The following is a 144179-nucleotide window of genomic DNA, read 5'->3' as shown; positions in this document are numbered from 1 at the left end:
TATAATATTGCAATTTTTAATATTGCTTAGTAGGTAATTTAGTCACAATCGATTTGTTTGTTGTAATTGAGATTTCAGTAAAACATTATAATATATGATTTGCAAATTTTCTTTAACTTATAGTATAATTTAATGAAACGTGTTGCAATCATTATCCACATATTATCCAATCACACACACACGACATTTTTATCTGTTAAAACTCAGATTAATACCTTTTTAAATACACTTGTGACATACGCACCACAGAGATAGCAAATAATGAAAATTTTAAATCGCGTCGATTGAATGTAGGTACCCACATTGTATATAACATCAAAAGTTGTGTCTTTTAAATATATTTTTCCTCTTAGAAAAATACCTGTTCCTACAAATTTTTAATTCATTTTTCAGAATAATCATACGTACGTACCTATATTATACACAGAAGAAGGTTTATAACATGTTCGAAAAAACGTACCTATGGTATACATGGGTTATGGCCTATGGGTAGATACTTCATAACATCATTTCAATAATACCGTACTACAAAGTAATAACTAAAAAAAACATCTTTTGTAGTATTTTACACAATGAATAATGATTTATAAGAAAAAAACGGTATATTCTATAAATTATATGATATTTTAACGTAGGTACAACTCACTTACTATAAAGTACCTATTTACATTTTATTTGACTATCATAAAAAATACTGTTTTTGTTACACTTATTAAGATTTATAAAAATATATACGCTGTGCGTACCTACCTAAATGTATTATGTTTAATACGAATTAGCATAAAATGAGTATAAAACAGTATGATGACATAGCATATTTATCACTATAGATCTATGTATAGATATTATTATTATATTATATATACTATCTTAAAGTAAAAAGTATTATCTACTACTCATAAATTTTTATTTTAATCGGCAATATACTGTTTTATGGAACCGCTTTCGCGTTACTTCGTGAGAACAAATAGGTATGTATTATTTTTTAGAATCACTAATCGAGTTCCATCAACATGAATTCCTCCCTCAATTTTGGTCAACGGCGTATGAAATGTTTAATATTATAATGATAATAATATGTACATTTTTATTTTTATTTTATTTATTTTATTTAATTTTTAAATTGTTGTATTAATTTATAAGACTGTTAGTGCCTATTTCCAAACAAAATATTGATAATAATTATAGTGGTGTAGGCGTATTTTAGCGTTCAGGATTTAAAAGTGTATTTTATATGAGGCTTCAAATAACATGTCACACACACCCCCTGTAATATTATGTATGAGTTAGGACAACTCTAAACGAATTAAAAATTGATTTGTTCATCTCACCAAACTTCTTCTTATATTACTTACTTATTGTAATTTCTTACTATAGCCATTGATTAAGTAAGCTTAATTAGTAAACTTAATTAAGTTTACTTAATCAATGCTATAGCATAATGTAGTTATTGTATATCCCTGTATTATTTTATTGTACCTATTCATTATTAATATTTGTTATATAAAATTGTTTCGAAAAATTATTAATAATAATTTAAATTATGTTACAGTGCCTCCCACATTTAAAATAAAAATAAATAAATTTAGTCGATGTTAAAATGTTAAAATAATTAGGTATACATATTACATATTGCAGCATTTTTAAAATATAAATCTACAAACTACTTACAGCATAAATGTATAATATGTACACTTTAAAATGTTTGTAATGATGGTCCAATCGTTTTCCAATTGGTAAAAATGATGTGAATGCCAAAGTCCACACATATTTCTATAAACTACTGAAATTAGGAATCTCAGTATGCTCAAAATCGGTGTTTCCCAACCTTTTTCATATTGTGATCCTTCAATAATTTAGACCCTTATTCTGACTGCAGGTGAGTAGGTGACATATACAATAAACTATCTAGCTGTTCTGTAGTATAATACCGTAATATTTTCTTGTATAATTATTATATAATTTAGTCTTTTTATCTAATAATATATTTGTGTATTTCTGCCGTATATTTATATATTTAGGTATAGAAAAACTATCACATTATAAATATATAATTTTTTTTACTAACACAGTTGAATGACAAAATTATTTATTATGTATACCAATTTTTGTCATCGCGTGATGACTGTTTGTGATTTTCAAAATCCTTGTATCACAAATCACAAACAACTTAGAAAAAACGTAGACGAATGCAGTTTTTCCGGCATTTAGGTACCAGAAAGTATGTGATATGTACCATTATCCCGTAGGTATGCCCTCTACTAAAGCACAGTGTTAAAATGTGTAGGCAAATGCAGTTCATACGTTGTAATGTCGTAAAATAAAAACGGTTTTAGAATTTGCATTTCGCGTTAAACTATGGACCGCCGAGCATTTCCGTTATCTGTTCGAGGACTCTCGAAAGCGCAGCGGCCGTCCAATATGCTGCAAGGACAAAAAGACACGAGAACTGGCAAAGTCTTGTCAAATGACGCAACGGCTTAACAACACTCCATGTGCAATAAATTATGCGAGGACGTATAATATTATCATTATATTTCATTTTTGCGCGCGTGCGTCTGGCTATCAATCGTTATTTTCTACGATATATTATATTATATACTAACCCATATTATTGAGTCGTATGCTTAGACGTAGAGAGAGAGAGAGAGAGAGAGAGAGAGAGAGTGAGTGGGGAAAAGAGCTGCTCAAATGATAATAGAAATACATTATACAATAATTATTATCATGTCTATATAAATCAAAAAACTAGTAACGCGTTTTTGTGGCGGTCGGGAGAACAAGAAGTCCGTTTTACATTTTTTAAACGCTGTGGTTTTGCCGCGAGCCGTCGTATAAATTTATTTGTGATCTCATATTTTATTTTAACGTTTCGGTGGCACCGTAATATATCAATTTTATTTCGCGTAGTCACAAAAAAAAAACGGATATACCATACATAATATAGGTATTATAAAATTGAATCTATGCCGTAATTCATTTGTGTGTCATTCACGAGTCGCATACACACACACATTACGGGAAAATTATATATTTAATATAATACGTATTTTTTTTTCTACAGCACGCGCAATTTGACTTATGTCTATAACGATGTATTGTCGACTGTCATGTTTGAATGAGTATTCGTAATAAAAATCACACGCACAAAACGTACGAAAACACTTGTAAAACGTATTCCTAAACACATAAAACCGCGTTAAAACGTACGGTAAACAATGGCGCTTAATATTTCACACCTTTTCACGTACGTTCGACACGTTTAGGATAATATACTAAAACCAGTTATACCGCGCCACTATATTGGAGGTACCAGTTTGAACCATTCAGAAGAAATCTCCGAAATATATATTATATATATATATTTATACTTACGATTTAAGCACTTCTGAAGTGAAAGCATGCGTGAAGATAAACCGCGCTAAATATGTTATGAATTATAATATTATATATACATAATATTAAAATATACCTATAGCCATTAGCCATATAGGCGTGCTATAGTCTATAAGGCGTATCTACACTGCAACAACTCTACCTACAATAGCTTCGGATCGGACGTTTACCGACATTGACCCTAAACTCTGTACTACAACAGGCGGTAATTGTTTAAGAATTGTATGCAATAAATAAAAACATCAAGCACAAAACATGTTATTACTCGCAATATTATTATTACGTTTCAATTGTTGACCCTTTCCTGCAGGATAGATCGTCGAAGGTGGAATTCATAATTGGTCAGTCAGTCATAATTATGTTGGAATAACTTTGACTTTACTACAGTGTATAACTGAGTAGGTAACCTACATACAGGTTAATATGACGTGTTATATTAATATGATCGTGCGTCAGGGAACTATTGCTATATAATAAATAACAATAAATTGTACATAAACCACCATGTTACAACACTGCGATTATATATTACCTACGATTTATTTTAAACGGATGTCGTGGAATATGCGTGAGCAGAACATTTGTAATATCTTCGCCGAGGTGGTTGAATTGAATGGTAAATGAGCACAAAAATACACCAATAAATCGTGATCCCGAAGACTGTTGAACGACTATGCCTTAATTTTTTATTTGGAAAAACAATAAAGGGTATGAACCGAAACACCTACTTAAAAAAAAAAATTTTAATAATTAAATTATTCTATATAATACTTGAGAAAATTCGGCAGTACCTACTACCCACCCCATATTTCACATAGTCACGATTACATATTTTTTCCATAATATTTTGTCACTAAGAGAAATAGCAATAAAAATAACAATGCCACCTAACAAAGTATTATAGAAATAATACTAATTTCTATAAAAACAAATAAGAGTGGTCCTTATTTAATCGTTTTGTGCTACCATTTTAAGTTAATTCTTGAAATGCGCATGAACCAGTGAACACCATTAGAAACTTTCACTATAGAAATGCTAAAAAAAAAATTATTCCAACAACCGTAAACATCAGTACCTATATCTATACTATTTCGATTTATCATATTCTGTTAGTCAATGTGCCTTGGACATAATATTATTATAATATTCAATTATTTGCAATACATAATATACTTTTGAAAATATATTATTAAGATATAAGTTATACTTAGTTACACTTAGTTTTTGTCGGTTAAAAAAAATTGAGGTCGTCCAAATGTCTCTATAATATCTAATAAAAATGTACCGTCTACTGCATGGCGACAATAATAAGTTAGTCGCCTATGACAATACAGTGCGGTAGTTAACATATTATTATTAGTATTATCTATTGCATTCGGACTGCGCCGAGTAATAGTTTATACGACCGAAAATTGTGATATTGTGTCCCATCTACAATATATGATATGATATCATAGCATTAATAATATGATATACATTTTGTCCTTTTGAACGGTGTTGTGCAGTTCCTATTTATGTATACACTTATAATATACCTACCGCATCATTGTGCATAGACGAGTGACAATTATATTTATGTATCATACCATTATTTGGTCGCCGTGGGTGCGAGTCCGCTGTTGGTAGTATAAAATATTGTGTTAACCCTCGCCGCACAAGTCATATTATATACGTTTATACGAGAGAAATTATTATTATTATTCTTCCCCCATCCCACCTCATGGGACGCAGACGAGCACCGCAGCTCGTAAAAATTTATTGGGCGCCGTTTTCGTATATATTAATACTATCATATTAACGCGTGCGGTGCGACACACACACTTATACGTATATTAGGTATGTATAATAATATGCATGCGTTTTCTTTAAACAACCGACTGTGTTATGTTTGTTAAACAGTGTTATTTTTTAAATTATAATACTCGATGGTTCAATTAACTCTCATCGTATATATAAGGTTATACGTTACATTCTCGGAAACGACCGGCGCTAACAGCAAATTAGGTATCATTACTATTGCAATTTATTATTATGCAGCTGCATTACAATATTATAATAGCAAATCACTGCCCCGAGTGCATATTATTTTTTAGACGCACAACCGACGTTGATTGCATACGTACGCATCACGCGGTTCGTGATGGTGCTAGGTCGATACGTGGCTGTAATATTCTTAGAGCTGGGCCGATATCACTTTTTCCTGACATTCGATTAACCGCATCGACATATTTGACCTATACGTTAAACCGACAACCGATCCTTAAGTGCACAGGCACACAGCACCTAGTCCTAGAACTGATTCAAAGAACATAATATATATCGTTAGGAAACTATTTTAAGAAAAAAATCGATAATTTGAAAGACATTGTTAATCGTTAATATATATAAAATATATTCAGCACGGAAGAATATCGAATTTACTGGTAGGTAGTTATTATGTTCGATACCCGACGACATAACAACCTAACACGTCGGTCGAGTTCTAAATATTATTGATTTTATCTTGGATGTGCAAACGCTTCTGGTGTAGGTTGTAGGTACAATATTTATATAATATATTATTATAGTCGGTACTATTTTATGGTGCGTGCACGAAATTATATCGACGAAATGATTTCTTTCGTAAAATATTATATTATTTAATTCGTCTGTACCCGGAGTGACGGTGCTGTGAAGGACAACGATACAACAACCACCGTTGCAGCCGATTTCGCCCTCTCGAAACTTAATAGCCGCGTGCAAGTCAAGTAGGTCTATAAGCGCGTGTTTACCATAACATATTATAATAATATAATAAACCATGCTTATATGCGTACAATATAATATAATTATTGTCTGTGTAGTGTGATGTGCTGTGTTTTCTCTACAAAATCGACTCGGGCGATCATCGACATCAATGTATACACACGCGCGCGCGCGTAGGTATTATAAGTATTATAATAGAATATCGGTAAAACGCATACATATATAAGTATGTAAAATTATAATTTTATGTATACATAGGTAATATTAAAAAAATACCTTCTGTGCCGATCACCATATATCTTTTTGTAAAATCGTATATTAAACATAGGTATCTATTATGTACAGATGAAATATATTGTAATGGAAACGGGTTACTGTTCGCGATGCGCTGATTGGGCGATATATAATACCTACCATATGTACTGCCTATACGACCTACCACATCGTGTATGGTTGATAAAGTGGTCACTGGTAATCGATGATATTTTCCGGACAACGCGCGACGATCCGGGATTAATAATGACATTATACACTGTATAACCATGTGCAGTGTCTCGGCGTGAAACTATGGGTAGGTACTCGATATATTATAATATTATCGATACGTCTCGATCTCGGGAGAAGCGCCTCGCGACGAAATCGTTATTTTAACGCTTATAATATATAATTTATATATCGCATCCAATTTATCGAGCCAGAGATCCTCGTCGTCACCTCGCCAATCTACTCAGCTTACGTAATACCGATGATGATGATAATAATAATAATATAAACAACAATAATATTACACCCGTGTCTGCAGCCACACCTGGCCAGTGTCCACCCTACAGCCAGATCACCGTTACCTCCCGCTCCCTCCTCCTCCTCATGCACCTTGCCACCGCAAGAGACACCGCGAAAGCCGCCGTCGTGTCGCGTACGACTTATCTCACCGGCAAATCTTTGTGCGTATCGCAAACCTATACTATACCTACCGAGTACTTTGCTTATTGCGATGCCACCTGTGTGAGTTCTCGCGTGTACGCGTATTTTTTTCGTATTATTTTTTTTACCGGTTTGACGTTTATGATATACGACCGGGAGGACGAGACCGCACGAGTAGTTGCGTCGGCGACGGCGGCGGAATCCATTCGTCCGACGATGACGTTGTTTCGCGTTTGTTTTTATGGTGTCGCAACAAACTCCGCAAGACCGTCGGCACCCCCCCCCCCTCAACCCATTATACTATTGGCCATTAGGATAGGAATTTTTTTTCTTTCTTACCGCCGCAGCAGTCAGCTCTTGACGCCCCGTTTATTTTATCACAGTATAGTCGCATATAGGTATATATTATATTATATATGTGATGTAGGTATACGCGATATAATAACATATTTGTCCTTTAGGTCGGTTTATTTATTATTATTTTATTTGTGAAAATTTTTTATTTTTTCATTTTTCTTTCGTTGCAAAACGTATAACGCGCAAATATATAAATACGATATAATGCACTACTGTGTGACTTGTCGCGATATAAAAATGAAATATTATACCTATCGGTCGAGATTTTCCTTGAGATTTTAACGTCAAAACATTTTTTTTCAAATAAATATTAATACATATGGCATTTTATTATTAATATTTTTATTGTGGGCGTACGTATTTAACACTGACACACAACTCGTTTCGGTTTCAACCGTGCCTTGCTTGACTGCACCATTTAGCGCAGCTGCAGGTCGACCGGACCGAAGTTCTGTGCGCTTTTTTCATTCCCATTGTTTGGAGATATTATATTCTACGCAATTATCATATTTTACGATATCAGCATGGCTCCAAGCTCAGACGTTCGAACTATACAGTACATAACGTACCAAATGTAATGTGAATATTATTAATGTTCCAATGTCAACAACTGGTACAGTCTACATTAAACATGATATTATATATTATATCAAACTAAACGACGAGCCATATATATTATTGCTATAAGTCATAAGGCATTGTATATTGTTTCGGCCGTTTAATCTATCTTCGTTACCTACCAAATAGCGACGCGGGCAACTGCGTATAAATGAATAATATGTGTCAGCTATATACATTGTGTTTTAAATAAAATTATGGAGATATTTATTTACCGCCGCACTCTTGTGTCCACTTACTTCATATTTTATGTAGAATAAATATAGTTTTAAGAGGATTTGAAAAAAGAACCCTTTATTATTGGTTTCAATATGTACACCTATTGCATTAAATTATCTCAAGTGTGTATAATAATTATTATAATACTAACACTAACCAATTTGTGTACCCAAAGAGTTAGCCAGATCTACCTATTTGATGTAGGACGATTGCTATAATAGGTATCTACACTTAAAGTATAATATTCAGGATTTTACTTTTTTAAATAATTGTTAAACTGCTTATAAAAGCTATGCTTTAAACATAAATTTATACATCGGAGTATTTGAAAAGTACTCTGCTCTCCTCTAAATTATAAGTTATATATCCTTACCATTTAAAAAATGAAAATAATTCAGATATTTTTGTAAATATTTTATGTTAAGTAGTAGGTACGCCTAAATTTTTTAAAAAAAATACAGACATTTTCTAAAAAGATTAGTATTTAGTGTTGCCAGTTGAATTTGTTTTTCTGTAAATATAATAATAATTTATTTGATTGATAGATCTTCTCCAAAAAGGCACCCTAAAACACGATAATATAGTCTATATACATGTATGGTGTTTATTGAACGAATCTTTAGTCTTTGCTCATTACGGAGATCGAGAGACATGAATATAAAATATTTAAGTCTAAATACTACTAAAAATAATATAAAGGTATAATAATACATTAATACATAATATTATATATTACTAGATATTATCAGTATATTTTGCTATGATCACAATACATTTTATTCATACACTTTTTTAGCCTCTAAAATTAATCTATATCTAACTACTAACTTTTTTAAATTTTATATTTTATATTAATACATCGCCATTTAATATTTAATTATAGTCGTGAAATTTATGCATTGTCATTAATGACAACTTTACTAATTGGATACTTTGATCATCATATTTTTATTTTTACTGAAGAGGTTAACCATACTATATTTTTAAATGCTACATTTTTATAAATACTACTTGTGTTTATTTATTTAAATTTAAATATTTGAATACCTTTTCATCAAAAACATTATGTTTGACATTACGTAGGTACGTATTTATAATAATTACATTTATTATTGTAATAAACTATAAACATTTTTAGTATTCTGTTTGAAAGTGGAATGATACTTAATAGTTCAATTATAATACTACTTAAAAACTCGTGTACGAAATCAAAAAAAGGGTTGTTTCCTATATATATTCTAAAATTAAACACCAGAGAAGAAAGCCAGACACTTAGGGTCCTTGCCAATATTTCAAAAGTTTTTTTTTGACACGCCGCCATTGATACTAAACGTTTTTATCGAAGGTGATACAAAAACGACGTGTTGAAATCCATTGAGATCTAGTAAAAGAAATGTATTAACTGAAAAATTCATAATTATAACCAAACAGACATTTACAAATAAATGCACATTCATGCATAATATATAATATGAGAGTAATTTGAAGTGTTATGAGAATAAAATAAGGAATAATATCGTTCAATAATAATTAATAATAATCGAACTATAGACACGTAATAAGTATGGAATTTTTATTATTATTATTATTATTAACATTCATTATTTATTTGTTTATTAAACTTACGTTCCTATTACGTGTATCAATTGTACATACAAGTATTGTTACTATTTATTTATATGTTTAATATTTAATTGTGTGAAAACTAACAACTATTATAGTCTATAGAACATATGTCAACATATATCATATAACAACTAGTAAGATACATTTTTACTAGCTCCAAAACGACTTAATTGGCAATTGTTCAATACTGTGTTTTCAGTGCACTTTGAATTCTGAGCCACGCGATTAAACAAACGTTAAAATAGTATTTGTGATCTATTATAATGTACCAGTATAGGTACACAATAAAATGTAGCACACACAAACGTTGGAAAATTGTACTTTAGATTGTATGGTGAAATTTTCATTATTTTTGCCCACACGAAACAGTGTTAAAAATAGTTTTGACTTCAAGTGTAAACCTATTCTACGCCAGTTAGTGATATATAAAGAACCTTAAAAAAAATGTATTTGTAGAATAAAACTGCGTTTGAGTTATTTGGAATATTGTTCATTGCGATCCCGGTGTTGAAAGAAATACACATCAGTATAAATAATATGTATTTAAACGCTTTCAACTTCAAAAGTTAAGTGATGGCGCTATTTTCAGATAAACAAATATTCTATTTCTGAATCCATTGATGACAATAAAACTTACAATTAATCAATACATTGGAAATCTATTAAAGTAATTTTAGAATTAAAGTGGTGTAAAGAGGCTATTAGTAAGAACGATGTTATTTTGTTTACACACTATACTACTACACATGTATTGTCTATTATTATTATTATTTTTTTTTTTTTGGTTTATGATGTTAATTACACATTCTCATATATTTAACAATTCATTTATGTTCAAGCGATGACTATTAAAATAAGTAGTACCTTCTGTTTGAAGTACGTAAAGCTATTTTAATGTGTATTATTTTTTTGCTCTCTAATAAAAAGGATTTAATGTACATTTCGACTGTTATATATATATTATTATACTATAACACAGAATTATTTTATTTTCATGGAAAACACGATAATATAATAATACAATCATATAGTAAACACGACAATACGTCCGGATATAACAGACCTTATAGTCTTAATTTTTGTCCACATCAAAAAATTGCATTTTATAAATAGATTATGGTGGATTTATATATTATATACCTGTCATATAACTGATATATTGACATATTGTATAGGTACGTTGAAGATAACGGGCCTTTGCAGAAAAATACGAATTATGTACATGATTGGTTATGTCGTAGATATGCACCTACGTCGTACATTTTTGTAAACAGGGTACCGGATTCTGTATTTATATACCTTTATAGTTTTATTCAAAGAATTAAAGAATACTCGTATAGTCACATGCAATAATGTGGACGAAATTAATACCGAACGCAATGTATTACCGAGAGACGTGAGTGTACCTATACGTGTAAGTGGGCAATGGTACGAAATTTACCAAACCCGTTTTGAATTTGAGACAGTGTCGCGTATATATACCTATGCATACCGCTTAAATGGTTCGTGCGGAAAAATTCTGCCAGGTCACTTAATTTCACGCATGAACTGCGTCCGTCAATTTTTTAAATTTTTTCTGTCGATAACAGACCTTTAAAAAATAAGCGCAGATAACGTTTTACCGTTTAGTGTAGCATAATAATTGTTATATTACTAAACAAATGACAAATAGTTAAATATTGCGTTTATCGTTGTATATGGTAATATTTTATTTAATGAAAAAAAAAAAATGTTTTCGTGAATAATAATACATTAATAGGTAGATATACGAATAGTTTTTATCTATATATTATATACCTACCTGCATTGGTCATATAACATTAGTCAGCGTATATGTTTGGCGTTTTAAAATGTGATTAATTTATCTATACAAGTGTTTAAATTATTTTTGAACAACAATTTCAAGTATTAAGTAGGTATTAAGTAGTTACCTATTTAGTATTTACAAAAATACACGTCCATCTTAACTTTTCATACCATTCAATAAAAAATATTCGAAGTATAAGTTCAAGTTATAATATATGCTTTTATTTGTTATTGTGTTCAGACTTAAGCTCGATTCTACAAAAAGCAGGATGCCACTAGGCTTGTATACGGACCAATAGCATAATATGTGGAAACTTTACTAGAAGTGGTTTGTAAATAATTCTAATTGAATATAGTTTTTCATAAAAACTATTAAAGTTTATTTAATATTTCAAGATATGATTTCCAAAAAAAAATAAAAAAAATAACCACACATTGTTATACTACCAATTGGTTCCTCGCTCTGTTCAGAATTTAAAAAATAATGGTCAGACTATCTCCAACAGAAAGGGGAGCTTGACCTTATTATTGCCACCCTTACTACTGCTTGTCTACTTCAACAATAGTCATAAACAAAATGGAAATTCCTTTCACAAAAATTAGAGGGAAGCTTTCTGGACAATAATAAGTAATAATATCATATACTGTCCCGATTTAGGAATTTATATCGTCCAAAAACTGAATTGTCGTTTCGTTTATCGTCCAATCAATAGCCTGGCCGAGAATGTACATTATAATATCTGCAGGCTGTAAAGTGTAAACTATATATACAAAGTTCTCTACCATATTGGTGCAAAGAATTCTTTAAGAGCGTCTTGGGGGAGAATTATTCGGGGCAGAAAATGTGGTCTCTACCCATAGCGATTTGATGCCCTCTGGCAAAAGAACGGCACATCGTAATTCCTTCATGGTAGTTGGCGTTCTATGGAGTATGGAGGGTGCCGTATATAGAACAATATCACATCTCAAAATGACTTAAACTATCGCGAATCTCATACGCAGACTGCAGTAGCTCTTACTGACTGCCCAAACCCACGGCCTAAATAGGTACCCGTACGGTGTTTAAACGGGTACTACTATCTGTACTATTAGTTTCAGTTGGCCAAATGGTCCACGAATGGCCGCTATCATCTCATCATTACTATATTGAGCCTTTGATCCGTGTATATACATTGATTCATGAATACACACCTATATGAGTGTATATTCATATTATAACTGTCACTTTAACGTTTTCTGTTATTTGTTGCAGAAGGACTTCGAGGACGAATGCGTGTTCAACGAAATGATCGAACAGAACCATTACAACACGTACTCGTCCGTCAAGTACACGAACGACCGGCGCACCCTTTACCTGGCGCTCAACAAGCGGGGCATGCCGCGCAAGGTGCAGATAAAGGCGGACGCGCCGCTTGGCAAGCTGTCTACGTACACGCGGGTGCTGACGCAACCAGTGCCGGCGGAACGGGTGGAACGGCTGTTGGCCAACCGACGCCCTCTGCAGTCGGCCGAGTGGCCGGCGTCTATACCACACGCGCACCGGCACCAACACGCGTGTCCACCGCACATGGGGCCACCGCACGCCACCGCCAAGAACCGCAAGTCCCTAGGCCGCAAGTGCCAAGTCAAAGGTGGCGGTGGCGGCGGCGGCGGCCGGAAGAAGAACAAGGACGACGGGAACAGGGACAGTGGCAGCAGAGAGGACGAAGACTGCGGGGGCGGAGGTGGAAACAAGAAGAACAACAACCGATGTGGCGACGGCGGCGACGAAATCAGTCACCGGAAAGTGGATGCCGCCGGCCGGAAAAAGAAATCGAAAAAACCTACGGCCGGCGGCGGCAAAGGTGGAAAAGGCGACAAGCCGCAGCGGCAACACGGCGCAAAGGCCGGGAAAAAATCGGAGACTGGCGCTCCGCCTCCACCGCCGTTGGAACCCGTCGTCGCTGTCCAGACGGTTACCACGGCCGTTGTCCCGTCGTCGATTGTGGACGCGGACGGCGGTGGCGACGACGACGAAGACGACGATGCGGTGGCGGCTTTGGCGGCCACGGCTCCGACAGACGAGTTCCTACATTTTAACGACAATTAACCGTAATAATAATATTAATAATGATAATAATAATAATAAAACAATAATTAATTATATTATACGCACTTATTTTGTTATTATTACTATTATTGTCATATATTTATACAAACACTATACTGCTTATCTTATTATATAATAATATTATCATTTTATATATTTTATTGTTATTATTATGTTGTGTTCGCCGTGATCGGCTCGTGTACGGGCCCCGCCGACGGGAAATCGAATCCACATCGTCCGCGTCCGACCTGATCCTAACGCGAATAAAATAACTTAATAATATTACAATCATATTATGCCTACCTACTATACTTACTTATATCATCTATTATTACTCATACTATTTTTTTTAGTGTTATGTAATATATATCCTCTTAGCTGTACGTCCATGCATGCGACCATTATAATTTTTTTTTTTCATATTATATAGATATACCTACATAAATGAATATAATAATAATGATAATTGAATATACTTATTGATTATTATAACGAAGAACTACAATATTATCGTAAAGTCTGCCCCCGCCAAATCTAGGATTTTCCACACCGTCGCCGCCTCCGAGTGTGCTTATTTCCCGCGCCAGTCTATCGCTTCCTACACCACCCCCGCCAACTCAGGGTTTTGAGTAAGCATTGACCGTTTTTATATTATTTATTTATATTTCGCAGCATCACTCATCGGTATTCAGTGAACGTTCAGTATTCTTCCGTATAAAATGTACAATAATATTATAATATAAGTATAATATAATATATGTTATTTCCGCCGACTTCCCGCAATGTGCCATTTTTAAGTTATAAAAAATGAAAAAATATGTTTATTAGTTTTGTACTTTCTTGATATTAATATGTTATAATATACACCGCGTGTTTTATTCTGAATGATATTGTATAATATATAACGTACAGTAAAAATATGTATAGACGATAAACTTGTTCGTCTCTATCAAATGTTAATAACTCGTGTTTAGACAATATAAAAATTTGTTTACATTCCAAATTTCGAATAGTATAAAATGTACGTGACAAACTACTGACAGGCCAGCAGCATTTCAAATCGTCGCGACCTTATGATATTGTTAATAATAATAATATATTCATATCAGTCCGATTAACGACGAATATATTTTTACTACTAGGTATGCACCAAAGTCGTCCCTCGCTGAATCTAAAATACCAACTCGTGAAATCTCATGTGCTTAACAAACGCAACAATGTTTTTGTAAAAATAAAAATACATTTTTTATACCAAATAAGTTTATATATTTTAGTTTTCCTATGTTGTACAAATTTATATTAAAGTGTCATTTTTTTTTCAATTTGTAATTTTTAAATGTGCCTGACTAGTTTTATATTTTGCGTATAATATTAGTATTATGATATCTGTCTAATATTACTATTTATTTACTGTCCGTACGCGGTGATTTGAAATTTTCCCATGACGGTTTTTAATGAATTTTTTTCCTAAGAAATAAAATATTATAGTGATTTTTGTACTCCAAATTGTTAAATATTACAGAAAAAAGCACCTAGTCAATAATCGTTAAATATAAGTGTTCAGAACATTGGAGAGACGTATATATAAAAACAAAATAATCAATTTTCTAAGGTCTGTACTTTTTAGAAATTTTGTTTTGTTTTTAATTATTTATATTTTTAATGTGAAAATCGTATATACTTCTCTCTGGTGATCCAGGAACTAGTGTGTTTATTACTTAAGTATTAATTCTGAAAGCGGCTCGCGTTGCTGTGTCCATCGTATTATGTAATTTTACTAGATAATATATCTATAATACTTACCTGTATAAGTATATCACGTATACTTATATTTTAGTCCATCATTGTTTATTTATACTACTACCAGTTCTATGTTCCCAAAAACATTTTTTGTGTTAGTTTGATATTGTAACCATTGTATAACAAACGTTGTGTCCAAAAATGAAAAAAATCAAACCGTTCAAATATAATATTATAAGTACCTAATATCATTATTATTTTATTTTATTGTAAATAAACGTCAGTATTTTTAAATGTTGCAAAAATATATTTATTCAACGTAACAACACTTAAGTAATATATTATACTATATAGGTACGTGTGGTTTAGTTAATATTATACTAAATATGTACGTGATGTTATAATATAATGCACTGCATGTCGCCTGTTATAGGTACCTATACCTATAACCTAACCTATATCTACTAAAAAAATTGTCTTCTGCCAATGGAATTTTTTAAAAAATACCTGGCTATTATGTGAAATAAACATTTCGTCCTTGTCACGACGTATTATAGCGAAAAACAGAACAATATACACCGACCAACTCCTAATAGCGATTTAAGCATAATATAGGCGTATCTAGGGCGGCGTATCTAGACACTGACCATCTCCAACCAGAATTATTGTTGTCTATTTCGTTCAGGTAAATGTAATTGTACTTATCATATTCAACTTGACGCGGTGAATGACAATAATAACACCTACTAATATTATCACTTTTATAATTATTTTTCATAATAATAGTGTTAGGACATAATAAATAATATCATTTTAGATTCTGAGCAGAGTGATTTGGTACTTTTGAGAGGTAAAAATTTAAAATTCCATTGGTATTCATGCACTTTTCTTAATAATAATTGAAAAAAGAATTAAGGAAACACGGGAACTTTTATACAATACCAGTTTTTGACAAAAACTATATTGTTTTTTTGGGTGTAGGTAACTCAATAACAAATAACTGTAGATACCTACACCTACTGGCTACCTACTTGTAAATGTCAATACATTTTTTTATGCTTTTCGATCTATTTGAAACATATTATGACATTTTTAATTATATGTAGCTTTTTCTACTTTATGTTTCGATATTTTTGCTTGGTCAAAAAGTTGGAAAATTGAATAGAATGTTGCTCATAAGTTATTCATATAATATAAAATTTATTTAAAATAAAATATTTTTTTATTAGAATTTAAAGTTAGAATCTTCTACTTCTAATAAAAATTTAGTGGAATATCACATTCATTTTTATAGGCCTGTGAATTTTTTCGACATTGGATATTCATCCTTAAATTAACTATTTCTCCTCAATCGATTTTTTATGTTTTGTTGTAATTCAAAACCGTAAATACTTGACACTTTCACCAAATGCTTATATTAGCATTTTAAAATTATTTTGTCACCTTTTGATATATTATATAGTAATTTAACAATTTTAAAGATACTTGGCATGATTTTATTTTTAATGAATTTCATTGACATTAATCGTCGAAAGAGGGTTTGGGATGCTCTACCTCCCACGAATCGCCACATTAAAAATGTGTAGTGTAGATTCACACCAAATATATTTGATCACCCTACGCCTATATGTATTTAAGATTGTAACTCATGGACGAAATCTGATCAGTGATGGTTACTTATATATCGACGGCAACGCAGATACTCGACCAATAAGCGTCAAAAGGTATATTTATGTACATTGCGTTATGTAGCACAATAGTACCAATATAGATAACAGAGAAACACCACCGTTCCATTCATATATAGATATGATGTCTATATATATTTGTGTGTTTGACTTAAACGTCTATACTTACATTTACCGAGATGACGGCTCGAGCAGACGGTTGTCCGCAGTCCCATCCCCGCGCTCTCGTCTTGCGTCGTTACGTCTCTGTAACCATTAAATTTAGAACTGCCTTAAAATTAGATGATTAGTGCAATTTTCTGTCGTCGTTTAATAATGCTTATGGTTTTTTTTTTCATTTCCACACTTCGTTCTGGCTCTGGGCGGCCAGTGTAATAAAAATATCTACTGGCGTGTTTCAAAGTTTTTAATTAAGTAGTGTGTACCTATACACAATACACGCGGAAAATCACGTTTTTTGTTTGTATTTTTAAATAATAATATATTAATGCTCGATATCAACATTGTAGTTTTGTTATTTTGAATGTTTTAAATTTCGATTGATGATAGTAGTAAAAAATAACTGATTCAGATTTTAGAATCCTCACACACTCGCCCTAATCCTCACCTTAACCCTAACCCTTGGTAAATGGGCGAGGTTTCTAAATCGGCTTTTATACTACTGATGATTATCTATACAGAATCAATAATTTACAATTTATTTATTTACGTCTTTAAAAGATACTAATTTTTTTTTGTGCTAGTTACTCAATAATGAATAAGCTAAGGAAAATTTCAAATTTTTTAGTTATTATTGTTTAAACAATTGGTAATTCTTATAGACTGTAAGAGTTAATATGTATACTCACCAACTTGACTACCACAGTAACGAAATTCTACTAAAAACATGAAAAGTTAATAAAAGTAAAACGTAAATCTTTATATAAATGAAAAAAAAATCGCTTCGTTAAACGTATATACTGACTATGGTTACTGGTAAGTATTCTGTAAATAATAGCATTACTTTTATTTTTTTTAAGCTAGTCATTTCAGACATTTTATTTTAAACATTCTGAGCAGAGAAATATGAAATCTTGAGTCTTGGTGATTTAGCATATTTGAAATATGCTCCTATTAAATTTCGTTGATGTTGAACGTTCTTTTTCAATGTTCAAAGTGCTGTTAGCTGACTATAGAAAAAGTTTTAAATTTGAAAATTTGAAAAAAAAATCTTTTTTTTCATTGTAACTTTCAAGGTAAAAATGTGTGTTAATCTTAAACATTTGAAACAAAAATATTTTGTCAATTGTTTTTTAATAGTTGAAGAAGTTGAAAGTTGAAAGTTTTGAAGAAGTATCCAGATGAGAAAACCCATAAAATAAACCCAAATAATTCAAGTAATTAATTGTAACTTGTAAGCTGTTAAATAAAGTTGTAAATAAAATGTATTCATTAAAATAATAGGTACCTACAGAAAAAGTCTTATTTCTTGTTCAAAAATATTCATTTTAATGCATATATTTTGCATATTTAAGTGCATATTTTGTGATTTTTTAGAGCTACAAGTCCTCTGCCTTAGTTATGACATTAAAACATTCGTATGCTGAAGTACCATGGTACTTATGGGCACGTGAATTTCTATAAAATGGTTTTAATTTATTTAAATCCAACCATCTGTTATGTGCGATACGCATCAAACGTTTTGTCGATGGTGATGGTCTACAGTTTCACGGTTTAAATTATAGAGATATTATAGTATATGAATAGGAATCAAACTGGTTTTCTAGGAGATAGGTAATTTATACCCACCCACCCATCGTTCAAAAATTCCGGAAGTTTTTTTAAGTTTTCAGTATATATATTATTTATGTTAAAAGGGTAATATCTATAAAGGTTAAGACATACTAAGTATATGTTATAATAAAATAATAATTATAGCCATTTTATGTTGAACCTATTTTTTGAATATTATAATCTATTCGTTGACTTTAATTTCTGTTATATACATCACAGACTGATATTGGACTTTATCATTTTTGTCCATAATATGCCTAAAATCGGTATAATGTTTATCGAAGAACTACCCACATGGCCACATTCAACAGATTATAGGCTCGAAAGTAGAACCTAAATACTATATGTAGTGTTAGAGGACTTATTAGTAAACAGAACTGTAAATTGAAATCCGTTTGGTTCAAGGAGTTCGTAAATATTGCTTCATTTTCAACTAAAAATATTAAAGCTACATTATACCTACCTCCAATATAAGTAGTAATAAAATATAATAATAATAATAATTGCAATTAAAAATAAACCATAATGTATTCATTGCATCATTATTTCTATTTAATTTTTGAAATTTTGTTTGATGTACATTAGGTAACATGTGAAATGTGGATCACTGTAATAGATGTGATACATTTGAATTCAATGATATGAAATCATTGTATACAAAAAACCTTCCAAGCGAGGACTGTTAGCCTATATAATAAGAAGTATTTTTTATGTTAATATTTCTATTAAAGTAATTTATTTTACTAATAAGTAATTCAGTAGGTTGAATCAATATTGACTGAAAAAATTTGCGTTTACATAATATGTAATATATAAATATATATATAAATATTATATATAAAATATAATTACGTATATACTTAAAAGTTTTTTGTATCACAATAAAATAACTAAAATTGTTATTCTTCATTAAAATATCTAATTTCGTTCAAAGTTGTATATTTATATTTTATCGTTACATTATGAACTACTTATGAGAAATCTTTTTTTAAATCTTCAATTTTTAGCTATAAAAATTGAAAATTTTAGTCAAGCCTTTTAAGTTTAACCCAGCGACATTTTTTTAAACAATATTTATAAATAGAAAATGTCTGTGGACAATATCTTACAACCAATCAATTTGGACTCAAGGAAAAAATATACAAATGCTGAAATGCTAATTAGCCTTAATTAACTATTTATAATGTACTTTAAAAATATATAATACATATTATTATATTAAATTAATGTCCGAGTATGAAATTTAGTTTGTTATCATTTGTAACCCACCCAAAATTCCTTCAAGCATAATTTGTTTTTTCAGGCGTGGTCATAGTGATGTCTCACACTATAGCGTGCCATAACTAAATTTCAATTTGAAGATAACTGAAATATAGTGCAAGCTACGTATAGTATTGCTATATATTAGTAAAAGTTTAAAACCACCCTAAAATAAATTGTAACTCGTCCAAAATCACTGTAAACAAAGTTATATTATCTATAGATAACTTGTAAAAAGTGGTGTAGCCAGGATTTTTATTAGGAGGTGTTTTTTTTTTGTAATAAAATGTAACTTGTGAAGGACTTCACACTCCCTACAATTTGGTCATAAATTGTTTTAATAAATTATAATATGTATTATGTACTTTATAATGATGATATTTATATTGATAACAATTACACATTTGACAGTGCTGTAAACACAAGATAATTATAAAATCACGATGTAGAGAAGACGATGTATATCTAATGATTGTATTCCTATATTATAAACATTACCTATATTTTTGATATAAATACGGTCGTCTTAACGCCCAAAACAACCCCCTGGCAACGACACTACTTTTAAGTGTACTTAACTGTTAAAATAGGGGTCTCAAATAAGTATAAGACATCGTATCTATATATTATATTATAAAATTCTAGGGCCAGACATCTATTTTTTTCGCACAACATACCTTGCAGTATAGCTTATCGGTCAATACCCCAAATAAATCATATTTTCCGTCGTCTGTTTCACTCATTGACTTGAACGATTATCGGTCATTCCGAAATCAAATATTATTTAAATGTTATCTACATATATATCTACTAACTTCTTGTGCAATAGTTGAATGTACTGCAGTATCTTAGAGCATAATATAGAATATATTGAATGTTTTATACCTAATAAATATGTACCTTTCAGTAAAATAAATTCGTTATGTAAAATTAATCACTTAAATAATTGGGAGGTACCTAAAAAAAGATAAAAAAAAAAAATTACACAAATTGTACCAATACGTGTTTTTATTAAATTAGGACTCAACCATAGGGTAATAATTATTATTATATGTTACCCACGCACGTTATATTACTATGATAATTGTTAGCACGGAATTTGTCTAAATCTACTGGCACCAAAGTGATAAAAAAAAAAAAAAATGGAAAAGTCGCAGCTTTACGATAACGAGCCAAATACTTATTACACAACATAATAATATTATATAACGTTTGCCGCGTAGCTTATGAGACACAGAGCATAATAACATTTGAGTAACTCTGTAGAGATATAGGTGGTAGTTTCAATAGTAATAGTATTATATTATACAGAGTGGTGTAACTAGCGTGGTGTGCAGGACTATATATAGTCTACTGGTATACGGGGCGGTGCGCATCGCAGAGATGAAAAAAAAGTCTCGGGATCAAATCGTCAATAAATTGTTTAAAAAAATGTGTGATTGACGACGACTTTGGTTCGTTTTCGTTTCTGTCGTTAACGGTTCGATTTCGAAAAATCGTGTTGCGGTAGTCCCTCGTCGTACCTGTATGGCTATATTTTCTGCGATGCGATAACGCGGCGCCGGTCACAGGGCACGTGCCAAAACTGCAGTGAACGACATCGAAGACTATTTACGACGACAAAACGCGTTCGGCCGAGTGCATTGTCGCCGACCGTTCATATACGGACGGTGAAACGGCGGGGGGGGGGGGGGGTTGCTTCAAAAACTGCACTCGCGTCGCCAACAGCCGGGCGGCGGAAAATGTCTATTTTTAGGCGGACACGCTACGACATCAGGTGCGATTGTCTCACCGGAAGACGAGAGAAATAAAATCGAATTCTACGGCTGCAGTGCACCTTGAATACACCAATACGCGTATATTGTCGCAATTTATATTTGTTGCGCGTGCGATTCGGCAATATCGAATCAACCTGTATTATCCGGAAGTTTCTCGAAGCTTCACTGCGGCTTTAGCAAAACGTTGCAGGTTGATTCGATATATTTGGACTTTGCCAAGTATTTTGACCGCGTGGACCACCACGTGCTCTGCAGTTAAACGGTTTGTCGGTGTGTAGTCACGGGGCCCCTACAAGGGGGTGATGTTGCACCTGCAGTTCGGGGGCCCGGCTATTTTAGGGGCCCGTTGAAATTAATTTATAATTTTTGAAATTTTGATAGGAATACTTATTTTATGTTAAAAAAAAAAAAACATTTAGTACATGGACCCAAATTTTGATGTGGGAAGCATGTGTGTAGATCTCGGTTTTGGTGAGCCCTTGATGTCTACCCTTTATACAATATGATATCAAGGTTATAGTACAATTGTACAACACTCGACACTGTACCTTTCTAGTATTTGGTAATGCTATTAAGATATTCCTCCGTGTTGACTTAACTGAGAATTTTAAATTGTTTACAAGATGATATCAATTCTGATTAGTGATGATCAAAACAAGATCAAGACCAAGACTTTCAAAATCTTGGTCTTGGTCTTGGTCTTGCAGACTCAGTCTTGGTCTTGGTCTTGGTCTTGCGCAAGACTCTTGCAAGACTCTTGCTATTTTCACAAAATATATATAAAAAAAAAACTAAATACCTGTTATAGCTGTGTGTAGGTTTTTTGCTATGATCTCTAAGATGAAACTTAGTCTAATATATTACATAGTATATTCATAAATCAAACATTAACATAAAACAAGCCAAACAATTTAATTTTTATTATACTCGTTTAAAACTTTGCATTTTAAATTATGCTAATATTATATTACTTGTATGAATCAATTTACCAGCATAATTAACTTTCTAAGTTCCTATTGCATTTATAATAAATATCAATAGGTGTATCATTACTAATTGCTAATTACTAGTTATTGACCAATATAATGTTTATAAAAATTAAATTGTTGTTTTTTAATGTTCACTTTAACAAATAATAATATTTAAAAAAAACTGTATGGTTTGTTCCAAATATTAAATTGCATAATAATTATATTTGTTATAATGATAATATTTATTATTTATAATTAAACTTTTATTCTTCTTTTATTCACCAGTGAATTAATGGATTTTGAGAAAATAAAATAATTTTTCAGTAATTGTTAATAAATAATTAGTATGAAACAACTATGTTATTTTGTAATATTAATTCTCATTATATTTTTAATCTTTTTTTTCAATAAATGAATAGGTACTGATAAAATTTCATAACAATACAAATAAATTCTTATTATTTTCGTTATAAATTATTAGTTAATGGAATCTAGATAGGTACACTAATGTGTTTTCGGAGAGTCTTGCAGTGATGGTCTTGTTTTGGTCTTGATCTTGCAGCTTCGGTATTGGTTTGGTCTTGTTCTTGCAAGCCTAATCTTGGTCTTGGTCTTGCAGCAAGAGTCTTGCGAGACCGCAAGACCAAGACCAATTTTCATCATCACTAATTCTGACGATCATTGGGTCATGAGAGTGGTCGATCAGAGAAAATAAGATAATTTATAATTTCTATCCAAATTAATTAATGGTAAAATAAGACTCCTGCCCTGCTATCTAAAGGATCTCCGGCCTAGTAATCAGTTCCAAAAACATTTTCCCATTACATGTGTCTTTCAGAAATTTAAACAATTTTACCTTAATCATACTTTTGTTAGAGTTGTAGGAGTTCGCTTACAAATACACATACAGTATAATTATATATATAAAGATATATATATATTATAGATTAGACCTATTTTCAGAAGATGGCTGATTTAAAAAGGGAGAAGACCAACCCCGGGCGGTGCTCAAACAAGAATTTTGAGATTGCCGATGGAAATTTTTGTTTTTAAATGGTTGCCATGAGTTTTGAAGATATTATAATAATAATTATTGGTTGCCGGGAAACGAAGTGCACGGGATCAGCAAGTAGAATACAAAACTACAGAGTATAATTGAAATGACACTACGCATAAAGTTGTCGAGGTTGTTGAAAAACTATAACCATTAAACCATTCAAAGATATTTTTCCTTTTTCAGAGATGTTAAAACTCAATTAGCTGTCCGGGTGATTTATCACAAAACTCACCACAAAACACTTAACTTTTTAAAACCAAATGTTACGAAGTTTCAAACTATATAGCTACATACATCTACACAGAATGTTATAAAACTTTTACTACCCACTAATCAAAAACTAATTCGTTTAGTTTTACTTAGCTTTAGCAGTTGAACTTGGTTTTACACATTTAAACAATTAAACGTGTAATACTGTTGGTTACTGCCCGTACAAGTTGCATTTATCTCTAGCAACGTTAATCATTTGAGTATGTTTTACAATTATTTTATAAATGTTATGTAATCGTAATTGTTGTAATGTATTAATTGAAAAAAAAATTAAACACGCCGTCGTCGTTGTCACAAAAAAAAAGTATGTTTTATTCTATACTATTTAGATTTCAAACATGTGAACAACAATTTTAACATGCTTTTAAATTGCTTACACAGGCGTTTCAAGTTTGGACTTCTACTTAAATATTGAACAATTTATCGAAATAGTTGAAAATTTGAGATGCCTTGACTAAGATCATTGAAATATAATTACCACCTAATTCAGTATTAGTTTTTTTATATTTTTATTTATTATATATATTTTTTAAGTTGATTCATTATATTTTATATTACTTTTAATATCCGATAAATATAATTAGTATTAAAGGACATCACAACTTAAATTTTTTTTTTTTTAATTTTAAGTTTGTTGATGTATTATTGTAGTCAAAATAATGATGAAGGTTTTGGTAAAAATCCTAAGTTAAAAAAATGATTATCAATAAGATAATGAGAGCTGATGAATAGCCACGTGACGTCATAGAGGCGGCGAGGATGCAGCCACCCTGCATGTTTTTACGAGTAAAAGAATAGTTTGATTTACTACAATGATTTTAATGACTTACGAATTTCAGATTTTTTTTTTTCCATAATCCCAACTATATGTATATTTATATGATTTAGATTTTTTTTTTTCATTGGTATTATTTAAAATTTAATATATCTTTTAATTGTATATATATTATTAATTATAATTAAGTAAAATTATTGAGTTCGCGACTTGCGTCGCGTTTACGTATAACCAAATTTTACTAAATTTACTATAATAGTTTTATTATTTATGCTATTAAAAAACTAGAAATTATATCAAATTTATAATCACACCAGTGTCATAAACATAAAAAACCACTTAAGATTGCATAAAAAAAAAATATTATCTTTAATGAATAAAATGTTTGTATTAATCTAGACACTTTAACACGTAAAACATACGCCGCCGTTCAGACTTCGGCTCTATGACGTCACGCGTATATTTTCAAACACCTGTATTTCATTGAATAATTAATGTTAAAGTGTAAGATTCACACCATATTTCTTAGATAATGACTTACTTTAAGCCTAAGCAAGATTGTTTTAGTGTTGTGATGTCCTTTAAGTTTAAAGAACCCCACACTTTGGATGAACCGCATGTGCAATATATGAATGTTCAAATTATGACGAATTTGAATATACTCAAACGTAAAATAACGATAATTTCTCATCACACGATTTTTGATATTTTGTTGTACTTAATTCAGAAAATATTAATCGTAGAAACTTGAAACATTTCACTATTATTTATATTACTTACAACATATTTAGATATCTACATAATTTTCCAAACTTAAAGCTGTGGGTTACATTTATAATTATTTATAATCCCGTAAACATTTTTTTTACATCATAAGCTAATGTGTGGGAAGCCCGGACACCTTAGAACCCCCCCCCCCCTCCCACATAAATACATAACTGGTGGTACCATTATAAGTCATAACTAGCCCGAAATTCTTACAAGAATAGGTACTACGAAAATTATTATTTTCATTAAATTATAATATTGTGCGTATACTAAAATATACGTAAAAAGGAAAAAGTGTCTTTTTAACATTAAATATGTGTATTGTAATTATTTCTGTTTGTATTGACTATCGATCAGTAAAGTATCAAGTTGGATATCTCATGCATAATGCTGAAGTCTTTGGCGTGTCAAAATCCGATCTACTGATAGTTTTTTTAAACCCTCGAATCTCGATCAATTAAAAGGTGGTGCAATTGTTAGTTCTCCGGTAAAGAATCGATATTACTTGAGTATACAAAATCTTGGAGTTCGGAAGAAAAAAGCATAAACAATTTTTTATATATTTTTCTTACATTACAATAGAACTTATAGCATCACTATGGTGGTCGATGGACGGTTTCTTATTCACGCTACCCGTATATGTGATCACATAATATATATTTATGTGCTAATTTGTAAAGATTGAGTATTTCAAATAAAGAAAAATGTCATTCAAATTGGTCATAGATTTGGATTAGGTACATTCAATATAAATTAAAATGTTAAAATGTTTACATCAAGCGATTTTTCAACTGTGACATATTTTCATTAAAAGAAAGTAGGTAAATCGTATATTATATTATATTTTAATACCTTCTCATTATTTTTTATTTACATAAATTAAGAAACTAACAAAAAAGAAAAAAAATTTAGTTGTAATCAATGTAATTTAAATATATTTACCTGAATAATGATCTGTAATATTCTACAATGTAGGAGAAGAACAATAATCCACATTTCACTTACCGAAATTACTTAACAAATGCTTTTAGATATTTTTTCGTGATTCAAATTCGTGAAAAACAATAATGATAAGAATCGAATAATTCAGTAGGTAGGTACCAACTAATACAACAATTTGAGTTGGACGATGTGTTTAGCTTATAGGAACACAATACTATCTTTTATCTATAGCAAACTAAATTATTTTATTTCCTTACTTTATTTTTACTCACGGATTGTGTTCAGTTATAATAAAGGAAATATTATACTAAAAATAATTTAAGACTATATAAAATAGATAAAAAAAAAAATGGTTGTTAAATTTGATAGAATGTCTAATGTCTATACGGTATAACGCTTACATAATATGATGTATTATGTATGTATAGTTGACCGGAGAGGTGTATTTATTAAAATTTGAATACTATAATTTTTGATATTATCTAATCTGTTTTTATTTTACTGATATATTTTGCACTAATGTGTAACCAAATATAATAATTTTAAATGATAATTGTTTAAATAAACGTTTCAATGATTCGAGTCATATACGTTTAATAGTGAATTCGCATTTATAATAATAATAAATTAACAATATATTATATAATATAAAAATGAGTAGAGTTACAAATTGTTTTCTATCCGTACCTACATCGCCATTCGACATTTTACGCTCTAGTAAAGCGAGACAAGTATTGATATTTACGATAATGTCTAAATGTTTTATTAATTAATATTGATATTTTTTCCAGTAACTAGGCATGGAAACACTACCTACTTAAAAGTTTCATAAAGCCATTTAGTAGTAGGAAATAGAGTTTAGACTGTACCTACTTTGACGATGAATTTTTTTATGAGTGTATAATTAACCACTAAAGAATCATAAATAGATGACCATACAATAATGTCACGTAAATATTTTGACAAATAGCTACGCTCGAAATATTTTTTCAAATGCGATGATATAACGTAACTTTCAAATATAATACCTCAACACTATATATAGAAATGTTATATCCCATAACATTATCCTGTACCAAAGCCCACCGACATTCGGTAATATTTTAAATATTTATTTTTTTAAATACAGTTCCCTAAAAACAATACTAACAATTATAAATAAATAATACTCGGAACAATATTATAGGTAGGTTGTGGGTAGGTTTTGAAAATGTCAACATGTAATTCAAAATGTTTAATTATATTAACTTTGTGTAGTATTAATTAGGTATACAATAACAATTTGGTAACAAATAATTACATAATAACTTAAAAGTCAAAATCTTAAGATCCAACTCTACTTGACATATAAACAAAATAAAAATAAATTAGGTATCTATATTTTAGTTAATAATATAAACATTAATTAAACGGGCTTCAGTACATAATTTAAAGTTAAAAAATTAGGAATACTGTACCTGATATTCCTAAAGTAAATACCTACATGTATTTCTCACTGAACAAAAATTAGCTAAAACTTAACTCCAAATTACATTTGATGTATATACTTATAGCTAATAAAGGAGTTTAATTTAATTTTACAATATTTATGAATTTAGTAAAATTATAATATAACTTATTAATATTTTAAATTTATTTAACACAAATTTAAGCATACGACTATAATAATTTATTATGATAAATATAATGATAATAATAATAGTAATAATAAGAAAATGACAAAGAACGATAGGTAATGAAAATAAATGGCAATAATAATGAGAATTTATAAACAACAAAATATTCAATATAATTAATAAATAAATTATAATTTACGAAAAATCACGAAAAAAATGCATCGTAATACCGTTAATAACTCCCTATAATTGAGGAAACCCTAATAATAACATCAACGCGAAATATGGATAGGGAGTTAGGGGGTTTGACACAGTAAAATGTTGGCAAACCTCTGTATCATACATCCATACAATGGCACCAAAGCGGCAAAGCCACCATAGAAGCAAATACTGAAATATGTACGTTACCCTCGCGCAAATACGAATACAATAGTGTGTGTAAGATTTTTTATGGGTAGTTAAGGATATACATACATGTGCGCTAGTTACAGTATTGATATCTGCTAATAACTAACAAGTAATAATACAATAAATTATCGATTGAATGGTAATACACTAATACTACGTTGATCGCGCTACAGTGACGCCGACGACGATACATCTACAAAATATTAGACACACCGATCCGGTAGGTATACTTTGTATTGTTATGTAGGAACGGATTTGAACCAAATAAAGAATGATTCCGTTCAGAGTTATTGGCTCTATTGACCCATCTACCAACCCAACATAGTTTAAAAGGATCAAGTAAACTGATCTGAGTATTATGCTCAGCGCCACTGTGACCGCTTGAAGTAGATATATATCTGTCCTATCTATATGCATAGTGCATACGCACATTCGTCTTCACGCAATATCGGAGAAACGCGTTATAAACTAAAAATGTATATAATATCGATCTGCAGAGGTGGTGGTCCACGAACGATCTTTAAACCAGAGACTATAATGTATTTGAGGACTGCGTCTCCTACACTGGATCCGCGTCCCATCACACGTGCCACAGCAACAGGTGGTTGGTAGAGTCCTCGCGACCAGCCACTTCCGACGCGGCCGTCGACCGGAAATCCTCGTACCCGTCGCCGCCCGATATTAGCAACAGCTTGCCGGACGAGCTCATCTTCCTCTGGTTCAACGATTGCCGTCGCTGTTTGGAAAAGTTCTGCGGCAAATGGCCGACCAGAGTCAGGAACCGCACGTGGCCTGTGTGACCGTGTGGCACACCTGTAAAAAAAAGTAAAGAGTATATTAATATAACAGACAAATACTCAAATACATTTAGGATAAATTATAATTTCGTTTTACTGCCTGTCTTGTAAAAATGTATTTTAATAATGATTTTACAATTGCATGAAAAAAAAAAACATTTCAAATACTTTTAACAAATTGTTGAATTCAAAGTACATAAATATTTAACTATTTTTAAAAGTTTTAATTTTAAAACATAACTACTTATCTTGCATACCTATACTATATTTAAACAGCTACTTTTATATATATTAAACATTGAGATTCTTGATTTGTTAAACTACTAACAAACTTATTATACTGTAATTACTGTCTAACAAAAATAAATTCCGTGCCCTTTTTAATGTCGACCATTTTCTACGAGATGATCCTATAAGACTTTTCCATTCCATTCCCTCCCCACACAGCACACACATACTTTAGAGATAACATCGATGCATGTTTGATAATGTCTTATACATATACTTAGTAATAACTAACCAATAGGAACAGGGAGTGTGACGAGTTTGCCGGTGTTCGCGACCACAGCCGGTATGGACATGGTCAAGACGACGCCCGCGCTGGTGCCGATCCACAATAGGTCTTTGACCGCCAACAGCGACGTCACTCTAAGACACGCCGCTTTGTGTTGCCTTATGATGTCGTCGCAGCCTGCAAAAGGCAAACGGTAAAAAATGCGATAAAAAAAAAAAGAAAAGAAATGGACTATTACAATATATTATATTGACATTAGTCGTATATTTTACCCATACATAAGATTATTATGTCGCAGTTAAACGATCGCAGAACTATATATAATATCGGCACGACAACACACGACCGGAAAACGGTGCGACACACATTATATGTATATAATATAGGTAGGCAGGTCTATACTTACTCGACAGCATTTTAGTGACGGCCGGTGCCGTGTTTACTTCGGCCAGAATTTCGCACGTGACCGAGTGGACGAGCCGGAGCACGGCCGAGTTCTGCAGAGACAGCCACACGCCCATTCCCGACACGACCAAGTTGGTGATCGATCGGTTCGAGTCACCACCGATCACGAAAGAATGCTAAAAACGATAAACGGGTAAGTAACCGCTTCCATATAATATCACTCACATATAATAGGTACACTGTGGGTATATATGCACACGTATTATATATATATATAATATAATAAATATGTAGGTATAGTAGTCGTGCGAGATAAAGGTATAGGTTATGGGCCAGGTGGGGTGGGGAGGGGGGCAGCGGAGGGGTTGGGGATTAAGAGTTTGTAGGTCAGGTTAGTGACCACGCACAAAATATGTGCGCATCGTCATACTGCAGAAGTATATATAGTGATATTAACCGAATAATATGTCAGTGGTGATTAGCGAATGCCGACCAACCAAATGTTGAAATGTGTATGTAATGTCAACTATTATATTAACTATAGGTGTGACGTATATTCGGAGCTTATACAACAGGGATGGCGAACCTTTTGATCACTGCGTGTCAAATCAAAATGTTTGGTTTGATTTTATTTGCCTCGCGTGTCAGAAACTTTGCAGACCTTTTTTTTTTTTTAGTCGTCGTGTAAAGCATCCGAAACTATGTGTTGACTGTCGAATGATATATTCCAATAATAAGTTAAAGTTAGTTTCAAATCATCAATAATTTTTTTGGAGTAAAAATGTAAAAATTATGAATTATATTTTAAATTGACGTGTCACTCCAACACACGCGTGACATAGGTTCGCCATCACTGTTATACAATAATGTTGAAACATGAGATACATCTAACAGTGGTATGCTAAGTACATCCTGCAGTACCCATCAACTGCCCTATACGCATGAACATATTTTAAGATTCGCACCATTGCAGTTTTCAAAGTATTATTTAAACCATTTTAATAGTTTTGAATTTAAACTATAACTTAATAATTGTTTAAGTTTTATTTGTAGATACAGTTTTATTATTATTATTATTATTATTATTAGGTATACTGAACATATTAATATTTTATAATTTATATATGTCGACAATAAGTATGCATATTGTCATGTATTTTCTATAGTAATTGACCGAATATAATGATTTTTTTATTCAAACACAAATGCGTTTAAATATTATTAAACATTTAAAAACAAATATTCAACATTCCGAGAATACTTTAAAAGTTTAAGGATATATAATTGGTAGCATTTATATGTTTTTATCCTAATACTATAGTCTAAGCCTAAGGCAGTTGCATTATGAGTTGGAAATTTACAAGACATCATTGAATAACTGTAATTTTTTTGAGGACAACTTTGACCTTTGTCATTATTTTTACTCACTTGAAATTGTAACGTGACCGTGTCAAATATCTTAACAGTATTGTGACATGAACACCAGAGCTTATCGCCAACAGGTAACATTTTGGAAACCGGGATGGCAGCTGAACCAACGTTGATGGTCACCGGATCCGATGTATTCCAACTACCGTCTAGAAGGTGTAAGATATTGTGTTTGTTTATAAACATTGACACTCAAATATCAATATATATTTGTATACTTACTCGTGTCTGGGTAGTAGATGCAAATATCGCCATTTGCTAATGAAACATAAACGCGATTGTTGAGATATCTATTAAACAGAAATAGTTTTATTATAATTTCATATTTTGAACAGTATAATATTAAATTAAGATAAGTAATACATAAAAAATACTCAATTATAGTTTTTAAACAAATCATTGGTCCTTTTACCTTTTTAAATCACTTATAATAATATAATATAATACATTGTTAAATTGTATTATATTATTATACAATTTATATTAATGGTTCACTCCATTTTCATGTTGCACTTACATGATACAATGCACCGCAGACCCGTGTTGAATTTTAACTTTATTTCGTTTTATGCGAATGTTGTCCATCGAATTGTACACGTGTATGCATCCATCCTCTGTACCCAGCCACATGGTTGGCTCACCTTCGAAGTCCACAGGGTCCGTGGGGTACATTCCGTCAGGGACGCGATCGTGACCAGCGTCCTTGTCGTCATCCTCTTCACTCGACGAGCTGTGTGACAAACCAATATGAGTATACTTATACCGGAACTACTGTAGCATTACCAACATCCTACGACTAATGCTAGTTTAAGGATTGAATTTTCTCAGTAGATAAAAAAAAGCTGCACATATAATATTGTTGTGCACAATTAGTCTTTCCCAACACAATTATTTTTTATTTTTTTATACTTCTTACAACTTTTAATGGTAGAAAATAAAATGAATACGGTATTCAAATATTTTAAAACATATTTTCTGGCATTCTTTGTAGTGAAATTATTAATAGGTAGTCATCATTGGTTTGAACTTTGAAGTACAATTTTATTCAATTATATCTTACATATAATTTGATTTTGATATGTTAAGTTAGGTGATGAATACACCTATTCATAAAAAAGCAAATTTCGAGCCACCTTTATGCAAACAGTGCATCGCCGTTGGAGGTATCTCATTTTCCTCCAATTTTAGAATTGGCACAGCCTATATACGATTCTTGAGTACAACGCGTAAATCGTTAATGGTTTTCTGTAAACACATAACGCTCATTACCTGTCCAATTTGATGTCCGGCCCGGTCTGCTCAGCACAGTCTTCGATCGATATACTGATCTCTGGATTACTGCTCTGGTCGTCCTTGTCGGCACTGTTGGCTGACTGATCAGACCATAGTGGAGAAGAAAATTGAAAAAATTTAAATTATCATCACAGTATATTTTTATAAAACACTTGCTACAGACAGTGCACATATGAGCGACTTACTCGATGCGCTGCGGTGCCGGTATCGAGGTGACACACAATATGCGTGCGTTACAAACGCCGTTACACGAAGTGACCGTCGGCTCGGGGTAGAGACTCAGCACGCACACTTGGCCAACGTACCCGTCACTGTTGCAGACCCACACGTCTCTTTGGTTCAATGCCGGCGCTGCACACGTAAACTGCAAGCCAGCCCGGGTCTTTCGTATGGGTACCGGGCCAACGAAATCAGCATTCGGTCTCCGGTCCGTGGACAGGACTGAAATGCACGAAAAAAAAAACGGTGAGCAACGTGTTTCCAATCGCGACAGATAGGAATTAAATACGTTCAAAAGTATCCAAAGAATGTGTATATTATGGGGATGGCGCAAATTATAGCGTTGTATGACTATAACTACCGAACGTTTTATCCACAAACCTATACATAATGTATTTATACTGCTTGGAATCGAAGCATAACCTACAATGAAATAGTCTCTTCACGCGTCTCGTAATCAATATACGATAATACTAGCGGATCCCGTGTACTTCGTTGCCAGTTAAAAGTGCCAACTCTATGTTTCAAGCTTTGTTCAATTTGTCATTTAATATTCGGTGAATGGTGTTCAAAACTTAACATTTTTCATCGATCATCTCGAATATCAAAATACTCATGCAAGCACCACTTTAATGCGAATTTTGGAAGATGATTTCTTGATGCACAATATTACACGGTGGTGCGAAGGTATTGTGAAAATTGCAATCCTTAAGCTATCATTATTTAGGCTCTACTACGTCTACGTTGATCAATCAGTGAGTCAGTCAGGACACATTCGTTCATAACAATATATTATTATAGCCATCCCTCCCAGCGTTCCCGCGAGACACGCTTGTGATTATGCAAGAAGTATATTTTATCCTGCTTGTATCATGCGGTGGACCCCGCGAGGTGCGTACGTAATTATGAATATTTTATTAACACGTTGTTTATGATGTGTAGGTTCCCAGGTCGAAAAACTAGAGTTAGGAATACCATTTTACTAAGTTATATTATGGTTTTGACAAAATACAATATACAGGTCTAAAATTACATTCAACATAACTAATAGTAACATTAAAATCAACTAAAATATATTATTATTTAATTATTTTGCTGGACAGATGACGCCACTGTTTTATTTTTGCCATCCAGATTTCCTACTTTTTCGGTGGATTTTCCTAAAAAAAATTTTCATACAAACCTTGTCCTGACAATTAAAAAGATAACAGAAAAAAATATCAGCCAAATCGATCAAGGCGTTCTCAAATTATGGCGTAACCAAGAGAAATAGGGATTCATTTTTATATAGATTATAGATTATTATATAGCTTTATTGTGCTCATATAAATGCATAACGCAGAGAATGACCTATGTACGTATCAAGTGCATTATTGTTGAATTACTAATTTGCCTATATTATTGTACTCACCGAGTTTTTGTTTGGCCTCGTTAAATGACTCTTCCCAGTTTGCTCGTTTTTCTGGTTTCGAAAACATTATTGACACGGTCTCGGTACCATTCCTAAAAAAATATTAGTAAATTAAACTTTCGTCCCCTTTGCTCTTGTGATTTTTCAAATCGAAATTTATTTCCCCTGTTCAATAAGTAATAACTACTAGTTAAGTTGTTACTTGTTATATTACATATTATAACAACTTAATGTACTTTTTACTTTTCATGTTGACCTTTTGATTGAATAATATCAATTTTTATGGATTTTCTTTCTAAAGAAATATTTTTATGCATAATTTAGCCCCTAACAGTTTTCATCGACAATATATAATTTAAAACAATCGTTTCCTTATTTTGAATTTCCTATGTGCACACAATTATATAGGCGCCGTACCTACGCTGCACCGTCAATATTCTGTTTACCTGGTGTGCAAGTTCAGTTCTAGATAACATAATTGAGTGTCACTGGCTTGCCGTTCCGACAGTTGTTTGTTGAGTGCACTGAGCATATCTTTAATCGAGTCTTCCAGGTGACTGTGCGGACAGTGCAACATGGAAACCATATCTGTCATTTGCGTCAGTGTGGAGACATCTTCCGACAAATACTCCATCTCACGAAGCATACGGCGAACGTTTTCATCTTTTACTGAAATACCATCGAGTATTTAATTATTTATAATGGAAAATGTATAACTTCAAACGTACAAGTTATATTATCTCCTATTAAGTATACAATGTATCTGCATGAATGCGTCCTATAACAATGTTACATAACAGTGTTATTCTGATAGTTGCATTATCAGTCTTTAAAATAATAAATTTGAATCAAATAATTTTAACTTTATTCTAGTGAATAAATAAATAATAAATTTGCAAACATTAAGCAGATTTTTTTGAATTTATTTGAATCAGCAGGTTTTTGTGTACCCTTTAAATTCTAAAAAAATAATATGTAGGTAAATAAAAGCATATTATAAAATATGTATTATGTACGAAATATTGTTTTAATTGATCATGGAAAACTTGAAATAAAAAGTTATTTATAATAAGTTATAAGTGTTTATAATACCTACCGATATACCTATTAAGTCTAAAATCGAATTTTTTAATTATTAAACGACAGTAATGTTAATTTATACCTTTAACTATTTCAACATCATCCAATGGTATCTTCATAAGTAACTTATATTTGTTTGCTTCTAAATTGCTCACGACGCTGTTTGGCGTAGTCCTGTAAAATGTCCAATAATAATATTTTACAGAATTCATTTCACAACATCTATTATAAACGTCTCATACTGTTTTTCTTGGCTCATTAGTGTGTATTACATTAAAATGCATGTAAAATTTTAAAATTTTAAATCTTATCAGAAATGTTTTCGATAGTCTTTTATATAATATATTTTGGTTGCGTGGTTTGTACCACCATCTAAGTAATCAGTACACTTTAAACGAACACATTCGTAAAAATAAACGCACTAATTCATTAATTGCACCGACTAACAACGGATACGAGATATTATTACACGAATAGATAGAAAAACGAATGGCGCAAAAAAAAACTAAAGAAGAATTAGGTTAACTAAAAATTTTCCGGATGCAAGTTACAAGCATCCCAAGTATTAATGCATAGTAATGTATTAATATAATATAACTAATTATATTTCAAATCATTATTGACTACCTATTGAGTACAATATATTACATTTACTAGGGAACCCACCACTCTATTTAAGTAAAATCTTAGAGGCAATTGCCTCTAAAATTACCGTTCACAACGGCACTGGGTAAATGCAACACTAATTGATTTTAAAATAAGCTCTGCAGTAGTGTTTACATCCTAACAAACGAAGCGATGTAAAAATAACTGATGGAGTTTTAAAACTTCTAAAAGTAAAAAAAAAATACAATTGGACAAATTATTCTTATAACCGGTAGGAATGGATCCTGGTACATACAAGCTACAGTTTCTTACCTAACGCCTAATAAACATATCGACTATTAACTAGGTACCTACTTAAATTGTTACAATGACACAATAAATGGGTATGAACTGATATACATAATATACTAAATGATACTCGTATACAGGAGTATATAGGAGAACACTTATCATTTACTATTACAAAACTATTAATGTTTATGAAAAAACATTTGTACGTAATTGTAAGTGGTTACAAAACAACATAATTGAAAATAAATTATATTTTTATCGCTATTGTTTTTTTTTAAATTTTTCTTTTTGTTATGACAATATGCATTTTTAATTCTTTATTCCAAAGCAGAATATTTTTCAATCATGGCTATCGCTATTGATATACTTAATAAATGTATTCTATTAAATTAATTTACTTATCAAATGATTTTTAAAATAGTTTGAAATATGTGTAAATGATCTAGAAGTTTTTTTACAGATTACCATACATCAATGTAAGTTGAACAACAAATAATATAATACTAATGTAACATTTAACTATTTAACTCCGTATTTGCAGTAAATATAACATTTATACAAGTGTGTCAACATATAATGTAGAGATTAATATGTTTAATTCGACAAGCCATTGATGTTATTTTCATTATAAACCAAGGATAATGTAGTATTCAACTATTCAACGTCTATCCAAAAAGTTAATATAATTCTTATATTATCTAATGTTGTTTTGAGTAAGCATCTCGTGTTAAACCTTGTGTATTTCATTCTATACAAACTCTTTGCTTTTAACAAATTCGTTAAAATATAAAATCAAGTATCAACTACAGATTTCGAACTGTGTGGCAAACATCACATTGAAAACTTCTATATCTGACAGATTCAAACTGTAGTAGTAGGTATAGAACACAACTAGAAAATAATTTTTCGAGATTTTTGCACCATTCACGTCCGGTAACTATTTAACCTTAAACATAATGGTGTGCCTCTTACGTGGATGGTTTACGTATGGTTCCGCTTTTTCTTTTAATACTGGTAACGATCAGCAAGTCGGAGAACAAGAAAAGCGCTCGTTCCTTACGGTTCATCGACTGCCCGGAAACGATGGTCACCAAGTCGTGTCTGAGGAATGTTCGGTCAGTGGCCGCCAAATGTATCAGTCCGTCGATCAAAGACTCAATCTGCTCCAGCTCCATATTGTCCTTTTCGGTGCAGTTGATTTTTACGGCCATTTCGTGCACTTGTTTTTGCGATTCGATCAGTGACTCGTGATCGGGATGCGTTGGATCAGTGTGTTTTAATAACGTCTGAATAAAATAAAGCAAAAACACTTATCGTTATAAATATGAATTACCTACTACACGTGGTTTTCAAGTCGTGCACGGGCCGGAAGACTAGATAATGTTTTAATAAATTAAAAAAGGAAAATTGAGTTGGGTTTTGATCTATAGTATAATTCAGTTTAATATAGGTATATTAACAATGTGGTAAATAATGGAGACAAACAAACGTGCATGCCTTTTATTGGTAGATGTTGAAATGACAACTGCCGAGCCCATTGAGTTAATGATAAATTATAAATAGATAAAAAGTAAAAATAACTACGAAAATTATATAATATAACAAATTACGTAATATTATGTTCGCTGAATGGTGGATATAGAGGTAGACGCAGACACATAGGAATATTGGAGTTTAATTTAGTTTCAATCAATTGTTAAGGACCTAAATGTTAAATTAATTGTAATTTGTTTGTTCAATTAAAACATTGGGATGTTGAAGTCCTACACTACGTATACCCAGAAAACCTAATATGTACCCATATTCATAGTTAACTATAACCATAAATTTGAAGTATATGAACGATTAAATCAAGTTTTTGTTATATAACTTTAAAATTATATTCATTAATTACTTAACAATTCCATGTTTGATCAAATTAACATCCAATATTTTGATAACCGACAAACAGTTCTTGTTAATATAATCATAGAAATGTTAATTAATAATTTTACTCTAAATATATTGTTAAATAGTATAATAATTTTTGTTATTAAAACAACAGAGTTTTTGTATTTTTTACAATTTTTTATTTTAATATTTACTAAAAATAACAAAATATGCTACATAATGTGGTTTTGAATTATAATTGTTGTTCGTCAAATTAAATAATGTGCGTTTAAAAGTTTAAAGTGCCTATAGTTATTTTAGCATTAATATAAATTCAGAATGCATTTGAGACTTTTGAATTAATATGTGATTTGTGAAATACACAAAATATATATTATAATATAGTAGGTACCTCTCCATGACTTTGGAGAGTCCAATAATCCTGGAGACTGTAGTAAATACATCACCACCCAAGTAAGAAAATAAATATAATATAATAGGTATGATGTACATACATATAGGTAAAATCATTATTTGTTATTACCTCACAAAATGGGGAGTACGCGAAACTTGTGACAATGCGAACCAATGTTTTTGCAGGCCATATGCAAAACTTCCAATAATAAAATACAATTCATAACGACTAGTTTAAAAAGTATATATTTTTCATACGTACCATACCCATGATAGGTAGTCCAATGTTTTAACGCGTATAGGAATGAAGGTAGGATATTTGTGAAGTAATTAATGTAGATATGATGGTGACCATCGGAAAAAATAACCATGCATTTTTAATCAAAAAATGCATTATCAAAAATCAATTATAATATAGTGTTGCCTTATATTATAATATATACCATACAACTTTTATAAATATAATAATAAGTTTTATTTTATTTTTTTAATTGATCATGAAGCTGTTTGTTTTTGTTTGTAGGGGAGGAAGTTATAGGTTTGTAAACACGCGTGTTTTTTGTTTGGCAGATTCTTTAGTGGGTACCCGTAGGTATCTGCCATGTCCGGGTGGGGTATGGTGGCACTTCTCTCCAGACACCGTGACTTACCCGAAGAAAGTGCCACCCGCGGCTGAGTTCGAACCGGCGCCGGTGTGCCTCGCAACCGACGCCTTAACTTGCTATGCGACTCTGTCCCGTAGTTTTATATTAATATAATTATTAAACTCAACTTAATTTATTAGTCAAAAACGCACTTACCCCAATCGCGGGCTTACCCCACCTAACCCTATATGTTGTTTTGATAATAAGTGGAATTAAAATTGGTCTAATCGTAAAACATTTATAGCTGTTGAATAAGCTCCAAAATAATTAAAAACTACTACCTTTAAAAGAACTCATTTTAACCGCATATAGGTACGTATTATGAAGTATCAACATCAAGCTTCTGCTAAGTGAAAATCTACACGCTATCTTAGTTATTTTAACACTAATTCGGACAAAATTAAATACATTTTTCTATCTGTGATAGGCACATACATTTAAAATCGGAGGTGTGACATTTTCTCCGGAAAAATAGGTACAATTTTAATTTTAGCTTATAATTTTAATATATCTTTGTTGATTAATTAATATTCATGACAAATTAGCTTTGATCATTTCTCAACCTTCATCTACCTTTGCTTTTGTTTGAAAATCTAATGTTTAATGTCCTAAAAACGTATATATAATTTGTCCTAATCCCCTTTTGAAGTAAAGTCCCTTAGTCCACATAGATCGCCTAGGTAGACTGTTGGGCCCCAAATTTGGTGACATGGTGTGGTGGAGTGGTATGCAGACTATGCATTGGTAATTAAAATATGAATTATTGCGCAACGCTGATCAATTTAGAGTAGGAATTATTACTTTTAGATTTAACAATATCTGTGCTAAGGGGATAAAACCGTGACTTAATTCACGAAATAAAAAATAAAAATTACATTAATGCTTATTTTTAAGTTTAAGCATATTTTATAATTTTTTAATGAAATGTTTATAGAGAATATTTTAAGGGTTTTTGCTACATATTTGATATTTCAAAGTTTTAAGAACCTAAAAATCGATTCTTTACAGTGATAATAATGACTATTTAACAGTAGTAATAATAATAATATACAATGACGTCTACACAAGTATATAATATGTATTACTTTACTAGGAAATTTAGTTATTATAGTTACATGAAAACATCAAGTCATCAACAATCAACAAAATAAATTCATAAATCACAATTAATGACGTTTTTCCTTTAAATATTCAATTGTATGTAGGTAATAGATATGAATAATTAAACTAATTAACCATAGTACCTAGGTATTTGATAAAAAAAAAAAATACCTGTATGAGAAGTTCATATCTGGGTATTCGCTGAACAGGCATGATGAGTAGTGAATCTAATGCCAACTTTCCTTTATGTTCTCGAGCTGTAGACTGTAATACAAAAATATACAGATAACATTTAATTTGTGTAAATTTTAAATTTATAATATGATTCTTGGAGAAACATTTTTTTAAAACGATCTACCCAATCTATAATTGTTTTTGCATACCTCTAAATATCTTGCAAATGCTGGTTTTGAATTGCAAGTCGATTTGATAGCTTCTTTGGCTTGCTTCCAGTTATTTATGAATGATGTATATGAATCTATCACAGGCTTTTTCGAAAACTATATAAGAAAAAAAAATCATACAAAATAAATTTCATGCCAGTTATATTATTACAAACGTTTCTCCCTACAAACCATTTCTAATAAGATATCACCGATTCTCTGATGTGCGTCCCAAATTTCAAGACGCTTATGTAGATCTTTTAGGAATTGTTCGTGCTCCATTAAAATGTTTGGTATCTAAGATCAGAGTACATTATTTTAATACGTGTAAAAGCATACGATATAATAAAAATGATTTATCTACCTGGTAAAATATCTCGTCAACCACTGACGGTTCAATTAGTACCGAGTTTTCGACACTTTTCAAAGGCAACAGGTATTTCTAAAATAAAAAATATATATCAAATGAACTATAATATTTAACGCTATAATCTAGATTCAATTTATAAATATATAGGTACCATTGAAAAGATTTGAAGAAACCAAAATAAGTGCAATTTTAAACTTTAACTATAGTTATCGTCAGTGGCTGATCCCGGGCGATGGAAAATCGCCGTAGTTTTCCTTTGTTTTACACTGTGTTAAGCCAATTTTGTAGCTAATTTTGGAACTTTTTGTACTTTTGCCCCCCACCCCCATGCTCCTCCCAAAATTAAGCCCTGAATCCACCACTGGTTATCGTCAAGTAATTTTTTTTAATACGGTGATATTTTATAATTTCTTTCAAATTTGTAATAATAAAGACTATTGTCAACATTATTTTTGGTCTCGGTATCATAATATTATCCGTTTATTATTTTATTATGTTATATAAGTAATATAATATATTATGTAATTAATTATATATTTTTTTAAATTGAATTCACTTAAGTTGATTTTCTTATCAAGTTATTAATTTGTATGGAATTTATTCCAAGGGATGTACTAAGTACTAGTTACTTATAACTTATAAGTTATATTTATTATTTAATATCAAACCTACCTATATGATCAATGAACGAAAATAAAATAACATGACGCTGTGATAAATCACTTACCTATATTGTAATGGATGTCAGCACATTGCTTGATTTCTCTCTCTGGTCCATCAATGTTTTTATATTTTTGAGTAATCTTATCGTGAAATCAACCATTACAACATTTATAGAGAATAATATTTTTGCGTGTCAACGCTTCGATTTGTGTATAAATGTAAGTACAAATACAATTTAATATTCAATTAAATTTACGAACATTTTATTTTTTATTTTTAAAGTCGAATATAAAATCAAATAATAATAATATATAAACCTAAAAAATGATCCTCTATAATTTTTGTAATAAGAAAATATGCCCTATAAGATTACTCAAATAGCATAAAAATCCATTGTACATTAATGCGTTTTATTTATGTTGTGCGTGGATTAGAGAGAGGAACAATATTGCACAGACACCATATTAATAATTATAATATTTACAGTGAAGCGTGTATGGTTTTTTTTGCGTCTGACAAAATTTTTTTTAGTACATAAATTGCTTCAATCTTCAACTTTAATGAGTTTTCTACCTTTACATGTAGATCTTTGATCTTGTTAATATTTTGGGGGTCGAAAGTAGAACATATTTACTTGTGCATTTCATAACAATTGGGAAAAACTCATAAAAACAGATAGAAAACTTGATTATAATACAACACCAGTTTTAAAAAAAATTTTCAGATTTAAAATGTTCATCAAATATTTGTATTACCTATAATTTGATAAACATGAAATAGAACATTTTTCAAAATACATTTTCGATGTTTTTAAGCTACCAAGATATTCATTATTGGCCTTTTCAATGTTCAACTTTATTCAATTTATGTTGATAAAAATTTCGTTACTTAGTCTAAAATTTTGAAAGTTTAATGCAAGGTTCATTATATTGTGTACTTTGTTCTTTTAGCAGTTAAAATATCGAAAATACATGGGCATATAGGTAATATTATATACAAAAACTTGTTCACGCCATTTCAGGGTACGGTGGTTTAACAAAAACTAGTTCAACTTACTGAATTAAGGATATAATTGTAATAATATAAATACAATATCATATAAATGTATATGGTTATAACTTTATAACTTATTAGGAAATAAAACACTATTCAACTTTTAAATATTGTGTATAACGTTTGAAGATTTTTTTCTGTTTTTGATCGCCATATGAAGGTAGACCGTTTTTGTGTTACTTCTCCTGGACCGTTTTGAGAAGTTTATGTTTATGTTTAACGTTAAAAAAAATGTATAACTTGAAATCTACTGTATGCTCTATCATCTCTACCCACTTTACTCGTTAATTTTATTATTTAAGATATATTATTGTACATATAATTAATATTATAATATGGATTCAAGGTTTTGATTTTGTTTTTTTTTTTATATAGGCATATTCAACAAAAGTTTTATATTTTGTAAAAATCAATTCGTGTTTTAATGCACTTGATTAAAATATTAAATACCTATATTCTATACTCTTTACCTATACTCTGTAAGCTATAACGGATCATTATTTTTCACAGGCCTGTACAGTGCCGGCACTTGTGACGTGATAATTTAAAATAGTATATGTAATAGCTACACACTTGGAAGTTAAATTTCAATTTTACATATATAGGTCAAGTTCGACCACGGGATCATTAATGTCTGCCAAAGAAGACAAATCAAGATTGAGTCTGCAGACGGTTAGACCCCTTAAAAATTAGGCGAATATTCAATATGTCACCCTTCAGTAATTATAGCGCTGTCAAACACATTGTCAGAGATGTATTTTCTACAAGAGTCAAAATTTACAAGCATATAACATATATTTGCAAATAGAAATAATTAAAGTTTATGGGTGTTAATGAATTTAATATCTTATCTCAAACAATCATTAATTTCAATTTTCAATGTTGATCACGGTCCAGACGATCTAATGAGACGACTAGACAACGATAAAATCATAAATGAATATATGGTTAAATGTAATTTATTGTTATCAAATGAATACGAATAATTTACCAGGAAGCTTTTACAATATTTTACATACAAAACGATAACGTCGATGCAAAGTTAGTCATGGTTGTCATGTCTTACAGTACCTATACAATTTATATTTTGAAAACCTTTAGTTATTGCAATTATTATAATTCTTTTTACCGATTTCATCAAATTTATAAAACTGTTCAAATTGAGATAATGGTTGGTTTATTATTGATCACCACAACGTAGGTACAGGTTGATTTTTCAACCAATAAATAATCACCGCAGATTTGCGCTCCGAGATGTTATTATCATAGTCAATAAGCTATCGAAATATTTATAATAAAAATCGTGCAACGTTGCCAAAATATTGATACTCAAACAAATAACAATGCATTTTATTTTTACGCTGTACTAACGACTAGTATAGAAATCTTTCAATACATAATATTATGTAACATATAAACACAATGGAAGTCAATAATAGCACCAGCTGGCTCCATAAGATATGTATAGAGATCATATTATAATATACAATGTATTGAATTTGCGTGTATGACTTGTCTCAGATTTATGAAACAAAATAGTTTTAGTTGAGATTTAAGTATATCTTCTTACATTAAATTTAATTAGTTTCACAGGTATATTAAATAAAATATCAATAAATCTACTATCTAGATGCGTGTACAATATCCTAAAATTTGCCCCACTTATTAGTTTCGTTGAATGTAATATTATTATATTGTTGAAAATTATGTTAAACATAATTGTTTGAGTGTTGGTTAGTTTTGTTAGTTGTCATTTGATTACTAACATATTATAGACTATAGGTAAACTAATATTTTGTTGATTCTTGTAGATTATTATTTTTGCAATAAATCTAATACAGTTGATTTAACCGATTAATGATGGATGTAACGTTAGGTTATCTGTGGAATCTAGATTTTGATTTAACATCGAACATACCTATATATTAATATACTAAATACACTTTAAACGCACCCGATACCGTAGCCAAGAGAAAACGTTAGGAACACGACGACAAAGTATAAAAGACCAAAAATTAAATAAAAAATTATGCGATTCAAGTGAAAAAAGACACTTTGGCTGTGGTTTCACTCACTCATGTGTGTGTGTGTGTGTGTGTGTGTGTGTGTGTGTGTGTGTGTGTGTGTGTGTGTGTGTGTGTGTGTGTGTGTGTGTGTGTGTGTGTGTGTGTGTGTGTGTGTGTGCGTGTGCGCTCGTGAGAGTATCAGAGAAGAAACCCGGACCTATAAGCTACGTTGAACAAAATCTGACCGCGATATGGACACGTGAAATTAAAATTTTAGTATATAATATCGTGATATTATGATGTGCTATTGTGTGCTGTAAATTATAATGAAACGTATATTATACAGGGTGATCAATTTAACCAGCAACGCAATTATTTTCTCGGAGAACGTTTTTATTTTCATAACTTAAAATTATTTTTGTACAGTTTTTAGTATTTATAACATTTTGGCAAAGAAAGCTAATTCATATTACGAATATTGTTCATTACAATTTCGGTAAACGACATAAAAAAATTTTATATTTCATTATTTTTTATCGAAATAATCGAATAGACATTTTGTCTTATAAATATCACTTGAGTAGTATTTGATGTAAGTACAAAGGCGAGCGTTTAACATATTGATGTGTGAACTATTACTAAACACTACTGCATGGTACCTGTCAGATGGGTAGGTTCCAACCCGCCACACATCACAATATTCGTATTATATCTAAACTTTAAATAAAATAGCAACTGCCTATTGCTTCAATTTCAATTTTATTTTACAAGACGACATTTACATATTATAGACATAATATTCTGCTCCACAATACAGAATTTAAACACGCATGATTTTTTTTCTCTGCAGAAATGTTATATTATATATGTTATACAACTTTCAGTAATTTTTCAAACAACATATATTATTTATCTTCAAAACCACATTGCTAGAACAGTTAAATCGTTTACCCTGTATATACATGCCGTAAAATAAAAATAATGCGATATTATGAATAATAATATAAAATGCTGCTAAAACAACGGGTTTGCCTCGGACGCCATTCCTTCACGGCACCGTGTGTTATAAGCACATGTATCAGATTATTATTATTTAGCCCGGCGATCCGATTATTAATAATAGTAATACGTAATGACAGGCGCCTAAAAATATAAACGGTGCGAAAATATCGGATTACTGTGTGTGCCCACGGGTTCTTACGGGATTATAATTCAATTTTTTTTTTTTTAATTACGCGGCGCTCTCTCGGATTCGGCGTACACGTCTTGTCGTTTTATGAAATATATTATTTTATATTATTATATGTAGGTACCTGTCTACGTGATAACGTGCGAGCGACGGCGACGCCGCGCCGTCGCATCAGTCCGTATATAATATATTAATATCGGAATATTCACCTCGAGGGACTTGGGCCAAGTTCAGATTAAAATTCCAAGCGTAAGACGAAATTTTCATTAATAAACGCCGTCGTCGAATATAATGTAATACCTAGGTATTATATACGACGTGTACTGTAGGTTAAGATGTAAGTCGGTATCTGCGCCTCCTTGGATTCTTCTTCCACGTAATTTAATTGAAAAAACATCGGTTTTACTGTGCATATTATACATATTTTATAACAGACCTGTACGTGTCGGTTGATACTAATTCATTTGCGGTTTATTAATAGATATATACCTACAAAATAAACAAATCTCCCTATACATATTAGACTGACCTATTTGTTTTCAACTAACACCATCTTGTATACATTACTTTGACCTCTATATCATTATCACACGATATCGGATATACCTCAGAGGAGGGTAATCTATAGTGTTCGATTTTTTTCTTTTTGAAGGTGAGGGGAGCTATGGAGATTATTTATTTTACGATTTTTCCTTAGATTTATCACTTGGAGGCAGGGGCTGACTGGCTAGGGTGAGGATATGAAAATCTCCATCTGGGCTGATGCAAATTGGGCCCGACATTTGTATGATATTTAGCAATAATTAGATAATTGAGCTGGTTATGCCTGCAGTTTTCCGGCATGGCCGATTTATAGTCTCTAATCTCTATCCGCCTTTGCTTGGAGGTAAGCCATTATGAAAATCATTGCTCTCCAAGAGCCAGTCATTCTCATATTTAAATAACGTTTTCATGTACTTTTTTACTATAATTTTATAAGTATATTAGTCTTGAGCAGATTATCAGTATTTAAGAACTTGTGTAATAAATATAATTAACTACCTATGACATTATTACTTATTTGTTTGGGCAGATTAAGAATCTATTTATCTTAATATTTAACAAATCGTTTCTTATATGCCGGTGATGAAAATATTACACACCTATAACCATTAAAATATAAATATATTTGTGATATATCAGGCGGTTCGGCATGAAATATTATCAGGCGAAACTGGGCCACCGCATTTGCCGTCGATGAGTAGGTACTACCAATGACATTTGTCGGCGTCGGTCATATCGGCCAATTTTCCGAAATAAACGCGTCCGACAGAAGTTTATCGTCCATAAAACAGTCGACAACATACATTATATACATCATATATTTATGAGGGATGCCCATTTAACACACTAAATTAATTTTTCAGTCAATGTTGATAAATATTCTTAAGTTCTTAGTACTACATATTTTTTAGCATAGTTATATTTTTTAGGTATTTACTTTTCTTTTATAGTATTCCATAATTTTAATTTCATACTCCACAGCAAATTACTTTTCTTACAATTTTTGTGTAGGTATATTATGTTTTATAAAAAGACGCAATAATAATATGACGTACACTGCCTCTCCGTTCATCAAATTTTAAATGAGTATAAATAAAAATGTGTTCGTTATATAATTCGTACTTCTCGGTATCTACACAAAATTATATTTTTTTATCATCATTTTATCCATTGATTTCGAAAATATCTGCCTTTGGTGCTTGGGGAATCACTGAAAAAGACGAGGATTGAGGAATGGTAGAGTAAACGTGATAATGTGTTAGCACAAGACGAGTACAATATATTTCACTTAAGTAGTTAAGTGCTCTACTGGCTATTGTTTGAACGGTAAAATATTGTTTCTTTGCATATGGTTAGTCTTAGTTTATATAGCCTACAGGTATCAATGTGACAATGTATCATGGGAAATCAAGTTTGTCTATCGAGAAGAAACTTGAAATATTTTTTTTTTTCTAACAGTCTTCTGGGAAGACTTCACAGTTCGTGGCTTCCATAATATATAGGCGATATGATGTGTAGTATATTTTATTGCTCTTTGATGACGTATATTAACAATATCACTCCAATACAAAATCCTGTAGTATTTTTTGTTCTTGCGTGTATAATTGTTTTTTGCCACCATAAAAGAAAAAATTAAATTCTTGCTCTTGCTCTTGCACATATTATTAAAAAAAAAAAAATGTCAACCAGGTTGTTAACCCCGCCCTCTTGAAAGATTAAAACCAGTGTACGAAAAAGATATTTGCAAGTTCTTCGCACTGTGTAAAGCGTCAAAATAATTCGTGTCGACCACGCTTTACTGCACCACTCCGTTCAAATATAATACAGTATAGTACACATTTAAAATGTTTCAACTTGATTTTTTTTAATTTAAGGATTATCTAAGTGCTAATTTTAGCACTTCCAGAATTGTTCAACACTCATCACTCAGAAAGTTTAAAAGTAGGTATACATACACAAAACAACAACACAACGAATGGTCACGTGTTATTTTTAAACGAATTAAATATCCGTTCGTTCTGCTTAAATTGTACGCGAATTTCGTCCACGCAGCGCTATAGCTACCCCACGTGATTCTTAAAAATAAACATCCGATATTCGCGAATTCCGGGTTTGAGTCATAGAACATCATATACTAATATACATATTAACACATTACATTTGTATATTATAACTCTATACAAAGCAGCAACATCAGCGCTCGTGTATGATTAACCCGATCTGTGTTTTCCGGTTCGGAACGGCCGCAGAGCCCTTAGTTTATTATTTACGCATTCCTTATAATATTATTGTTATTACGAAAAAAACCGAACTATTATAATATAATCGAAAATACAATTTCGCACGTATACACATAATAATATACGTCACGGCCAACGCATCTCAAATACACACACACACACACACACACACACACACACACACACACACACACCAGAACAAGTACATATATTTTTAGAAACGTTTGATTTATAAACTGCTATGAAAAAAAAATTATAAAAAAAAAACGAGAGAAAATAAAGCGGAGGAGCCCATTGACGACGAGAGTGCGATGATGTATTATATAGAGACGAAGCAGCACAATAACGTTTCGCTATATAACTGCCCCATAGGGACGGCTATATACGTCATCAGGAATGTGCACCTATTTTACACTCGATGTGTGTCTGAAAAATCGACCTCAGAGAAGAACTTACTGCTGTTGGATGTCTGACAAAATCGAGACGCATATACGAACGAATTAATTACTACTGTGTGCATATAATAATATATATGCGCATAATATGCCTGTATCGTGTATTTCGTGTAGTCGAACATTTTGAACGGTATATAGAGTACGGAATAGGACCTATGTATATTATGACTAGAGCTCGGATTTCAATGCACATGCATTTTTTTTTTTTTTAATGTCTAACACGATGCTTTCAAAGCTACACGTGTGTTTCAAGTACTCCATATGCTGTATACACAAAATTTAGTTGGGGCATTTTTTGCGTTTTTTACGTTTTCAATGCATTTTTTAACTGACCTTTTTATAAAAATTAACTTCATTGAAATATAATTATACTACTACGTAATATTCCGAATTTTCAATATACATAGTACTACGTAATACTAGGAATTTTCAATGGAGAAGGGGTTGTGGATAATTTCCAGAAACATATCAGAGGGCTATCGCCAGACAAAAAAACCACCAATTTGGGGAAGGGGGTTAAACTCCATTAATCCCTCACCTCGTGAGTACGCCGATGTATGAGTAATTATGCACAAATTATATGATAATAATATACCTATTAAATATTATATATTATATTATAGTTTCAACTTTCAATACATTTGCAATATTTTTTATAGAACGACATTTGACAAGATTCAAATGCGTACCAACTATATCTTTCACACTTTCACAGCGTTTTTTGAAGGCGTTCTTAACTATTTTTTTAGCTTTTTTAAAATTTCATTAATTTATTATTGATTACTAATTATGAATTTCCGACAATACGAGACCAACACTACAATACCCGTCGTGCCACGTCAATATAATATATAATTAGAATTTTTTTTATTCAAAAACAAAAAAAAAAACAGATCTCGATGACAATCGTACATTATAATATTATATAACATAGTTATGTAAACAAAAAAAAAACAATATCGTTTCAACAGTCCGACAAAAGCAGACGTTTTACATTTACTGACAATATACAACGTTTCAAAAACAATAAAGACAGCCCCGCAGGGGTTTAGTCCTGTTCGATGGCCATAAGTATAAGCTTAGGGATATTATCATGTAAAACACTCAACGTGTTCCCTGTAATGTGTGCAACAGACACATAATTCTACGAGGCACAAATAGATTTTATATTCGACGAGGAACGAATTGTTTTTTACAAAATATTATTATGTAATTACTAAGTATATGTCCATGTGCATTTTATTAAAATATGATCGAAATTATTATTACATTTGCCGACTCGGGTGCTTTTGAGCTACGATCTCGTATTATTATGATTAGGCTCAGATAATAATTAAATTCGAATCATTTGATACATTTTACTAAAAAAAAAAAAATAACAACAATCTCTGGTTTACGCTTAACCGAATGAATAATGATTAATAGACACACAATATACATATTATATCTATATTATAGTATTATGTTTCAAAAATATATTAAGAACCTAATAATTATTAAATTATCGTTAGGTATTATAGGTAGATATACCTACTTTTGTGGGTACCTAGTATTGTTGTTTATAAAAATTTAATTAATACAATATTCATTTTAAACGATATATATTATACCGAATACCGATATATATTATATTTTAAGCCATTTCGTCTAAAAACTTTCTAGTTATATCTATACACTTTTATTTGTTAAAAAAATTCAACTAAATTTATAAACAAAAAACATTTATCTAGCAACTAGGTCTAAACAATTATTATCAAATCACCGCATTACGGCATCTCAAATAAAAGAAAATAAGTGCATTTTTAGTTTGTTTAATTTTATTTATTTGTTAATCCCATTTTTATTGACTACCTTGACCCCGTTAGGGTTTTTGATGTCATCCATAATATATTTAAGCTTTCGTTTCGTTTATTTTGTTTTCGATCGCATACAGCATCCATTTATAAGTCACGGACACTGATATTCTGACGAACTCGTGGGTTATTCACTCTCGATACAATACTACAATAGTTCATGCCAGAAAATTAGACTGAATCATCCGAAAAACATTTGGCACCGCGCTATGCCACGAGGAAATGTACGTTCAAATATCGTTCTTCTGGCACAAGATTGATACCATATACATTGATAAAAAAAAAATCACAAAAAATTATGATTATTTATCGTTACGTAATATCGCTTTGATTAGTGATTGCGTGTACTATAACGATAATATTATATTATATGCTATACATGGCAAATAATGCACCAACGGAAACATTTTCTATATACGTAAAACTCCGGGTAGTTTTCTATTCATATATTTTATTATTTAAAACACTTATCTATACGCTATCGAATTTTGCGTAGGTATATATACGCAATAAAAGGTTCTAAGACCTCGTATCAATAGTTGTGGAAAGTTTTCATTAGTACGTCTCCGATAAATAAATATTTTGGATAAACTCGATCGATTCGTGCAATAATTATTGTCAAATAAAACATACAAACATTTTTTTAACAGTTCCATTTAATAACATAAATACATTCCGATTTACAACCTATTTCATCGAAATTGGTGGGAAATGTATTTACTAACACTAATTTTGTATTTACACATACATCATAAATAAGTGTACGAAAACGTAATTTCGATAAAAAAAATAATCTTATTTATGGGTAAGGGGGTTTAAGGGTTTAAGGTATTATTAATGCTAATTAAAAATTAAATTCTATGACGTGTTAAAATGTACAACCAATACAAATCAACAAATTGATAAAATAACTATTAAATCAAATCTTAAAATATGTAAGTATACTAGTATACAACTATAAAAGCATTCAAGATGCAGATACTGCAATGTGCCTAACACAACTATATATTATTTTTTTATTATTATTAATATAATGTATAATAACTATGTTTAAAAACAAATATATATATTTAATTATTAATTACATGATAGTTACATGACGTTAATAGTGTTCTGTCTTGAAGAGGAAGTCACTCATTAGTTTATAACTTATAATTCATTCACGTGTTGTTGTTTTCTAGATACTTCTGAACTAGGCATATTAGTCATATAACAACTACACGTGTAATTGTTGAGTTCACAAATCAAAAATATTGTTGTCTTTTACCAGTTACTATAATACGTTAAGATAATCTAGATATCTTAAGATATCTACTGTTGGCGTAATTATGGAAATTTGGTCTGCGGAGGAATATTATATAGAGTACGTATTTAATCATCACGAGATCGATGGGGATCAGCACACACACACACACACACACACACACACACAAATACGCACACTGCTTTTGAATACAGGATAGTTTTAATCAAATCATTACTTCAAAGAAAAGTGAAAACATACTTCGATGAACATATTCTTTTTTTATAGAAGAACACATACAAAAACGTATACAATAATACCTCTTTAGTTATAATTATTTTATAATATATTTATATGATGCATAATAGGTACCTACTGATAACTATAGAATTGTATTATATATTATATTTTCACAAACAAAATTAAATTGAACCCAAGTACTAAGGTTTATTTTCCAGTATTAACACATCTTCAAAAATTATGCAGAAACATAACTGCAAATCGTGTTATTTAAAAATCATAAAATGTATTTGATATATCCAATTTATACGTTTATTTACATAATATCTGCATATTTAAGTATAATAGGAACTTATAAATACATGAACTCGGGTTAGAAAAAATGACCTAGTAATATTTTTTGACGTGGTAAATTATCATACACTATATGAATTTGAATATTTTATGAGGGTTTATTAGTTTTTGAATTAATTTTAAAAATGAACAATAAACATATATTTTAAAACTACATTTTATTTTGAACATAGAGAAACGATAATACGAGATTGCCGTATTATCATGTAAAATTTACACTGTAAATAATAGCTTCAAATTTGAGAAGTACTCAATAGACTTCTTTTAACCTCAAAGTTGTGTTTTTAATTTTAGAAAATCACTTAACTGTTTGTTGATAAAGTGAACAGTTTGACGATTTGCCTTATATTATATGACTAAATCTAAGTTATATGTATTCTCACCTATATGATATAATCTAAAAGTAATCTTTTGTATAAGTATATTATTAGTTATTACAGTTCAACAACTGACTATTTATTGTGGGATGTGGTTTAACTTATACAACAAAAGAGATAAAAAATAAAAGACCAATTATTATTTTAGTTGATATGAATTAAAGGTAATCTTATTAAGGTAAAAACAATTTTACTTGCTTTTATAAATTTCATAATATTGGTATGATATTAATATAATAGGTATATCATTGTAATATTATATTAAATGTAATTTAGATGTTCTACGTACTGAATTTTTTAGAGAAGATTTTAAACACTAATACAAATGTACATTAAATATAATTTTATAGAGAAATTATTAACGTCGTTGTGAAAAAAATTGTCGAAGGACAAGCGAAAGATTACACTACTATAGATTAACTAAACATATAGCAGAGCTGACATTTTTATGGTGCTTTCTGTTGCGTAACAAATATATATGAAACCCAAGAGCCAGGTACTCGCTGATTCTCGAGAATTAATTTAAACCAGTGCAGAAAACGAATATTATGATTTTTAGTTATGAATTATAATAACCATTATTTACTCATCTCAGAAAATGTAACTTGAAAGTGTACAATTTAATTTTAGATTTACAATTTATAAAAGCAATTTATTGATACATTTATTTATGAAAATACAAAGTAAAGCTATTTATTAAAATGCGTATTTTTAAATACAATTAATTAACATGCGACCTGACTAACAAACATACCGAAGCAGTACTAAAGATTCCTTGTTATATAATATTTGTGCATATATTAAATTATATTGTTTGTTGTAATAAACCTACCTATATATGGTTGCGTAATATAGGTACAATTATAATATTATGTTCGAAAGTGTATACTATACGAGAATATTTATTACTAGTAATGTATAAAATTACTTAGTTTTGCATTATGTTTTATTGTTTTCTAAAATGTCTATAAATTGTTTTGTAAAACTTTTAGCAAATGCAAGTTTTGTTTTCTTAAAAATGTTTCTAATCTAATTAATATATAATAGGATTTCAAAGCATTTAATAATAACACACAGCACCTGAATATTACACACATGGACACTAGTTTACAATGATTTAAGTAAAAATAAAAATTGTATATAAGCCGCATCGAAAGGTAATTTTCGAATCACCCTTTTCGAGACGGAAATCTGTCACCGTTACAGTTATATTTAATTAGTAGGCATTGTGAATTTCTGTAACTTAAGATTAATAATAACGATTATTAAAGCATTATTATACGTGCAATATAAGTTAAACTAAGTTGTAAAGCATAGGTACGTCGATATAATATAGGTAAAACTGTAAAAGAAGTTATTTTGGAAATGACTCGACAAATGGTTTCTACTATCATTCATAAGCTATATATAGAGTTCCCTCTTCCCTAACACATATAATAAAAAGTAATAGCAAATTGTATGTAAAATAATGAATAGACACATTCGACACAGGGTAGCCCCCTCAAAATATAATAGCATACCATCCTAAAAGTATGTACCTATAAATTATAATTTAAAAAAAATTGTGTTGAGGCTTGAGCCCCCCCTAAACATTTTTCCTATTTGCGCCACTGATTAGTAATAATATTGTTATTGGTAAGACGGCAATATAATACAATAAATTATACTAATATTCCGTGTTAATTGCATTGGACATCTATACACTGATATTATTAATGGAACAGCTTAATAAATTAGTTGACCATATGTTTTTGGGCTTGGAACAACATTTTGTATGATTTGTTTCAAAAGATTTTCGTTGATATTTAAACAGCTGATACAGAGAAAATACTTTCACCTTTTCTAAAATGTTCGATCACTATATTATAGTTATATATGTATCATCTATGCGATTAACATTTTTGATGGAATCTATTTTATTGATTGAAATTTGATTCCTAAGTATATCGTTATAAAATATCAAAATGTATATAAAGTATATTTATATTATAACAAACATATAGTATTTAAATTTAAACCAATAATGTATAGCTGATTATATCAAACATAATATTATATAGGTACGAAAAGTATGTATTTTTCGTTGTATATCAGTTACCTGTGAATTTATAAACGAATAGGAAAGACAGAAAACCATTCATATAAATTGTTTTGGTGTAAATTAATGTTGAAATAATAATAATAATAAATTGACTGTCCGTAATTCGTAAAGGACCAAAGGATGAAATCAATACAGCAGGAATAAGCATTAACGATTTACTTTTGTACGATTTGCTCAACTTTAAATCAGTGATCACCTAACCGATAGGTCCTAACGTATCAGTATAACATGGGGCTTGAGGCTTAACAGCGACCGTGATAAACCTGCCAGCGCAAGCACCCTCGTCAAACTCAAAACGGGATAAAGATATCTGGAGGCCACAGAAAATTATTTCGAGGATTAATTTTATGTTGCCTAATATATCATTGTTATCATTTATCATAATATGTGTAAACCGTTTATAAAAACACGTGTTTTATTTAAATTTCAAAAATTTCAAAAATGTGAAAACGAATAATATTTTAACGAATTTCTCCATGTATATAATATATATATTAAAACAATAATATACTTGCGCCTTTTCAATATAGTTTTAGAGCCAACACATATACCAACGATATAATGTCAAGTTCACAGAACTGTTGATACTATCTCTACATCGCTCGAAAACAAAGTTTATGGCACCGCAGTGCCTTCTAGACGTATGTCAGGCTTTTGACAAAGTATCGCATACCAAAGCCTCCTTACATTTATATCCCCTTCCATTTTTGCCTCTACTCTCTTTATTTAAATTTAACTATACTGCACGGACCGTTACTTCAAAGTACGATACTGTTCGTTAACCTCCTTGGTACAGCGATATCACACATATTAACGCTGGATAACCTACAGGTATTATTTCACCTAAATAGGGTACCCCCCCCCCTGGCCTAATGAATCACTAATGGATGGCTTTAATCACGTAACTCTAATTTGTATTTTTCCTCTCCCTCCCTCTTTATCACAAATACTTGGGCATAGTTTAACATGTCTTACGTGATACATACTTGACTATATGCATACGGGAATTACTGCCTAACATTGAGATAAAATGTTTCGTATATACTTTAATAATATTATTATACTGTTTCTCATGATATACGCATGAATAGTATACGACTTACAAACTACAGATCAAGTTATAATAATCATTCAAAAAGCTCCCAGATTTGTGCAAAATTTAGTTAAAATATTCACAACAACAGCATCTCTGACGACTGACAATATGATCAGACCACAATAAGATCTATAATAATAAAACATACCACTACAGAACTTTGGAGGTCTGTTAGATTTCGATATTTCCAATAATATTTAAATATAATTAGGTAAGTCTTAAAATGTAGGCAAGACACGCGATGTGGTGGGGTCGATACGGTGAGAGATATATTACGTATAATTATATATTATATTATAATTTTAGTGGCGTCTTCTCGTTGGAGCCGATTGTTTCGACGTGAAGAATCAAAAATCGAAAAAGTATATTCAAATAATATTGTAATAATAACAATATTTTTAGTCCGTCGCCACTGCGCGTTATTAATTTTTTTTCGCTCGTCCACACACAGCACTAGGCGGCTACGGCGCACGCGACGGATTGATTGCGTGGTCCGATTAAAATTTCGAATTTATTTATACCACCGCCAGCTGCTATAATATACGCGTAGTTCGTTCGTTTCCTACGCCGCGCAAAGGGGCAAGGTCGGCCGTGTAAAAGCAATAATATCGCAAGAGATGACTTGTGGCTCCGGCGGCGAAGCTGTCTAGAAATAGACGGTCGCGGCGCGGCGCACAGACTTAGGCCCCGGCGGCGTCGGTGGTCAGGCGCCACGCGATTGCGATTATTATTAATATATTTATTACTATCTTAACGACGACGACAATAATATTGCAGAGAGACAACAATGATGACAGTATCGTCTCTAGTGTCAGCTTACTGATTTTTCACTCACGAATGTCGACAAAATATAGTCCGAGCAGTTCGATTTTTCTGAGTCTTTTCCGAAGCTCGTTGCCGTTTTTTTTTTAAAAACTATATATTTTTATCGCCTCGGGGTTATAGACGAGAAACAATAACATGAACAAATCATACGCCATGAAATGAAACGGTTGTTACGATTACCGAGCTATTGCATGTGTCACTGCAGTTATAGTTGTGAAGCGAAAATAACAAACAGTAATCACATCAATTTGAGGTATATATGTATAGTACAGCATTAGCTCCGCGGGCATGGCGAATGTGGCGGTCGTCAAGAGTTTTTTTTTAAACGACCGAACGATATATGCGTACCCACATCAACAATAAATACATAACGATAAATTGTGTGCGCTACATTATTATTTTTTAGTAACTATTAATTAATAATATACCACTATCACGTTAATTGCCCATTAGTTACCTAGGTATTATGTTATGTATTATAATTATTATAATAGGTGTGTAAGTTATATTCCTATACGCAAGTATGCAACATTGGTAAATATCAAGTTTATAAGCTTATGTTAAGTCAAATTGATTTTCATTAATGTTTAGCTAAACATACTACCAATACTGTATGAATATTTTATTATAACTTAAATTTACGTGTGTCTTATTAACTTAAAAATAACATTGTTTTTCCTAATGTACTTATGTCTTATATCACAATCCCTCTTCTGAACGACTTGACCTGACGAAATTATTATTAACAATAAGTATCTATATTTAATAATAATCATCTGGGGCATTGATTATTTTTGAGTGGGGTAAAATATGCTTACTGTTATAAACTTATATAACAGCGGCGGAAAGAACGCGAAAAACTGAAGAGTATATGCGTAAAATGCGTAAATGGTGAGGATCAGTTTAAAATCAAAAAGCTAAGATACCTTATTTTATGCAACATTGAGTGCGTTTAAAACGAGCTGCCTTCCATTGTCTCGTACACAATATTATGTATAATATACGTGTCCACCATAATATGTCATAATATACACACAGAGTTCGTGTTGTAGATTATAATTTTTGTTTTAATTCTCTGGATACATTTAGGTCATGTGTACATAATATAGGTATTCAAATATTTTTATATATAGTTACGCAGTGTATTATAATGAGTTAAACGTGTTGCTAGGTTATTGTTGCATTGTTTTGTTCCAAATTGCCTGTAATATTGTAACACTATTAAGCCCGTGGGGAATGAGCTTTACAGCAATGCAAAAAATAAATTGAAATAACATCATAAACATTAAAATAGTAAATTTTATGAGAAGAAAAACAATCAAAGTTTAACTTGTCTTAACATACCCACTACCCAGTAAGCTAAGGCAATGAAATGTTACACTATTTAGATTTTAGAGAAAAATAATTAATCATATCATATGCGATCGGCCGGCTAGAGGATTTCTTTTAGCACACATATTATGTGATAAACATACACTCCAAACAAACACTGAAACACACGTGCAAGATCGTTTGCATCAAATTATAATTTATATAATATTACCTATTAGGGCTTTGAATTATTTTAAATATTTCAGTGAAATTATGAAAAATATGATATAATATTATGTTCTTTTTTCCATATCATATTCCGTATCCTGTAAGTTATTTCAATTTTCGTATTGATAAGACTATAGTCGTGCCTCTAAAACAAAACTGCAAATCTATAGTTTTGACTTTTGAGAAAAAGCGGTTTGAAGTTTGAATCTAAGATATTTTAAAGAGCTCTTTATATGTCCTACATATATGCGTTTGAAACTAAAAACTTAAATACTTGCAAACATACTTTACAATATGACTTTTACAAATACTATGAACTAATATTTTAAACCCAAAAAGTTAGACTTGTGGCCATTTAAAAGTTTTTTAGGGCAAGGAAAGACTACCATATTTTGTAATGTGGCTGCGTATTGCATATAGAAATTTATTTTAAGACAGCCATATACTAAAATATGGGAGTATTTAATTATTTCATATTGTTGCTGCAATAACACAAATTATAAAATGCAATACGGCCACAACTTTAAATATTGCTGTTTTGCACTTGACATATCACACGATCATTTGCTTATATTTGGTGCAAGAACGCCACAAATTGAATGAAGACTTGAATTTTTACTTCAGTGATTAATTGGATAAATTAAAATAAGTATATACTGCTATTAAGTAAATATGGCTCTTTTGCTTTGATAATTAGTCTTATTCTAGAGTTGCGTAGTGATAACACGTAGAAAATAATATTTTAATGAATGATTTATGACCTTAATATATTAATATAGACGTGGTTCAAGAATTATCTTGCTAATGTAATATACAACTACCTATTGTTTTTGCATATAAATTGGGTTAGGTCAGGTCAAGTTAGGTTAGGTTAGCACATTTTTCCTTTATTGATAACTTGTTGAGTAATACCTGACATATTAATAATAACTAATAACAATAATTGTCACTAGGTAGTATAAAAATAATGTATTTTATAATTTGAAATAATTATCAAACAATATTAATTTACAAATACTAAATAATAAATATTAAAAAAAAAATGTATTTTAGTTTAAAATGTGTTTTGGCATTATGAGGTTATGTTGTTAAGTTTAATTGTTTTATATAGATGTAGGCATCTATAAAGCAACTTCTACATTGTATGTCTAAGGTTTATCTTTGTTTCATTCAGTAAACATACTTTTAAAAATGTTCTCTGGCTTTAAGTGTATAACTAGATATTATAACAGATTATTTTTTAATTTAAGGTTTATTTTTTATTCATATAACTAAAATATGAATACATTAGTAAATTAATAATATTATTTTGAACGACACAATATTTTTATTTGTATTTTATATACAACCTTAACGCAATGAATAGGTTACCTATTTAAATGAAACAGATGGTACTTTATTATAAATTATAATAGCGTATTATATTATACTACTGAGTGGCTGAGTGGTATTTTGCAATATAAACCAGGAATATAACATGTTTAATGAACTTCTGACAAGTGTCCAGATTCTATATATGCCAGTGATATATTAGGATAAATCAGGTTAAAAAATAAAAATTATAATAATTATAATAGGTATTTGCCACAATATAAACTATAAAGATATTAGCGTCGTCATTCGACGATAAACTTAGACCTCCGAGTAAACCGGAAGCAATGTTTTATTTGTATCACAACATGACGAACATTCGCATAACAAAATCCCTGAATTAGTCCAATTATATTACGGCAAATTAATATCTACAGCATTGGCTCCATATATTGTTGTCATTATGTTTTATTGTACACAACAACATATTTCAAGACGTAAAAATCTAAAGATGTAAAACGTGGCAAACACTTTCTTAACAAATCCGCAATGTAAACATTTCGCATATATATATACTTCCCGGCGGGCATAGGAAGTGTGGACTTGTGGTGTTGTGCGTCTCGGTAGCCGTTACATTTGGGTCGATAACATATCAAAAAATGTTTCTTCTTTACTGTATTTATACATGAATATAATAAATATATCAAACATTTGAGAAAAATGCAAACAAATGTTGAAACAACACGACTGCACCAAAAAATACCTGACAAAATTTAGCTACCTATACTCTATATCTAATATAAGTAAAAACATGCTCGTTATTAAAATGAATATTATGCATGTGTTTATCCTAAGAAAAAATACTTATTAGATAGAGGTTGCTTTCAAAATATCATTGTGAATGGAACTTGATTTAAAAAAATTGGGGAAAATGAAACCACATTAAAACCAACAAACCACTAGAAAATGTTGTTTAGAAAATGTAAATTGTAACTGTCTGTAATTACTAACTAGTATAATAATATGAAATGTGTGGTACATAATGTGGAACTATTATACTATGTTCATAATAAGTGAACAAAATCCATTCTTATTATAAGTAGTACGTACGTACACATAGGTACCTATTAAAATGTTCAAATCATCCTTATAAACTTAAACAAAAGTTTTTAACATAGATAAAACAAAAGAAGAATATCGGATCAATCATAATTCACATTTTAGAAGTAAGGTCAAATGTTTAAATAATCGGTATATCATTAAAAAACAACTTATTATTGCAAATATTGTGGGTCAAAAGAGCTGCTAACGTTTAGGCCAAACCGATATTTTCAGCAATAAAAATGTCCGATGTGTCTGATCATAAAAATACTCAATTAACGATGCTTTCTATGAACTTGACTAATAAACAATTTAATATTTCTGTTGACTTTCTCGATATGAAAGCCGATGATGTGAAATATAAGAAATATATCTAGATGAAAAAAATAATAATCCTAGCGATTTGAGTTGAATTGATGGGAATACCATTGGTTTATAGGCCATGTGAACAATTATCATAGATTGTAATGGGTTTCTTTTTTCTGTGTTTATATCATAAACCTAACTATTTTGGATTAAAAAATAATACTGAAGACTGTTAAGTCAATAAAAAAAGTCAAACTCTTATTTTGAGTATAGAAACTATAACTAAGACTCTAAAGTTAGATATAACTAAACGAGAAAATTCGGTATTATTAAAATGGAAGATCTTGAAACCTTGATCGCGAAAAACAAAAATCGTGCCAAATCAATAATTCATCTAGATTCTTGATAGAGTTATCTTTTTTTTTACTATCAAGTTTATTAATATTTACATATCTGAAACATCGTTGTATAAAGTTTTAGAATTTAGTGAAGTCGATTTAAAAAAAATTCCAATACAATAGTTTTCTAATAAAATCCAAGTATTCTTGTCGAGATGTATATAGGGGTAGGACTTATATATTATATACCTATATAGGCTACAGCCTATAGCTATATAAATCTTTAATATTTTTTATATTAGGTAGGTATGTATATAGGTAAGTTCAAACATACCCATCACGTGCATTTCAGGTATTTTTTAGTGTACTAGAAATCGTCTTAAAAGAACGCCATAATCGCATGTATTTTCTCCGACTTACAAGCGTACAAAACGTCAAATTTAACGTTCACAATAATCAATCTAACTCTGTTATTTTTAAAATTAGAGTGAATAGATTTATTATACAATTCAAAGGTAAGATTATTATCCAGGACAACAATTGTCGATAGTTACTATTGGTGGTTTTATTTATATTTTATTATATTTTAATTACAATGCAAGTTCTGAGCATTTTAAAACGGTAATTTTTTATACATTTAAAATCATCATAATTTACTTTAAAATCAAAATTCAATAAAAGTCCTCAGAGATGCCCTTGATAATAATTTCATTGTGTAATAAATTAATTCACTCTAATTTTAAAAATAACAAATTGGATTATTGTGAACGTATAATTTTCTGTGTTGTAAACGTTTATAAGACGGAGACAACACATGTGGGTGTGTAATCATCTCAACAAGAAATAGATGCAATTTAAAACATGTTGATATTATTTAGACGCAATAATTATATCTACACGCATAGAAACATTAGAATAATCCCATAGAGAGTGATGAGCAATTTAAAATCTGCATTTTGTCATTAAAATATATTATATTAGTTAGCTAAACATAATATACCTATCACCTGTGTATATAAATTATGTGTAATATACTAATATATTATATTTAATGATTTATTTATGTATATTACAAAAATAAATCACAGACAGGAATTATTTTGTCACGCAAGAAATTGAAATTATTTCAATCTAATTATACGAGTATTATACAGGTCACTATACTATATCTATATTTAGACTATAATATAATGTAGGTAATTTCTCACTATTTAATATTTCTATGCAATTACATAGGTATACATGCTGTGTATGTCGTACGGGATAATATATTATGTAGTCACTGGCCACAACCAATAAACAAATTACAAATATTATGTATGTTATGTATAACACATATTATTAGTATACTCAATGCTTCTAATGTATGACTTAAATACGGCACTGGACTAGGAACGTCGTATAAAAACGTAATATTATATATACCCACCTTGTTAGGAGGATATCCATCTATCACTTAGCGTGGCGTCTATACGATTATAATATGTTATGTGTCGGCCACAAGTTTGGGATAATAATAGGTAGGTACTCGCTATATCCTCCTATTCTTCGGCGCTCTATAAACTGTAGCGGAAAATCCAATCAATGTCATATTATGCGATCATATTATTGCACGACAGGGCCACGACAGGACTACCACGATGCTCGCAGTCGTCATACCCAAGGTAATAATATTATAGGTAAAAAGATGGGAAAACAACAAAATACGACAAAAATGTACGTCGAACCCGTTGTGTAATTGTTAAGGGCCCTCAACATATATGCTATGAAATATCATTTAAAATAACGTGGGATCTAGGAATCACATTTCCACGTCCGTTTCGGTTTAATTCACGAGCTTGCAGCAGGTATCGATGTTGTAAACTGTAATTAAGACGTGAACGCCGCGATAATCGATCGGTCGAACGACGCGTAATTCTTCGATTTTGACGGGCCAACCGTACGTATACAATTTACAATTTTATTGCATTTTATTAATATAACGGTCTGCACGTCACACTATACGCTACGGTGCTGTAATTTTTGCTACCGGCGGCGATAAATCCGCGCTGGAACTTTCTCTCTCCGTCTACGCGATCTATGTCGCCGGCGGTGGTGGCGTCGCCGTTGACGATGTAATTTATTCGCCGACTTTTACATAAAACTATTATTATTATTATTATTAATAATATTTTAAACGTATTTATGTACACAGACCGGGGTTTAATGACTGTGGACGTATTAATAGTGTAATCGTAAAAAATGTATATGGATATTATTTATGTACCTATACATATATATTATAATGAATTTATAATGTACATATATATATAAATATAGCTACATAAATAATTTATTATATACATAAAAAATCTCAATAAAAATAATGTTCCAAAATGCGTGATCGTAATAATTCATGTTTTTGATTTGTCAAAAAAAAATGTGGTAGAGGTATATATCAACTCTAAAACGAATAATTATTACATTATTATTATATTTACGCTAATACAATAATAATAATAAATATATTATACACTTGTTTTGATACTGTTGCAGGACCTAACAATTTCTGACCATGCACCCCCCTCAGGTGACAACGAAATTCAGTGGTAATGCAACCAATATCCCGACTTTTATGTTAGTTGGATAATCCTAACGTACCTACCTAATGAGTAATAACCTAGTACTAACCAGTATACAGTCTTTAACTGACATATTTTTCTATCAGCACCTAAATAAACAACGTTCAAAATATTAAGTACATTTATCGATACGTTTAGAAATCCCACTGTTGATTTAAATAATTAATGAAAACAGTAAAAGTTTTACTCTGGAAACTTATCTATACATATGATATTATATTAAATCACATACTACCTTCTACCTATATAAATTATACTTTGACTGCAACTTATTTGATTTACCCGGTACTTTTTTTAAAAAATTGTAGTTTTATAAAAATAAATTTTTTGTCAAACAAAAAAATTATTTTAATATTTTAAGTCATTCGTCTTTAAAAAGTATAAAATATTTTAAAATTGATTAAACTCAAAGAAACGTTTAGAATCTAAAGTTAAAATGCTTTAAAGTCAATATAAGAACTTATATTAAATTCCAGTACTATCGTACATACTGTATTATATTAACTGAACATTGAACCCTTTAAAAAGTGTTCTTGCCTCGAGGGAATTAACGAAAAATTGTATTTTTGAATGTCCTTTAAAAAATAAGGAATCGCTAGTCATAAAAATGTATACCATCGGATACGTGGAAATGGCATAATAAATAAAACTGAAGGAGCAAAATAAAACAAATTCGGTACCGAAATTATGTGTATGATTTAATCATATTTTGATATGAATTGTTTCATGATAAAATTATAGTACCTATGTCCTATATAATCAAAACTATTTTAAATAATAAACCCAGAATAAAAATAATATAAATATTAAGTAACATATAGTAAATATCAACATTAAATGTATTTACTGATAAGTTCATTTTCTGTAAGTTGACAAACAAAACAATTTTTATATTAAATTTTACCATACATCGTATTATACTTGGGGAAATAATTTAAACTTAACATTCCTCTAAGACACTGAGAAATATACTATTTAAATATAATAGATGTAATAGATATTATATTTTGTAACCATAATTCTACATATTATATCCAACCAAAATAAATAAATTGTAAGCATCATGTCTTAGCTTAAACTAATTTAATTTTTATTTTTTATTAAAGTTTATATATTAGTCAAACTGGTATAAAATTTAACAGTAATACACTTTTGGTATAGGTACAGTTACAGGTATTAACTTTATTTTATTTATCTTTATTTTGCCTATTATACAAAGATTTAAAAATAATTGTTTATTTACTCATCAACAAGTAAGTACACAGGGATATGATATTATTAAATATAATATATATCAACTCTAGTAGACCGGTTCATCGATTGTGGTAGTCGTCGGGTTGGGGTGGATAGGAAAAGGGAAGGTTATATAATATCTTCATTTATTCGATTTTGCTATTACTTTTTAACAATAATAATAAAATATTATTGCGTAATACTTCACAATTTTGCCTATTGAGTACTTGCTACTATGGTACCTATATTGCTGCAGTTTTATTTAAGAAGTTTAAAATATTACTTACGTTCACTAAGGTGTGTAGAGATTCGACATACGAACGCTCCGTATCATAAAGCTCAACCACTACATGTGTTCTCGTATCCTGCAACAAAAAATATAATAAAAATCTAATTTTTAGAGCACCATCGTTATTATAGTTTACACATTATAATAAATTATTTATATATTATGTAAGTGTGTGTGTGCTTAAAACGAAAATTAACGTGAGTATATTATAACGTGTGACGTCTGGCCACATAAATTATTTTAGATCTTTTTTTAATTCTTTAACAACCGGCAATGATTTTCACTCCCTCTTCATCGTCGTCTTTACTCGACCGGGGATGGCGCGTGGCAGTAAAGAAAATGTATTTTTTGGCCAACTTCCTAACAAATGGCGTGCGTCTGGTGGCGAAAATGACGTTCGCAATAATAATATTGTCGTCACGTTTCCTCGACCGCCTCTGCCACCATCACACACCCCGTCCATCCCTACCATCCCCCATACCACGACATCGGCAACAAACGCCAGCAGCGGCGCAATAGGTTAGGTACACGATAATATTATACAAGACGAGACACGCGCACATATACGATATCTCCAAAGACTAAAATACACTCGACGGGTGCTCTGCACCATTGACGACGGCGAGGACGAGGATAAATCGAAATTTTAATTGGCCAAAAAAACGCGTCCGTCGTCCCGGCGTTTTGCGATGATTATGCGCGCAATCGTAAACACATAAAATAATAAAATATAGGTACATACGCGGATTTTTTCCGAACACGATAGGTACATAAATATCTAATTATATGATATTCTAGTCTTTGCTAATGGGACTCCGATGAACGGCCGAGGGGAAGTAAACTAGTCGTTATAATAGTTATATAAGTAATACGACCCCTACACATAGAGCAAGTCCTCTCGTTGGTTTGCTCATTTCGTGATGACGTAAGTCCGGAGATGTCATACTATATAGGAGCCAATGAACCACACCCCGACCCCCCTTCATTACCGGGTAAAGTTATAACGACGTGAGGGGGTGACATCCCGCGAAAGATGTTATTTTATAAATAGGTACACAAACTACATACGCGTTTCCCAGAACGGAAATAGCGCCCCGCCAGGGTTGTAGAGAAAACATGTTTTCTATCCGAAAGAGACATCCAATATAGTACTTTTGCTCAACCATTATCCATGGTTAATACTTAATTATGTAACCGTAAAAGTGTAAAACACCAATATTTCGTGTTGGAATATCGATACGTTTATAATTTTGTGTATCTACTAAACATTGCACTGTTTTACTGATCACACGCTTATAACACGCTTAAATAATATAATAATATCTAAAAATGTACCATTAGAAATATGAACAAAAATCTATACCGGACACCTGTGATTTTATAAATTATAATAGTTAATAATACATTTTTAAAAATATTTTAGAGTGGTATTTATAAACATATATTTAACTCAAAGCTTAATAAAATTAATTTAACGTAAACCGATTGCAGATTTTTCAAACTGATATTATATACATTAATTTATTCACAGTAGGTATATATTATGACAAATAATTTAAATTAATACAACAGTTAAAAATATTATTTAAAAAATAATTGATGAAACACTTGTGACTCTTTACGGCATCCCAGCCTCTTTTCCCATATTATATGAGTCTTTAATATTGTTAAGAGGATATCATACGTCAGCGCACTATTTGTTTTCTCTCTCTGGCCCATACGCAACATTGACAAAACGCATTTACGCAGATTCATTTTTTCTTTGTTTTTAAGTAATCTTAGAGTAAAATCACACTTTACAAAAAAGATAGAGGGAATGAGGGAATGAAATATTTATTTGTCTAAATATTGTCTCAAAACAATATTTAAATTTACAACATTTTTTTGTTTATTTTGAAAGTCGAATATGTACAAAGTAAAATAATAATAAAATGTAAAATCTTAATGTCATTTCCTCAAAAATATTACTCTCTATCTTCTTTGTCTAAGATTACTTAATATATTTTACTCTAAGAGTACTTAAAAACATAGAAAAAATGATTCTGCGTTGGTAAATGCGTTTTGTCTATGTTGCGCGTGGACAAGAGAAATAAAACAAATAGTGCGCTGACATCCTCTTAAGACTACTTGAACATTTGAACAATCAAAAAATTGTTAACACTTAATAAGTTCTTATTGTGAACAAATACCTTTAAATTATATCACTAAGAGAAAAACAATAAAATAAATATTAATTAAGATGTGAGGTACGTAATATGTATCTAATATAATATTATAGGTAGGAACTGCCGTAGGGTACTACTATGTTTAATAAAATATTTGTACATTTCCGTTTTTGGAATTAATTTTTTTAATTGCACAATTCGTATTGTTTATATTATCATATACAAATATTTACGAAAGCGTGGATTTATGGTTGAGTTGTAGCCTACTGGGAAGAATTTTAATTTCTAATTTTTTTTTTACTATTTATTACGTCTATCTATCAAAAATGTGTTTTCCAAATACGTCCACGTATTTTATTTTTTTCGAGAAATGTTTTAAAAAGTAATTTAGTTTTCTTCGAATTAAAACTTTAATTTCATTTTTCATTTTTTAACGCAGGAAATTTTAATATTTTATTCGTGTACATGAAATTTATATGATGAATACAATTTATATTTCTGTTAAAAAAAGAAGAAGTAACCAGGTAAAAATCTAATAAAAATGTATGTTGCGCCTGATTTGAAAAAAAACACTACACACGCCTTCGTGGTATTATTGCTGGAAACGAAATTAAAATTAATCTCGTAAAATAATAATCAGACGGTCACGCGGATACACTTCTTGATTGTTTTCAAACTTTCATCCTTATCCTCCTACTCCTCCTCCTCCTTCTAAACGTCTAAAAAAAACCATCGAAAGTACCACCCGAAGACAACGGCTCTTACCGGTGTGGCGACTTTGACGGCGGCCAATAGTTGTTGCGCGGCTGTTGCTGCGTTTTCTTTTAGTGACCGATCGTCGTCGTCATCTCCGTGAACGGCGTTCGCAGTCATTACACTTCATATTAGACACTTCGTCGTCATCGGGGACTGACCATAATGATATTCCATCGGAACGTGGTCGAGCGACATCCGGATTTTGTGAATATTATACGCTATACCTACCTATTTATAGTGTACCGGTACCGCGGTACTGCGGTATCAGTTGGAGGGGCCGGAGGAAAACGAAAATTAACCGGCGATGGATGTGCGCGTAAAATATGAAATGCGAAAAAAAACCGACAAAAGCTCAACGCGATTACACACCCCTCGTGTTCGAGGCAACCAACGCCGCCGCCGCTGCCGTGAAAATCTCTTGCCAATAAATGTATTATACAATATATTGTATTATTATAATATTATTACTATTGGTATTATTATAAAAGCGCAAATAATCGCGAGTGGTCTGACGACGTCGACTGTACCACCTGCAGTATCGCCGACGCTGGTGCCGAGAGTGTATATAATACGTACGCCCGCGCCGACGGACGGGTGGCGAGCTGTAGACAAGCGGGCAGACTCGAGCACGCGCGGCTTACGTCACGTTTAATACACGCGCGACATGACGAGAGACTCTGACGGGCTATGTAACATTATTATTATTACTATTATACACGCGCGCTACACACACAACATTATTATATATATATATATATATATATATATATTATTATTATTATTATTATATACGTAGTTTGCTATTTCGTCGGTCTCGTTGCTATGGACACGATTCGGATAAAAGTCGGAAAATCATCCATTCAAGGACTATATCCGTCGAATGGTGGTGTGGTAGTAGTGGTGTAGGTGGTCACGGTTGGAGGGTGATGCCGTTTTCTCCCAACACACCTGTTGTGTATGTATCAGGATGTGTGTGTGTGTTTGTAGTTGGAGGATTCTACTACTCCTTCCACGACACCCGTCGGGAGTACCGACTAATTTACGCACCACACATCATGTGGTTACAAAAATATACGGTTTGAGCTTGTCGTTTTTATGCAATGTACCACCGATTCCTATACGGTGTACAGGGTTTGAATAATAATTATCCGTTAGCATTGTCCTACAGTATATCATAACGTACGATAGTTTGACTGATAACTTTATAAATACTCTAAATAATATTAAATATATACAACCAACTAGTGCTTCCCTATATAAAATAAAAATAAAGCAAGTACTAACTACAACCTGCAATTTTTTCTCACTATAATGCTTAAGAAATAGTATACAAAGAGAAGTGTGAGAAACAAAAACAGCCTATAACATATAATCTCAATGTTAAAAAAAATAAGTAATGCAAATTTTATAAAAAAAAATAGGGGCTGGCTGTATATGTAGCGAAAAAATAAGGTTTTATGGCTAAGTGAAAAGTTGTATGTTAAAAGAATATTATGAGTTTGTGTCAAACATCAAACAAACTATTTCCTTGGAAAATGTATTTAGGTACCTATACTATACGTCTATAATAGGTATCTACTATCTATATATAATATATTAATATATGTTTCGAAAAATTCAAAGTGGCATTCTAATTTAACGAAAACTATTTTTCTTCAGATGAACTTAATTGAAACAGTTGAAGCTGCATTCGAATATTCAAGAAAGACGTTATTTAAAAGATAAAAAAAAACTGATGGAAATGTAAAAAAAATGATTAATACGCGTCGTAGAGTCCAAGTGTAAAAAAATCAACGATAGGTACCTATACAACTTAAAAAATATATATATATATAAGAAAATCCACTCCAAAGCAAGTAAAACAGCTGCCATAAGAGTTCTCAACGAACTTATTCAGCAATTTTTAACATTTTTCGACTGATATAAGTATATAACCGACGACCCAAATTAATAATTAAACTTTATAAGCTTCACAGTATCGTCAATTTATTCAAAAACTGAATCAATATTGAAGAGTCTAAAAAATTCAGATGGTAATATTGACAAAAAATAATTCAAAAATAAATTAAAGTCTTAGTACAAACGTAAAATCGGAATTTTAAATAGTTAAGGATAGATAATGAATTATAATATACAGTGTATCCCAGAAGTCCCGTATCACTCTTAGTATCTCCGTGGAAAATCAATATATTTAAATGCAATTTTTTACAGTAATAAGTATGGGAATTCTTATTGAATAGCATAATATTCGATTTTTTTTTCAAAAATTCAAAAATTATCAAAAAAATTTTTTAGGCAATAAATTTTTTAAATTTCCAAAATAGCCATTTTATTGATCGTATTTTTTAAAACAGTTCAAAAAAAAAATATTAAAATTTAATGAAAATCGCACAAGTTAGAGCTAATTATTATTTTTAATTTTAGCCGAAAAATCAGCGTGATTGTAATAATTAACATGCGAAATGTATTTTGCTAATGCCGTATGCATAGGTAACATAACTATTATTCTTAGAAATTCAAAAAAATAACTAGCTCTAACTTGGGAAATTGTTATTACATTTTAATATTTTTATAGTGGTGTTTTTGTTTTTATTTAATTGCTTGGTAACAATCTGAATTATCATCGACAAAATTAATATTCAAAATTGTAAATGTACAAGTATGAAATATTGAAAATTAGCTTTTGATTAATAAGTATATAGGTACATTTTAGTATTTTACATCAGCTGAGTAAAATGGCAAAGTTTCCCCACGGCCACACAATTTGTATTTACAATTCCATTAAACTTTTTTATGTTAGCCAGATGAAAAAACCAACCTAATGTTTTAAAATGTAACACAATATTTGTCATAAGTTTTTATACTAGAAAAAAAAATGTTTAGCTTATAGCCACATACATTTTTATGAGCGATTAAAATTTGAATTCTGACGACATTGAAATTCAAACTTTAATAACGATTTTTCCCAGGGCTTAAATTTAAAATAAGTCTATCGTTTTTGGATATTTAAACGTTATACAATTTTAATGTTTATCGTTATTGTACTTTCAAACGATATACAATTTTTTTTATATAAATTATATTGTAATTTTTGATTTAGATAAGTAATTACCCACACTTTGCCGCAAGAACTATCAAATTAGTAGAATTTGTTGTCCAGGATAGGTTATTTTCAATCATCCTAGGATTTTTAATAAGTAGTTATAACAGGCAAGTTAACGTTAGTCTAGATGTCAAATATTGCTTATATACTATGGCATGAATGAAAGATGAAATAATAAATTGTATTAAAAAGGAATATTTTTAACAATAATACAACTATAAATGGCGTAATAATGTTAATGATATATAAGTATTTAGTTGGTAGGTAGGTACACCAAACCACTTGCAGTTTTGTATCTTATTGAAATTTTAATTACAGAAATAAACAATATTCTATTAAATTCAATATTTATAAACCAAACAGGGATAAAGTATTTCAAAAATATAAATTACTTATATTCATACTTATATAGACTACAAGATTTAAAAATAATAGTAATGTTAACTTCAACGTAAAAAAAAAAAGCACAAACGTTATTTCGAATAACGTTAAGTATTTGCTATTTTTTATGTTACGTTTATTGTTTACTTTTAATCATTAATTATTATGATTAATGATATATTATGTTTAATGGTATTAGTTTATTATTTTTTTGTTTATTATTAACGTTTTGAAGATCTGATTTTTCTTCTAACGATTTTTTCGTTACTGCGTACCTATATGTTTATTCACGGTTATTCACGATCCAAAATCATTACACGATGCCATTTTTTAAATATTTAGATAAATATTGTATGCTGTTTAATGTTTATACCACAAACCTCACTAGTATATAATACACCGGTATTGACTATTATATATTATTTGTTTTATACCATTATTAAACATGATCATTTTTTAAGCATGCTCATTCTATTTGCTTAGATTATACATATTACATACACCCATTCAAATTCTGATTTATGGAATTTGTAAATACACTTGAATACCATATTTTCGAATACTCGAGATTTTTTTGTACCACTTAGGGATTAAGGATGATCCTGTGACAATACAAACTTCTGTTTTTTAAATAAGAACCCCCTTTTTCACTTTTAATTATTCAGCAGATATTTTTTTTGAGAATGTTGATGTGTCTAAATCAAAATTTAACGAGTAGTTTTTGAGTTATATGACTTTTTGTATTATAATGGGTTAAGTCGATATGGGTGTTTAGATAATTAGATAATTTGAAAATTTTACTACCTATTGATATGTACTATTGATATATAAATGTAATTAATAATTTGTAAAAATTATCTTAGTATAATGACTACCACATATAATAGGTATTACGTCGCATATATATTTTTGCAAAATCATATCTAAATATTATTATCATTAGTAAAAACATTTAAATAACTCAGAAACTACTTATAAGATACAGATACTTACATCAAAATCTTCAAGAAAATCCCCACTAAATAATTTACATTAAAAAGAGTGATTCTAATTTAAAAAATAGAAGTTTGTATCACCACAGAACACTCCTTAAGTAATACAAAAATTATCAGGAAATTGAAAATATTTTATTATATTATTTCGTTATACCTACTTAAAAATGCTAAAAAATAGAATTTGAATAAAAGTACCTATTAATAAATATAAAAATGGTGGTGAGCATGCTTAAAAATCAACCTGTATATCTTTATGTATTTTTAATTACATCTAGTGATAAATAATAGTATAATAATTACTGTCTGTATAATATTAAATTATGTGATTTGTTTTTGACAAAAATTAGTCCAACCTACATTGGTATTAACTACTATTAACCTAATATAAAATGAATTACTAATTACAATATAAATATATAATAAAATATAGGTATTAGGGTGATAGTCTGTCTCAGCTATAAACTAAATCGTTTTTGGTATACATTTATATTAGTTATATGATTTATTTAAATTTAGCGCATCCATTACATGTAAATACTGCAGTAACCTACTCAATGACTCTATACTTACAATACCTACAACAGAACGACTTCCCCAGATTTTTTCAAAATTATTTTACTGGAAAATAATTAATAACAATATTTTACCAAGAAAATTAGTGCGTTCTGTTATAAATGTATAAATGAAGCTACGATCTATAAATATAAAGTTTTCATATTTTTATACTTTTTTAGTTTTTACCTAGATATTTAATTTTACAGTTATTTTTATTTATTATGATAGATATTTTATGATTTTACAAATATTTATAAACAACTATATTATTTGTACAGTGAACACGTTTCATACGTTTAACAACCAATAAATAATAAGTAGCAATGTGGTAGAGTAATCCGTATAAAAAGACGCTATAAAATAAATATTTACAACGGATATCGAATAAACTGTATTCTACAACTCGCAAATTCCCAAGTTCAAAATAGCTAAAATGGCTTAATGGTTCGAATCGTGAGCAACAAATTATGATTCATGTAAACCATCTAAAACGAGTAAAACAGCAAAATCCACATCAAAATTACGTCACATTTACGTAAACGTCATATTGTGCGTTTAAGGCACTTACTTTTTCACGTTAAATTCGTGTCTGAACAAAATCTAATGTCACGTAATCGCGAGTATTTCTGAGTGTTGCAAGGAAAATATGACCGTTTAGCCGTTATCGAACGATTCATCCCAATCACGAAAGGTATAGATACTAATAAATAGTGGTAATAGTTCCGTAGGCCTCTACGTAATAAGTAGTAATATTGAAAAAAAAACAAAGTTCAGATTATTGTGGTTAAAAATTATTCTACAGAAAGCTTATGCAAGTGAAAACGGCACGGTTGTGTAGAAATACAGTGCTTAGGGACGTTACAATGAAATTTGTTGTCTCCGTCTTAAAAGTGCGTAACATAACAAATTTTACGCTCAGAAGAACACGTTTATCTCCGTTAGTTTAAGAGCTAAAGGAAATTGACCTCTTATAGAATTTAAAGGTGAGATTATTATCGGGACAATGACATAAGCTTTTTATTATATTTTAATTTTAAAGAGAGTTATGAGTATTTTAAGATGTACAAACGGTTTACAATTTTAAAATACAAACAACTGGGTTTAAAATTTAAATATAATAAAAAGCCTATGTCATTGTCTAGATAATAATCTCACCTTTAAATTTTATAAGAGCTCAATTCTCTCTAATTTTTAAACTAACGGAGATATAATTTGTTCTGCTGAGCGTAAAAGTTGCTATGTTACGCGTTTGTAAGATAGAGACAACAAATGTCACTGTACCCTTAAGTGATTTACGAAACTTATTAGTGTAATAATATAATAATATCCCATATTAACAGAACGCGTGTTACTTGCATTTTCGCGACCATCTCCGACGAGGTTAATGCACCGCATTTATGTGCGCGGTGCCCAAAAACACGCACGCACTAGCTCGCGGCACTTAAATAATATATTATTTCGTCTCGAAAACGTCAAACGGGTAAACCGACGTCGTCGTCGTCGTCGTTGTCCACGTCCCTGGTGCATATTATAGCAAACCGTCGTCGACGCCGATCGGCTTTTCTTTCACTCTCCGTGCCCGTATATCAACGAAAACGTCATTGGAAAATAATTTGGATACTGCTGCTGTCATGTTTCCGTCGACTGCACCGTCATCGTGAACGACGAAGGTATTGGGAGAAGTTTGAATGTTTCAACATATTATATTATTATATACTAGGTAGGTTCATCGGTAGTTGTTATCGGTAGATGGTCTCAATAATAAAACGTATAGATCGACTATACAGCATTACGACACACTACGTCGATAATATTGCACACGTTGCTAAAGGTAGGTACCAGTGTGTTTTACCTGTAGACGTGCAGCGTTCGACTGTGATACAATAAATAACAATATTGTGTGCGATCCGTGAGAAAATAGTATAGAGGTGTACCTCTGTATAATATTTACATATATTGTTATTATTATAGTGTTTTTTCCCCCAATGGAAAACGACAAGCAATTAGCGCACAGGCGTCATGACATCGTTTCGTGAACACTCTTCTCCTCGCGCTCCGTTACGGGTCGTACATGATGCATAATATACAAACTACGACGACGACGACGACGACGGCGACCGCCGTACGAGCTTTTCTATTTTTGATGTTGCCTGTAGGAACGGCGGAAACGAGAAACGATGACCGTGTGACTACCAATTCTCTCCCGCTCGATCGCTCTCTATCTCTCTCTCTCTCTCTCTCTATCTCTCTGTCACACACTTTATGTACACAATACTACACATATTATTCCATTACCCCATCACCAACCACGTCGGCGGAGCGAACAGAGATTCAATAAGAACACTACTTTATAGTTTTATACCTATATAATAGTGCGTACCTATAGGTGTGTATATTATATAATACATATTTTTATAAACAAATATCTACATTATTAAAATCTATAATTGATTGGGGCACCCTAATAAAATATATTAATGTACCTATGTACCTATGTATGAACAATACATAATATTCTGTATTGTCCACACAAACTTGTATTTGGTACCTCACTCAAATGTATGAAAGTACAACGAAACGTAAAATGTGTACCTCTCTGCCACCATTATATATTTATACTACACCTACTCCACGATAGTGTTGACGGTTGTTTCGGTATACCAATGGTTGAAATATACAGGTTATTGCATATCGACTCTGATTGTTACCATCAGAAACAAAATGGCTACGTAAAGGGATATAAAAATACGCTGACAAAACTAACAAATTCAAAATTCCGCGCATACATACTTGATTATTATTGGATCCCTTTAGGCTGCCATTTTTGTTTTTATCATCAAATATTTGATTGAGAAGGGGTATATATGCATTAACCTTGTATATTTCAACCATGGTATACCGGTAATTGTTCTAATACCGCTTGAACAGTCTACCGACATACCGTTCAATACCGAATTGATACCGTATACTATATGGGTTGACGTTTTTTCTGCGATACCATAACACCGGTATCCGATTTCAATACCATCAACCCTACTCCACGATATGACTACGCTTAAATTTTAATTTCCAAGGGTGCCATCAAAATCGTTATTGCTTTGGTATTTTAATAACTTTTAATAATATTATAATTAATATGGACTGGTTTAAACCACGAATGACCACGCTATTGACACTTATAATATCTTAATTCTTTTGTTTACCTCGTTATAATATGTCATATGTTTTAATAAACCTATTATTATTTCTCATTTCTGTTGTTTCTATTATCGTGATTTCATTTCCTTGCGGAGGTACTCGACAAAAATTAATAGATTGCTATAAACAAGTAAATCTATTCAGATGCTTAATACTTAATGCTATTGCAAAATAGGTAAGTAATAAAAAAAAATGAATCGGTAATTAAATATAGGTATTACTGCAGTTAAAATAAGATGTTGACACAGAAAATATTTTAATGAACGTATATTACCTACAAGACCACATTATATGACCATACTATCTGCCTATGAGCGACAAATAAACCAAGTCAATATAGTCAATATTGTATGCCTATATCTATTATATTTGATAAAACTATAGCTATGCCAGTGTATATTGTAATTGTATACAGTACACTGATTGCGATACACATTATTTTAAAATATTTAAATTATTCAAAAAGTCTTTTGGATTTAAAAATGCAATATTTCAGATCTTTTTTTTGCATAAGTTAAAATATGTCAACGTTTTAAAATTTAAAGGTAAAATGTAATAAACCATAAGTGGGTACCGAAGAAGTGCTGAGCAAATTCATCGGTACCTACTTATGATGGTTTATTACATTTTTCCTTTAAATTTTAAAACGTTGCAAATACTGAGTGTTAAGCGTATATAGGTACACGTATAGTGTGTAAGTCATGTTCAGGTAAAAATCGCTTACATAAATCTAACCAATTACATCACAAGCGACACAAGCCAACTAATTAATTATTCATTTATTCATTCATTAATTCATTCATTGATTTTCAGTGTAAAATAACACTGGTGTGATTATTTATCTAGTAAATATACAAATATTAGGATTAGGTACCTATGTAATTTAAATACTTGCGTTGTATTTATACTCGGACCTATATATTAGCATGTTAATATTTTAATAATTAAATGAATAACTATAATATTTCTTTTATATAAAATGTTATATATTGTAATTACTATACTGGTACATTTATTGTAACATAAACAGTTCCAAATAATATTATAATTTATAATACACGTGATAAATGATTGTATACATGTATTTTCTTGAACTATTTGGAATTTGTCCTAGAATTACTAATAGTAAATAGACCACCCTGAATAAAGTACAAGTTTATGTTGAAGAAGATGGAACAAGATCGCTCCAGTCATCACAAAAATAAAAATGTATCCGGGGAAAATGTTGTTGCTAAATTAAAGAAACAATTTACAATATAAATCAGAGAACTTTAGTTTTTACATCAATATGATTTATAATGAATTTAGTCCTTTGCTACTTGATATATATTAATAATATTGGTATTTTTAACGAATTTGAGAAAAAACTAAAATTATAAAGATAATTTTTACATTTTAATGAATGTTATTATAGATTACCTATGTAGTATTTATTTTTATGGAGAACTATTTGGATAAAACATTTGAAAAATTCTAACGTTTAGAACGTTTATTTTTATTTAATTTTAATAACACGAAATAATAAAAGAATACAATTTAATTAATTACCTAAGAACATTGTTTTCAAAGTAATGATTATTTTTAAATATTCATACAAAATATTGAAATACCATGGATATAATATATTATTATACAATGTATAATAATAAAGAACGACAAGATTTTATTTTTAAAGTTAAAAAATAATTTATAGAGAAATAAATATATTTTAAATTAAGGTTAAAAACAATGTTAGATTTACATAAACCAACAAAACATATAACAATGCTACACATTGACATTTCAACAACTGTAAAAATGCGAGTACATAACCTTGTTCAAAATCATATCTATGTAGCTTATTTAAAAATGTAAAATATATATGTACATATGTATATTAATAATGGGTTTCAATAAAATTTAGTGATTTAAGATTTAAACATTTTGTGTTCCAAAAATATGTGCTCTGGTATATTAATAAAACTCAAATATAATAACGTCAGTACATTTATTTTGGACACGTTTTATGTAGGAATGACATTTGCATGGAACGAAAAACAATAAAAAATACCTATTACTGGTGTTTGCGTTCTTGAGTTTGATTCGAACAAAAAAATTAAAATAATACAATTTGTGTTTCCATAATATGTGGGAACAAAAGATAAAAAATTTAAAACTTTCAAATTTACTCGAATTACGCAACTGTAGAACTATTTGATTAGAATTATTTAATAAATTATTCATCATATGAAAGACACTAAGACGTATAAGTTAAATTAATAAGTATATAAGTTAACTATTCATTCGACATAAAGCCATGCTATCCACTCTAAAAAAACAAGGACTTCATTATTGGTAGAATACTAGAATATCTATGTATCTTTTAACCTTTAAAGAAAATATTTTTTATGCTGTAGAATTGGAACTATTATTATCGTCTAAACAATTTACATTATAAATTTAAAACTTTATAACGAACTTTCGATTGTACATTACGATGGTCAAGTATTGCATTATTATTATTATTTATAAAACAGAAGTAAAATAAATAAATCTCAGTTTAAAGTGTAGGTATTTTTACTACAAAAACAAAAAAAAAAAATCTAACCCCACCGCTCAGAATCTAAAATGTGTTTGGATAATAAATTTAAATGTTCTAAAAGAATATACATGAATTAATCCATTTTATGACAATGAACCCTTGAAATTAGAATGTAATTTAAATGCAAATGGGAAAACATGATTTTACAAGACATAGGTACCTTATACATCAACAGATAATTAATACAAACTTTATCATGTCATTTCTACGATTATAATTTAAGTTTATCATTTTTTCTAGTTATGAACTGTTTGATTTTAAAGGTCAGGTTCAAATTTATAATTCGTTTAAAGTTAAATTAAATAAAAATAATTATTTATTTTTATAACATAAAATTATACTAACCAAATAAAATATAGTCATGCGAAAGAAATAAAAACAATAAATTACGCAAATTAATTTTAATTTCAGTTCATTTTTAATTCGTAAGATTTTAAAAAAGTTCTGGGTCTAATTTTGTTATTTTCAAAAATTAGAATTCTTAATATCACTACAGTTTTGTCAAGTTTTTTTTTAACAATACAATCTGTAAGTATATTTTAACAACAAAAATATTGGAAATAATAATCTAATCAAAACTTTTTTTATACTACTTTATATAAATGCATAATGTATATTTTTTTTTTATGTATTTTTGTTATATTTTCTTTTGTTATTATTCTTATTATAATAAAATATATTGAAATCGTGTAAAAAAAGTCACTTTAGTGAACATAATATGATTTATGAATATCAAAAACTATGCACGAATAATCCAATATATTATAATAATATATAATTTAGAACTGGTCATAAATATTTAATTTAAGCAATATATTATTATGCATGTCCTGTATATAATAAAAATATTGTATTGATTATTTATTTATTTATTTATTTATCCATTATAGGTATTATAAATAATAATAGTTGGTCAATAAAATTAATTATGTTTTGTGCATCGATAGTAGGTAAAATATAATTAAATTTACCTTTAATGGGTTTGTCAAAGGTCCTCCATACACTTGTTCAGAGCTTCCTTTCAATAATTGTGCCAATAGCTGAGGACTAGGTTCGGGCGTATTTTTCACTCTTGAACATCCTTCCAACTGACTTGGACTAGATGTTGTTCTTTGATGACAAATCACTGTTTCATTAATGCCGTGTTTCTTTACGGCCGTAACTGACAACGGTATATTTGCACTAGTTTTTCTTTTTGGTGATGTTCTGAGTCTTAACCGGTCCGATGGTTGGTCGGGTGAAGTGTAGCTTCTTTTCAGCTGACAATCGTCAGCCGATCGGATTTGCTTAGGATATTCATCTAGGAACTTCAAGGCATCTTGCTTTTTACCATTCACTTCCGGTTTTTTTTTTTCATTTACTATCATTTCTAAATACGGACCACGGAGAGGTCTTTTTGAATAAGGCACGGGTGGACCAGAATTTTTTTCAGAATCAGAATTTTCATTGCATGGAGATGATGTACACTCTCTTGTCGGTGATAACGTTTGACTATGGTTACCTTGGTCACTTTCGCCTTCAGATAATGAGTCTGCTTTTGACAAAAGATATTGACGGTAATTTACTTTTGGTGATGAACATATTTTGTCTTCATCTTTTTCTTCAGAACTCTGCGCAGATAATTTAGGTCGTAGTAAGGGCAGTTCTGTGAGAGACGACCATTGAGGCATTTGTGGATATTCTGGACTTTGTGGTTCTTCTTTCGGTGAATCAACAGGTGTGCTAGTAGAACTGTCTTCGGGATTCTGAACAGTACCGTCAGTCTCAGATTTCCACTCCGATAAAAATGTTTCTTCAGTGACTTGATCAGGAGATTCTTCAACTGATATTTCTAAAGACTCTTCAATTATAGCTACGTCTGACTGACTCAATTGATCTGACGACTTGAACGATTTATTTTTTCGTCTAGGGGGCGTAGGTACATCTATAGCATCGTGGTCCTGAGAATAAGCTCTTACAGGTTCAGACGAATGAGCTTTACGAGAAAGGGCAACAGGATTTGGTGTGCTCCTTTTTCGTCCATCGGACCTTATATATTTACCGTCGGATGGTGAATAATACACTTGGGAAAATGATGCACTTCTAAACGGTATAGACCGCTGGTAATAGGAACCAACTATAGTTCTAGATTCAGGTTTTCGTATACCATCTTCAAACTTATCTAACGATTCCTCACCACTTAAATTCGCTGTCGATGTGGCTGTGCTACCCATCAGATTTTCATCCTTGGTATCTGACGTCTGTGCCTCACAAGCCGGTGGCTGCTTCAGCTTGTCTGTGAGCTTCCTCAGCCTGTCAGATTTGTCAGTAGTTCTCGGTGTCACGTTTTGTTTGGTTTTTTTATTTTGCGCACCACCTCTACCGTTGCGACCGCCGAAACGAAACCTTTGGAACCGGTCCAGATTAGTAGCTTCTTGTTCTTGTAAAGGTAGATCTTTTGAGTCGTCACAAATTTTAGCGACTAACGGAACACGATCGACAGTTAACTTCCCGAAACAACCGGACGATGGTTTTTGAACGCGGTTAGACCAATCCAATGAGCTACGGTATACTGGCGCCTGTATTCGGGGCAGACAAGTAGCGCCAGTAGTGTGTCTATTATTAGAGCCGGTCGGAAGAGGGATTCGGGATGTTACTCCGCAGCAGCACGACGATTCTTTAGCGTCAGTATCTAGTTGGAACTCACCATTAGATGGAGCCACGGTGACATCATTTTTGGTAGAAATTGGACCAAAACGAACACGTACGGAGCCAATACTAAAATATTGAGGTTGCCTGAAAAATGATCAATATAATTAATACATTTTCATTGATATATTTAAACATAATATAGTATAATATGTAATGTATATTCATTAACATTCGAATTAAATATAAAAAGTGTAATAAATCTTTCTGTTATAAAAATAGATATTCTTTGTACAATACATTTTTTTATTGTAATTTGTTTGTTTTAAAATAATGTTTATATTTTATAATATTTATAATAAATAAATATATATATATAGTAATTTGTAATAATATATATGTAATATAATATATTTATATTCTATTAGATACAAAATAATTACTATATTGTTTTATATTAAATAGTTATATTATATATTTTAATATTAAAAAAATTCGTGCATAGTTTCGTAAAATTATTCAAAATTATAAATCAATTTATAACTAATTTTTTTCTTTATTTTATATAAAACCATATTACACTTTTTAAAGAATAATAATAAATAAATTGTAGTTTTTAAAATTATACGTAAACATTTTAATTTATTGAATAAAAACAAATGTACAGGCGTGACTAAAATTCTAAATCATTAAATTAATATTTAGCATTTGCTATTCGATTACTATCCATTTCAATACGCATATAATTTATATATTTCCGAACTTAATGTATGGTATCCTTTAATTTATTATCGCTTAAAATGGACAAGCCTTCAGTCGATAAAAACAAAATATATTAATTAGTATTTACTAATGTACTAATATTTGCGTTCGAAATTATAAATACAGACACATTAACAGATCAAGGACCAATACGATAATTTAAATTGTCATAATATTGAGTATATTATGATAATTAAAAACGTATTTTTTTTTTATACACCGTTTAATCAATTTAATTGTATTACCTACCAAAATAAATTGTTACTCAAGTTCCTGATAAAAACTAACAAATACATTTCAAAACCGATAGATGCATAGCACTTTGTCTTGTATTGAATAATAATGATAAAAATGAATATAATTTCTATATCTCTCACTTTTATGTACAGTGTACACAAATATAATGTTAAAAGTATAGGTAAGTAACAATAATAACACGAATGTAGGTACTATTTAAATAAATCAACTAGAAAAATACCTTATAAATTCAAAAATTTACTAATATTAGGCTAATTATTAACATCATGTAACATAGCTTTTTATCTGTAATAAATTAGACTAAATGCATGTTTTAGAAAATATTTTCTACTTGTAAGTAAAATTCAAAATTAGTTTTAATATTTAAACGTAGGTAAATTTAATACCTAAATAAATAGCTAATAAGAAATTGTAGTTTACAGTAAAATAATTAAAAATATTATATAATTTATAAATTAAATTATAAAATTAAATTAAATTATAAATAAAATAATATTTACACAAAGAACATAATATTAATACTATAACCACTATACTCATAAGAAACAAAAAAGATAAAAAAAAATCATCTAATCGAGCGAACAAAACAAACTTATTATTTTTAAATGGTTGTGTCAAATAGTTCTGAAAATTAATGGTGTCATGGGTTTTACTTAAATACAAAATGTCAAGCAAAATGATTAACATTGTCATCACTGCGCGTATGGGAACTGATGACATATTAGTTTTGTAAAATGATTCAAAAGCAAAATTCTTATAATACTCATTAAATTATCATAACTTTATGTATAATATGTAATATGTATGTAACCTGATATCAATAGAAAATATTTTGAGAAAAAATCTTTTTCAGTATTCCTACTGTGTATGTATGTATATTTCAATAATATACGATTATGTATTATATTGGTAGGTTAGTTTATGTATTAATACTCTCAACATCTACTAAAGTACAAACCGTTACGACTATTATCAGTATAATCAATAACCATAAATATAATATTCATATAAGTTGATAACGACAACGGTCCCTCGAAAATCTAAATATTGTCTGAAGTCCAAACGCTTCAAAATAATAGAATTTTTTAATGATAATACGTTAGGAAACTAGATTACACATTCTATCCGTGGCCTGGTGTGGTGCGGTTCAGAACACGTTTGTGACTGAAGCCAACTTCAGTCACAAACGTGTTCTGAAGTCAAGCATCAACCGTTGTCACTAGTTCCCGGATGGGTGACCACTCGGATTTTGGTGACAAATCCTCGCCACATGTAAACGTGTTTTAACCAACCGTACCCTCCCCCACATTTAAATACCTACAAAATAACCTTCAGGCTAAAAAAAAAATTATAATTATAATATAGCATACAACTATCATAAATGTTATACATATAAATAGAATAATTATTTGTTATGCTGCAGTTTTAAGTCAGTCCGGCACACAATGTCAATAAATAAATATTAATATAAAGATAATATTATGTCAAGTAAATCTAAATTCAAAAATATTGTCAGTTGTACCATGTATTCGAGAAAATTGAGAAAAGCTGCAAATTTTAATAGATTACAACCAGTACAATCTCCTGATTTAAAGTCATTTAGAATTATCCGTTTATTTCAACTAAATTAAAATGTTGGTATAGGGAATACAATTAATATTCAATTGAATATTTATATTTTAATTGTAATACATTTTATCAATATTTACGTGTCAAATTGGTCTGCAGACTTGGAAAGCCTTTTTAAGTTTTTAGTAAACCTTTTCAGACGAGTTTATAAATTAAATAACTATTGCTTTTATTGTGAATTCGTCTCAGTAAACAATTCTAAACAGTAATCAACAAAGAAGATTTCCTTTTGAATTTCTAGTTATAAAAACGTAAAAATAAATCCGTACATATAACTTAGGCCTGTTTTTGGTCCCGCGCATTATTTTTGAACACGGGATAGTGACGTTTTGTAATTAAAAAGTAAATAGTAATAACGAATATTCACATTTGAGAATCTATTCTGATTGAAGCATATTTTATTGAAGTTTTTCAACGTTTCTATACGGTTGTCGGTAGTATATCTTTGAGCTAAGGGACACAATTAAGAAATTCCGAACTTTTACCTCGTCAAAATACCACTAAACTAAAGTTGATCTAAAACTAAAAAAAATAGCTTCACAAACATTTTAGATCTTGACCATTAGGTAATAAAATAATTACCAATACAAATATTACGATATAAATAAAATTAAAAACATCAATAGATGCTTTTCTAAACATTTTAATATTGTCAAAAAATAAAGTGCAAAAAAACTACAATAAATTACAATGAAAACAAAATAAGAATAATATGTTGACCCAACACACAAGTCATTGAAATATTGGATAGAAAAATGGCCGCTACTAACAAAAGAACTTTTCAAACTACAATAGATAAAATAAAAACAATATTCAAGCTTAAAACGAGTGAGTAATGAATATCTACTAATATTAAATTACTCAAATTAAAAAAAAAAATGGTGAATTGCAACTACTCGTAATGGCATGCTACTAGACGGAACAGCTATAATATTAATTGAAAGTAGCATATTATTGTATTATTATCAAATAATTATTTAGCAAAATACTTATCAATATGTGATTTAGTTATTAGGTAATTAAAATCTAATCCGTCCAGTATAAACAATACCTAGTTAAAAAGACAGTTATTTTATTATTGACTCGTTTACATAATTAATTTAATAGTTTTAGTTCTGTATAACGAAGATAATAAATAAATAGGTATTTAATGGTTTTATACAAAATATTTTATTTTTAATTCATTTTTCAGGGTTAATTTTATTGGGTACTAAAAATGTTTTTAAAAAATATGACATTAAACAATATAAGCCATATAATCGGTTAGAAATTGAATATATTTGGTACTTTATACATTATATAGACTATAGAGCCATTTCTAATTTTATCAATATTCTTACTCTTACCTACCAACTATTGTTGAAAGTAAATGTCATTAAATGTCATTAATCGCTATTAAATGCTATATTAATAAATATTTATATCAAAAATATTTTTTTGGTTAAAAATTAAATAGTTATTTAATTATTACATTATCATAATAAACTAAAAAAACTAACTATAAGATAATATTCGTAAAATGTAATTCAAAAATAACTACTGACGATGTATTATATATTTATATAAATCATTAAGTTGGTACAACAGTCAATATTTAAGTAGCAAATAAACTTAATTAAAATCTAACAACAATAATAATTATATGGTAAGAGTATAATATCTGTTGGTATAATGTTACATTGAACGTTGATATTAAAATTGTCTAATATAAAAATATGTGTGCAAAAAAATGAATCCTTTAATTATAATTTTCATGAACATATTTTGTCAAAATAATATAAGGTATAAAATATAAATCTACGGGGGTTTAATAATAATTACTACGTGTATTTCACATTATACAAGGCTTAGTCAAAATAAGAAAAATAGAATATTCAGGGCTTCAGTCGTGGTTTAATATTAAACTGATGTTGAGAATTTAATCTTGACGTACTAATACCAAATTATCGTCATTGATAAATAAATGAGTTTGAATAATTTTATTAAGTACCATTTTTTGATGAGTTATGCAAGTTTGACAAGCAGCTGCACATTATATAAAAAGTTAAGAATTTTAAGATAGGGTTAATTTTTCAAGAACAAAATAATATATACTATAGGTATAATCTAGTACATGAATAGAAAATGCAAACATTGATAATGGGTAGATCGATTAAATTATAAGTATTTAACAGTGCGAAAAATAGTTGAATTCTGCACTAAGAAACTGTTATATATTATATTATTGCACTCTTGCACAGAAAATTTAAAATAACAATATAATAATTTAACGATCCTACTAAACATTTTTGAAAACTAAATCGTGTTTAGTTCTTAATCTAAATGATACAAAAACATATAAGATGTAAAAGAAATTATTTTGTACTCTGTTTGTGATAAAAAACAAAATTGTACATTTTTAAATAATAAATACCGACCTACACTTAATATAATCAATACAATTTGTATACAAAGAGTCTCAACATTATTTTCCTCATAAATATTATGCTTATTGATTGCCCACTAACAAGTAGCAAAACTAGGTACCTAATCTACCTGGCACCTGTCATAAATACTATAAACTATATAGTATATTATGCTCATCTTCGTCGCCACTTGGGTATATTATGTAAAAACGTGTACAACTATTTAAACATTTTAATAATTACTAGAAATTATATTCAACATTAAAAAATGTATATAATTTGGCTAATTTTCATGAAAATTTTAATTTTAGGTACACCTTTAAGTAAATACCATAATATAATAATTTTGACTCTCTGTTATACAGCTATAATTTTCCAAAATAATCTTTAAAAACCGTTAACTACATAAATAAGTTACTGACGGAAAATAACACGGTGTAATATAGTATAGTTATAATAACTACATTAATATATTGGTAATAACTCATAAGAATATTTCTAATAGCTGGTGGTAAATACCTACTAATAAAACATAAATTTTTGTTGTTTTAATAAAAATGTATTTTTGAAATTGACAGTGTAGGTCAAGATCTTATAATATGTAGATATATATTGTTCAATATACATGATTTAATCAAATATGTGAATAACGTAATAATTATAAACTATAATCAAATTTATATGAATATCGATGTTCACAAATTTTTGTTTAAGTATGCTGCTATATGTTCATTTATATAGGTACCTACAGTATTCAACCATTGATAATCGAGTCATTTGACTCAGAATTATTATAACAGGATTAATAATTTGAAGTTGGACGAATTAATGTGAACGCATGTAAGTACCTATGTAACTGTATACGCTGACACTAAAAAACAAACGTGAGTGTACGCAGCCACGTAGGTTTGTAATGCGCGTGGAACGTCATGTTTTTCAGAAGAAAACAAACGACAAACTCGTTATCAATAATGCAAAATGGATCGAAATAGTAATAATAAAAAAAAACATGTCTCTATACGTTATCGATCACCGCGTGTCACATACTTTTTGAATCAGACGAACGAATCACAATGACGGTCTAAAAAGTGTATCCGAATATAACAATATTATATTGTCCACAAATTAAGATTAGGTACCTACTCTCGATTCGTGATAAGAATATTATTTAGTCATGGTCGTAGGTATCTATATTAGCTGGCACCATTACGAAGTATTTTCTCGTTACGTGAGACTACTATAATATTATTTTTATTTGTTATCATGTTGTACAACTATTATAGCCAACGACGGACACTCACCTGATCCATGTGGTAGGTCGGGCAACGACGGTGGCGGCGTGAGGTGCGCCGTAAGCGGCGGCCGTTCCGCCACCCCCGCCACCGTAATCGGCGTTGTTGAGCAACGAAGTCTTGCTGTTGTGCGTCATGACGGTTTCGGCTGAGCGGGGTCCTTCACCGAGGGTATGTCACTCCGGCAGTTATCGCGTACCGATTCGGCGATGATGATGATGATGATGATGATGATATATTAATAATTGTGTATAATGTGTGAAAACGACAAGAAAAAAACCAAGTAGGTAGATACTACGACATAATAATTGTTGACGAGGTGCTCGTGTTTATATTATAGGGTGTTTTTGTAACGCGGTACAGGAGTTAGGTGCTCGGCACATTATATTTTAATTTAACGTTATATTGTGGTATGAAATGTAAAATAATATTGTCGTGGTCGCGAATACGGTGTCGTTCAAACCGCGGTTTCGGATCGTCGGCGGACGGACACTGATGTGGCGGGAAGGAGGGCCCGGAGGGATGAAAATCGTACTGCTTCGGGAACGGTGGCTCACACTTGAAACTTGTGAATTTTTTATGCGATTTACATTTTATATTACATAATATACGATACACGTTTGACGCAGGTTTTACCCTCGTGCACGCGTTCAGCGTCCGCCGTACCACCGACGACTCGGTGTCTCCGGCGACGCGATTTAATTTACACTCCGTATACACAACGGCTGCGGCTGATATGCCACTCGCTCGCTCGCGTCCCACCACAACCGTCGCCGCCGCGACTTCGCTGTCCGTTGGTGATTTTATATTTAGAACGCGGTTTTCAAAACGCATCGGACCCCGCGGCCACCGCCGCTGGACCGACCGACGCCGCCTCCGCCACCGGCTGCATCGAGAAGCGGTGCATTCCTCGCGAAGGGCAAATTCCTCTGGAACAAAAAAATTTAAAAATTAAAACAAGAAATTGGAAGTAAATACAATTTAGAGCGTTCTTAAATTCCGAGGTTATGTGAAAAAGTTGGTAGAGGAAAAAGAGGAGGAGGAGTTACGATTCTCATATGCTAGCATTATCCCTATATTATCAAAACTTAATATATATTATGTATTTACCAAATTGTGTGGCAAAAATGACGGAGATTTCTTCAGAACCGACCGTAATCCCCACCATTTTTGTCACACAATTTGGAAAACGCGTAAATACTGCACATAATTTATATTAAGTTTTGATAGCCGCAAGAATAATATGTACAATAGATGGCCACAAATTTGAAAGACCCTGCAGGTAAATATATTTAATATATCAATCTATAATTAAGTTATATTATGTAAATGCGCAATGTAAAATTAAAAATTATGGAACTCAAGTATCTTTTCAATAAAAAAAATGTAGTTTTGTAATAAATATTAAAGTCTATGTTCAAGACAAGAATAAATAGTCAAAAGAAACTACCGTCTAAAAGTGAATGTCATAAACTGGATTATATTCAAAAACATTAGCAACATTAGTTTCATCTCAGATAACCTCTATTTTAATTTTGTTAAAATAATAAAGCATTAAAACTAATGTTTTGATAAGTAACATGAAGCATAGTAGTGCTTTTTATACTTTAATAGATTTTATATACAAAGACGCATAGTTATTGTGATTCATATAATTGGTATGCCAAATGTACTATTTTAATTATAAAGCTTAATTTATATTTTTTAAATTTATAATACAAGAATGATACAATAACTATATAAGAAATAACATTTCGGATATTTACATTAGCCAATTAAAATATGAATTAATCTAAATTATTACTGCTTCCCATACCTATCGTAATTCATAGTTATAGATATTCATAGTTATAGATTATTGTAACAATAATATAACAAAATAATTACATCAATAATAATTATTATTATTAAGACTAATTTCTATCAATAAAAGAAAATACTATTGGTTCTTTTATCCTTATATTGCTCAATACAAATATACAATATAATAAACCTAACAACCCCAATAGTAACCCTTTAGTCCTTACTAAATAGCTCCTTAAGGGATCCACTAACAATCGCAAGACATTAACGAATTCAATTTGCAGATATCTAACAAACAATGCAGGGACGCCTAATAAAACGATACTCAACTAAACTTCTAAAAATGTCAATATGCACAATATAAGAAAACAGCCTGGACATTTTTTGTCAAAAGGAATAAGGATAACTGTTGAATATTGACTTACATCATATTATTTCCATGAAATTTAATTACATTTAAATTTTAATACATGGTAAAATATGTTGTATTATTATATTAATCTGCAAAGCTCCGTCCAAACAATAAACTATAAAAGGTTATTAAAACTATAATATACTTCTTTATGAACAATGTATAAGACACAATATAGTAAACTATGTGGGTGTATCAGTACCGTAGCCAGTGATTTATTTTTTGAAGTTAGTGGGCCACTCATTTTATCATTATTTACTAATTTTTAAAATTATACGACATACGTTATAATAAAACATACACATTTATTTTTGAGTATAAAATAATAATCAAAATTATTGGTTTATTAGTGACAGTCAAACGTCTAAAATTATAATTAAGTTGAATTAGTCATGATGATGATAATAATAATAATCAAGTTGAACTTTAAAATCTAAACGCATTATTTTTTAGCGGCAAATTAATCAATAATTTTGTCAATATTTATTTCAATGTCCTCATGAATTATATTAAGTATTTGGCATAGTGCCAAACCATTTGGTAAATTTTCACTAGTTAAATAGCTCAAAAATGTTTTGATACGCTTCAGACTAGAGAACTCACTTTCTACTGATAGTGTTGTCACAGGTAAAATTGAGTATAATAGGTATATGTATTTAATAATGTTCTAACATTAGGAAAGATATCTCTCGAATAACATAATATCCAGTGGCCGGTGGGTTGGTCGGTGCTATTTTTTCCGTCTTCCATTTAATTTTACCCAACTCAAATTCTCCTTTAAATATGGATGTACATTATACAATTTTATTTAAAGTCTTTATAAAAAAATCATAAGACAGTTTAACACCATCAAAATAAATGTACTTCTGCATACTTACAATGGTAACAACTAACAATAAGGAAGAGAGAAAAATTAAATATCTGAATTCTATTTAAGCACTTCATTATAATAGAAGAAAGCAAATTCATCCTAAATATGAATAAAAAAAGTTGAAACCCTAGCTAACTGTAGTAATAGTAAATATAATAATCATTATTAATAATATTATAATTAGCTCTGTATTTTTTCTTCTTTTAAAGACAAAAGCTGAAGTGAAAATGTATCTATAATCATAATCGAATGATAATTGATTATAGTTGTACCTACCTGATAATATATTATTATTATTTATTAATTATTATAATGTTAATATTGGTTATAAATTATAATAATCTAATAACCAATAATTTGTCTATAATATACATCCTAACAATTAAAATAAAAAATAATGCTAAAAAAATGCATATTTAAAACAAAATACAGCAAAATACTTATTTTCAATCTAATTATTATCTTTAATTTTTAAAAGCTACTTTAATAAGTATTGTAATATCATAGTAATTATTCATTATAGACGAGTAATAACTAGATTAATTGTTTCGTTGTGCCCAATGCCGTAACTACCATTAAGCAATAACACACCACCTGACATGTCTCAAATGTACCTATTTACTGAGACCTCTAATTTTATCATATACATGTTTTACGTATCATATACAATATTTACGTAAAACGTAAAAGAATATTTTCGATTAATACAAATTGGGTATTTTAACAAATGTAGGTAGGTACTTATAATATAATTGTCAATTATTTCTATAACATTATTAAATAGTATGGCTATGCGAGAAGCTATGACTACAAGTCCGATAAAAACCACGACACCCGACACGTCATGGGCACAAAATATTCAAACAATTATTGTTGACACAATTATTCAGTATTATATACAGTGTACCTATAGTATATTTTGGTTAAAAGGCCCACCACTGTTTCAGAAGTGTGGCTCACGGAGTTCCGATAGTTTTAAATTAATTGCAATCAACGGTAATAGAGTCAATCATTACAAAATATATGATTAAGTTGTCTAATATTAATTTAAAAAGTTGACCTAAAAAATGTACACTTCTATACTTGAATATTTATAACTTAAATAAGTTTTCAGAGGTGCTTCAAAATTGTTTCTCCATTGGGCCATTTTATTGTTTCCGTTATCCTATACTTATAAATTTCAAAAATTGTATTATTATAACTAGGGCTCGGATTTATATGTATTTATATAACCAAAGTATGTATTTATACAATAAAAATATGTACATAAATATGTGTTAAAGAATTCAAAATATGTATTATCGAAAAAAAAATAATAATTAATAGTATAATAAAATGTAATAAAAAAATATATATTTATCTAATTATATTGATTACAAACATTAATTAACATTAATTTTTAAATTTTCGAATTCAAAAGATCGTCGATATAATATATAGTCATGATAACCTTTCAATTATTCTAAATCTGAAGAAAAGACATTAAAACAGTGTAATTGTATAAATATGTGAGAAAAAATTGAATAATTGTGAAATATGTAAAAACATGTATTTATGACAAAATATGTAAAATCAAATATAGCTCGTTTTATCAAAAATATTGTGAAACAAATTTATCACTTGCCGAAATTAGTTTATCATGTCGCAGAGAAAATATGTATTTACATATAAATCTGAGCCCTAATTATAACTAACGTTCGGCTAACAGTATCTATAGTATCTACTGAGTATTCGTTCGTCGGTCATTTGAGAGATAAATTTCGATAAATTTCGAGATAAATAAAAAAAAAGTTACATATCCAACAAAATTACCAAAATATTTGTCACTGACATTATAACGCAAATAACCTATCCTAAATTCATACTTATGTATAATATGTGCAGATTTTTTTAAGCGTGCTCAGTGCTTAATTATGCATTTATTGATATTTGGTATAAATTGATATATATTTCTATTTTCTAGACCTTTCTAAAGAATTTGAAGAAGTAGCAATCGTGCGACTATTTTATCAAGTTTTTATTTGGATTTTACTAACGACAAATATATATCTACACCAAATTATGTGCAAATATAATATAGTCAATAGGTACATCATAATAATACCTAACAGTCGAAGAGGCGTCCTAAATCCTAATACGAAGAACTTGTGACTAAAATATTTAGCTAAGTGATGTTTGATGGGTTTGATGTTACGCACTAGTGCACCTCCCTCGACAAATTCTCGGGAAACGTGTAATGTGGATTGGAAATAGAGAGGCTCACAAATACGAGTAAGTTGTGAAAATTTAAAAACGTGATTCCTGACCGAAAACTGTGTGGTAGGTAATATTACTTATTAGTGTATATAATTACTTAATGCAAACGATTCTGCATTAAACGGTTGTCGGTTTCGGTTAATTATTTTGCGTTAATTTGATAGTTGATATGGACACTGTGTTATACTATACTAGATTTAGACCAAATATAAAAATTGAAATTTTAAATTCCTTGCTAAATTCAAAAAAATCTTCGAATACATTTTTTAAATTATTGACTGAAATTATTGTAGACAATACACCATGTCACACGTACCTAAGTTTTTTAGTGAGTTTTGAGCAGAAAAGCTGTAGGAAAAAGCGAGAGGCCGTGGAGAAGATGACATATACATCCGGAACATCAGAATATCCGAATACAATGAAAACTGACGAAAATTACAAACAGATTTTTTTTTAATTATCAATGTCTTTGTATACGAATGATAGCAAGTAAAGTAACATTTAAAATTAAACTGTTTGAATAATTTTTTACGACTTGTGTCAAGAACAATGCGAGGTTATTGTATCAAGACGATTGTCACAATTTTTTGTCCATAAAATAATGTTTGGCTGATTCGTAACTCCGGCTCCCCTTCAATATTCACTAGATTCAACACATTTTGTGACTTTTTAGTTTTTAACTATTGTCAAAAGTGAAAACTGCGATAAAGGCATATAATTTTGAGTCCATTGAAAAAAGTGAAAATTAAAGCAACAGATCAGCTTGACATCTGATGATCAGAAGCACTGTAGATTAAAAAAAAAAGACACAGCAATGTTTTTAGAGAAGGCCTGGGTGCATAGAAGATAGAAATAGATCTCAATTGAATTGTAAAATTATTAAAATTCTTCTTCCTTTTATTTGAGTCCATTTTAAAATTAACAAAATTAATTATGCTTATTACAGAAATCTTGTTCTTAAATAACCAAATTTCTTATAAAGATACGAATGTAGGTATAGAATTCCATAAACTCGTTAGTCATTTCGCAGAAATGACTTCGCACTGCATGACACTTTACGCACTTTCCAACAGTGACGTGAAATCGAGTTGATCGAGAACATTTTTTTTTACCAATGCTTCTCGAATAAAAAGAATTTTTAACATAACTTTTTAAAACGAAAACTGCATACAATATTATAATATTTTTCCATTCGTCACTCTTAAAAGAAATATTGAGAATCAAACGTGGAAAAAATGGACGGCGACGGGGTAACCACCACGGTTTTAATCAACGAAAAATATCGCAATTACCTGATCGCGAGTAACGTTAACACTATTGATAATGGTAAAATTTGTTGATCGCGGTATACATTTACTCACACACTGGTAACTGTGGTAATTTCCGTACCTAGTCAGTCAATTAAACCGGGTTCACAGCCTACTACGTCGTCTGTCCGCTGTCGTGTCGTATCCAGAAGTTGAGATTGACCTAATCTGTGGAAATTTCCCGCTAGGTTGTGGTTAGAACAGTGTAAACCTGGCTTGAAAATCTGTCTGAAAAAACTAAGACTCTACATATAATGGGTATGCTATGCCACCATGTTGCGACTCATTTATCAATGATAAAATAAAGGGAGAAAAATTCATATTCCCATAATATTATTAGTCGCAAAATGGCGGCGTAGCATGCCTAGTATCTATAGTGCCCTAAAAAAACGTATGTTCGTGGCGAAAGCCTCCCCTCAACTTACTTGTTCCATAATCAATATAATAATAAGATATATTCGGAGCTTAAAAATATATCAATTGAAAATTTAATGAAGTACTATTATCTGAAATGTTTTTTCTTAATGGTGCATTTATGTATAAAACTAAGTGGGATAAAACAATTTGCAAAGGTAAATACAATAATATATTTTTAATTATATATTATGTACATTATGCTTTAGAATCAAAATGTTATTTATGCATAACAATTTTATTTTTATTATTTATAACATGTATACAATATATATATTAGTGTGGCTGTAACATTTCGCATAGTTTCTCATCTACGTTTTGACGTTTAAATCACTTTCATAGTTTGTTTTTTTTCTTGAAATTCAATACTGTTGGCTACAATGCGATATGCCAACTAGTATTTAGTATTTAAAATCACATTAGTAGAAAGCAGAGCCTTGTAGTACAGTTTCCTTGTGGGTTTCGTATTACATGACATTTTTGAGTAGGTACTATGTATTAAGTACCTATAATACGAATAACAACGATGCCTGAGGTATAAAAAAAATATATATTTATATACAATAAATTATTATTCATTAATCACAATATTTTGTGCACTTTATTATTTAAGTACGGCTTAGTGTCTAATATTACAAATAATAACTAAATAGATAATTACAAATAAATATTTAATGTAACACAGCTAATAATCAATGAAGTTGGAGCCTGTAAAGTGTAAAACACAATGATAATAAATATTAAATCGGTTAGGTGAAATTGTATACGGTCTGTAGTGAAACGCGTAGGAGGGTCAATGAAAGACCTACCAGTGTTGTACAAATGATAAATACGCTAAATTCTATTAATTAAAGAGAACACCGCGGTTAATAATATTTAGTATATATTTAGCACATGACTATTAGGTATAGTGTTATGAAATAATATGATCATATACAGACAACTTGTTTGTTGAATGTTTTGTTTTTTGAAAAAGTGCCAAAATAACGAACGGATACATTTAACAGCAAATTGCACTTAACAAACAATAAAGATATTAAATAATATTCATTAATCGTCTCACAAGATACTATTTTTGAACTCGAAAAAACAAATACAAGTGTTTTGTTTTTTGACTTTTGTGTATGGAAACACGCAACATCATAAACTCCGATCAATAATTTAAGTTAGGTTTTTTCTAAATTGTATCTGAATTATAACCATATTTACCATACTTAACATCGAACTTATGAATCCAACTTATAATATTAATAAAACCAAAGTAAATTAATCAACAAAATAAAGTACCTGTTGATGATTTAGGTAAGTAAAATACTTAAATATTCATTAATTACCTCGATTTATTTTGAATGTATTTCAGTATCAAATGAGAATTGATGTTGAATGTAAAAAATAAACTAAAATAAGACATAGAAACCATTTTAAAAATCAACAAAATAAATAATAAATAATAGATACTTTATTTTTATTATTGTTGTTGTTTAATCAATTTGAAGAATTATAGGTATACTTGAAAAAAATATTAAAACGTCCTTCTAAGTATGAATATTTATGTGGTTCGTGCAAATGATTTAGCAACCTACATGAAAATAAATACCGAAAACCAAATTTTGAATTTAAAAAAAACAAGTACAGAAGATGACTATATGTTAATTGGTACCTACGGCCTACTTTTATATTATAACTATGACATTTAATTTTTAATATTAAATAAAATTTACTATTTTCAAATAATAGTTATGACCTAAATTTACTAAAACCAAAATACAATTAATGATAAATTAGTAGCAAATAAAACTGACCAATTAGAGATTGTTATTTTGTTTCAGATAATGAGAATGTAACAAAATTATGCTTTGATGAAAGATTAAGTGTAGTAAATGAAAAAAAAGAAGTATTAGGTGAATTTGTTGGTCAAATACAGAAAAGTAATTCAAATACTAATTCTGAATCTTTAATAATACATTTAAACTCGACTAGTATTTCCAAGCATGGAAAAGAAATTGGTATGAGTGTAATAACATTCACCACAGCAAATTTACTATCTTATGAAGAAAAATGGTCACAAACGTATTACATGACTACATTGAAACTAAATAAATTATAATTCTAAATAATTAGTGAAAATATTTAATAACTAAAGGTACTCTAAGGAGTCGGCAATGGAATGTAAAACAGTTTTAGTTTCAAATAAAAACAATGATGGAAAGGTACAAATCTGCACGGATATAAACAATGGTGAATTAATTGATCAAACCAAAAATATAAATTTAAAATACATAAAAGTAAGGTTGCAATTTATTAATAACTAACTTTAACTTTATGATTGTAGTTATTACTATACTTATTATTTATCAATTACCTAACATTTAACTTAATATATAAGTAATATGTGTTTGCCTTATCTGAGTTTATGTAACATGAAAATTAAATTTCCTTACCTAGTTTAAAGATCGAAACGTTGTTTATATTATTGTATGCATTACATCAGACTGAAACTCACCTTCCTATATCTATATTATCTATATATATTTATCGTTGGAAGAGAATGTTAATTCAAATAAACTCTTAACATTTGTGTTGTACACCTTAGATACAGATTCACTATAATAATATGAAATATACTTCCCCCTTCAGTGGCGTAATTTGGTCATTTTTGTGGGGGGGGGGATGACATTTTTTAACATTTTGCCCCCCCACCAAAAAAAAAAAATTATTTATTATAAGCACCTTTCAGTGCAAAATATTTATAAATATTAAAATTAAATAACAAAACTCCACACGGATGATTAATTTAATATCAGTACCCGTCAGTACCTATATCACAATATCAAATCGATGGCATAGTGTACACATGTTGTAAGTGACATTTTTGTAATTGTTCAGGAGAACGATAACTGTGATTTTATTTCACGCAGATTACATGCACTACAACAAATGCGCCGACCTCTAGCAGACTTAATATTTACTATACACTTACAACATTTGTACACAATATGTAGAAAGTTGCTAACAAGATAACAATGCAAAAAACTCATTTTTCAGAATTTTGCACTTACAACATGTGTACACTAATACACTGTGCCATCGAATTTATGAATTATAAAACTATAAAAGTCGAATGCCGATTGCTGATTGTAACTGTAACTTATAACCGATGTTCGATTACCGAATAACGACAAAACTAGGAAAGTCACTACGAAAATTCCGATTAAGTGTACAAATCATTATTAAGTTATTTTTTGTTCAATACTTCAATGGAACGATAGTCTTTAATCTAGATAAAATAATCTGATAATCATCGAGCGTCGTCGATCCACGAAAAAATAATACTCTTATCACTCTTATCATTTTTCGGACAATTGCCAGCTAGCCGAGGCATTTGATATCAATAATAAAAAAAATATATTATTAGATAAAGAAGTACATAGGTAAATGTATTTAACCAGTCTTAAAAAAAGGTCATGGGGGGGGGGGGGGTACGACACCATTTTGGGTACCCCACTTTCCCCCTTAGGTATAACAATATTATAAATATTTTTTTTTTTTAATTTTAACATAAAATTTCTAAAATTGTTTTTGTATAGGTATGTCACGGACATTTTGAACTAATTAACAGTATATTTGTTCGAGTGTTCGAGTAACTACTAATTTATTCTGGCATCTGAGAGGGATAATTATTCGAAGCGTCGTGAGGCTAAAGTCCCTTATTACATCCACCACGATCCACCATTAGTCACAATCCAAAGTTTGAATACTTTTGCAGTGTAAATTCTATAGGTATTCAAAACTCATTGATACATAATATTACCTATATTGATATTATTATTTATATAGATATATTATTTTAAAAAAGCACATATTTATCAATGCATTTGTATTTTCTTTTTTTGAAACATAAGAAAGATCAAATATTAATAGATCTTAACTAATGTTTTGTATTGAAATTATTACTAAAATAAATAATAAATAATACAAATCTATAACTTAACCTACCTTGTATAAACAGTTAAAATTAAAATATATATTATAATAATATATCTGTACTATGGTGTACCTACTAGTCACTGGGTAACTACTACAAATCAATCTTATTTTGTTTTTCACCTGGGAATAGTGTTATAATTTTATACATATTAAAACAGGATTCGTGTAATTTATATTAGATACTGTTGCAATAACTACTACAGGGCAAAAAATAACTTATATAATAATTAGGTAGGTAATAAGTATAGTATTAGTATACATATTACATTTTAACATAACAATCGTTTCGATTTTTCAGAATCTTAAAATATTTAATAACTAAATTTATTTTTTTATTGTTTTATGTTTGGAATAAATATTAGATTTTTTCAAATATTTTTGTGATGCAATAAAAAGTATAATTGCAGGGTTTGCTAACCGAGGGCATGAACTACGCTTTCCTCCGAAATCTAGCAATAATAGGATTTGAGGGTACCATTAAGAATAAAACAGCCATCACCATCAACGGAAAATTGTGTAAAACAATATACGTACGTAGACAGTAGACACGCCGGTAGACCCTTATAAAATCGTAATAAATATAAATTATATTCACTAATATCCATCCCCATTTTTTTATAGGTTTGTTCATTAAAGGACAATTACAAAATTAATAAAATGTCAGTATCAGTCATAATTATAAAGAGGGCTATACAATTAGGAAAATCTTTTAAAATTCCAATTAGAGAAACGATTACTGTCTTAACCCGTTTGGGTTATATATTAAATCATTCATGGGGTAAAACAATTAATCAGAAATTGATCATCAACAAGTCAATGCGAATCACCAAAGATGGTTTTGTTTATAACGACAATGTGACACATATAAAGAATAATTTGGATCAAGATATTCGATTCAAATTAATGTATCTAAATAAATATGTAAGAATAAGCCAATTCTTAGAAATATGATTTAATTTAATTTGTTGATTACATTTTCAGCCTGAAATGAAAATAAAGTACAACACATACATAAAAAACAACAGAGATGTGTATGACATGATCATTGACTATGTAAAAGCTGTATTAATAGCCAAGCCAGATAATGTGTTACAGTTTTCAATCGATTACTTTGAAAAGTTAATTAATTGTGTGCATTTATATGAAATTATGACTGTTTAAACAATCGAAATCGAGTGACAATAATGGCCATTATTACTCGCATATAATAATATTATAGGCACATATTACTATTAATTGTACCTACATACATAATTATATATCAATACTTAAGTCCATAAATTATTTCTTATTCGGATTGAATGCATAATAATAAACCAGCTAGTCCTAAAACTCTTCTGATTGGGACTTGTCAAACACTAGCCGGTCGTAGAACTAAGTAAAAAGACTCCAAAAGTTTTACATTGTATTAATTAATTGAAAAATTGATGCTGATAGAAATTATTCCGAATTGTAATTTTGGCATATTTGCAATAGAAAATCCTCAATAAAAATCGATTTGAAAATGGCTTAAAATTGTTGTGTATGTACCTACATATTATATTGACAAATACCAATTTAATGTTAACCAAAAAAATATAAGTACGTAATATTTAACAGCAATTTTACGTTTTCAATTTACTAAATAACCTGGTCTCAATAAATAACCTTTAGTACCAGCCAAGTCCAATTTCTAAGCTAAGAGTATAAAGAGGCTTTAAAGCCACTGACCTAAAAACATTATGGTCAAACGTAAACTGCGCCCAATACCATTTAAGGTATAAATGCCTATGTATAGCAAATTGCACCCAGCAGAGACTAATAAGTATTCATTATCGATTAATTACTAGTTGATTCCACGCATTTCGTTGCCCGTAGAAAATGACAACTCATAAAAAAATTGTGATTGTTCAACCCCTCTTGGATGTAACTCACTGCAGTAAGTGCCACTCAGCAACCTTGGTAAGCTTGGCTAACTTGTACTGATCTGCTCGATTAACCAATGCAAACCAATATACTTATATACGAAAAAAAATAATACTAATTTCTACTATTACTATTATAATCTACAGCCATTGGCAACCAATAATAAACAAATAAAAAGTTTCAATTTCCACCGTGAATCTCAAATTCATTGTTTGAGCACCTCGAGTTTAACTTTTCGTGACAAAAAATGAAGCATATTTTCTTCCTCGAGGCCTAATCTATGTCTGTACTAAATTTCATCGCAATCGGATTAAATGGTTTAGTAATACACGAGTAATGCATATAAAGGACAGACAAACATTAATTTTTATATGCATATAAATATTAGATAAGTTATATATTAATTTTATGATAGCCATTTGATCATTACCTAGAGAACACCATGAAGACTAGCTATCCTCCACAAATGATTTTTCTGTTTGTTTTAAATTAATTAATTAATAAAAAGGTGGGCAAGTGGATGTCACTATGCTGTACAGTAGGTTACAAGTGGGTCACTGTATAATGGATGCTATTACATTTTAATTCAATGATATAATATCATTATATGAGAAAAACGATTCTGAGTGGAGATTGAATCTAGGTATAAGATATATTATATACTTATATCTATGGTATTATAAAAGTTTAAAATTTTATGAATTTTTATCTACAAAATAATTATTCAATTTTAAATTTGATAAATTTTGTCAAAATTCGATCTTTAAATACTTATAAAAAAAAATTATGTCTATGTATTTTTAATATTTTTCAACTGCTATTGTAAAAATATATCAGAAGCCTTGCATTAAATTTTCACGCTTTTTTACCCAACAAACAACATTTTATTGATATTTATAGAAAAAAAAACTAAAAAAATTTAAAACGGACAATATCCGTAAACACCTCAAAAAGAGTCAAATTATTTTCAAAATTTTATAGTGTATAGAAAATACTAATATAAACATTCAGTGAAATTTTAAAGTATCTACAGTCATTCGTTTTTTAATTACAACAAAATAAGAAAATCGTTACATGAGAAATCGAGTGAATATCAAATGTTGTAAAAATATGAATTTCAAACGCTCATAAAAATGTAATTTAACCTGCTTCTAGACGTTTTTTTTTTTCTTGAAAAAGGTAGACAAACTTATGAGGAATCTTGTATTACATTTTCTAATCTTAGATTTAAAAAGAAAATTTTTCATGAATTTCTGACTCAAAATAATTTGCAAATTTTCGTCATTTATACGTATTTTGTCAATATTTGAACTTTAGATGCTTATAAAAAAAAATTGTGACTATGGATTTTTAATTTTTTTCATCTGCTATTGAAACAATATACTAGAAGCCTTCTATTAAATTTTCAAGCTTTTTTAACAAACAAATAAAATTTTATTAATATTTAAAGAAAAAATTAAAAAAAATGTTAACTGAAAATGTCCGTAAAGAGCTCAAAATAAGTCAAAATATTTGGAAAATGTTATGGTGTAGGTATAGATAATGCTATTATAAACATTCAGTCAAAATTGCATGTACCTATGGTCATTTGTTTAAGAATTGCACCGAAAACCAAAATCAATTTTCTCGAAAAGAGATTTTGCGTAAAAATTCCGGTTTTTCCTCAATTTTTCTTTTGTTTTTCACAGCGCTTTTGAAAACTACTGAGAAATTTTTACTTTTGACCCCCCAAAGTGCCAACTAGATTCAGTTTCCTATCAGAAAAGATACTGTTGAAGAAAATCTAAACATTTTTACTGTCCTAAAAGGTGATGACAGACACAAAAAAAAAAATAAAAAAAAAAACTCACATTGTAAAATCAATACATTCATCGTTTCACTCGGAATCTAAAAATGGTGAAAATGTTTACTAATTAAATACTATGGATAGGTTTACGGGTATATCGATAATATTATCATGATTCATAACGATTAATTTGATAAACGTTCAGCTTTACACTAAATTAGGGCTGACGGTATTTTCGGTATACCAGTATTTTAAAATTATTTTGGTGAACGGTATACCGTAAAAAAACGTCTAAACGACAAACAACTTGAGTACCTACCTACCATTTAGGTGAGTTACTTAGTTTCAAATTGATTACTTTTAAAGTTTAAACCCGGTTTAAACCTATACTGTAGTAGTGTAGAAAAATAAAGATATAAAATACCTATTCATGTAATCATGTTGTTTTATAGGTAATAGATGTTGATAGCCAATAGGTAGGGACAGTTTAAAAAATCCACTAGTTTAACTAGTTACCTACTTATGTTTTTCAAAAAATTGAAGCAAAGTACAAAAATATACATAATTTAACTTAATTTTAAGTATAAAATAATTATTAGTGCAAGTTTTTTTTCTAGTATCAATGGCAATAATAAAGATTATAATATTATATATTATAGTTTATAATAAAGTATATAATGTGAAACAATAACAAAAAATATCGATACATGTTAGATTTTATTTATTATTTCGTTATACCGTTTCAAACCGGTATAATACCGAAAATTATTTTCTATAACGTGAGCCCTACACTAAATAAATGTACAACAATGTTTAAAATAGATATCGATGAATTTGTGGTCACTTAGATAGTATGGGCGCAATTTTTTATGCCCATTTTATAAATCGAAAATTGCTGGGCGCAGTTTACTATACTATTTTTATGACCAGTTCACCGTCAGCTAACTTTATTCCAAAACGAATTAACATTTCATACGAAAACCATTAACTATTATGCTTCTAGTGCTTCTCTTATTTTTAGTAAATGTACGAATGATAAATAAGAAAATTAGTTATAATTTATAGTTTGAATCGCCATGTTTTCCTGTAATAGTTAATGGGAAAAGGGGAAACGATGGTTCACGCCCATTTATATATTATAGTGTAACCGCTTAAATTAATAGTTTCACAAATTAATTAATATTTATTTCAAATATGGTTTTATCGATTCGTTATTTATTTTATTGATAGGTAATAGTTGAAAATAAATATAATTTGATATTAACTATTATTGATACTTAACCTCGATGCTAATGGGAAACCTACAATACCTTCAAAAAATAAAATAAAATGCAACAGAGGCAAGCTTTGCACTGGGGGACTCAGGCCAGAGCACAAGGAACCTAGTACTAACCACCCCTCCCTCCACCGTATTTTGTTTTTCTCCATCTGTATATTTTGTAATGTTATTTTTATTTATTGGTAATATAAAAAAAAAGAATATTTAGTACTACGTATATATTTGCATTTGTATTGACTATTGTTTATTTTTAAAAAAAGGAGAATCCTTTTTACTATTTATGTAAAAATTTACTTGTGGTATTAGCCATTAGATAGTTTTGTATAATTTAAAATTAAATAAAAATATATTTTTGGATAGCAAGAAAATATTTAACTTTTTAGAAATTTATAAATTACATCAAATTGTAGTGGTCAAACTTTTGAAGTGTTAATACAAAATGTTTTCAATATTCAAGTACCTATTTATTGACACCCCCCCCCCCCAACTCTAAAACCCTGATTATGACATGGTCTAATACAGAGTTACAGTTATTACACTTATACACATACCTAATATAAAATATTTTTGTATAATATAGAGAACGTACAATACGTCAATACATATTACATTCGTAAGTAGCATAATATGGTAAGTGGTAACCCTAAATAGATAAATTCCTAACCAAATTTGCAAGTGTATGTTTGTTATTACGGCATTATCCGTACCGAAGATCTTGCAACACTTTCAAATCGATTGTTTGGGAGCATATTATTATTACGTAGATACCTATAAGTAAAGAGGACAAAAGAAATATCCACTGAAAAAACGCGATAAAAACCTGAGGACAATAATTTATTATAATACCGGTAAAAAAGCGAAAGAGTAAAGACCCGACCAAAAGGAATCATGTACGCACTTAGGTAGGCACCACATAATAATAATATACTAACACGCGTGCCGTCGCGATGGAAACAGACGCGCGCAGACGCGAAACGGAAGATAATGAACAAGACCAACGAAAACGATTCAGTAAAAAAACAAACAAACCTGCGCTTTAACAGTATCTTGGCCGCGTTGTACCTACACGGCGCGCCGTCGTCGTCGGTCCCAGATGAGAAAAAGATCGTCGAAAAATCGGATCCGGCACGAGTCGCGTACGACACGCCAATAATATAAAACTTTTTTACATGGCATGTATATCAATATTACGAATCGAACAATACCCACGTTGTAATATTATAATAACAATAATACTAACAGTACGTCATGTTGTCGAGATGAAAATAATATATGAAAAAAAAAACTGGACGAGACATGAAATTCATTAGGCGCAAAATAGTTTAACGATCGACTTATATACAAACGGGTGAAGGATTTTCTTTCGGATTTTTTTTTTTGAAAAACTGCTACGACTCGGCGGTGTGTATACACGGACGCGCGCGAACCGGCGCACTCGTCTAAGACGCGACTGCCGCGCCGTGTACGTGTACGCGTGTGCCCACAGAAGAGCGAGCGAGAGAGCTTCAGACATCCACGTAGGACGGAGAGGAAAACACAAACTCCCGATGTTGGTGTACGCACGCACGCACTGATGCCACTCGCTGTCCGGGGCCAAAGACGTCGTCGTCGGTCGTGTTGTTCTTGCCTCCACCGGTTATGATGCGACGTCGCCACCGTATACTACCGCCGCCGCCGCCGCCGCGGACCCGTTTTTTTCAGACGTTCTCAAACGTAGTTGTATAGTATTATAATAATATAATATAGGTACAGTATACATTTATAACACCCGAGTACCGGACGATATTGTCGTGTGTGTATCAATGTATGTGTGTGCGTGTACACATGTTTTATAATAATATCGTAGGTACGACGAGCCCGCAGAGGTGGGTCGGGTTCATACCGCACCGCGCGGTAGATGGTTGGTAAGAAACTGATAGATATAAAAATATCTCCGAATGGTGTAGCTATACCTATTATATTATTATTTTATATTAGGTTCCCGTCTACTAGCGGCGAGTACTACCAGCTATAAATCATAATGCTTGTAGTAGACATGACTTTTAACTCTTAGGTATTTTACTCAGGTAACAAAAAATAATTCCACCAAGTTGTATTATTTTGTAACTACCGCAAGATTACCTTTAACTATATGTCTATATTAACTATAAATAATATTCATTGTAATAAATGATATCGTAGGTATTTAGTTTTTACTGAACGACGTGACACAATGTATCTATCCCATGTGGTCTCAATAAGCTGTTTATAAATCATTTGGTCTTGACAAACATTGTCCAAGACGTATTCAACAGAAATTTTGCATTCAACTGTACAGTTGTGTTGGTCTAGGTATCTACTGACTTCTCGACACCACACATTTTGAAGTGTACCTACGACCTAGTCGACCAACCACCAACATATATACATTTTTCAACAAATGTCCTACGGTTACAATCAACATTATCCAAAAAAAATTAGTAGATAGGATTTTTTGGAATACTGCAGGATGGTCGGCAGCTGACAGCTGTCAGTTGTCACTGAATAACTTTTGGATATAACTACATTTTAGCAACAATATTTCAGGCATAGGTGCGGGGCTGAAAAAATGTTACTGTCCCATGATTAATAATTGTTTGCGCCATTACTGATTTCAAGTGACAATAAGATGTATAGTATATACATATAATATACCTAATTAAATTCAAATAGCAAAAAGTAAACAATGAAAAATAACAACTAATATATTTACGGGGTTGTTGCTCCTATAGCTTTCCAACTTATCGAAGGGACTATAAGAACAACTAGCTAAATTTAACGATTCGAAGACTTGACGTCCAGTGACATAGTCTACCCATATAGCGTTTCCGTATAAATGTACAATAGCTCTGTCATAATACTTATAAGTTATAATTTATTAATATAATACCACGATCCAAGTTAAACGATAGAAAATCAAGTTGGAATACGAGATGCACGTTATATTCTGCCTGCCATTACTTTGCTGGGGTGATTCGGTCATAAGCGGAGCTATTTAAAGAGACTGAAGCACCGTTTTTTTTTTGCTCAAACTTTATTGTTCACGTGAATTTCAAGTCTCTGCGATTAATATTTTTATAATAAAAAAATAACACGAATAGTTAATGAAAAAACTTACTAACGAGGAATCTTGTACCACTATTACATTTTCAGGCTTTTTATTTGATTATTATGGAAACGTTTACCAAAATATTTTGGTAAACGTTTTAATATAGTCTTAGCCTCTCAGGTTATTATTTTAGAATTGCCACAAAAACCACAAAATCGATTTTGTTGAATACCAATTCAGTTAACATTTCCGTTTTCCCACTTTTTTCCCTAATTATTTAAAAAATACTAAAAATATTCTACTAATAATATCCCCCAGCAAAAAAAATTAATTAATAAATAGTGTACCTACCTTCTACTTAGATCCAACTGGTTCCCAGAGATTTTTCTGAATTTGTATTCTCAAATCGCTATTTTTTCAAAAGATATTATAGGAAAATCAAAATCACTATACCTAATACATTTTCCCAAAAAACTATTACACAAAAACAAAAATGCAGAATTAATTTTCTTTATATGAAAATATTATTATTATGTTATAACTTATAAGTGTATAAGTATATATATGTAAATTTCTAAGTACATATAAATAATAGTGGATACCCAGGGTCGTCACTATAGGACAGGACGAGCGAAGCCCTCGCCAAGGGCTCCGCGCCTTCGCCAAAATTGGGCAAGCCCCGCTTTTATAGATACAAAAAAAAATTATAGGCGGTGAGCAAAAAAAATGTATCATTTATATTTTACACATTCAATTGTCGTAATTTTTACTGTCTACCTACCTAATTAGTTGACGTCAAATAAATGTATCAAATTTTAAGCGAGTTAGCTATTAAAATTTTTAAAGCTGAAAATTATAAAAAAAAATTTCTTCGAAGCACTCTGTATCCAAAAAAAAGTCACCAACTTAGCTATATGTCTATAGTAAAAGAAATTCCTGACCAAATAAAATATGTATAATGATATTATTCAATTATTGACACATAATATGCTGATTTAAAACGTAGGTTAATTTATAATACATTTTTTATTATATTAGGTAGGTAGCTACTGTATTAATTATTGACTTATTAATTTATCAATATTATTATATTAAGTTTAAGTACACGACGTGTTGTGTTATTAATTTATTTACTTATTCATTATTTTATAGGTAAAAGGTATTATTTTTAATAGTCTATACTCTATATTTGCTCCCTTGCCCCTTTATACCTATATATATGGCTATATATCATAACTCATAAGATATATAACTGCCAACTGTCAAAAATGATATTTTAGGCCGCACAGTTTTACTATGCCCTATATGTAATATCTATTTTACCTACCTACTTTAGCAATAAACTATCATCGTTTTGTAAAATGTTAAAAAAAAATGAAAATTCTTAATACCTACAATAAATTAATAAAATCAATATAAAACAAGTAAGGTAAAGTCTGCAAGGCTGCCCGCAGGGAGGGGGGCACGCCCCCATCCCCGCTCATTTAGATAATACTTAATTTGTATAGCATTTTATTGCATTTATTTGCATTTTATATAGCAGTCTTGGAGGGTGATAAGGAGGACTGAAAACTGATAAGGTGACACAAAATTGTAAATTTTTTTTTACGATGTGATATAAAAAACAGAATTTATAGTAAGTATATTATTTTTTCACTGCACAAGGGCAAATCTAAGTTATTCAGATTTCAGATAGTTATAATTATGAATAATTCTAAATACCTAAGTATGTACCAACAATACCACTACGGACAATAAATAAATATATTAACATCAACAATCGTAACTATATATATTATTACTAATTATTGGAACTAACGGACGGGAGGAGATATTATTCTAAACTTATTTTTAGAAACCTAAAAATGTATTAGCTTAAAAAATTATTATGATTAATACCACAGAATATAACAATGCTAAATGTAATGATAATACTTATTAGTAATTCAATTTAATAACATTTTGGTGTAACGTTATTGTATTATTCGCAAAAAAAGTCTTCTCTTTTGTACGTTGAGAATTTTAAAATGATTGCCTTTATCTGGTTTTGAAAATTGTTCGGGAATATGGCTTTTGAGAAACGGATTTGGGATTTTGGCTATCATGAAATGATCTTACTGGAAAATTGTCATTCGAGAATACGGATTTGGGGAAACGTGCAATAATAAGTTAATCAATGTAGAAACAACCCTCAATATTGAATATTAAAGCATTTTTTCAGCTATATAAAAAGTGTCTCAATAGACAAAAAAACACATTATCATTAAAACAATAAATTCAATAAACATAAATAAACACATTTTAATATCACGGAAAGTGACGGTTGACCTTGAATCAGTTACTATGCACAAATTCAAACGTCGCACGGTTAATCTTGGAAAATTGCCTATATTGAACTCCTTAAAACAGCCGGGATCAAATTTTCTTAATTTTAATAAAATATATACCTACTTAATGAAAAAATAATATTTATTTAAAAACTAAAATATTAAATCGATATCTACATCGTGTATCGACATATAATATGTTGAGAGGCAGTCCCCCACCTCAACTGAATAAATTGTAATTTGTTCCTCTCCATTAATAAAGATAAGTATTGTAATAACTAATAAGACATAAGAACATATAATAATAATATAAGTACACCGTACGCCATACACCCATATGGCTATATTACCTATATGTCTCCAGCACTGCCGACCCTTCTGTACGAAATGTGAATAACTTTTTAAGGGCTGGAACACTAAAGAAGGGATACAAATCATTAACATACAGTAACGAAGCACAAATGATCGCCCCGAAAATTTAGACTCGAAATTCGAAATAGGATGTGCCACGAATATAATATGTGTTGATTGCATTAAGTTTTTGGTCAATTATTATTCTCAAGATTGAATAATATAGGTAATATTGTCCCATTGAATACATGATATTAGGTGAATGTGTTTGAACCACTGGCGAGACAATTGTGTTCAAGATTGTCATGTTTAATTGCGTTTTAGGTACCTAAGGGCCAGTTGCACCGTCTACGGTTAAACTTCGATTAAGCTTAATCAGCTGATAACAGATATTTAACCGAGCAAATTCGGCCAATTAAACTCCGGTTAACTTTAATCAGAGACGGTGCAACTGGCCCTAACTGCGTAAAATTGTTAACTCAAAGTTCTTGTTATTTTTATGACGTACTCTTCACTAAACAATTTTTTACCAGTGCCATAAAATTAATATTTTAAAACAAAAATGATAAAAATTTAAAAAAGCTTTCAAGTGGATGTCACTCTGCTATACAGTAGGTTATAAGTGGGTGACTGTAATTGATGTAGTTAACTGTTAAATTTGAATTGCATTGTATACCTATAAAATTATCATTGTATATGAAAAACGATTCTGAGCGGAGACGGTTCGTCATAGGAATATAGGATATTTTATATTATATTCATATTGTTATTATTAATATGGTAGCAGGTTGCCGGTTTAGTTTAATTATAATTATTATAGTTTGTAATTATATTTGTGTATAAATATATACTTTAGAAGTTAGTCACGAATAATATTTTTAAAATATAACACAAAACTAAAATCGTTCTTCTTCGTTTAAACAGGTATATAATTTCGTCCAAATTTGACATAAAATAACTAAAACAATGTGTTTTTATATATTTTGGTTACAGAATAACCTACTTACGGGGAATCTTATTTTAAATTTTCAATCTTTTGTTATACAAATTGAACATTTTATACATTTTTAAATTTTAAATTTGATACATATTGTCGAAATTCGAAGTTTAAATGCTTATAAAAAAAAATTGAGCGTATGTAATTAATTTTCAACTGCTATGGTAAAAATATATCAGGAGCATTGTATTAAATTTTCACACTTTTTGATCCAACAAATACATATTTATATTGACATTTATATAAAAAAAAATTAGAAACTTAAATATTGTCGGTAAACAGCTCAAAACAAGTCAAAATATTTTGAAAATGTTGCGGTGTAAAGAAAATCTTAATCTAAACATTCAGTGAAAATGTCATGTATCTACGTTAATTTGTTTTGGAGTTACACCAAAAATCAAAATCAATCTTGTCGAAAACCTTTTGCGTAAAAAATTTTAATTTTTTTTCCCGGTCGTTTTGAAAATTACTGAGAATTTTTTACTTTTGACCCCCCCCCCCCCCCCCCCCCAATGTACCAATTAGATTCCTATCTAGTTATCCTAATCAGAACTTTCTTATTAGAAAGATGATGTTGAAGATACTCCAAGCATTTTTACTGTCCTAAAAGGTGATGACAGACACAAATTTAAAAAAGGTGGGTAAGTGCAGGATGTCGCTCTGCTGTACAGTAGGTTACAAGTGGGTCACTGTATAATGGATAGTATTAAATTTGAATTCAATGATATAATATCACCGTATAAGAAAAACGATTCTGAGCGGAGACGGTTTGTCAGTCTAAGTATTAGACATATTATAGGTATACTTATCTATAGGTACTATAGATTCTATAGTATTAAAAAAAAATTGACCTATAATAGGTATCAATAATAAAGGGTACAGGGTATGCAGGGTATGCCGCTGCATAGTCTGCGGCTTTATGTGAGGGGCCCATATATAATATACCAAAGCATTTTTGATAATATCTTCTATATTATAAAAAAAAAATAATAAAAATTTTAGTTTTCACTTTTCTCGCGACCCGCAAGATAATCTAAACTATTAATACACTAAAGCGTAACACGTAGATATTGTTATCTATGTAATATGTTGCAAGAATAGAATAATTATTATTGTTTTTATAGTTTGTAATCAAAGACCATACTATTATTATAACTGAGTCCGGTATCATGTCAACATCGATGTGTATACCTAATCATCGTATAATTTAATAAGTATTATTACCATCATTGTTATAATATGGTACTGGTTGGATAGATAAGCTTTAAGTTTTGTTATCTGTGATTTTACCGCCGTACGTTAGGCCTCGGTCACACGAACGTTTTACTGACGTACGATACGACGGACGTCATAACGTCCGTTGTTGAATTATGTGATTACTTAGCAACATGGTCACACACTTGACGTCCGTCGGATTTACCGTCCGGTCGACGTCGACGACGTCCGATACATGCTGCGACGGATGTAAATAGGCAATAGCGCTTATCGGACGTCGTAGTTTATTATTAGATATTATCGACTCGGTCACATGAACGCTGTTTTGACGCGCGTTAATCGTAGAAATCGTAAAAATCGTTCAATTTCATTTTGTCTGTTTGTTAGATTAAAAATTTAGTTTAAAATGGATGTAGAACTGTTAATAACTGAAATAGAAAGACGTCCAGTTTTATGGGATATAAGTGACGAGTTATATAGAGACAGGAACAAGAAAAATGATGGATGGATGGAAGTTGCAACTATTATATTTGAAAATTTTAGTGAAAAAACTCAAACAGAACAAAAAATAATTAGTGAGTATCATCTGATTACTTAATTTATTTTTATATGATATTATTAATTAATTATGTATATTACTATTAACTATAAAAATAAACATAGGTATATAATATTTTAAATTTTTTCATTCTGCCATGCCACTTGTCCTAATTCACTACTGAAATAATTTGCCAGTGCATCCCGATATCTGTTAATAGATCCATTTACGTTGAAGTTAGTATCTAGTTCGATGTCTTCCATACCGGTTACTGTTATAGAATCTTCAAAATCATACCCATCACGTGTGCGAACGAAATTGTGCAAAACGCAACAACATTTTACAATATCAATTGCTAATTCTACATCAACATCCATTGGGCGGTGAAATATCCTCCATTTATTGGATAAAATTCCAAACGCACACTCTACATGGCATCGTGCACGTGAAAGTCGATAATTAAAAATCCTTTTATTGACTGGTAAGCATTTTCCTGCATATGGTCTTAACATATTTGTCGACAACCCAAAGGCTTCGTCGCCCACAAATGCATATGGCATAGGTATCTGAATACCATGTATTTGACTAGGTTTTGGAATATTATATCTTTAATCGTGGACACGGTCTTAGAAGATATATCTTCTAAGACCGTGATCGTGGATATTACTAATAATAGCTGTGTTATCATTAAAATTAAAATTCATAATACCATATTTTGGATTATTTCCAATTTCCATGACAAAAATAATATAGATAGGTACTTTAAAATGTAATTATATTAATTTGTCATGAATATTACCTACTAATTCCTAAGTTATAAAAAAATATTTGAACTATAAGAAGCTATGTTGCAATCTAAGCGAGCCAAGCTTATGGCGGATAATATACAATAATATATACCTATTTAGTATGATCTCATAAAGAACCTTGTATGTTCAATGTTCATATACTAAATTTTAAATTTAACAAAGCTGTTTCATTGTTATACTGAGTTTAATAAAAATAAATATTTTCCACGTGCTTATTATATAATTTAGTTGTTAATTGTTATCATGATTCATTGCATTTTGTGAAGAATTAAAGTGAAGAATACTCATTAATTCTTAAATTTTTTTTTTAATACATGGTAGGCATATATATTATTATATTTATATATTTTTATTATCATACATTATTATATAGGTATCTAGTATGATCTCATGAAGAACCATCTATAATCATATACTAAATTTTAAATGTAACAAGGTTGTTTTATTGTTTTATTGAGTTTAATATAAATAAATATTTCCCATGTGCTTATTGGTATTATCTAAAAACATATTCAAACTGTTACGTCTTGATGTAAAGTATAGAAAAATTATTGTATATTTTTAAATCTACCGAATAAATAGTAATAATACGTTTGAATAAAACTACAAAACGAACTATAACCAGATTTTTTTTCAAAACGTATTATTTCCGGAAATGACACGTTTTGCAGAAAATCAATACAAAAAACTTAAAAAAAAATAATCAAATAATTTAATATTTTTATTTCTCAAACAGTTTCCTTTTCTAAAAATAAATATTTAATTTTTAAAAGTTACCCATAAGTCCTAACTTGTCCGGTTCGTTTGTAACAGAAAACCACTATTCCTGAAAAAACAGTTTTTGGAAATAACACGTTTTGCATAGAAACACCTCAGTTGCATATTGCCTAAATTTTGCCCCTTATTAATGATACACGAGCCTAAACCTGATTAAATGACCGTAAAATACCTTAGATTAAATATGTGCTGCTATCTTTGAAGTTTAATTTTAACCAATCGATTTATTTTTATTTCAATTTTCCGAAAAGCTCCTTGAAGTACCTACATTACGTATTCCAAGGCAGCTTCTCAGTTCTTAAAAAGTTGATTGATTTTCAGTTGGCTCAATCGGTATACCATGGTAAATTGTTATTGTTTGCTTATTAGTTATTTGTTTTCACAAATCACTCGTTGTCAATGATTTTTTCATTATTAAAAACCGCCGACTATTATAATAAATTGCCAAACATATAGAAACGATAGTACTATAATAGCAATAATATAATAATTTTAAGTTTTAACAATTTATCAATATACTAATACATCAATATTACCACAGTATTTATAAAAAACAGCTGTTCGGTGTTAGGTACGACAGATTATTACAGTATTTTTTTATACACTAAAAACCAAAATCTATTAAAACCGATTTTCCGTAAAAAAATTCCCGTTTTTTCTTAATTTGTCGTATGTTTTTCCCGGTGCCTTTAAAAACTACTGAGAATTTTGACCTCCCCGATGTATCAACTATCAACTAGATTCACTTTGCCATCGAACTAGATACTGAAGTTAAAAATTGAAGCAGTTTTACTTCCCCAAACGACTGATAACACACAAAAATTAAAAAAACACACATCATTGTAAAATCAATACATTCATAGCATTTTAGAATCTAAAAGAAGATTTCAAAAGCGTAAAAATTAGGAACAGAATTTAGGTAGGTATACATATGTAAAAGTATATAAGGAAGCAGAACACTGATCTTCAAAACTATTTAGGTACTAATCAGGGCCGCATTTAGGGGGGGGGGCTGGGTACAACTGCCCCGGGCGCCAGTATTTTAGGGGCGCCAAAATGTTGTGGCCAGAAATATGTTTACTTGTGAATTATTAAAATTGTATAATTTTAATTATTTTAATAACAGTACCTATTAAATATTAAGTATATTAGTATTATGTTGTTTGACGTTTTTTTAATTAATATTAATTTGCATAGTTTTATATAATTTTATTTATTCATGAAATACCTACAACATACTTAAATATGTTAAAAAAAACAATTTATATGATGAATTATAAGCAAGGTTTAGGTGACATAAATTCAAATGTATCTTTGCGGAGAGAGGATCAAGCAATTACTAAAGAATATTTTTTGAAAAAGCACACATTGTAAAACAAATATTCTTTTCTGTGCTCAAAATCTAAAAGTTTATTGAGGATCTATTTCCCATATTTTCCGTGGGTAGGCCCCCAAAGGGGGAAGCAATTTTTTTTTCACCGGAGCTTAGGGGGTGCCAATTTTTATTTGCACTGGGGCGCAAAATGTCTAGATGCGACACTGGTACTAATACAAGATTGTATTCATTTTTTATGACGAAAAAACGAGAAAAAATTATTTGAAGGTTATGCTTAAAGGTGGGCATTAACTTGTTAAAAATAGTTGGTGCATTGGGGAGATCAAAAGTCTCAATAATTTTCAAAAGCGTCAGGAAAAACAAATACCATTACTAAGGAAAAACGGGAATTTTCACGCAAAATCGATTTTGTTTAATGGCGTAACTTATAAGCGTGTCGAGATCTCATCCATAGGTCATGCACAACATTGAGATATCCAGTGGAGGGGATTACTTCCCCCACCGCCTCCAAAAAAAAAATTTAGATTAAGGTTTGAGAATATGAGTTTTATAAATGTTTTTTTTACGTGTTGAAAATCAAAATACTTAATACAAAATCAGAAACTTAGATAACAATGTTTATATTATGCACCGCAATTTATAATGCACCTAAGTTGGATCAAATTTCGCAAGTCATATCTGTGTATAACAGGCACCTGTAGACACGCCTATGGTGTAACTCTATAACAAATACAATTTTTACTGAATTTGTAAAACCAATGTATTTACTGCTCAACTCAGAATTTAAAAATAGTATCCTTTTATTTAAATATTTTTTGAAAGTTTTATCATGTATAGAAAGATGATGAAATAAACATTTAAAAAAAATGTCATGTATCTAAGGTTAATAATTTTTGAATATCGACAAAATAAGAAAATCGTTTTATGAGAATTTGTTAATTTACGGGTGAATATATCCAATGTCTAACTTCAAATTCTCGTAAAAAATTAATTTGACTTTTTAGTTTTTACCCCACCAAAGTACCAACTTGATTCCTTTTCCTACCTATCAGAAAAGATGCTGTTGATGAAAATTGAAGCATTTTTACTATCCCAACAGCCAACAGGTGATGACAGACTCAAAGAAAAATAATAATAAATAAAATAGTAAAACACATAATTATATTGTAAAATTAATACATTCATCGTTTTGCATTGCCACAGAACCATTTTTTCATTGGTTATTCCAAATATTCATAACTATTTTTTTCACGTCATTACCACTCATCTCTAGTGGCTATATAGTACCTACACAGATTTGATTTTTGTTTAAATGAATTACACGTCACGAGTCATGGATCATATGGTGTGGTTTTTAACGCATTTCGTTAAAATTGTTCGCTGGAATAACTATTAACTACCAATACGTGATTTAAAATTGTATTCTGTAGATTTGAAGTAATATATTTCATCACTGCTGTGTACCTAAAATTATTTAAGTAAGAACTAGGAAGAATATAATATTAAATATATAGGAAGTTACTCAAAACATAGGTGACCACATTTATAATTTGACCTGAAAAAAAAGGTTTAAACACTGCATTTGCGTGATGAGTGGTGATATTTTATTGAAAGATGATGGTAGTATGGTGTTAACACGGTATATGTGAGACATTTTAAGATCTGAAATAAATAAAATTACTAACAAACATTTTTAGAGAATAGACGAATACGATTTGATTTAAAAACAACATTTTAGAATTAAAAGTAAAAAAGATTTGTATGTTGTATCCCATCTAATATACACTAATCATTTATAAAGATACAATATTTGTCTTCATTTGTCAGTTTCTTTAAATTGGCGATTGATTGAAATTAATAAAACATTCAACAGCGAATATGTCCATATTACACATAAGTTACACGACAAACAGTCATTAAAATATGAAAAAGTATTAACGTACCTATAATAATGTATATAGATAGTATAACGTTCATGGAAATATTTGTTTTAAACAATTTTAACGTCTATATAAAATTATAACGATGTAATATTGTCTATAAACATTATTTTACATTTAAAAAATGAATGATGTATGGTTATTGATTTAAATTTAAAAAAAAAAATGAGTTTCTACCACTTTACCATGTGAAATACTGCAGAAATAGGTACTATGCTATAAATAATACAATAAAACAAATGGCCACATTACATGCATCAATTGATCCAATCACATGATCATACTTAATAAGTGTATAACACATATTATTATAAATATACTTACTAAATCATACATATTGTATTGCTTGCACAAATGCAATAAATTGAAATTTATATGAAAGCCACCACACAATTCTAGCTATATACACAATCCCAATATTATTTGATCAATAAAACCCCAAAAATAATACAGATATAATTAATAACTTAAATCCATATTATAGTTAATTGTTGTTATATGGTCATATATTAAAAATAATAAAATATAATATTCGCCTTATATTCTTTCAAAACAAAATTAATTTTTGTTTTTTTTAATGTAGAATAGTATATTTAACCACAAATAATAATTTAATTTAAATTACTTAATATTTATATTTATATTTTTTTTATATTTATACCTATGTATTTAAATTACAAAAAAATAACTAAAATCATTAATTTTGGTTTTAATATGGTTCAGTGTTAGGGGTGCTGGGCTGACCGAAAAAAAATTTTTAATTTCACTAATACTAATCTATCAATTCAAGGGGTGAAATTTTGAGTTAGAAATTCCAAATTTTACGTTACATATTATTTAAAATTGGTTACTGATTTACAAAAAAAAAGTACGAGATTTCACTTTCGGGGCGACAGACAGACGGACAGGCTCAGTAGAGACTAGAGACTAATCAGTCGCTATCAATTCGCACGTTATTCCGCCTCGTATTTTTATCATTTAGACGTGCGTATTATTTGTTTTTAAATTAACATTTTTTTTAAAACTGATTAATAACAAATAATGAATACAGTCTGTGAATGTGCAATTGAAAAACTATTTTTAAAGCCTTTCGGTTCACTGAATTTTAATGAAAAAAAGTACTATTGAGATAGAAAGGCCCACACCAAAATTACCTATACCTACTTTAAGGGACTGCCTAAAAAATAAGTATTAACTATTAATTAGAATTTAACTAGGTGTGCTAGTAAGTTATTTCAATCAAGCATATATCGGATATCCAGAAGGTCCATGGGGTCTCGGCTACGTGCCTGATTTCAATTACTATTTACTAAAAAGTTACATAATAAATCTTAACGTATTTACCAATTGTACATTTAATGGATGGTAACCTTTTCTGTTTACATAAATATACTCAGGTATTTCTGCATTCTGGTTGTTAGGAGGTACAATTGAAATATGTGTGCAATCAATGCAGCCCACAACTCCCGGAAACGAAGTGTTAATAAAAAATCTAAACAAATAAAGAAGTAAAATCCTGAGATTGGTAGGCAAAAGAAAATTTCTATTGAAAATTGTCATTAAGGTTTTATATAATAATTTGTTTTACTCATTCCTAATTTACTTGATCATTTGCATATTATTAGGGAATTTAACCCATTTATTTAATATTGAAGGGTGGTTAAGTGCCTCAACCACACAATTAATATGTCTGGAAACAGTAGCTGGTTGTGATACAGCCACATACTTATTATTACCAATTGATGTTTGATAGCATCCCGTTGTGAAAAAGTTTAATGCTAAAAACACCTATAAAAATATTATGTATAAATAAATAAATTTAACAACTGATTGATCTCAAAACTAGTCAAAAGACAATAGCTGTGCTAGAGGAGAGACTTCCACAAGGTAATATTATTGTTAGATAGGTACAAATTTTAACTTTATTAGAATTTGATTCGTCAGTTCAATTTAATTAAATTAATTAAAATAAAGTATTAGTATAATTTGTATAGAGATATTTTTAAAATTATTTATATCTAAATCTGTTTAACTGTATAAGTATATAAGCTTGTATTTAAGACATTGTTGTCTAAAAACTGTTCTCATTTTAGGAACAATGACTTTAGAGTTAGATAAATTTTATTAAGTCCGGTAGAATAACTATGACTATTGTTCTATGATCTATTGTTAAATAAGGGACACTCTAATGAACAATAATTTTTTGTCCGATATCTAAATATTTTTTTTATTTTAAAGTGAAAATATTTTGTTTTTTCCATGTTGACTTTTTTAAGAGCAATTGTGCAGCCAATTTTTAACTGTAGCAAAATTATTCTCTGCCATTTTATATAAATCATTTAAGTTTTGATTTGTTTCTAAAATAACCATATTGGCTGCAAAGCCGATTAATTTCCCCTGTGTACTGACGGAGAAGGCCATTAATATAAATTATGTATAAATAATAACAGTCCAAGTACTGTACACTGTGGTATTGAGTATTGAGTACCACAAAAACACAATTTATTTAGTTAAATATCATAGTCCAGTGTAATACTGACATAGTTAGTTGACATATTGTTCCTAATGTATTAAGTTCCTTTATATGTATTTAAGTTAGGTGAACATCGTAGGCTGTTTTACATTTATTTACAACTTTTTATTATTACCTTTTCGGAGAGTTTTATAGATGTAGATCTTCTTTCTGGTTCAATGTAAGGTGTAATTGAAGCTATTAACTGTCGAACTAAGTCTTTGGTTGATCTATATTTTTGTTTTAAATAATCGATCACATTGTGTAAATGGGTCATACTTAACTGTAAACCCATGTCTTGGGTTATTGCCGCTTCTTCATCGATCATATTTAAAATATATAAAGCTTCAAGATCGTTGAAATTATCCATTTTTAAACATAAACTTCAACAAAGTATGTTAGTACTAATTAGCAATTTGGGTGAAGATACACGATGATGATAATTAAAGTCGAGTGATATGAAAATGTCACGGCACACATCCCTCACGAGATTTTTTCACACAACTTTTTCGTATAATTTTTTCGTATTCACATTGGAGAATACACAAAAACATATTTCATGTGACAAACGTGATTTGTCGTGCACGACATTGCTATAACGAGTTTCAAGAATCGACCCCCCTGGAGCGCGATTCATTTTCGATCGAAAACATAGCTCACGACTCGATCACTACGCCCAATATAATGTTCTGATATTAATTTTGAAAGCATATTTGAATTGTCACTAAATTATGTATGCTTTGACAATTTTATTTTTCTGATTTTTTTTTTTTTTGCTTAGAAATGTATTAACAAAAAGAGTAAAAATAGATCATCTTCATAATTCAAATTTAATTACATTTATATAGAATATCAAAAATGTACGACAGTTAAAGCATAGAAAATTTAGAGGAGAATTCAAATATGCTTTCAAAATTTAAATCGGAATATTCTACGAGCATAGTGATTGAAGTAACTGGCAGTATTTAAAAAAAAAAAAATGTTTGTAATTTTATAAAATAATATTTGGTGACTTGTGCATGCGCGTAGGTAAAATTACAGACATACATACCGGTCACTATGATGCCCCTATACAACGTGATCGGTACTACGAATTACACACCCTAATGATCATTTACTTTCAAGTTTCAACACATTCGCACAAGACCCATATTAACTGAAATATAAAATGCCTAGTTCTTGCTCCTTAGAATGGATTACGCATTTACGCTCCAGCCCCCTTAACGACAAAATCTAAAAATTATATTCGAACATTTAAATATAATATATATACAATTTTATTGACAATTATAGAAAAAAAATCCAAAATAATTGAAAATTAACAATGCCTGTAAACAGCTCAAAAAGAGTCAAAAAAATGTCAAAATATGATGGTGTATAGAAAATGAGAATATAAATATTCAGTGAAATTTTCATGTATCTACTGTTATTCGTTTTTGAATTACAACAAAATAACAAAATCGCTACATGATAAATCGAGTGAGTGTTGTAAAAATATAAACTTCGATCGCTCATAAAAATTTAATTTGATTTGCTTGTGAACATTTTTTTTTTTTTTTGATAAAGGTATACTTGATAAACTTATGAGGAATTATGTATTACATTTTCAAATCTTAGATTTAAATAGAAATGTTTTTATGCATTTCTAACTCAATATAATTTGCACATTTTCGTGAATTTTATGTATTTTGTCAATATTTTAACTTTAAATGCTTATAAAAAAAAAATTGTGACTATGGATTTTTAATATTTTTCATCTGTCTTTGAAACAATATATTAGGGGCCTTGTATTAAATTTTGAAGCTCTTTTACCCAACAAATATAATAATGTTAATATAATGTCAAATATAATAATGTTTAATTGACAGTCATAAAAAAAAGACTAATAAAATTGACTAAATAGATCTATTTAGTCATGAGTATTATCCTCTTATACAGGTTTTTTTATCCTATTAGTATTTGTGTTATATATATTACTTAAATGTACTCGACGTACCTACCTATAGGATGATTGCAGCATCGCGTAAGTTTCCACACCACTATACTTGTTAAATGACATTATATCACATTATCCATGTAATTGTTTAAAAGCATGAAGTATTATGAATGGTGCGTATTTTTTATTGTGGTGTCCCCTGTTGTAGGCCTAATCCACATCGCAAACGAGAACACGTGAGCGCCGGCCGACTATAATAATATTGTAATTTACATGGATCGATACAGCGAAAACACCACTAATCTTGTAGATAAGTGTACGAACATTTTTCGCTATTTATACATCGATAAAATATATTTTAATATAAATAAACAAATATCAATTTAACGTTGAATAAGTTTTAATTTCAAATACTTAGTTTTGGCGCAACACAGCATTCGCACATTTTCAGCTTACTATACCTACCTATCTAGATAGTGTTGAATTTTAGTGTGTTTCAGCCTCTGGAAAGGCGAGCTAGGCTGCTGGTGCCGAGATATTTATATTTGTCACATAGCATTATAAGTACAAAAGTAGTAAAAATACAATAGTTTTAAATTATATTATGATATCCCGGATCCCCCCCGATCCTTACCTGTTTAAAATTCAACACTGCCCTAATATTATAATTTATAACTATAACTATACAATGTGTTCACGGAAACAGGGAACACTTAATTAGCCTGTAAATTATTTTCAATTCTGTTTGTGGGACATTCAACAAGACTAATGGATCATAAATTCCTAGCTTAGAATATTGTTTTAAATCATGTATTTTGCGCATGCGCAATAAAACTTAATTTTTTTTGATGACAACCCCTATTTTGAATATCATTTTTAGGTTGATCGAGTAATTTTGATCTATTTAATTTAATAATTTTTTTTTTTAAATTATATCTAGCTCTATTTCCGCCAATTTCGGATTTAGAATACAAGTTGATAGATCATAATTACTTTGAAAAAATCGATCAACTCAAAATAATATTAAAAACAGAGGTTACCAGTAAAAAAAAAAAGACTAAAATTCAATTTACCTGAGCGTGGTAAAGTGCATTTGTTCCGAAAAAAACGAAGTTTTATTGCGCATGCGCAAAATACATGAGTTAAAAAAATTTTAAGTTATAGGAATTTATGATCCATTTAGTCTAGTTGAATTTCCCACAAACAGAATTGAATAATATTTAAAGGGTAATGAGTGATAAAGTGTTCCCTGTTTTCGTGAACACTATACCTATATTATTATTAAATTAATTATCATATTTTAAATTTTTATTATATATATTATTATTTAGAGATAACCAAAGTCGTATTTCTGAGTCTTCTACCACTCACTGTCTCACTATTCCTATTGGACCTCTTTAACCTGTTTTAAAAGTTGTGGAACTCATTAATAATTATTTTTTTATGGTCTTAGAACTAAGTGTTTATTACTGTTTATTGTTTATTTTGTGTGTGTGACGCTGGACGGCGATAGTGGGTGATATGTTTGGTGTGGAGATAAAATGGTGAAAGGATGACAATATAAAATACTTAATACATAAAATCATCTTACTTGGCTTAGGCGTCTATAGTTTAGCTTACATATGCGCTGTTCAAGACTTATGTTATCAAAATAATTCCTTATCGTCACTTAATACACTTGTACTTAATAACTTTTCTATAAAGCTTGACGGGTGATTGTAGGTGCATAATAATATTTCAGTCTTCAGATATGTGGCCTGAGAGATATAATCCTTCGTTAAAAACTGCATTCTTTGTTGATGTACGTGCTTGGTGCGTCTATGAATCTAAAGGGTAATTTTTTTATGTTGAAAATAAAAAGAACTTATACTTAACAAACGAAAAGAAACTTTGAAAAGTTAAAAAGAATATAGGAAAACTTTTAGAAAATAAAAATTATAACAGAAATTGGAAAAATATAACTATAATTAATGAAAGTAAAAACTTATGTATTATATATTATACAAATATATTTTAAACAAAATTAAAACGGTAATAACATTACTAAGAAAATTAATAATTAAGCAGCATACTGTTGAGCCAGCATATCTTTATTATAATAATAAATATGAATAAATTGCCATTGTAAGTACATTTGTTTATATTGTGTTTGTGGCCAACACACGATACAAAAAATTAATACCAAGTAGGTATAGCTCTCCACTAAGGCTGCCTCTATTTTCGTCCATAGGTGTTTAAAAAAAAAAAAAAAACAAATTTAACAAGAAGTTAACTATCTAATTCTTCCTCTTTAAAGCTTCTTATTCTAGTTAAAATCAGTTAGAAAGTTAAAAAGTAGTTATAAAGTACCTATACAACTAAATAAAAATAATTGTAATGGCATTATTGATTAGGGTATTGGTACTTATTAAGATAGGTGGACCACATTATCCAGAAGTCTGAACTAGCAGTGATTTAAATAAATAAAATTTACTGGCCGAAAAATTATACCGTATTTACTGTTACTGTTTCTCAAATTTGATATTATTGTTAATATATATACAGTGTTAAGGTGAAATTATACAGGAAATCTAGACATCTTTACAATTTGTGCACTACTAAAAATATCTATCTAGTTGCGTCTAGTATGTATATTATGATATTACATTATATTACAGAGCGACAGCTACTTGCCCACCTTGAGGGTGCTCCTAAATCCCTTCTCATGTTTTGTACATAAATAAAGTTCTTTAAAACGTTTATAAAAAAATGTATAATCTATAAATCCATAAGCCAGATTACAAAATTATGCAAAATTTACATTTTTAATGTAAAATATTTACTCTGTGTTAGATTTAGTTATTTAATAAACAATAATAAAATTGCCACATTTAAGGTTAATAAAAAAAAATTAAAGTTACAGCCGTATAGAATATTAAAAACTACACACAAAACCGCAGGTAGTCAGAATGAATTTGTATTACAATACTCGGCCAGTTAGCTATACATGCTATGTTAAATTCACCATTGTAACATCAAGTTGGTGGTCGTTGGGTAAATGTTAATCATATTATGAAAATCTCTATCTATCTAGTTATTATGAACTTGAACTTTTTTTTTGTTTTAATATGAAATACCTAACTTTTTATTTAACAAATTGTAAATTTAATCATATGAAAAAAATAAAGCAATCATCATTACAGGTATAATATCACAATAAATTATAAATCTCTATTATATCATTAGAAAATAATTTTTTATCTACACTAGTTGCCAGATGTAATTATGGAAGGTAGTTGAAATTGAACTATCTAATGGCGTATTCACTACCAACCATCAATAATATCAATATAAATATCTGTGTTTAAGTGCTTTCATTAATCATATTTTATTGATAGAAACATAAATTAATCAACCCCATCTGTGTACTATATTGAGTAACAAAAGAGAACACAATAGGCAACAGTAAAAAAATTATATATAAATAGTTTATTATCAAAAATACTAAAAATTTGATTGAATGTATTTATCAAAAAATAACTACTAATTAACTTAAAATATATAATACTTAATTTTATATTTTTATTTAAGGCACAATTTGAATGAAAAATAAATATGGACGGATTACAATAATGATCAAATTAGATGTATTTAATTAAGGGGAACGGCAGTTATCAAATTTCATATAGCATTTCTTACAACAGTTATTTCCATATGAAATTAGAACGCTGCAGTTTCACTTAAATTCTTACATATTAATGGCAGTCTTAACAAAATGGTTTTTAGGTATACTACCGCCAGTGAGAGAGCGCTACTGGACGGCGACCAAATCCGATCTTGCGCATTTTCACCATTAAACTTGCCCATAAGCTAGCCGCCGCCACAGTTGTTACCACAACTAGGTGGTAAAGTGGGATAAATTCTGGTATGAAAACGCATAGCTTGGTCATTTGGATGCGCCAATTAGTAGCGCTCTCTCAGCGGCGGTAGTATACCATACAAAACTTTCAATAAACTAGGTTTATGTAAAAAAAAAAAGAATACTTTTTTATAGTCGTAATACAAACATTTTCTTTATAAGAATATTAATAAAATATGCACGTAAAAACCTATTAAAATATAAGAAGCTCAATATTTGGAGATTGCATTTCGTTGATCACTCTGTATTGAGTGTAAACACACAACCAGCAATAAAACTAAAAATAAAATACATAAGAATATTTAAAGAAAAGATTATTTTATGTAATTTATGTATTGGTATTTTATTTAGTTTTGGCATACATACTTGCATAGCAGCCACAATCCAATAAATCACAGCAGCGCACACTATGTGAATCTAAAAAAAAAAAATATAAATTTTTACGTATTCAACATAAATTGTGAAATTATTATGAAACATATTCAATTATTTAAATATTATTATTAATACTGTTACGACAGGGCTATTGGCCTAAACATAATACATCAATATATTTAATACATAATACTCGGCTATTTTTTTCTAAGAAATAAACATTATATAAAAAACTATGAACGTATATGAAAATATTTTATACACAATTTAGTCAACACAAAATTATTAGTTATAAAAAAATTATATTTTTTAAAAACTGAATTTATACTTCATTGTACAAAAAAATAAATTTTAAAAGACAACAAAGTTTTTAAATAATAAGTGTTTTATGTTAAATTAATCACCTGGTATATTATGTAAACTATCAGGAAAAGTGTACATTATCCTTGCATTATAGTACTACCTAATTTCAACAGGCAATGTAACTAAAATTAAATATTGTTTGGACTATATGGAATTGACCAGTCTAGCTTGAACAATGTAGGTACGATTGTTGGTATGTATAATACTTAGTCTAGGTCAAATAATATGTACTACCTACTAATATAATTTTTTTTTTGTACAATATTTTTATTTCAAAAATATGTTTTGTTCATTTTATTTTAATTAACTGCAAAAACTTTTTCAGAACACTTCATTACACATGAAGGACTGCGTTGCACAAGTAGTACTAACATTTTACAATGCTCACATGTTATGTTATAAGTATGATTCTAATAATGTAATTAATAATTTTGTACAGTATTTAAGGTTATAACCGAGATACAGATCTTTAAATTTATATTTCCAAAGATTATTTTTATAAACCAATAATTGAAGAAAATATTGTTAGTATAATATAGGCATATGTATTTGAAATTTATACAAACATAAAAAATGAACAAAAGTTAAATAATACTTATTATAGTTAAAATTAAAATGCCTAATTTATTACAAGGAACTATACTTTTTAGCCTTGCCCTGAAACACTGGTCCAAGTATATTGTGCAGCCATCATAATAATAGATAATATTATGTTACAGGCAATTTGGTTATGATAAAATTGATGATTCGAACACGTTGATTATGTCTGATTAAAGAATTTTTGTAATTTGTCTGAGTAACTACTTAGGTCTTGGATTAGTGTTTATCTTCTCACATTTATTATATTATTTAATGAGATTAATAATAGACTACATCATAAAGAAATATGAAAAATGAACAATAAATAATAAAATTATACATTTTGCCATTCTTGAAGATCAACAACAATTTTTTATCTTATTATTTTATTATTGCTTCATGTCTGATAATGGTTGTTAATTATTATAATTTATATCTTTATTACTAAATAAATTTAAAAACTAAAAATAGAGATGAATATTATTTTTCATTTAATTAATGAAATAGTTACAATCAAACTAGAAGGTACCTAAATGATTTTCATATTTTTGTTAACACCTAACATCATGATTTGATATATATAAATAAACAAAAAATGTGCTGCATCTTCAAAAACCAATATACTTGAAATTCAAAATTATATTCATAAAGGCAACTTAATTAAAACATATAATTATTATTAACAGAGATTACAATGTTAAAATTGTATTTTAGAAATAAAGACATTATATAAATTACTTACATAAATATAGTATCCATATAGCAGCCAAATAGACCAAACCAGCAAAAAAATTACAACAAATCCCATACCAATTAACCATGGTAATAGGAATCCTCGGAGATTGTTCTCCAAACCTTTCAGCAACAATAAAGATGAACCCACCATGTAGGCGAAAAATATTAAAGTGTACACCACATAATAGTTAAGTTCTAAACAAAAAACAAAATAATTAAAAATGTGATGGATGAAACTTACTATAATTTATTATCATTAGGAGTAATATATACAGTATACATCCTCCCAACACCCCACAGAATAACTAAGTAGGAAACCTCATTATAATCAGAGCTGTTATTTAATAATCATACAGTTCATCAATGTATTATGCAATAAGTTCCTTCATTTATACTTTATAGGCCAAACTTACTAGACATAGTACATATAGATACTTGATAATTATTAATAATTTTAAATATACGCATTATTTATATGTAAATAATATATTTTTATTAAAAAATATAGGTTATTAATTTTTACTTATTTTAAAATGTGTATTTAATTTAGTATATGATATTTTATATAATATGATGTATCTTATCAATTTTATCGGAGTAAATAATATGTTTTTAGTTTAGTCGTACTTTACAGATCAACCAAATAAGAAAATGATTAATTTTGTACCGTTAAATCTCTTTGGAACTTATATATGAAAAATTCTTGCCTATCATAACTATTAGAGACAAGACATTGAATAAAAAATGTCCATAGACTTTTAAAAATATAAGAAAACATGTTTTAAATTATATTGGGTAGTTTATAGATAGGATAGCTCCAACTATTATCTACAGTATTGCCTTTAGATTACTTACCACGTAAATTAGCTTCAAAAAATGGATTATACATTTGTGTCGATTCACCTCCATTTTGCATATGAACAAGAAGTGCCATCAAGAAAATTGATATGGCCTAAAAATAATAAAACAAATATTAATATACTGGAAAAATACAAAATAAATATTTATGTACTAGTAAAAAAAAAATAAATATATGAATTTACAATCGTGTATGCTGCTACAAATTTACAACCAGTTTTCACGTCTGGATACACGACAATAGGTGTCCAAAATGTTTTTAATAGAGTCATTGTTTTTTTTTTTTTTTTTTGTCAACAGTCACAATAAAATCTATATAAAAAAAAAAAACATTAATTAATTTTAATAAAAAGCAGTAATCACTAAGTAGGATATTAAAATGTAATTTCAATAAAATATTAAAAACAATAATTTCATTTTCTGCCTTTCTATTGTACCACACTTATACTATTAAATGGTAACCACTAACCACTATACCTACATGATCAATTAAAATTATGTGAAAATTCCATACATTTTACCTAAGGTATATTACAAAGTAATAGCACAGATTATATTAATATAATAGCAGTTAAGTGGTTATAGTAATAATAGCAGTACTACAATAATAAATTATAAAATATATTATAATTGAAAACGTATAAACATTTATAAATATGGACTAAAATCTACGGTTTTAACTTTAGTTAAAACAAGTAGGTAAATTTGTTCGGAAACGGAAAAAAGTTATTAATAATAATCAATTTTAACAAAATAAATAATTTTATGATTGCAATAATAAAATTAAAATTTTAATGGATAATTAGGTATAGTATTAAATATTTATTCTGTAAATTAAAAACCACATAACCTAATCGAAGCAAATTTGAAATATATCACATGAGATATAATAGTATGAACACAAACACATTTGGAAAATAAAAGTTATCATAATCAGTATAAATAGGTACTTAAGATTCTTCAGTAAAACCTCAGTATCAAAGTAGATAATTCTAAATGACACACAGAAAATATTGTTAATTAAATTGAAGACAAAAGAGAAACTCCGTAACTGATATGTCAACATTAAACATATAACTTATATCAAACAGAGTAGTACTATGACCAATGGGTGTGCATAGACACAAAAGTAAAAAGTAAAATAGTGCATAAAGTAAAAACCGACACAGCCCAGTAACTAGCGCATATCTGCTAAAAGTACAGCTTAACTGATCGCCTTTGTTTTTTTTAAGTTAAAATTTAATTTTAAAATTAAAATTACATTGACTGTGCCTCAAAATGCGTGCAAAAAAAAAAATGTATAACACCGACAAGTTTTCTTACCACAGATAATTGTTAATAATAAATGCCGAACAATGGGCTTTAGGGCGTGTTGCAGTAGCTGGAGGTGGGTCTTCTAAACCTAAATGAAAAACTCTGCTTAAGAGTTACGAGTCCGTAGAACGCTACTCCGTTCGTGTTCTAAGTTAGTTGTTATTGGGTTTCGAAGTTAACGGTTTGGATAAACGAATAATGTTAGGCAGTGGCCAGTAATTAACGTATTGACTCTTGGGAGTTGGGAGTAAGTTGGGCTTGGGAAGAACGGAATTTGTCAGAATGAATATGACGTTATCACTGATTACCAGAGAATGGATAAAACGGTGTATTATCACCGTTCGCCACTGTTACCAATCGAGATATTAGTGACGAGCCGCCGAGCCACACTACACAGGACAAAAAAAACCAAACAAATAAATTCAAATTATGTATGTCCATCATTGAAGATCTGGAAATAAAGTGATAGGTATCTTCTTCAAAATCTGCTTTACTTATTATTGTTATTTTTGATTCACTTGTCAATAATGCAACGCAAGACACCTTTCTTGTATCATAGTTATTGACCTTAAATATTTTTTGTAATTATTAACATTAACATAAACATTAAACAATATATAGGTATATTTTTGAACTGTAATAATTGATTTTAACAGAAGGTTAAAAAAATAATTAAAATATATATATTTTTTTTTTGATTCAATTAATCCATAATAATAATATGTCAAAATAAATTTACCACCCCATAAATGAACTAAAAAATTTGACGCTCCGGGCAACAGGGTACATCACGTCATCACTACATTTGCGGAAGACGGAAGTAGGTATTATGCTTTGACTCATTTTCTTGAACGTTTCAATATTCGATTGCAATTGTCTAATATTAGCAATAATTGCAATATTTAACCATTGACATGTCCAAGCCCCTAGAATCTAGATCAAAGGTGGGCAAGTTAATAAAAATAATTAACTCAAGTTAAGAAGTTAATAAGACATAAGATCGATAAGTTAAAAGTTAACAGTTAACAAATTATAAATTTAACTCGATAAGTTGAAAGTTAATATAGAAAAAAATATTAACCTAACTCAGCTTACAAAAAGTTAATCTATTTTTTTTTAATTAGTATGTAAATCACATAAAGAGTGAATGTGTCTTTCTAGTTTTTAATTTATAAATTATAAAAAATAATTTTATCGAACTTTTATCATAATGTACACAGTTACCCTTTTACTATAACTTTACTATTATTTACTAATTTAAACTATAGTCATCTCAAATTAATAATTTAACAAATATATTTTTTATATCGTTTAGCAATTGAATGTCATTATACGTGAAGATGAGTACATGACTCATGTATATTATAAGTTATATAACATCAAAACATAACAAATGTCAATTTATAATTTAATATTATTAATTTTATTAAAAACATTTATAATTGGAACTCACATAATATATAATTTACAACTTAATAAAATATATTAATATAGGTACACAAAATTATGTTATCAAGAAAAATAACATAAATGTTTGTGCTTTTGTATTGAATTATTTTTATTTTATACTGATATAGTACCTAATATTTATGTATAAACGAAAAATTTTAAAAGGTTTTTAACTTGATGGATTTTTTTAAATCACCTGAGGAAAGCTAAGTTATTTCAACTGTAAATTAAACTAGTTAAGTTCATAAGTTGATTAAAAAATAAACTAACTAGTCAAGTTAAAAAGTTAAAAAAAAATTAACTTTTTAACTAGTTAATAAGCACACCTTTGCTCTAGATAAGTATACACAGAATAAATATGAGACTACTTCGTCCCAACGGCACAAAGTACAAACTGACAATAAATACATTATTGTTTTGGTTTTATAATGATGTGATACTTTTTTGTGTCTTATGTAAGTACACGCAATTTATAGTAGAAAAAATGCTTTGATCTATAATTTCAAGAGTGATTTTTGGTAGCAAATTGGATCTAGTTGGTACTTTTATAGTGATCACTATAGTAAGTAGGTAACTCCAATCGATACCTATACTGTGCAAAGTGTAGATTACCTACATGCCCCTTTCTTTAATTTTACAATTTACAATATAACTTATATGAAGTGAATTGGTTTCCTGAAATGTTATATTATATGCGATATAATATTTCACAGCTACGAGGTCACAGAGAAACGCTTCTACCTCGAGTAACAATTAACGCGTGGATCAATTACCTACACATATAATAATAATATATTAATGCATAAAGACCACTATACTATATTATATACAGGGCATCCAATAGATACATCGACAAACGTTGTACAAATAATATAATGGAGATAAATTATTATGATAATTTAAGAATAACGCGAATTGAAGATTTAATTTAAAATATTTGGTGGATGTTTGGCGTTTGCTCTTTACTGGGCGGGGGACACCCAGCATATACTTTACGTTCAACAGTGCAAGTGGATCTCATGTCAACGCATCATACTTATGCACTATTTGTCAAGTCGTATAGTTCATTCAGTCCCTGATCCTGAGAGCCGTTTTGTTAGGACTTCCACTTATATATTATATATTTAATTATATTAAAATATGTACAGAACGTCAGGACGACCAATAAAGACACGACCGCATACGTTATACAAATATAATGTGTATGTATGAATATATGATATTTAAAGAACAACGTGACTTAAAGTTTTCAATTTCGAATATTTGATATTTATTTTTATTCTTAAGGTGGACTCCTTTCACATAATTGTATAGGTTCAACGGTGCCTGTCTTAATGTAAATTATACTTATATAGTTAATATTCGTCAGGCCGTATAGTTTGTTTAGTATCGCCTGACCGTAGTTTTGCTAGGACTTTCACTTTTGAATACATACAAATATACAATATACGAGTATATATATATTATAATATGAACGCCAAATAAAAACACGGTAAAATTATATACAAATAGAACAAAGATACATGATAATTAAAGAAAAATGTGTACGTGTCTTTTAAGTTTTAAATTTCTGATATTTGGTTAGTGTTTGCTCTTTACTGGACGCCCAGAATAGTTTTTAGTAGAATACGATTAGGAAGTTAGTGTTTCACTGCCTTCCACTCCACTAATATTATACACTTAGTCCAATCGCTTGCGGAAAAACGGAAGCACTTCCGGTATGGAATTTGTTATCAACTCTATGTGTTACACATTAAACTTATACTATACCCATAGTTTTAAAATTCTGAGCGGAGCGATGAATGTATTGGTTTTACAATGATGTGTGTTTTTTTATTTTTGTGTCTGTGTACACGATTAGTAGTCGAAATAATGCTTCGATTTTCAACTTAAGTATCTTGTTCAACGTGAAAGTGCAGAATCTATTTGTTACTTTTGGGAGGTCAACATTTAAAATTTCCAATTGTTTTCCAAATCACCCGGAAAAACAAAATGAAAATTAAGGAAAAACTGGAATATTTACGAAAAATCGGTTTTCGACAAAAACTATTTTGGTTTTTGGTGTTACTCTAAAACAAATGATCATAAATAATGATCATAAATAGGTACATGAAATTTTCACTGAATGTTTATATCAGCCTTTTCTTTACAAGAAAACATTTTCAAAATATTTTGACTTGTTTTGAGCTGTTTACGGATATACTCAGTTTCCAATTTATTTATGTTTTTTTTATTAATGTCACTAAAACTTTTTATGTTGTGTAAAAAAGCTTGCAAATTTAATATAAAGCTCCTAATATATAGTTAAAATGAGATTTAAAAAATATTAAAAATCCTCAATCACAGTTTTTTTTATAAGCATTTAAAGTTTAAATCTTAAAAAAATACGTACGGAAAAAATTACGAAAATTAGCAAATTATTTTGAGTTAAGAATTCATACATTTTTATCTTTTTAAATCTAAGATTTGAAAATGTAGTACAAGATTGGCATAAGTTATAAGTTATATAAGTTTGTCTACCTTTATCAAAAAAAAAAAAAAATGTCCACAAGCAAATCAAATTAAATTTTTATGATCGATTGAAGTTCATATTTTTACAATGGATATCCACTCGGTTTCTCATGTATCGATTTTGTTACTTTGTTGTAATGCAAAAACGAACAACAGTAGATACATGAAAATTTTACTGAACATTTATATTCTCATTTTCAATACACCATCATATTTTGAAATTTTTCTGACTCTTTTTGAGCTGTTTACGGGCATTGTTATAGTTTAATTATTTTGGTTTTTTTTTTCTATAATTGTCAATAAAATGTTATTTTTTGGGTAAAAAAGCGTGAAAATTTAACACAAAGCTCCTGATAAATTGCTTAAATGGCAATTGAAAAATATTAAAAATACATGACCTCATTTTTTTTTTATAAGCATTTAAAATTGGAATTTCGGAAAAATTTATCAAATTAAAAATGTAATAATTATTTTGTAGTTAAAAATTTATAAAATGTTAACTTTTATATCTAAGGACTGAAAATTGAAAACAAGATTCTACGTAAATAAGTTATATTTAAATTACTTTATTCACAATAATATCATAAAATACTCGTATACTTAATAATATCATAGACTGACTGTCTGACTGACCGTTTTCGCTCAGAATCGTTTTTCTTATACAATGATATTATTATATCATTGAATTCTAATTTAATACCATCCATTACCCACTTGAAACCTACTGTACAGCAGAGCGAAATCCACTTACCCACCTTTTAAAAAAAAATTTATTTCAACTTAAGCTTCCTACCGCTGTTGCCGAACGCGCATACTAGTTGGAAGTCTTTTGCCCTTTGGGCTTCCGATAAATGATTTAATTACACTAATGTTTATTAACATACTTATTAGTTACATACGAGTAAATCTTTGTTTCATTTTGTTTTGGGATATTACGATTGTTGTCGTTATCGTAAATTGTGAAAAAGGAGCCTACTCACAGCAATGATCGGAGATCATATAAATTAATCTTAATAGTTTTGAGTACATCATTTCAGCAGTGTGATAAAATGATCGAAACCTTACAAATTTATTAATTTAATGCAAATAAAGGCATTTTTTCGAGTTAAATATTATTGACATTTATTAAAACCTACTCAATAATGGGGTACCTCGATACCTACTGTGACAAAATATTATTTTGTCATGCTGTTTAGTAGGTACACCAAAGACGCAACCGTAGTCCGTACCGTAAATTCCGGTTTTTGAACAAAACCTTTTAAAAATCTACAACGAAACACTAAATGGGTAGAACACGCTTGACGATTCCGTACATTTTGTACCCAAGATTTTAGTGAAATGTTGCCAGATTTTCATAAGATTACGTAGATATTTGACTATATGACATAATTATAGCTTTTTACGTACGTTTTGCGTATTCGTAACTATAGTGAGGGTCCCAAACTCCAAACATATTATGCTTAACATACAACAGTGATACAATCGTTATATATAATACCTATCAGATAAGTTTCTTAACCCTTCTGGCTTCTATTCTATACATCTCATGGTTATATCAATTATCAGTTCTGAAGAAAACACAATAAGATTCTTGCACGTTGTACAAAAATAAGATCAACGTTTAGATCACACAATCAACGAATATTTGATTCACAAAAATATAATCAACAATTTGTAAAAAGTATACTTTGGTATACCTTGCTATCAAATTATAATTATTTGTATACAATTTTATAGGTACAGTAATAATTATTATTATTACTATTAATATAATATTATTAATAATAATTTTATTCAGGAATCATGAAACCAAAACCGATATTTTGATGATGAGGTAATTTTGGTTCCAAATTCCAATTGATACGAAGAGGTATTTTTGGTTTCAAATTCCAATTGATATGAATTTAAAACGAAATCATGTAAATTCTAATTTCCATGTAATCGACAATAGTCAATAAGCCGTATTGAAAGTAGGTATCAAAGTAAATATAGATAGCAGGAATTGCAAAATGAAGGTTCCCCGGAAAAAAAACCCAGATTATTATTCACATCCACATGAAAATACTTGAACAAATATTTTTTTTAACGGTAATTAGTGTAATTACAACATTATTAATATTTAATTACAAATATAGTATATTATAGTACTTATCATTAAAAAAAGGTGGTAAGTGGATGTCGATCAGCTGTACAGTAGGTTAGAAGGGGACTTTTTTTTACTGTTTACCTTTAAACCATAATATCATTGTAAAAGAAAAACGATTCTGAACGTAAACTGACTATGATATAACTAAGTATATTTGATGATATTATTGTGAATAAAGTAATTTATATATGTACCTATTTATGTGGAACATTGTTTTAAATTTTCAATCCTTAGCTATAAAAGTTGAACGTTTAATACATTTTTAACTACAAAATAATTATTATAAATTTTAAATTTGATAAATGTTGTCAAAATTCGAACTTTAAAAGCTTATATGAAAAAAATTGTGCCTATGTATTTTTAATATTTTTCAACTGCTATTGTAACAATATATCAGAAGCCTTGCATTAAATTTTCACGCTTTTTTACCCAACAAAATAAAAAACTAAAAAAATGGAAAACTGACAATGTCCGTAAGCAGCCCAAAAAGAGTCAAAATATTTTCAAAATTGTATGGTGTATAGAAAATGAAAATATAAACATTCAGTAAAATGTTCATGTATCTATAGTTATCCGTTTATGAATGACAATAAAATAACAAAACCGCTACATGAGAAATCGAGTGAATATACCTATTGTAATAATATGAATTTTAAACGCTCATAAAAATTTAATTTGATTTGCTTGTAGAAATTTTTTTTTTGATAAGGCAAACAAACTTATGAGGAATCTTGTATAACATTTTCAAATTTTAAATTTAAAAAGAAAATTTTTTATGAATTTTCAACTGAGCAAAATAATTTGCTAATTTTCGTGATTTGTTCGTATATTATCAAGATTTGAACTTTAAATGCTTATAAATAAAAACTGTGACTAAGGATTTTTAATAATTTTCAAATGTCATTGTAACAATATAGTAGTAGTTTTGTATTAAATTTTCAAGCTTTTTTACCCAACAAATAAAGTTTTATTAACATTCGTAGAAAAAAAAGACTAGTTAAAATGTTTCTAAACAATTCGAAACAAATCAAAATATTTTGAAAATTTTATCGTGTATAGAAAATGCAAACATAAACGTCCAGTGAAAATTTGATGTATATACGTTTTTCCTAAATTTTTATGTTGTTTTTCCCGGCGCTTGTGAAAACTATTGGGAATGTTAAATTTTGACCTCCCCAATGCACCAACAATATTCTCTATATACCATCGAACAAGATACTGAAGTTGAAATATAAATTTAAATAAATATAGTTCATTTTAGTCTATGTATGGAATAAGATATATTATATAGTACATCAGACGTGCATCAGCTTGGGTGGACACGGGCCACCTAAAAAAAAATTGAAATATATATTTTTAGATTCATTCAATTGTTGTATACAAATTTTGTTTCGGCGCAATTGGCCCATGCCTCCCGTGGAAGCTGGATTCTTAGGGCCATTCTTACAATGTCCGGTTAAAGTTAACGGACACTTAACCGGACATTGTAAGAACGGCCCATTTTTAAGGAATTAAAGTATTTACTAAGTGTTTACTTAATACTAATCACGGGTCCCTGGTCAACTGAAAATATTATTGTTTAACAATCAGTATAGTTTTTGAGGAATCGATGTTTCCGTGAGACCGTGACATGGCTAATAGGTAGCTACTCGGTGGGACTAGGATTATAGTTTATTTATTGGTATCTGTACATATATAATTATATTATGTAGTAAATGACATTCGATGACTTTGCTAGAATACCATATTATTATAAGAAAGCGAGAGTATAGATCAAAGGTGAAGACTAGGAATAGAACAAAACTAAGATTAGTCGGTCATCTTCATAACAAGCTATATAATTTAATTAGTACTAAGTCTTTTAATTTGTTCTATGACTATTATTCTAGTTTATACTATTGTAATTTATATATTTTACCTATTTATTATTTTGTGCTTGCCGGAGCCATATGCTAATATATAACAAGCTAACTAAAATGGTATTTTTTAAGTAAAAATAAACCATATTAAATAAATTGATAAGGAAACCTGTCATTGTCATTTCACATTTACCAATACTGTTATCAATGTATTATTGTATTGACATTTAAAATTTAACTATTAAAAATATTAATACGGATATTTCCATATTTGTTCTAAAAATAAAGTTTGAAAAATGAGTGATCAAAAATTTTGATCTCTAATGAAAGCCACTAATCACTGCGTCAACAGCATATTGTTCTAGAGTTATTATAATATTCTAGGCTTTAGCTATTCGTTTTAAATAATTTAAAGAATGCGTAGAATGCAGCATAGCTCATAACAACACCAAAGAATATGTTAAATTAGCAAATTCAATGATAAATCATGAATGAAAAACGATTCAGAGATAAGACGATACGTCAGCCAATGTTTCTAGAATATTTTAATATATATAGGTAATAAGATATTGCTAATAGTAATTTATTTTTCAATTAGTAATACAGTAATTTTAACAAATTTTTAACAAAAACAAATTGCAAACCTATATTATTAATAAATCATTATAATATTATTCCTTATAAATGCCACTACTTATTACCAGTTATTAGCTTAGGTTTTATAACCACAGGTCTAACTAGACCTTAAAGTTAGGGGGTTGGGGCTTCAGCCATAATTTTTTTATAATAAGTATTTTAAGTGAGGGCTCTGCTCCCCACACCATTCAAACACGTTACATTAATTGATCATAAATGTTATGTTAATGTCAGTGCCGTATATGGTATGGGGAGAGATAAAACTGATAATTTAGTTCATATAATGCCAAATTTTTAAAATTGGTTAATATTGTTAAATATGCAGTTAGAACATGTGTAGACGTTGGACGTACTTTTTCATTATACAAACATATTTAAGTAACAGACGATATTATATATATTATAGTTTTCAAGTAAACAATTTAGAAATATATATAATTATAACATTTAATTTAGAAAAATAATATATTTTAGTTTTTAAATACTTTTTTATAGGTGCCTAATTATTTGAAATAATTCTGTAATTTGTAAATGTCCATCATGTTATTTAAGTACCTAAGTAATTAACAATTTTATAATATTTTATAGGACATTTTATGATTTTATTATGTAATTTTAATTTTGATATATTTTCATTGCAATGTTGACATATTATATTTAATACCTAAGTGAAATTTTCCCATAATTTTAACACAATTAAATCAGGTCTTTAATTACAATCTATGGAGTCGAATTTTGTTTGTTAAATGACTAATGTCATATTATGTTTGCCATCGTACTATGTCGACTATAATACTATGTATTATGTGAAGGGTTTAAAAAATATTTCTATACGAAAAACTTACTACGTAAGTGACAAATTATTTTGACATGTGTAGCGGCTCATACCATCATTCTTCAATGGATTCGATGGACAATTCACCCAAACAAAAAATAAAATTTTAGTTGACCAAGCAGTTCAGATACGAATACAAAAAAAATGAAATATTGCATAAACTGTGATCGAATTACAAGCGAGTGCACTAATGCACAACTACAAAGTAAATTATTGAACATTGAAGTGAGTGATATTAATAACACAATAATTATAAAACAGACGTCACGTCACTTCGTTATGCACGATTAATATGAACACATATTATATTATTAATATATAAATTGTAGACCACAATACCTCCAAGATCGGTAATCACTCACAAAGAGTTACACGGGCAGCTAGTATAAACAATAAAATACGCAGTAACGAAAGTCCCTAATAGATTAATAGTATACAATAATATACAAGTATTCGTGATTCTAACAAATTCTGTCAATTTTATTAAAAAAATTGGGCATGTAAATTTACAACATTTTCTTTTTTTTTTGTAAGCGTTTGTAAAATTCATCAAAATTACGAAAATTTGAAAGTTATTTTGTTGGTAACTAGTTAAAAATTCATAAAACCTTGGGATCAAATTTAAATATAAGAGACCTCATAAGTTTTTTTACTGGAAATTAACAACAAAAGTTTAAAATAAAGCCTATCGTACTTTATTAATTATAAGCGTTAAAAGTTCAAATTTAGAACAATTTAGGTATGTTTATTCATTTAATTTTTAAATATATTTTTGTAATTATGTTATAATTCAAAACATATTGACAAATGACATAGTATAAACTTGGATGTGCCACTATAACCGACAACCGATTGGAAACTACGCGAAAGAAAAATAATCTTTATGCTTTACGTCTTACGATGCGTGCAGATAAAGTCTGATAAACAAATACTTACGATTAAACACACGTAAGATCTCGCGTACTGTAAGCCCATGAGATTGCCTAGATAATAATCTTACTTTTAAATTTAATAAGAGGTCAATTCACTCAAATTTGTTAAGCCAACTGTTCTGCTAAGCGTACAATTTTCTATGTTACGCACTTGTAAGACGGGGACAACAGATGTGGTTGTAACGTGCTTCTAATATGTTTATTTCACGATGAACAGTATTACACGTAAATAGCTCAAGGTAAAATCAGTTATTTATCTAATTAATAATTTTTATCAAAATATAAATAATAATTGGCTTTTCAAATTGTCCTGCCCAATATTAATATCAGAAATAAAATTACATCGTGAATCCTAGCTATTCCCATTTACGAAAAGAAGACCGTTATATAAATTGATTACATTACAATATTATTCAGGGAAGTCGTTGGTAATATGGTTATTAGCTAATTATAATTAATTCGTGTAAACCTGTAATCGTACGCATATGGTGCAGACAGAGTTGCGTATACCGCTCAGTTATTGAATAAAAAAAATAAAAAAATACACGCATATTCAGCACTTATCGGCTGATTAAAAAAAAAAACTATATAGATTATAGGTAATTCAATACTAGTTTAACACGTTTAGGTATTAACAACACAAAACGTAAAAGTCCAAAACACGAATATTTAATTATAAAAAAACGAATCAACTTTCTATAGGATTGGATATTTGGGTGACCTTCATGTCTATCCTCGGCCACAATTTTATATTATTTTAATATTGAATAGTGCATTTTGAAAAATGCTGAGGCAAACGAAACTCAGTCGCATTGCCGGGACACGATGTTCCTATACATACAGTAACATGGAGGCGCCGTCCCATATCTCTTTTGTATATACTACATTGAAGCCAAACAACCGGCCATTCCCTGAAAATGTTACTTCATGTTCCTATATAATATTAATTATTATTTAGATATGTTGGAGTTTAGAAGAAAAAAAAAAAGGGTCCAAACAATAATTTTTATTCTACGATTTTTATTATGCCTTCACGATTTCTTTTGTCAAGGGATACAGTCACGATTTATAATGTTATATTATATCCCCAAGTAAATAATTCTATTGAAATCTACTAACAGAAGAACCACACGTTATCACGCAGGGCACAGTAAGTTCGTGGAATTGGGATATGCATAATATAGCATGCTAGCGATCCACCTCCCGTCAACATGGTAGGCGTACAATCTGACCTTTTTTTTTTTGTGTACATTATATTATATTTATATTTAATGCTATTCGACGACTGTCCCCCGCCTTATTCTTTGTGCACTGCCAGACATTCTACCAACTCCCTACTCTTGCACACACACATCCGAAAGTATTTTGTGTTTTATTTTCGAGGCGTCGGAAGGCTCGATGAACTAAGACACTAACCGAATACCATTACACGGGTAGCCTTGACATCGTCCATAAGGTCCTAAACATAAATGTTTTAAACAGTTTAATATATTTTAAGTGAATGTGTTTCTATGGTTTGCCGTACGAATAAATTGTGTTTATACTGATATTCGACTTGTTTATATTTATATACATAATAATAGTAAAATAACACTTCAAACGTTTTGATCGTGTTTAATACTTAATAGATTCGCTTGAAATAATTTTTTTTTTATATCTACATTAAACGAACAAGGTAAGATAATATAATTATTATAATATAAAATAATAATACATGTAATCAAACGCACGTGTATGGCGCCTAAATGGCCGTATGGAATGCATTTTGCCGAAATGTCCGCGCTCTCGAGTCTCGACACTAAATACATAATGTTGTGTATGGTTGATTCATGATTGTTGATTAATCTAGAATGACGTGTATTATTATTATTATTATTAATTATTTATTTAGTTAATATAATTACCATGCTTCATTTATTTGCTATATTACAATATCGAGGCCCATAGTGGTTATAGTTATGATTTATTATTTACGCTAATGATACAATGGATAGTAATATAAAAATGTGAAATTTGGTTATAAATTATTATGTCTTATCTATTGTGGTCATTATTATTATTATTATTATTATTTTATTATTTTTATCTTATTATTATTATTATTATCTGTATTATTAAATTTCATTACTCATTTTATAAATACATGCAAGTAAAATTTTTATCCATTATAATAGTCGATATAATAAACGTGTCATATTCTTACTTAGTCATATATTTTATCAAATGTATTGGCAGAGTTATAATGTTGAGTTAATTGTATAGTCAATTCATTCGATTCTTAAATATATTACAGGGTTATTATTATGATTGGAAAATAAAAATAGCACTCGTATATTGTTTTAAATTAATTAAGAGTTCATCGGCCGCCGCTGTTGCTCCACATAGGTTACTCATTTAATTGATAATAATTACTTATAACCAGAGTTAAGGTCTTGCAGATCTATAAAACTCAATGATACGTAATAAACATTATAAAATATAATTATTTCTCTGTCTAATTTTCTATCGTTACAAGAATATATAATTTGT

At 29.4% G+C, this 144179-nt stretch overlaps 5 protein-coding genes across 5 annotated transcripts in view; 3 read left to right on the top strand and 2 right to left on the bottom strand.

Annotated features, from left to right (window-relative positions):
* Positions 1-15814, top strand: part of LOC100572243 — a 76677-nt gene extending 60863 nt beyond the window's left edge. The window contains exon 3 of the mRNA XM_003243308.4: positions 12944-15814. Within this exon, the coding sequence (XP_003243356.1) occupies positions 12944-13780 (837 nt within the window). The 3' untranslated portion in view covers positions 13781-15814. The remainder of the gene's footprint in view (positions 1-12943) is intronic.
* A 12211-nt stretch (positions 15815-28025) lies between these two features.
* On the bottom strand, positions 28026-106823 carry LOC100159361 (rho guanine nucleotide exchange factor 17). Its single transcript, XM_029490268.1, is given in 20 exon segments — positions 28026-29639; positions 30144-30314; positions 30544-30718; positions 31971-32119; positions 32193-32260; positions 32488-32700; positions 33240-33343; positions 33427-33704; positions 34894-34985; positions 35340-35562; positions 36056-36147; positions 37843-38156; positions 41070-41162; positions 41282-41398; positions 41474-41578; positions 41646-41723; positions 66626-66703; positions 81333-83136; positions 89345-90264; positions 106385-106823. Coding segments are annotated over 19 exon segments (4515 nt in total). The 5' UTR covers positions 89473-90264; positions 106385-106823; the 3' UTR covers positions 28026-29406.
* LOC100572151 (ciliogenesis-associated TTC17-interacting protein-like) lies at positions 97884-102852 on the top strand. The gene is made up of 6 exons (XM_003243307.4): positions 97884-98054; positions 98228-98468; positions 98542-98683; positions 100793-100915; positions 101007-101306; positions 101367-102852. The coding sequence occupies exons 1-6, from the start codon at positions 97940-97942 to the stop codon at positions 101544-101546; spliced, it is 1101 nt and encodes a 366-aa protein (XP_003243355.1). The 5' UTR covers positions 97884-97939; the 3' UTR covers positions 101547-102852.
* A 19868-nt stretch (positions 106824-126691) lies between the features above and the next one.
* Positions 126692-131683, bottom strand: LOC100167550. The gene is made up of 6 exons (XM_001945720.5): positions 131292-131683; positions 130154-130280; positions 129966-130062; positions 129118-129305; positions 127425-127475; positions 126692-127335 (listed from the first exon to the last, which is right to left on the bottom strand). Exons 2-6 carry the CDS (start codon positions 130238-130240, stop codon positions 127252-127254), a joined length of 507 nt encoding a protein of 168 aa, XP_001945755.1. The 5' UTR covers positions 130241-130280; positions 131292-131683; the 3' UTR covers positions 126692-127251.
* An 11317-nt stretch (positions 131684-143000) lies between these two features.
* Positions 143001-144179, top strand: part of LOC100162735 (piwi-like protein Siwi) — a 22811-nt gene continuing 21632 nt past the window's right edge. The window contains exon 1 of the mRNA XM_003243306.4: positions 143001-143325. The gene's annotated coding sequence lies outside the window, so the exon portion shown is untranslated. The remainder of the gene's footprint in view (positions 143326-144179) is intronic.

The sequence above is a fragment of the Acyrthosiphon pisum genome, chromosome A2 (genome assembly GCF_005508785.2).
Source record: "Acyrthosiphon pisum isolate AL4f chromosome A2, pea_aphid_22Mar2018_4r6ur, whole genome shotgun sequence".
NCBI lineage: Eukaryota > Metazoa > Arthropoda > Insecta > Hemiptera > Aphididae > Acyrthosiphon > Acyrthosiphon pisum.
Note: the sequence above shows the minus strand (reverse complement) of the source record. Positions and strands in the feature narration are given on the sequence as shown.

What these genes read in the sequence shown, in the direction of transcription:
- LOC100167550 (XM_001945720.5), bottom strand. Translation starts at nt 130,240, where the DNA reads ATGACTCTATTAAAAACATTTTGGACACCTATTGTCGTGTATCCAGAC. An exon ending in TTGTAGCAGCATACACGATT is followed by an intron (nt 130,063 to 130,153) that starts GTAAATTCATAT and finishes TATTATTTTTAG; the next exon opens with GCCATATCAATTTTCTTGAT. An exon ending in TTTTGAAGCTAATTTACGTG is followed by an intron (nt 129,306 to 129,965) that starts GTAAGTAATCTA and finishes TTTTTTGTTTAG; the next exon opens with AACTTAACTATTATGTGGTG.
- LOC100572151 (XM_003243307.4), top strand. Translation starts at nt 97,940, where the DNA reads ATGAATATTTATGTGGTTCGTGCAAATGATTTAGCAACCTACATGAAA. An exon ending in AGATGACTATATGTTAATTG is followed by an intron (nt 98,055 to 98,227) that starts GTACCTACGGCC and finishes ATTTTGTTTCAG; the next exon opens with ATAATGAGAATGTAACAAAA. An exon ending in TAAATTTAAAATACATAAAA is followed by an intron (nt 98,684 to 100,792) that starts GTAAGGTTGCAA and finishes GTATAATTGCAG; the next exon opens with GGTTTGCTAACCGAGGGCAT.